This window comes from Bufo bufo, chromosome 10 (genome assembly GCF_905171765.1).
Source record: "Bufo bufo chromosome 10, aBufBuf1.1, whole genome shotgun sequence".
Taxonomy (NCBI): Eukaryota; Metazoa; Chordata; class Amphibia; order Anura; family Bufonidae; genus Bufo; species Bufo bufo.
Genome location: NC_053398.1, coordinates 83,701,865 through 83,846,043, shown reverse-complemented (window position 1 = coordinate 83,846,043; position 144,179 = coordinate 83,701,865). Strand labels below are relative to the sequence as shown.

Below are 144,179 nucleotides of genomic sequence, written 5' to 3'. Positions count from 1 at the left end.
AAGGCCCACAAGCTCATCTTTGATGATACCAGCCCAAACCAGTACTCCACCTCCACCTTGCTGGCGTCTGAGTCAGACTGGAGCTCTCTGCCCTTTACCAATCCAGCCACGGGCCCATCCATCTGGCCCATCAAGACTCACTCTCATTTCATCAGTCCATAAAACCTTAGAAAAATCAGTCTTGAGATATTTCTTGGCCCAGTCTTGACGTTTCAGCTTGTGTGTCTTGTTCAGTGGTGGTCGTCTTTCAGCCTTTCTTACCTTGGCCATGTCTCTGAGTATTGCACACCTTGTGCTTTTGGGCACTCCAGTGATGTTGCAGCTCTGAAATATGGCCAAACTGGTGGCAAGTGGCATCTTGGCAGCTGCACGCTTGACTTTTCTCAGTTCATGGGCAGTTATTTTGCGCCTTGGTTTTTCCACACGCTTCTTGCGACCCTGTTGACTATTTTGAATGAAACGCTTGATTGTTCGATGATCACGCTTCAGAAGCTTTGCAATTTTAAGAGTGCTGCATCCCTCTGCAAGATATCTCACTATTTTTGACTTTTCTGAGCCTGTCAAGTCCTTCTTTTGACCCATTTTGCCAAAGGAAAGGAAGTTGCCTAATAATTATGCACACCTAATATAGGGTGTTGATGTCATTAGACCACACCCCTTCTCATTACAGAGATGCACATCACCTAATATGCTTAATTGGTAGTAGGCTTTCGAGCCTATACAGCTTGGAGTAAGACAACATGCATAAAGAGGATGATGTGGTCAAAATACTCATTTGCCTAATAATTCTGCACGCAGTGTATAGCGTACCCGCCGGTACTCGCATATCTAACCACGAGAATCTTTTTCTTGGAAACCTACCAAAAACAGTAATACTAGCGTTTGTGGCTAACAAATCATTTTCCGGGAGTTACCAAAGAAATCCTTTGTGCTTCAACCACTATAATGTGAATTATGCAGCCTTATATTTGGATGGTCAACAGATCCCGGCAAAACCTTTTCAACCTAACTTCCAAGACGAATCAGCTGTTCGTGAATATATGGCCCTAGTACATATTTCGGGGAAACACAAGGCCGACAATGCTTTATCCGTGGATTGGCACGAGTTTTTGAATGGTTACACTTTGTTCGCTTTTGATTTATCGCCGGATCAAGAGCCCGGCGGTTATTTCTCTCTAGTAAAAACTGGCAATCTGAGAGCTGAAATTAGATCTGCCGAACCGATTGCGAACACAATTAACATGATTGTATATTCAGTTCATGAAAATATTATTGAAATAAATAATCGGCGGGAGGTATTATATAATTTTCAATAAACATGAATAATTATGAAATTGCCTGTGTTATTAAAGCTGATATTAATGCCCGGTGTATATTTAAAGGTGTATTTCCGTGCGATTTATTACCGGGGGATAAAATCATCAACAGGCCCGCGGCATACATTGTAAATACGGATAATTCGTATCAACGGGGGACGCATTGGATTTTAATTATATTATACCCGAATGAAGTATCAATTTTTTTTGATAGTTATGGATTATCACCCGCAAATGAAATATTTCCTGGAGACTTTATGAAGTTTTTATATAAACATTCTAAGACTATAATGTATCAAAACAGACAAATACAAGACGCCGTTAGTACGATCTGCGGCCATTCCTGTATCTATATCTTACAATGTCTCGCTAAAGGAATGTCTTTTGAAAATGTGTTATAAATGTTCACTAACGATTTTAGAAAAAATGACCGTATTGTGCGTTCATTTGTAACAAAACACATGAAATGATTATGTATACGATGCTGTAATTACAATCAAACGTGTCTGTCCCTACGGGACTGTTGTAAATAAGGAAAATTAATAAAGCTTTTTAAAACGAATCAAATTTGTCATCGTTTGATTTTTAATGCTATTATTATATTAAATTAATATTAAATCAATATAAATTTAATATCAAGCAATATAAATTTAATATCAAGCAATATAAAAGGGGCGGGGGGTATCTGTATAAAAGGGGGCGTGGTACTCAGAAGAAGTAGAGCAATGTGTTTTGGGGTGTATTTTTTACATATACCCATACTGTGTGTGAGAAATATCTCTGTAAATGACAACTTTTTCCATTTTTTTATACAAAGTTGTCAATTTACAGAGATATTTCTCTCACCCAGCATGCGTATATGTAAAAATACACCCCAAAACACATTGCCCTACTTCTTCTGAGTACGGCGATATCACATGTGACACTTTTTTGCAGCCAAGATGCACAAAGGGGCCGAAAGTCCAACGAGTACCTTTTAGGAGGGCATTTTTAGGCATTTGGATTCCAGACTTCTTCTCACGCTTTAGGGCCCCTAAAATGCCAGGGCAGTATAAATACCCCACATGTCACCCCATTTTCGAAAGAAGACACCCCAAGGTATTCCATGAGGGGCATGGCAAGTTCATAGAAGATTATTTTTTTTGGCACAAAGTCTCCCTTTCCGCTAACTTGTGACAAAAAGTTCAATCTTTCATGGACTCAATATGCCCCTCAGCGAATACCTTGGGGTGTCTTCTTTCCAAAATGGGGTCATTTGTTGAGTGTTGGTATTGCCCTGGCATTTGACGGTCTCCGCAATCATTACATGTATGGCCAGCATTAGGAGATTCTGCTATTCTCCTTAGGCCTCATGCACACGACCGTTGTTTGGGTCCGCATCCGAGCCGCCGTTTTGGCGGCTCGGATGTGGACCCATTCATTTCAATGGGGCTGCAAAAGATGCGGACAGCACTTCGTGTGCTGTCCGCATCCGTGGCTCCGTTCCGCGGCCCCGCAAAAAAAATATAACATGTCCTATTCGTGGATCCATGGATCCGCAAAACACATACGGATGTCTGAATGGAGCCTTACAGGGGGGTGATCAATGACAGGGGGGTGATCAGGGAGTCTATATGGGGTGATCAGGGGTTAATAAGTGACGGGGGGGGGTGTAGTGTAGTGTGGTGCTTGGTGCTACTTACAGAGCTGCCTGTGTCCTCTGGTGGTCGATCCAAGCAAAAGGGACCACCAGAGGACCAGGTAGCAGGTATATCAGACACTGTTGACAAAACAGCGTCTAATATACCTTTCTGGGGTTAAAAAAAATCGCATCTACAGCCTGCCAGCGAATGATCGCTGCTGGCAGGCTGTAGATCAACTCGTTTACCTCGCGATCCTATGAACGCGGGCTCACGAGATGACTCCGGGTCTCACGAGATGACGCCTATTGGCGTCATCGAGACCTGAGAGAGCTGCCGCACTCGCGCATTTCGGCGTTAGTGTGACAGCAAGCGGTTAAAGAGACCATAAGTGTGCTGTCCATGGAGAACACAGGCAGCACGTTTGTAATTCACTGACATGTGAAAGAGGCCTTAGTGTGATATATGGGGTTGCATATTTTCCACTAGTTTTTGGATGTTCGGCCTTAGCTCAGTTGTGGCTAGTTGCAGAATTGATTGAAGATTCTCATTAGTAAGTCTGCTCCTAAATTTTGGCTTTGCTAATGTTCATATTAGAAAGTGTCTGCTCGCAAGAGTACGTTGACCTAAATAGGCAGGCATAAATAGATGCTCTGCTAAATTTTTGTCTGCAGCCTGGGAAATGCACAAGATCACCATTTTCAAGTTGACATTGGAACAATTTTAGCTTGGATTGGAAAGCAAAGATATAGTTACAAAGATTACTAACAAGCTGATTTTAGTTTTGAATTAAGTGCATTCAGATGTTGTGTGGAGTCTACCAAGAAAACAAGGTCACACAGCCACTTGTCATTTTGTAGTTCAAATATTTTATCCTTCTGAAAACAAACAATTTTATTTCTTCTAACAATTAAGAAAAATAAAGAAAACTTTGCAAGGTTTTCCCCTGGCGCATAAAAAAAAACTGGTCCTGATATTCAGTCTCTTCTAGAAAAGATTTAAATTGCCTATGGTTAAGCCCTCGCCATTTTATGAAGTTGACAACGCTGACAACAACTTTCATTACATTTTCAAATCAAGCTTTTTTCCACACAGGGATTGTTGGTGGATGATGCAATGAAGCTGAATCAGTTGGTGCTTGCGCTACCCAAGGTGTTGCCTTAACAGCGATGCCATACAACTTTTGAGGCCTATGATGGCTGGAACTCCATCCGTAACAATTCAAAGTAGCTGACTTAAATCTAGATAATATCTAGACATAATTCCAATATACCACTTAACAAACCACTTCCCTTTGTTTGCCCTTGAAATGAGATCATTCCAAGTAATTCCTTCAAAAATATGAAAATCTGTGGTCACCCCTTGAATAAAAACCAGTAGTTGAACTGATATCGGTTTACTCATCTGATGCCAGAGTTAAGAAAATACATTATTTTTTTGGCCCTTTTCTTTGGTCTGTCCTGAAATGTCTACAGCCATATTAGCAATCCTACTTTGAACAGTTATATGCCTGAGGCTAATAGATTCCAATTTTTTAACAGACACTGGGCATAGTTTCTGTGAAACAATCAAGCACTTTTGGTTGAGAAGACTTTGTAATGAATTCTGATATTTCCTAACTGACTTTCCATAGCCATTTCACTTTCTTTAGATATCTTGGTGAACATGGTCTACACTGCGCTGTAAAGATCAGATTTTTTTTTCCGCAATTCTCCCTTAAATTGCTCAAATTTGAATGTTTGGTTTCATAGTGCCGCTTAAAATTGAATACCTTCGGCACAGCAACTATACTTTTGCAAATTAAGTAAACTAGCTATTCCCCTTTCTTCAATAAAGAATTTTTCTGTCCAGGTCTCATAAAATTTCCTGTTCTCATCTGAAATTTTTCTCTTCTTCGCACTGCCTGCAGCATTCATTTTATGTATGTGCAGCAAAGACACTTAGGCAACTTTCACACTCGGGTTTTGTGCGGATCCATCATGGATGGATCTGTTCAGATAATACAGCCATCTGCATCCGTTATGAACGGATCCATTTGTATTATCTTTAAAGGGAACCTGACACCAGTTTTATGGTGTCCTAACTAAGGGCAACATAAATAAGTGACTGATTCTCTTAGCAAAATGCTGGCTCACTTTCTTTAATTGACCCAGTCAATCTGCCAACATCTTGTATTGAAAAGCTCCAGCTCATAATGGTGAGTCATGAATATTCATGAGCTCCTGACTCTCCCCGCCTACCTGCTGCTGATTGACAGTTTTTTTTTCCATATGAATCAGCAGCAGGTGGGCAGGGGAGTGGCTATAGCTGTTAATTTAATAAACGATGGACTCAATGACATCACGCTGGACTCAAATCAGCTCATTAGCATGCGGCATGTGGCATCTTTGTGTGTACAGGGTGGGCCATTTATATGGATACACCTTAATAAAATGGGAATGGTTGGTGATATTGACTTCCTGTTTGTGGCACATTAGTATATGTGAGGGGGGAAACTTTTCAAGATGGGTGGTGACCATGACGGCCATTTTGAAGTCGGCCATTTTGAATCCAACTTTTGTTTTTTCAATAGGAAGAGGGTCATGTGACACATCAAACTTATTGGGAATTTCACACGAAAAATTATTATACTTACCTGCGATGTCTGTGACCGGCCCGGCGCTCCTCCTACTGGTAAGTGAAAGGTCTGTGCGGCGCATTGCTTATAGCACAGACCTTTCACTTACCAGTAGGAGGAGCGCCCGGCTGGTCACAGACATCGCAAGTAAGTATAATGCTTCTAAAATTGCTAAGTAACCATGGCAGCCAGGAATGCAGTAGCGTCCTGGTTGCCATGGTTACCGATCGGAGTCCCAGCGATTAAACTGGGACTCCGATCGGAACTCTCCGCTGCCACCAATGATGGGGGGGTCGGTCATTTTAATTAGGGGGGGAGGGGGGGCGGCCACACTGGCCACCAATGAGTTAAAAACAGGGGGGGGGAGGGATGGGGGGCCGGCCGCACTGGCCACCAATGCGTTAAAAACAGGGAGGGAGGGGGGTGCCGTCCGCACTGGCCACCAATGAGTTAAAAACAGGGGGGGAGGGAGGGGTGGGCCGGCCGCACTGGCCACCAATGAGTTAAAAACAGGTGGGGGACAGAGGGGTGGGCCGGCCGCACTGGCCACCAATGAGTTAAAAACAGGGGGGGGGAGGGATGGGGAGCCGGCTGCACTGGCCACCAATGAGTTAAAAACAGGGGGGGAGGGAGGGGGGGGCCGGCCGCACTGGCCACCAATGAGTTAAAAACAGGGGTGGGAGGGAGGGGGGGCCGGCCGCACTGGCCACCAATGAGTTAAAAACAGGGGGGGAGGATGTTCTTTTAGTATATTCTAACTTGAAGCGTCCCCATCACCATGGGAACGCCTCTGTGTTAGAATATACTGTCGGATCTGAGTTTTCACGAAGTGAAAAATCTGATCTGAAAAAAACTGTTATGCAGACGGATCCGTTCTGAACGGATGCAAGCGTTTGCATTATAGGAGCGGATCCGTCTGTACAGACACCAGACGGATCCGCTCCGAACGCAAGTGTGAAAGTAGCCTTAGCTGTCTCCAATCTGTGAAAAGCATATCACATGTAGGTTGTCAGAGAAAGTTAAACTGTGCACTTAAAATGACACAACGACATTGTGTGGGTCAGTACGATTTTGGCAATACTGAATTTATACACTATATTTTCCGGTTTATAAGATGTACTTTCCCCCCCCAACTTCTCATTAAAAATGTTAATGCATCTTATAAAGTGAATACTATGGAAGTGCTCACTAGTATGTAGGAGGCGTGGAGAGCGGTGAGTGAACCTCTGTACTCACCTCCCTCTCTGGTCTTTTCCAGGCCACTCTGCTGTGTCCTGACTGTGTACAGCCCTATGACCTGACACTGCACGCAGTCAGATGAGCGTGACTGCAGGAGAGACCGCTGGAGCTGGAGAGTAGTGGCGGAGCAGGAGAGGTAAGTGAATTTATTTATTTTCTCTGATGGGCATCTGATCTGAGGTCTGACATGGGGGGGTCTGATGTGAACTCTGACAGGGGTCTGATCTGAGGTCTCACATGGGAAGGTCTGATGTGGTATGGGGGTCTGATCTGAGGTCTGATATGGGGGTCTGTGATATAGGGGTCTGATCTGATATGGGAATTTTTTATTTTCTTCCTCTAAAACTTAGGTCTTATAAAGTGAAAAATACTATACTTTTTATTTTGTTTCACTATTCTAAAGAAATAAGATAATTTGACAAAATAAGCTTTCTTTGCACCACCATATTCTAGCAGCCATACATTTTTTAAATTTCCATCTAGAGCTGAGTGAGGGCTGCTGTTTTGCAGGCAAAGGCCACTTTCAGACCAGCGAGTTGTACACTCCGGACTCAGAGTGTGAGTATAAGACATTATATTGATTTATGATGCTATGTAACCCTTACAGTTTTGGAACGTACTGGATAACACTAATATAATGCTGTTAGTGTTATCCAATACATTCCAGACCTCTAAGGGTTAAATAGCATCATAAATCATTATAATGCTATGCGAGCCCGGCAGTGCTGGGAGTTCAGGACTGGAGCTGTCTTATACTCACACTCCAGTCCAGAGTGTACAACTCCCTCGTCAGAAAGCAGCCAAACTGTAGTTTTTATTGGTGCCATCTTGGGGTATGTGATGATATGATGAATTATTTTTTTATAGCATTTTATTTCGTTTTTTTTGAGGTGCAAGATGAATGGCGTTCACTGTGCAGGAAACATATTTAGATATTTTAATAGTTCAGATATTTTTTTATGTGACCGTGCCTGTTATGTTTATTTCGTTATTGTTTATTTTTATATGTAAAGTTTACCCCTTAGGCCAGTGATGTCGAACCTTTTAGAGGCCGAGTGCCCAAACTGCAACCCAAAACCCACTTATTTATGGTAAAGTGCCAACACGGCAATTTAACCTGAATACTATAGTTCAATATAGTATATATTCCATCTACTTTATCATTTAGCTATAATAGCCTGCCTACATTCAGTGCACTGCCTGTGCTGTTCATAGTGCGCCCTGCACTGATGAATGGCAGGAAAAGTTTAAGGCATATTGGTACACCATAGACTTTTTTCACAGTGCGGGTGCCCACAGAGAGGGCTCTGAGCGCCGCCTCTGGCACCCGTGCCATAGGTTCGCCATCACTGCCTTAGGCTACTTTCACACTGGCGTTTTATCTTTCCGTTTGTGAGATCCGTTGTCACGAGGGTGTCAAGAGCCACGTCTGACTCCGTTATACCCGGGGTCAGGAAGTCGCAGCGGGTGGCTGCGCGTTCGATGTACAAAGACAGTGCTGTTTCATAATGGTAGCTTTCTGGGTTTGCCTTGCAATCCTTTTTGGCTCACTCAGGGATCCGTAGCTTCTCCTCCTCAGCTGTTTCTTGTCCAGCAATCCCAACCTCCTTATATTCCCCTCTCACACTTCTCTGGTTGCCAGATATAGAGCTTCCTGCCTGGACTTCTATACTGACCCACTGGAGCTGAGTAGCTGTGTTCCCTGGTTGTTGTTCCAGAGTGTTACCCTCCGGATCCCTGTTGGGCCTTGGTGGTCTGCTGTTGTCGCCCACCTGGGATTATATGTTTGTCTGTATTGTCTGTCCTCTCCTTGGTCTTTTCCTCTTAGTGTCAGTGGTGCGGACTAGTGATCCCACCGTCCTGTTCACTACACAGGGCTCATCTTAGGGAAAGCCAGGGTTTAGGCACGTGATCGGTGTACGGGTGAGGAACCCGTCTAGAGATGTCAGGGCAGTCAGGTGCCAGCCGCAAGGTGAGTCAGGGGTCACCACCTTTCCCTCTCCCTTGGACAGGGCCTTCCCATTTCCCTCCCTTTGCGTGACGCCGGTCATTACATCCGTTCAGGGCTCTCACAAGCGGTCCAAAACGGATCAGTTTTGCCCTAATGCATTCTGAATGGAAAAGGATCCGCTCAGAATGCATCAGTTTGCCTCCTTTCTGTCTCCATTCCGCTTTGGAGGCGGACACCAAAACGCTGCTTGCAGCGTTTTGTTGTCCGTCTGACGAAACTGAGCCAAACGGATCGGTTCTGACACACAATGTAAGTCAATGGGAAGATGCGTTTTCTATGACACAATCTGGCACAATAGAAAACTGATCCGTCCTCCATTGACTTTCAATAGTGTTCAAGACGGATTTGTTTTGGCTATGTTAAAGATAATACAAACGGATCCGTTCTAAATGGATGCAGACGTTTGTATTATCTAAACGGATCCATCTATGCAGATCCATGATGGATCTGCACCAAACACGAGTGTGAAAGTAGCCTTAGTAACTAATGACATACTGTGTACGTCATGATGTGGTGTTAGTTACTGCATCATGACGTGCACAGTATATCATGAGATCAAAGTGTCACCGCAAGTATAGTTTTTTTTACGGTATTCACCTGAGGGGATAGGTCATGTGATATTTTTATAGAGCAGGTTATTATGGACGCGGCGATACCTAATATGTCTACTTTTTACACAATGATTTCATTTATGAAACAAAAAAAAATCATGTTTTAGTGTCTCCATAGTCTGAGAGCCATAGTATTTTCAGTTTTTGGGTTATTATCTTAGGTAAAGTATGATTTTTGCCGGATGAGATGACGGTTTGATTGGCACTATTTTGGGGTGTGTATGACTTTTTGATCGCTTGCTATTATACTTTTTGTGATGTAAGGTGACAAAAAAATAGCTTTTTTTTGCAGCGTTTTTATTTTTTTTAATTACGGTGTTTACCTGAGGTATTAGGTCATGTGATATTTTTACAGAGCAGTTTCTTACGGACGCGGCGATACCTAATATGTATACTTTTTGTATTTAATTAAGTTTTACACAATAACATAAAATAAATATTTTTAATGTCTCCATATTCTGAGCCATAGTTTTTTTTATTTTTTGGGCGATTGTCTTAGGTAGGGGCTCATTTTTGCGGGATGAGGTGACGGTTAAATTGGTACTATTTTGGCGGTCATACGCCTTTTTGATCGCTTGGTGCTGTACTTTTAGTGACAAACAATTTAGTTTATTTAACACAGTTTTTTCTAAAAAAACAATTGACGGTGTTCATCTGAGGGGTTAGGTCATGTGATATGTTTATAGAGCTGGTCGATATGGACACGGTGATACCTAATATGTATTTTTTACAAAAATGTTTTTACTTTATTTGGGGAAAATTACGTTTTTTTTTAACTTGAAACTTTAAATTTTTTGGGGGGGAAACTTAATTTTTTCAATTTTTTTTTCACTTTATTTTTTGTCCCACTTTGGGACTTCAACTTTTGGGGGTATGAGCCCCTTTACAATGCATTCCAATACTTCTGTATTGGAATGCATTGGCTGTATCTGTAGTACAGTGTGTATTACACATACAGCTTCCTGCCTGTGAGATCCAGGGGGCTGGATCTGACAGGCTATGCACCTGAAGGCAGCCCCGATGCCTAAGGAAGGATCGGGCTGCCTTCCATGCCATCGGGTCCCCATCACAGCAGCACGGGGACCCGGTGGCAGCTCCAATCTCTGCCCGACATCGCACGTGCCGCGGTCAGCGCTGACTGCGGCACATGAAGGGTTAATGCGCCGGCATCAGTGATTTTACCGATGCTGGTGCATGCAGAAGGGGTCCGGCTATCGGTGACTGCCGGAACCCTGCCGCTGATCGGGCGGGCACAGCTCCTGCACCCGCCCGATCACCATGAAGTACATCTACGTCATTGGTCTTTAAGTCCCGGACAAAAATGACGTACATGTACGTCATGGGTCTTTTAGGGGTTAAACTAGCTGACAATAGCGATGGTGATGCTAGGGAGGCTCGTCCCCCGTCTGCTCTTGGCTACCCACCACCGTCTCCTGATGTTTTCATCTGCCCATGGGGTGTAGCAGCAGCGGCCTTGCGGGCTTCAGAAGCTACCTAGGTGCCGGGGAGTACATTGTGTGTGAGGGGTCCGGGCATTTCAGGGGTCGGATAACCCCTTTAACTTCACACAAAAGAACTCATTGGTTATGACAGGTGCCATGCAGTAACCAATAAGCACTTTTCCTTACTAGCAAGGAAAGTGCTTATTGGCTAATGTAGGCTCCTGTGACACACAAATACCTTGCACTGTGACAGGAAACTGTAATAACCAGAGCACTGCACTCAGCAAGCTAAGGTAATGGTTGGACTAATATTGGAGACTGCAGCGCAGCGTTCCAATGCATGCCATCTAGCTTGTAGTGGTAGTGCAGTGTAATTACTACTGCTTGTCCCATAGGAACGCCGAAATCGCTCATAGGAACGCTGCAATCTCTTCAAACAGCTGACCCCCACCTATCTGATCTTGATGACCTATCAAGAGGATAGGTCATCAATATCATTATGGTGCACAGGCATTATGCACCTGATTTTGTACAGAGACACAGCTGATCGCATAGGCAGACGATCAGCTGTGAATTTGTGCAGTAGGATGGGGGCCACAAATAGCGGCTGTGCGGGCCGCATGCGGCTTGCGGGTTGTGCACCCCTGGTCTAGGCTTTCTGCTTATGTATTGCTTTCTACATGGGCACCGCACCAAATAAATGGCACCGTGACTACTCTGCTGGTTAAATGTTAACCCCTTCTACCCCGGGCCAGTTTTCACCTTCCTGCCCAGGCCATTTTTTGTAAATCTGACATGTGTCACTTTATGTGGTAATAGCTTTGGAACACTTTTACTTATCCAAGCCATTCTGAAATTGTTTTCTCGTGACACATTGTACTTCATGATAGTCATAAATTTAGAAAAATTCCCACATTTTCAAATTTTCATTTCTCTACTTTTATAATATATAGTGATACTTCATATAATAGTTATTACTTTACATTTCCCATATGTCTACTTCAAGTTTGGATAATTTTAAAAATGAAATGTTATGTTTGGGGGACATTAGAAGGCTTAGAAGTTTGGAAACAAATCTTGAAATTTTTTGGAAAATTTCCAAAACCCACTTTTTAAGGCCCAGTTCAGGTCTGAAGTCTCTTTGTGAGGCTTACATAATAGAAATTGCCCAAAAATGACCCAATTTTAGAAACTACACCCCTCAAGGTATATAAAACTGATTTTACAAACTTTGTTAACCCTTTAGGTGTTCCACAAGAATTAATGGAAAATGGAGATGGAATTTCAGAATTTCACTTTTTTGGCAGATTTTACATTTTAATCCATTTTTTCCAGTAGCAAAGCAAGGGTTAACAGCCAAACAAAACTCTATATTTATTACCCTGATTCTGCAGTTTACAGAAACACCCCACATTTTATCGTAAACTGCTGTACGGGCACACGGCAGGGCGCAGAGGGAAAGAAACGCCATATGGTTTTTGGAAGGCAGATTTAGCTGAACTGGTTTTTAGATGCCATGTCCCATTTGAAGCCGCCCTGATGCACCCCTACAGTAGAAACTCAAAAAAGTGACCACATTTTGGAAACTATGGGATAAGGTGCCAGTTTTATTGGTACTATTTTGGGGTACATAAGATTTTTAATTGCTCTATATTACATTTTTTTGTGAGGCAAGGTAACCAAAAAACTGATGTTTTGGCACTGTTTTTATTTTTAACAACATTCATCTGACAGGTTAGATCATGCGCTATTTTTATAGAGCAGGTTGTTACAGACACAATTATATCAAATATGTGTACTTTCTATGATGTTTGTTTCAATTTTACATAATAAAGCATTTTTGAAAACAAAAATGAGGTTTTTGTATCTCCATTTTCTGAACGCCCTATTTTTTTATTTTTCTGCCGATCGTCTTGTGTAGGGGCTCGTTTTTTGCAGGAAGAGTTGACGTTTTTATTGGTACCATTTTTGGGTACATATGATTTTTTGATGGGCAAGGTGACCATAAAATTGGTTGTTTTGGTGCAGTTTTTATTTATTTATTTTTACAATGTTTACCTGAGGGATTAGGTCATGTGACTTTTTTATACAGAAGATCGTTACGGACGTGGCAATACCTAATATGTGTACTTTTTCTTATTTACTTAAGTTTTACACAATAATAGCATTTTTGAAACTGAAATAATGTGTCACGGGGCGCCGGCCATGCGGTCCGCTTCCGCTGTGCCGCCAGCGCCCTGTTAAAAGTTCGTAGCGAGAACACGCACAGCGTCCTCATCTCCAGGGCAACGGAAAACGGGGAGGACCCGGCCGTGCATTTCCACCTAAGCATGGCCGGCGTCCTCCGCTCCCATGGGAATCATAGTAGCTCTGAGCGCTGAGCTGATCATTTGGCCCTCAGCAGTAGGATAGGTCATGTGACGCTGGCCACGTCACATGACCATTTCCCTCCACTATTTAAACAGGCAACCTGTTGGCCAGAGGTTGCCTGTGATTTAGTTCTTCAGCTAAGGGATCATTCCTTTGGTCTCCTGCTTTAGGTATGGAATCCCGGCTCATGTTTTGTATTCTGGTTTTGCCTTCCTCTTGGATCTTTGCGTTTCTCCTGGTATCGACTCTCGCTTGGCATTTGGACTCCCTTTGTTTGCTCCTTTTGTTTTGGTCTGGTTAGTTCCTCCTGGTTTTGACTCTCGGCTTGTCCCTGTTTCTGGTATTGTATACTCCCTGGTACCGTCTTGACCTCCTGGCATTTGACCTAGCTTGTCTGACCTTGTTGTTTGTTGTCTGTCTCGTTTGTCGCCTCTGCACTTACTTAGGTCAGGGACAGCCGCCCAGTTACACTCCATTATTTAGGACGGGTAAGTGCAAGTAGGCAGGGACAGAGGTGTGGGTGGAGCCAGTTTGCACTTTCCCTTACCCCCCTGTCCGAATCACAGGCCCAACTACATAACTTTTTCTAATTATGGATCCATTACAAAGGCTCACGGATCATGTTCAGAATTTGGCTCAGATTGTTCAGGAATTAGCGGAGAGGTTACAAGCGCAAGAAATTACCCATCATTTCTCTGCTTCCTCTCCATCCACATTACCGGTGGAACCCCATGTGAAGCTTCCAGATCGGTTCTCGGGGGATCGTAAGTGTTTTTTAGCTTTCAAAGAAAGTTGTAAATTGTATTTTTGTTTGCGGCCTCATTCCTCTGGTTCGGGATCACAAAGAGTGGGGATTATTATCTCCTTATTAGTGGGTGACCCTCAAGACTGGGCATTTTCATTATCCCCCGACTCTCTGTGTCTTAGGTCCATTGATGCATTTTTTCAGGCCCTTGGGACGAACCAGACAGAGCTACTGTTGCTGAGAGTCAGGTCAAGTCTCTGGTACAGGGTGACCGACCGGTGGAGGAGTATTGCACCCAGTTTAGAAAATGGTGTGTCCCCTCTGGATGGAATGAACCAGCTCTCAAGAGTCAGTTTAGGTCAGGTCTGTCTGAGACCCTTAAGGAAATGTTAGTGTCCTATCCTTTCCCGGACACCTTAGAGGAAACCATGACTCTTGCTATCAGACTGGACAGACACCTTAGGGAGAGACAGCGGGAGCATCTGTTTTTTTCCACAGGTTTCCTCCAAAACCGAGACATATCCTATGGGGGTCAATTCCGAGCCCTTTCCAGACAAACCCATGCAGTTGGGGATGACCAGAAGAGACCAACGCCGCCGCCGCGGTACATGTTTTTACTGTGGTGACTCTGACCATTGAATCTGGCAGTGTCCCAAGGTTCCTCCTTCCGGAAAATCACCCAAACCAGAGGGACCTAAAGATAAGATACTCCCCGGAGTAGTTAAGAAAAAATTATTAGTACCTGCTACTATTTCGTTAGGTTCTAACAAGGGGTCGGGTTATGCTTTCATTGATTCAGGGTCGGCCTCTAACTTTATGGATCTTAAGGTGGCTCTTCAAGTGGGGATACCTGTTTTAGATCTTCCCAGACCTGTTTATATTGTAGCCATTGATTCTACCCCTTTGCTAGGTGGCACTGTTAGGTGTTGCACACCGGAAATAACTTTGACGGTGGGGGTGTGTCATACTGAAATGTGTGCTCTTTTCTGATCTTGGAAAACTTGACTGTTGAGGTTGTTTTAGGTATGCCTTGGCTCCAATTACATAACCCAATTATTAATTGGACCCGGGGGGGGGGGGGGGGGGGGGGAAATACGCTGAGGGTCTGCTGCCTCATAGACCTTATGATTGTGCCCCTAAGTTTCCTAAGGGCTGTTTCACACGAGCGGATGCCGTGCGTGACATCCGCTCCGTGAATGACAGCCAAGACCCGATGCAGACTGCAGAAGCACGGAGCATTAACATGACTGATAATGCTCCGTGCCTCTCTGTGATCTCTTTCCTACGAAATCACAGTGACAACTTTATCTCACTGTGATTTCGTAGTAAAGAGATCACAGAGAGGCACGGAGCATTATCAATCATGTTAATGCTCCATGCTTCTGCAGTCTGCATCGGGTCTTGGCTGTCATTCACGGAGCGGATGTCACGCACGGCATCCGCTCGTGTGAAACAGCCCTAAGGGTCGTATATATAATTTATCTGGTCCGGAGCGTAATTCCATGAGGGAATATATACAGGAAAGTCTTACTAAGGGACACATTAGACCCTCCGTGTCTCCTATTGGGGCGGGATTTTTTTTGGTCAAAAAGAAGGATCGAGGTCTCAGACCCTGTATTGATTATAGAAAATTGAATGAAATTACCATTAAGAATCAATATTCCCTTACATTGATCCCCGATCTTTTTAATCAGGTTCTGGGGGCATCCTGGTTTTCCAAACTCGATCTGAAGGGAGCATATAATTTAATTCAGATTAAAGAAGGGGATGGATGGAAAACTGCTTTCAACACCCCTGAGGGACATTTTGAATATTTAGTCATGCCTTTTGGACTGAGTAATGTTCCTGCAGTTTTCCAGAATTTCATGAATTCTGAATTTCATAATATTCTTTGGAGAATTTATTGGTAGATTTGTAATTATTTATCTGGATGATATTTAGATTTTTTCTCCAAATTGGGAGTCTCATGTGTCACACATCAGACAGGTTCTAGAGATTCTAAAGGAAAAATCAATTGTCTGCTAAGTTAGAGAAATTTATTTTTGGAGTACAAGAGATTTTATATCTAGGTTATATCCTCACTCCACACTCGTTTAAGATGGATCCGAGCAAGGTACGGGCTATTTAGGACTGGGTAAGACCATCATCCCTTAAACCTTTACAGCGTTTTTTAGGGTTTTCCAATTATTACCACAAGTTTATTTAAAAAAAATTGGTAATTGCCAAACCCTTGACCGACCTTACCAAGAAGGGGGCGGATCTTGTTAACTGGGCTGTGGTGGCCGTTAAAGCCTTTGAAACCCTTAAAAAATCTTTTGCAAACGCCCCAGTCTTGGTTCAGCCGGATCAAGAAAGACCTTTTGTTGTGGAGGTGGACGCATCTGAAGATGGGGTAGGGGCAGTTTTGTCTCAAGGTGTCGGGATTCGAACCCGTGACCAGCCACATCCCAGGCGGTAGCCCTGCATACTAGGCTACCGTTCTCTCTGGACATTTCTCCCTGAAGCCTATTATTTAACCTCAGTCTTGCCAAGCCTTGCTCACCACCCTTGATTCCCCACACCTGGTACTTCCCTATATAAGTCCAGCCCATTGCACTCCAGCTTGCTGAGTATTGAGCTCCTGAGCCTTGATCAAGCTTCTCCTCATCTGCTGCTCTTGCTACTACTGGAAGTCCACTGCTGACCAGGAATTGACTACCGACTACTCTCCTGCTTTGTCCCTACCTACTGAACTGCTACCACCGTTGCCATCCGGATTGTTTGACCACGCTTACTGCCACCTGCCCTGACCCACCGCCTGCCTACCAACTACGCCTCTGCCAGACTTCCTGCACCTACTACCTGCCTGCGGTCTTTGCCACTGGGCTCCACTCCTACCTCCAGCCAGCTGTCCTCTGACTCAGGTGAGTCTGTAGGACTGTTACAGAATAATCAGCCACCCTATGGAGTCCGTAATGGCCACTCTGCGTAAGCAGGTCTCCGAACTTCAAGAATTTGGTACTACATATCAGGAGAAATTTGCCCAGCTCCAAGGCGTAGTCCAAAGCCAACAGAGCGAGATTATTGAACTACAGAAGCAACTCATGGACGTCCGCGGCGCGGCCGCAGACACCCGCATGCCACTCCCATCAAGATTCGGCGGCGATAGACGCCAGTATCGCGGGTTTCTAAACCAATGCCGCATCTATTTTCAGATGTACCCGGCCCCCTTCACCACCGAGAAAAAGAAGATGCTATTCATGGTCAATCTCCTGACGGATGAATCATTAGCATGGGCATCACCATACGTGGAGACTAACAGTCAGCTCCTGGACAACCTAAACAACTTCATCACCGCCATGAGCCAAGTCTTCGACAACCCCAACCGCTGTGCGACAGCCGAGGCGCGACTACATTGTCTGTGGCAAGGGAGATGCTCCGTCGCCGAATACACCGCCGAGTTTCGCCGTTGGGTCACGGACACCACCTGGAACCCAGCGGCACAGAGGAGCCAATTCCGGCGAGGCCTGCCCGAATTAATAAAAGGTCGAACTCGCCAGAGTTGAGGCCCCGGACGATCTGGATGACTTCATTCAGTTATGCATCCGGATAGATGAAAGACTCTCCGAGAGGAAGAAAGAAAGACTCTGGTCCTCGGACCACAGACCCACTTACTCCTTCTCTTCCACCGCCCAGAGCGACCCCCAGTCAGCAACTGAACCAATGCAGGTCGACGCTCTACGTAGGTCTCTATCCACAGCTGAGAAGGAGAGACGGCTGGCCGAAAACCTCTGCCTCTACTGTGGGGAGCCGGGTCATTTTGCCATCAAATGTCCTCATAAGATCCGAAAGACTATTGCCGTCACAGAACTAAAGGAGCAACCAGAATCCAACCCCGCCAGCAGCCCCTGAAAATAACAACACGGCGGCTCATGGATCCCACTTCATCATCCCCATCCTCATCGACAATGAGGGGCAACAACTCCCCTGTTCAGCGATGTTAGACTCCGGAGCGGGAGGCAACTTCATAGACCTAACCTTCGCCCGCGAAAAGAACATTCCACTGACAATCAAGGCAGCCCCGTTGACCTGGAAACCGTCGACGGATCCCCACTCTCCTCGGGGCCGGCCACTCACGAGACCACCGAACTACAACTCCTCATAGAACCCGATCACCGCGAAAAGATCCACTTCTCGCTGATCGCCTCCCCGAAGTTCCCGGTGATCTTGGGCATCCCATGGTTGACCACCCACAACCCCTCGGTGGACTGGGAAACCCGCTGCATACGATTCCCGTCCGAGTTCTGCTCGCTAAATTGCTCCCACAAACCCGTCCTTCCACCCGAAGACACCACCATCTCAAAACTATCCGTCAAGGATCTGCTACCCCCTCAATACCGCGAGTTCCAGGATGTCTGCAACAAGAAAAACGCAGACAAGCTGCCACCCCACCGACCCTACGACTGCCCTATAAAACTGTTGCCCTTTGGCAGTATCTACCCCCTCTCAGAGCCTGAACTCAGGCTCTGAAAGAGTACCTGGACGAGGACCTGAGGAAGGGGTTCATCCGGCCCTCTACCTCCCCCGCGGGAGCTCCCTTTTTCTTCGTAGAGAAAAAAGACTCCTCCCTGCGTCCCTGCATAGACTACAGAAAGCTTAACGACATAACCGTAAAAAAACGGTACCCGCTCCCACTGATTTCAGAACTCCTTGAGAGACTCCGGGCAGCGAAGATCTTCACTAAACTCGACCTTCGAGGGGCCTACAACCTCGTTCGAATCCGCCCTGTGGACGAATGGAAGACTGCCTTCCGGACACGTTATGGTCATTTTGAGTACCTGGTCATGCCTTTCGGACTCTGCAATGCTCCCGCCACCTTCCAGCACTTCATTAACGACGTCCTCAGGGACATGCTGTATCTGTTTGTAGTCGTTTACCTGGACGACATCTTGATCTTCTCTGAAGACCTCGAGCAGCACCGCGAACAAGTCCGCAGGGTTCTGCAGAGACTCCTACAGAACTCTCTCTATATCAAGCTAGAGAAATGCGAGTTTGAGCGAACCACCACTTAGTTCCTCGGATACATCATCTCCCCAGAGGGCCTAAGTATGGACTCGGGGAAGGTCCAAGCTGTGATGAACTGGCCCGTTCCGAGAAACGAGAAGGAGATACAAATATTCATTGGCTTTGCCAACTTCTATCGGAAGTTTATCCGGAACTTCTCCAAGGTCATAGCACCAATCACCCAACTCACCAAGAAGGCAGTCCCCTTCTCCTGGACACCCAAGGCCTAGGAGGCCTTCACCAAGTTGAAACTCCTCTTCACTTCTGCTCCAATCCTAATCCACCCGAACCCCGAGCTGCCATTTACAGTCAAAGTGGATGCATCAGACTCCGCGGTGGGGGCAGTTTTGTCACAACGGACAGGGGAGAAGATGCTATTACACCCGTGCGCATATTTCTCCCGCCAGATTTCCCCCTCCGAGAAGAACTATGACATCGGGAACAAAGAACTACTGGCGATCAAGGATGCCTTCTCCGAGTGGAGACACCTGCTGGAGGGAGCCACCAACCCCATAATCATACTAACTGACCACAAGAACCTCGAGTTTATCCGCAGCGCTAAGAGACTCTCAGCCAGACAGGCCAGATGGAGCCTATTCTTTTCCCGCTTCAACTTTCTCATTACCTATCGCCCCGGATCAAAAAACGGCAAGGCTGACGCCCTCTCCAGAATGTTTTCCGATCCCTCACAGAGTAACAAGGGCCAAAATAACATCCTACCCGAGAGAAGGGTCGTAGGGGCCACCTACTCTAAAGAACTCCTGGGCACAATCAAAGAAGGATACGAAAATGACCCCTTCCTCGCCCACCCCACAGGGAATGTCAGCCTTACGTTTAAGAACGGTCATTGGTTTCATCAGGACCTACAACTATATGTACCAGAAATCGCACGGCTCGAAGTGCTCAAACTCAATCATGACTCCAAGCTGGGCGGCCATTTTGGCACAAGAAAGACCCAGGAGCTTCTCTCCCGCTCCTTCTGGTGGCCAACATACAAAGAGGACATCAAGAGGTACATCTCCTCGTGCACGGTCTGTGCCCGCAATAAGACTCCTCGTTCCTCTCCCGTGGGTCTGTTACAACCCCTCCCGATTCCCTCCCGCCTCTGGGGCTCGATCTCCATGGACTTTTTGGTAGACCTTCCTCTTTCAAAAGGGATGAACACCATCCTGGTCGACCGTCTCACCAAGATGGCCCATTTCATCCCCTACAAAGGCCTACCCACCGCCAAACAGATGGCCGATCTTATTCTCAGGGAGGTCTTCAGGCTGCATGGGATCCCGGACGACGTGGTCTCCGACCGAGGTGTACAATTTGCCTCAAAGTTCTGGAAGAACTTCTGCCTGGCGCTCGGGGTTAAAGTGAACCTGTCCTCCACTTTCCACCCTCAGTCAAACGGGCAGACGGAGAGAACTAATCAGACCCTAGAGCAGTACCTACCTTGTTTCAGCTCACACCTGCAGGATGACTGGCTTGACTATCTCCCCACGGCCGAGTTCGCCTACAACAATGCTGAGCACAGCTCAACCAAGCACAGCCCCTTCTTTGCTAACACAGGCTTGCACCCGGTGTTCATTCCCCCCTACCCGTCGCCTCCACCCTCCCAGCAGTGGCCGAACGCCTAACAACCCTACAGGAGGCACAAAAGAACATTATAGACAACCTCCAGCTTGCCCAGAGGCGCTTTAAACAGGGAGCAGACAGACGTCGCAAACCCACCCCGGGCTTCCATGTGGGAGACAAGGTGTGGCTGTCCACAGGAACCTCAGATTGAAGGTCCCCTCCAAAAAGTTGGCCCAAAGATACATAGGGCCGTTCCGGATCACCGCACAAATCAACGAGGTCACGTTCCGGCTCGAACTTCCGGACTCCATTAGGGTGCACCCTGTCTTCCATTGCTCACTCCTGAAGCCATATGTGGAGAACACCTTCACAGGCCGCCACTCGCCCCCTCCACCACCCGTGAGGGTACAGGGTGAAGAAGAATACGCTGTTGCAAAGATCCTCGACTTCAGGATCCACCGGGGAAGACTACAATACCTAATTGGGTGGGAGGGTTACCCTCCCGAGGATAACTCCTGGGAGCCAGAAGGAAATGTCCACGCCCCCAGACTGGTAAAAGAGTTCCACCAACGGCACCCCGGTAAGCCTGCCCCTGCGGTGCCCGGAGGTCACCTTGGAAGGGGGGGGGAGTACTGTCGGGATTCGAACCCATGACCAGCCACATCCCAGGCGGTAGCCCTGCATACTAGGCTACCGTTCTCTCTGGACATTTCTCCCTGAAGCCTATTATTTAACCTCAGTCTTGCCAAGCCTTGCTCATCACCCTTGATTCCCTACACCTGGTACTTGCCGTGCGGTCCATTTCCGCTGTGCCGCCAGCGGGGAGGACCCGGCCGCGCATTTCCCCTCAGCATGGCCGGCGTCCTCCGCTGCCATGGGAACCATAGTAGGTCTGAGCGCCGAGCTGATCATTTGGCGCTCAGCATAAGGCAGGATAGGTCATGTGACGCTGGCCACGTCACATGACCATTTCCCTCCACTATTTAAACAGGCAACCTGCTGGCCACAGGTTGCCTGCAATTTAGTTCTTCAGCTAGGGGATTATTCCTTTGGTCTCCTGCTCTAGGTGTGGAATCCCGGCTCGTGTTTTGTTTTCTGGTTTTGCCTTCCTCTTGGATCTTCACGATTCTCCCGGTATCGACTCTCGCTTGGCATTTGGACTCCCTTTGTTTGCTCCTTTTGGTCTGGTTAGTTCCTCCTGGTTTTGCAACCAAGTATTAAAAAGTGAAAGTTTGATTTATGATTATTATTCTGTCCCATTACTTTTGGTTCCTTAACAAGTGGGAGGTACATATGCAAACTGTTGTAATTCCTACACCGTTCACCTGATTTGGATGTAAATACCCTCAAATTAAAGCTGACAGTCTGCAGTTAAAGCACATCTTGTTTGTTTCATTTCAAATCCATTGTGGTGGTGTATAGAGCCAAAAATGATAGAATTGTGTTGATGTCCCAATATTTATGGACATACAGCAGGGGTCCGGCTACCAGGGACTGCCGGGCCCCTGCAGTGATCGCACGCGCACCGTTTCGGTGCCTGCGCGATCACCATGACGTACTATTACGTCAAATTGCGGGAACGCAGTGGCTTCCATGACGTAATAGTACGTCATGTGTCGGGAAGGGGTTAATAACCCATTTGAACTGGTTGGTGGTGGACACACTAGTTTTTCAAGGGAATTGTGTGAGCTTACAGTTGGAACAAGAACCACACCTATAATAATAATGTAACACAAAAATGTGTTTTTAGGTAGTGCCTAAAACTGTGTATATTGTGATTTAACCTAATTAATTGGGGTAGGGCATTCCAGATAATTGGTGAAGCTCAGGAGAAGTCTTGAAGCCAGGAGTGAGAGGTTTGGGTTATGGGGGATGTCAGTCGTACATTGTTCGCAGAGCGTAGAGCATGGGTAGGGTGGTAGACAGAAATGAGGGAAGTGATGTAGGGGGTGCAGCACTGTGGAGAGCTTTGTGGGTGAAAGTGAGGAGTTTAAATTGGATTCTATACTGTATGGGCAACCAGTGCAATGACTGGCACAGAGTGGAGGAATCGGAGTAGTGGTTAGACAGATAGGTGACCCTGGCTGCTGCATTAAGGATAGATTAGAGAATGAAGAGTCTGGTGAGGGGGAGGTCAATTAATAGTGAGTTACAGTAATCTAGGTGGGAATGCATCAGGGCAACAATGACAGTTTTTGTTGTTTCCATAGTGAGAAAGGGGCGGATTCTAAAGATATTTTTGAGGTGCAGGCAACATAAGCGGGCGAGAGATTGAATATAGGGGGGAAAGATCAGTGTCAAATGAAACATCAAGACAGAGAGCGTGCTGCCAAGCGTTATGGTAGTGCCACACACTGAGAGGAAGGTATCAGGATTAGGTAGTTTAGTAGATGGAGAGAACACAAGAAGTTCTGTTTCAGACAGAGAGCGGACATGATATTAGAGACAGTGGACAGAGAGTGACTGGTGTTCTGTAATACAGAAGGGGTGATGTCAGGGGATGAAGTGTATAGTTGTGTGTCATCAGCATAGAGATGACACTGGAAACTTAATCTGCTGATGGTCTGTCTAATTGGGGCTTTGGCAAAGAGATAGAGTGTGTGTGTGTGTGTGTAGGCATACATTGCTTAATAGTTGGTGCACTTTTGGATCCCACATTTGGAGTATGGTGTATACTATGGAGGGCCCTGATGGTAAAACCTCACCAAGTATTTTATCTTCTGTCAGTAGAGTCCAATGTTTATGAATGATTTTAGCTGTTTATAACAAGTATTAAATGGGAGTACTAGTTTGGCACTGTCGCTATCATTTTTGTGTGTTATTACAGTTCGGTAACATACCAAAAAATGTGGATTTTATCTAAAAAGCAAGTTTTGTTTAAGGCTTGTATTAAGACATCCTCAGCATAATATTTATCTAAAAACCGTCAGTTTAGCCACCTCCTCCTTAAATTTAGATGTATCTGTGCAGTTCCTCTTAAGTTGATACTGGCTATATGGGTAGGTACGTTCAAGAACCACCTTGAAAAATAAAGCTGTTTGTCTCCACAGGTTTGTGATATATATATATCTAGGCTAGGACTGGCCCACAGGGGAATACTTGAGTCCCTGGTGGGCTTCTAATTCTCCTCCCCCTGCACAAGTACACTAGAATGACTGTGGAAAACCATATCCAGCACTGCAACTGGAATCCTGAATAGACTTCATTATTCAATCGGATAAAACATCCAGCAAGGTGGTACAGAGGTATGCTTACATGTTCCAGACCAAGTGGTCTGCCATGACTAAGGATCGTTTGGTCTGAAACATGTAAGCATACCTCGGTACTACCTGGCACTCGAGGAATACAGGTCTAAGGACTGGTGAGTTGGACTATAGCTATTCTTTATAACAGTAGACTGCACTACATATAGACAGGCAGTATACAACATCTCAACTAGCCTTTCATAAACAAAATATAGCTGACATGACTTCTAGCCACAGAAGTAGGCTAGCTCATATCCTCTTTTCCCAGGGATCTGCCTTCTTGAAGTTGCTGCAGGGGCACCCATAACTAATTATCTTTTGCACCTTGCTTCCACTGTGTGAGCACATTGTATTTGTGCAGTGGGTCCTCAGAATGAATTTTACTGGTGGGCCCTAGGCACACCTGCTAGAATTGTTATTTAGATTGGTGGTAAAACTATCCAGATTATAGCTAGGACCATCCCAAATTTAAATTATGTTGTCTATGTAGTGATGGCAGTGCACCAGGTCTGCATTGTAATATCAGAAACATTTCAGCAGCTACACTAAACTTTGTCACCATCCACAACAGTAATATCTCTTCATTTACTGTCCAAGGCCTTGAAAGGGTTAACGCTCCAGTTTACAGGGGGGACCATAGAAAGAAACTATTGAATAGAGAATCCATCAAACAGCATAATGTCATGAGTAAGGATCTTGATTTGTTGAACCGAAACGCGTAGATGCTGTTCATCCTTATTATATGGGTTTCATATTTTTGCTTAATAAATTATAAGTATTTATGGAAGCTGGATTTTTATTTTTGGACATTTAAATTGGCGGTACCCTGGCTGTTTCCTGCTTCATTGAGTATGACAGATGAGCTGGCCTGCTTTCCTATAAATTATTTCAAGATATATTTATGTGCTTTTAACTATGTTGAAGAGCTGTTACTAGTTGGGGCCTCATAGTGAACTTCTGTTTTTCCACACAGACCAAACAAACGTATAATCTTGAGAGCCATCTGTTTATTCAACCTCTGGAACTTAAAGAGGACCTTTCATGGGTCCAGACTTTATAAACTAAGTATCAGGGTATGTAGGACATACAGCGGGGATCTAATAGCACTTACTATCTTTTCTGGGCGCAGCTCCGTTCGCCCGCTGTGGCCCCCGTTAAATTCTCCCGCCCTGTATGCTAATTTTCACATAGGTACAGGGAGGAGGAGTCTGCCCTGTTTCTCACTGGCACCTTCTTTCCTTCACTTTAATGGGGCCGCAAAAGATATGGACAGCACACCGTGTCCTGTCCGCATCTGTTTGTCCGTTGCACAAAATGCGGAACACATGTGGCTGGTATCCGTGTTTTGCGGACCGTAAAAAACAGTACGGTCATGTGTATGAGGCCTTACTAACAGGGAAAGCACTTATTGGTTAACCCTTTAATGACCAGGCCTGAAAAGTTCTTAATGACAAGTCACTTTTTTGTGATTTAGTAATAACTTTTGGAGCTTTTTATTACATGACACAGGGCTTTCTAATATTTTTTTTGTTTTATTAGGGGGAAACTATAAAAAAAAATGTTTTCAAGTTTTTATTCAAACTATAGCTCATTCTTTAAATATTCAAATTATTATAATTAGATGCCTATTTTGTGTTGGATTGTTTTATTATATAATATGTATAGTTTCACCTGAATGGGGTGATAATGGTGATGGTTTTGGTTGATGTAGGCTTTTTTCTCTTTTATGTATTTTATTTATTTTTTCTTCTAACTTTTTTTTTTATATATATTTCTGCTACAAAAAGACTTTTGGGGGACACTGACTTTTTTATTTTGCACATTTTCCTTTCTTTCATTTTATTTATTTTGTATTTTTTTATTTTTTATAATCACTTTATTACTTATTTTTAAAATAGATTTTTGCCACATAATATGCCCCCCGAGTGGTCATAAAAAGACAGCTGGGGGACAGTGAACAATTTCCTTTTGCACTTTTTCCTTTTACTTGTATTTTATTACTTTTTTTTTTGTTAAAATTTTCGTTTCTTTTTTTTTTAAATATACTTTTGCCAGACAATATGTCCCTCAAGAGGTCTTTAACCCCTTCCCGACCAGCGCCATACTAGTATGGCGCTGGCCGGGTTTTTAAAGATGGCGTCCTCTCTGTTTCTTACAGCAGACACCCGCTGCTAATGTCCATGACCGGTGGTAATGCCGATCGCGGACATTTTGCACTTCAGATGCCGTGATCAATCCTGACCACGGCATCTGAGTGCGCGAAATACTGGAAGTGCGCGCTTCCGGTAATACTCCGGCTCCCCCTGTGCAGCGATCGGAGGAGCCGGAGCTTGTGTGCAGCAGCCCCTGTCTTAGTGAATAACAGGAGGCTGCTGCTGAGTGTTTCCTATAGAGCACTTTCCTGTAATAGGGCTCTATAGAAAACTAGTGAGAATAGCAATCTAGGAAAAAAGTGTCAAAATGGCCGATTTGTCGTTTTTGGTCTCTTCATTTTCTACCAAAAATTAAATAAAAAGTGATCAAAAAGTCATATACACCCTAGAATGGTATCAATGAAAAGTAGAGATTGCCTGCAAAAAAGGAGCCCCCACACAGCTTCGTACATATAATTACAAAAAGTTTTAGGGGTCAAAATTTGGCGACAAAAAAATAAAACAGATTTTTTTTCCAGCTTTTTTTATTATTTTATCACTCATGTGAAAAGAATCAGCGGGACATACTGCAGACATCCCGGAGAACTGATCCAGGCAAGGAGATGATGTGACAAAAGAGTTTAAAAGAGGGCATAGCAATAAGAAAATAAATACGAGAAGGAAAGCACATACATATTTATGCAAAGTCTCCTCAAATAGAAAGCAAGGAAGATCAAGTAGGAACTTGTATAGGAAAGAAAAGTTCAGAGTGGCAATTTAGTTACCACAAGAAAGATAGAAATAGATACAAAGAAATACTATCTTTCCATCTAACAGCTACAGGGAGGGTGTGAATGTAAATACCCTTTTGTAAAGAATTTTGCCGACCATATTTGATCATATAAAAAATAATCACATCCTACTGCCAAAAAAAAAAAACATGCTGAGAAGCAGCCGGAATAAAAGTACGACATGTCGTAGCCTGCCTTGCCGCTAGTGTGAAACTAGCCTTAGGGCTCTTTCACACTTGCGTTATTGTCTTCCGGCATAGAGTTCCGTCGTCGGGGCTCTATGCCGGAAGAATACTGATCAGGATTATCCTAATGCATTCTGAATGGAGAGTAATCCGTTCAGGATGCATCAGGATGTCTTCAGTTCCGGTACGGAACGTTTTTTGGCCGGAGAAAATACCGCAGCATGCTGCGCTTTTTGCTCCGGCCAAAAATCCTGAAGACTTGCCGCAAGGCCGGATCCGGGATCAATGCCCATTGAAAGGCATTGATCCGGATCCGGCCTTAAGCTAAACGTCGTTTCGGCGCATTGCCGGACCCGACGTTTAGCTTTTTCTGAATAGTTACCATGGCTGCCGGGACGCTAAAGTCCTGACAGCCATGGTAAGTGTAGCGGGGAGCAGGGGAGCAGCATACTTACCGTCCGTGCGGCTCCCCGGGCGCTCCAGAGTGACGTCAGGGCGCCCCAAGCGCATGGATCACGTGATCGCATTGGACACGTCATCCATGCGCATGGGGCGCCCTGACGTCATTCTGGAGCGCCCCGGGAGCCGCACGGACTGTAAGTATACCGCTCCCCCGCTCCCCGCTCCTACTATGGCAGCCAGGACTTTAATAGCGTCCTGGGTGCCATAGTAACACTGAAAGCATTTGGAAGACGGTTCCGTCTTCAAATGCTTTCAGTACACTTGCGTTGTTACGGATCCGGCAGGCACCTCCGGCAACGGAAGTGCATGCCGGATCCCAACAACGCAAGTGTGAAAGAGGCCTTAGGAGAAATAATAATAGTTATTTTTGAAAAATAATAAATAAGGCCATAAACAGAAATAATATATTCTTTGGCTATTGTTATATATTAATTCATTCTGGGCCACTACGGTCTCTTGAATTTATAGTGTTATTTTTTCGCCACACATAGTTTTGCATTTAGGCCAAAAAGTTCAACTTTAGTCTTATCTGACCAGAGCACCTTCTTCCACATGTTTGTTGTGTTCCCTACATGGTTTGTGGCAAACTGCAAAAGGGATTTATTTTGGCTTGCTTTCAAAAATGGTTTTCTTCCTGCCACTCTTCCATAAAGGCCAGATTTGCGGAGTACACAACTAAGGCCGCTTTCAGACGAGCGAGTGTCACGCTCCGGACTCGCAGCGCAGCACCCATCCTGAACTTCCAGCACTGCCGGATTGCATAGTATTATATTAATTTATGATGCTATGTTAACCTTACAGTTCTGGAATGTATTGGATAACACTGACAGCATTATGTCAGTGACACTCGCTTGTCTGAAAGCGGCCTAATAGTTGTCCTGTGGACAGATTCTCCCACCTAAGCTGTGGATCTGTGCAGCTCCTCCTGAGTGACCATGGGCCTTTTGGCTGCTTCTCTAATTAGTGCTCTCCTTGCCTGGGCTGTCAGTTTAGGTGAATGGCCCTGTCTTGGTAGGTTTGCAATTGTGCCAAACTCCTTCCATTTTCGGATGATGGCTTGAACTATACTCCATGAGATGTTCAAAGCTTGAGATTTTTTTTTTATAACCTAACCCTGCTTTACCCTTCTCCACAATGCTATTCCTGACCTGTCTGGTGTGTTCCTTGGTTTTAATGATGTTGTTTGAACACTAATGTTCACTAACAAACCTCTGAGGCCTTCACAGAACAGCTGGGTCCGCAACCGTGATAAGGGGAGCACCGGTGTCCGCATATTGAGGACCCCCTATTTGAGGGCAGCAATACGGGCCAACACGAGGCCTAATTAGGTGACTTCTGAAGGCAGTTGGTCACACTGGATAAAATCTAGGGGGGATAACAGGGTAGATTAGAAAAAAAACTCCTATGCAAAAAAAAAAAAACTGGGCACAGATGCTGATCAGTGAAATACAGTTACAGCTCACACACAGAAAAACTGGTGTAGAGCTGTAAAAAAAAAAGACAAATAGGAGTATAGTAGCAGTGATGGTGCAACACAAGTCACAGCACAGAACCTCTCTGCATGCAGTAACCAACTAGAATGGCTGCCTGCAGGGAGATTCTTACTATTCTCTCATACCAGCCAATCGCAGCGCTAAAAGGGGATGCCAAAAGCATTAGGCCCCTTGCAGACGAGCGTTCCTGCCACAGCGAGTCCGCAACGCAGCTCCTGGCCTGACCTCCCAGCTCTGCCGGGGGTCACATAACATTATATTGATTTATGATGCTATGTAACCCTTATAGTTCTGGAATGTATTGGATAACACTGGCATAATGCTACCAGTGTTATCCCATACATTCCAGAACTGTAAGAGTTACATAGCATCATAAATCAATATAATGCTATGTGACTCCCGGCAGCGATGGGAGGTCAGGCCGGGTGCTGCGATGCGGACTCGCTGCGGGAGGAACACTCGTCTACAAGGGGCCTTAGTGTTCCCTGTTTAACCACAGGGGTGATTGGTGCTGTCCATTTCAGCACTACTCACCCCCATTGGAGCTCACCTGCAACTCCCTCACTGGTTTTTACAGTGAGGAAACTGGATTGGCTCAAAATGGTTAATAGTTAATATTTACCACTTGTCTACTTAAAGTGGTTGGCCACTTTCTGCCTATTGTGAAACAATGTGTATGCAAGATGATCATATGACACTTACTAATATGGACAGCTCTCCACACAGATCCATGGGCCGCAGATCCCTTGATAAAGGTCACAACTGACCGAAACGTCGGGACTTCTGTCTATGCCTAATATGTAACACTGGATGTGGAATGACACAAAGTGTTGTAAAGATAAAACACATGAATTAATGAATTAAAACTACTACCTTTAATATCACAACGTGTGGTGTGCCATAGATCCCTATCTACAATTGTCTCGATCCTCTATGAGCACCCACCCCATTATCTTCCAATGCATATTATAATCAGCCATAAATCACTCCATTTTCAAACTGCATGCCTCAAAGTACTCAAGATGACATTTAGAAAGTTTTATTTTTTTACCCTTTAGGTATTTTACAAATTTTGGGGGGCATATTTGCATAACCTTGCATTTTTCATTGCTAAAGCTCATTTGCCACTTCTCTATCCAAGCCTCCAATCTATCCAGATCCATCTGTAGCAGTATACTGTCCACATTTGTGTTAATTTCTTTACACAGTTTAGTGTCGTCCACAAAAATGTATATTTTACTGTGCAAGCCTTCTACAAGATAGATCATTAATATATTGAAGAGAAAAGGCCCAATGTGGTCCAGTGTGGTACCCCAATAGTGACCGAATCTGAGTATTATTAATTATTTTATGCACTTATATAGCGCTGACATATTCCACAGCACTTTACATAAGTACTAAACTGTCTCCAATGGGGCTCAGAAATCTAAGTTCCCTATCAGTAAGTCTTTCCAGTGTGGGAGGACTCCGTGAAGCAGCCCTTCCCAAGATGTGTCTTGGATCACAGGAGGCATATCTTCAGCCACCGATTGCCCATCAGTTTGTGGAGTGCGTGTTCGGGATACTTTACTCCAAGTGGAAGGTGTTCATGTAGACCCTACAAATGGATCCGGACAATGCAAACATGGTGATTTAAGCTTTTGTAGTCCTACACAACTTCAATAGGATTCACAATGCTTCCTTAGATGCTGGCCTGGACCAATATCTGACGTCATCAACTGTTGGTTTGGACCAGACCCTGCATGGACGACCTGGAATGTCCGGACTGTCTGTTCTGGACCTGCTGAAGTAGTCCTCATAAATGAGCAGTTCTGTGGCAGATGGATGATATTCATGGCAGTCACTGATTTGTTCTGGACTCTGCCCACTTTCATTTACTTGGTTAGTTAGCTTTCCTGTTGTATCGTTTCTGTAGGGACTTGCAAGAGAATAAGCATGCGCTGGCGAGGCAAGGTATTTTTCTGTCCCAATTCCACTTTCCAGTTTTAATCCGACTTTTAAGACTGATCGCATGCAAATACAATTCTTTTTCTGCTAACAAGAAATAGAATTTGGCGTAAAATACCTTCCGATTCCTGATTACAATCCACCCTCCAAATCATAGATTTCAATAAAGTCACAGATGCTGTTGTCTCACTAGTAGCAGTGATGCAATGTGATTCCCATCGCTCATCTAATTTATTGGAATCAGAAGAATAGTTGTATTTACACTGCACCCCTGCTACTAAACAATGCCTTTCTAATTGTGAAGCCAAGTTATCACATGCAGAAGCGCTGCTACCGCACAAAATAGCTGATCCCCAGGGCATGCCGGTCTTGGGGCACATGCCAAAGGTAGGGGCTAGGCTTTTTAACAAAGCTTCCTCCTGCCTCTCAGCACTGTTTTGGATGAGATACTCGAAGACACGAGCATCATTCAGGGCCAGAGTATGTCTGGCTGATACAGATGTGGTGCGCTGGCAGAAGACCTCTAGGCTCGAGACCTCTGGCAACAGCATTCACGGCAACCGTGTCACGGCGCACAACAAAAGCCGTGACAGCATGTTGTACAATTGGCAGCGATCACACCCTACCAAACTTGGTATATACACACAAATGCACAGGGTCCTGGAGACATGGGCCGTATCAGTCAGTGTGGGTTAGAGGTGCTGCCTACAGTACGAGAACGGAGCGGGGACATACTGTGCAGCCACCCTCCATTCATTTCAATGGGGCCGCTGAAAATAGCCGAGCGCTGGCTCTGCTGTTTCCGTCTGCCCCATAGAAATGAATGGGAGCAGAGGCCGCGCGTGCGCTCCTATTTACTTGTATGGGAGCAGCGCTTGGTGGTAGATGGACCCAGGGTCCACCAGCCACAGCTCTGCCCGCGACAATCCTAGCGATATGCCCCCATTGTATGTGATTTTTAGCACTTCTGCTGTATATGGGAGTATGGATTCCACTGGGGCCGCACTGAACGCTAGAGGAGCTGTCACCTCCCCTGACAGGTCACTGTAGTAACTACTCGCACCGCCATGTAATAACCGTTCTGGAGTGCCTGTTCTTTTGGCTCCAGCCCCCTATACCAGTGGGAGCTGGCAAAGATTTCAGAAATAATGTTCTCCTGTTTTTTTTCTTCAGATAATAGTAAATGTGTCGGGCTGCGTTTCTGGTAAAGCAAAGAGGGAGACCAAGAAGGAGGAAAAGTTCCGATTTTGCAGCAATACTGCACTAAAAAGGCTTCCCGTTGTTTTCAGTGGGAAATATGCACCACAGTTCTCACAGGCACGGATTTTTATGCTGCGGTTTTCAGGAATGCTTGAAGAACTGGTATGTCACTTCTCTGAATTGTTTCCGACTCGTTTGCGATTTGGTAAGTATTTAGCAGGAGTTTGACCAGAACGTTATCACCCATACAGGTGAACCGCCTAGTATTATTGGGCCACATTCACATCAGCAGTAAGGGAACGTTCACACTAGTGTTTGATTTCAGCAACGGAACCGTGTACAAACAGAAAGGTTTTTTTTCTGGATCCGTTGAAATACCGGATCGGTCATTAAAAAATTTCAAAGGTCAAAAGCCCTGCGCATGCGCAGACCAGAAAACCGGATCCGGCAATGTCTGGAACATTTGGTACCAGATCCGGCATTGATACATCTCTATGGAAATGAATCCCGGATCTGGCAATTGCGGTATTGTTCCTGGATTTTATCGGGTCAAATACCGTACAAGGGAGGGAACGGAAGACATCCTGGTGCATACTGAACGGATTAGGACAAAACTGATGCATTTTTTCCGGTATTGAGACCCTTTACCTGATTTCAATACCGGAAACGAATACCGCTAGTGTGAAAGTACCCTAACGCCATCCGTTACAGGAGCATAAGGAGGACACTAATGGCAGATCCGCACCTGACAGGAGCACCATACAGAGATGGCCTGACCTCAGGGGGCTGCATTTACAAAGGGGAAAAAGAATGCACAAAGGACTTTTTATTATCGTCAGAATTATAGTGTGAACATGAGGCACATTTCATGCGATATTCAGCAGATATGAGAGCCTTTCCCACAGCAGAAGAGGCGCCGCTGGAGTATAGAATAGATCTAAATATCGGTCTCCAGACCCGTCATCTAACCCTCCGCTTCCCACACGTACATTCCCGACGTCACGACGCCGCTTTTAAATTTGGCGCTCAAATTGCGATTCCTCTCTCGAGCTCGTCTCACTCACTCACCCCAGAAACATCGCCCCCAGTCCTCGAGCGGTTATGTAGTTCAATGGTGTGCCCGCATCAAACTACAGCTCCCAGAAGCCCTTCGGTCCCGCCTCAACTACGCATGCGCTGTAACTGATTATGCCGCCATTTTGTGAAGCAGGGGTTTGGAGAGATTAAACGGCGAGCTGGTTATCGTCTGGCGCCTCCGTTCTCGTCTCTCGCAGGTTGTCTATTCTGGATCCTTCGAATCTGTCCAAAAAGCAGAAAAAATCAGAGAAAAAGCTGCTCTAGGGAGGTAAGTAGAGGAAAAAACGCGATTTTGCAGGAGCTTTCTCCGGCCTCTAGGTGTCACGATGGGGCTCCGGTTCGGGCGGCTGATGGGGTGTTTGTCTCCCTCTATCGTTATTTGTATTTGGCGAAATGTCTGCAGCTCGAGCCTGGGAAGCGGTGTCTGCAGCGACGCCATTTGCTGCGCGCTCAGGCCGGCGCCAGGACTGGGGATGCTGCTGCGGGCCTGACCTCCATTTTACTCTGGCTTTTCTCCGTCTGCCCCGTTAGTGCAGTGGAGGGGCTGTGCGCGGATTACTTGGCTGCCATACTCGCTGGAAGTATGCGTCTCCTCAGCGCCTTCTGCCATCTCTTCTCCCGTGGACAACCACGCCCGCGGTCTCCCCGAGCACGGCGCCTGCTCCTACCTGGGTGGACGAAGATGCTGAGGGCGGGAGAAGCTTGGCAGCTGTGGTAAATGTGGCCGCCTGACTGGGAACCGCAGTGTGTGTGTGAACAGGTTCTGACCCTGGCATTGACCCTGCACTGTAGGTCAGGTGACTGCATTATGCCTCCTCCAGCATCAGTGGTCAGGTGGCATCTCTTTCCTCTCCCACATCAGATCCAAACCTGCTCGGAGCCCCCTGGAAAAACCCGGCCTGAGGGGAATGTACAGGATTTATGTGCGGACAATCCACCTCAAGTGATGCGGATTTTCCTCTTCCCATTGAAGTGAATGGAGAAAATCTGGTCAGGAAATCTAAAATAGATGTAGATTTTAAAATCCACACGGAAAACAACCTGCATGGTGTGCATGACCTATGGTGGGGATTTAGCCTGAGGGTGGCTGTACGTGGTGCAGATTACGCAGTGCATTTAGCCTGAGGGTGGCTGTACGTGGTGCAGATTACGCAGTGCATTTAGCCTGAGGGTGGCTGTACGTGGTGCAGATTACGCAGTGCATTTAGCCTGAGGGTGGCTGTACGTGGTGCAGATTACGCAGTGCATTTAGCCTGAGGGTGGCTGTACGTGGTGCAGATTACGCAGTGCATTTAGCCTGAGGGTGGCTGTACGTGGTGCAGATTACGCAGTGCATTTAGCCTGAGGGTGGCTGTACGTGGTGCAGATTACGCAGTGCATTTAGCCTGAGGGTGGCTGTACGTGGTGCAGATTACGCAGTGCATTTAGCCTGAGGGTGGCTGTACGTGGTGCAGATTACGCAGTGCATTTAGCCTGAGGGTGGCTGTACGTGGCGCAGATTACGCAGTGCATTTAGCCTGAGGGTGGCTGTACGTGGTGCAGATTACGCAGTGCATTTAGCCTGAGGGTGGCTGTACGTGGTGCAGATTACGCAGTGCATTTAGCCTGAGGGTGGCTGTACGTGGTGCAGATTACGCAGTGCATTTAGCCTGAGGGTGGCTGTACGTGGTGCAGATTACGCACGTCTTTTCCACACAGATGTTGTCCTGAAAAAGCGCAGTGTATTACAGCCCCAGCGAAGTGTGTGATCAGAGAAATGGCTCGCACGCTCCGCTTTTTTTCTTGGCTGTGAGGATTTTGCCGTCTGCTGCTCGCCAGTTGAGTTTATTTTTTTTGTTCACATTTTGCCCTTTTCAATGGAAAGGTGAGATCTGCTGCAGACCTGCAGTAAATAGTGCAGGTATCGTGTGCAGGCGGCCTTAGGGCGCATTCACGTGACCGTATGTATTTCGCAGTCTGTAAACAGTAAGTCCACAAAATACGGATGCGGTCTGTGTGACATCTGTGTTTTATGCGGACCCATTGACTTCTTCATAGGGTCTGCATTTTGTGGTATGAAAGTGGTACGAACACTTGGATTTGGACAGCGTGGACCCCCCCCATCAGCAGTGTGAGTTCCCGAAAAAGAGGGGACGTTGTCCTGCTACCCCATGTGCATGCACACTACTAGGGCGTCCAGTTTGAAGTGTTGAAATATTCAAAGCGTAGAAAGTCCGATAACGACACCAAGAAGCTGAAAAGAATAGTGTAGAGGTCTCTGCATTAGGAGTGGTTGGCGATGCCCCTCACATCACTGCTAACACCTTTTCTGAGGGTTTAGTGTATTTGGGATGTATTAAAAACCCAAAAGAAAAACATCACAGGTATTAAGGCTGTGTTCACACTTCAGTTATTGTGAGCCAAAACCAGGTGCGGGTCGAAAACACAGAACAGATGCAGATCTGTCCATTATACCTTATCTGAGTAGGGTTCACTACTGCGTTTGGCTCACAAAAACTGCTGGAAATAACTGAGGTGTGAACTCAGCCTTATACTGCTCTAAGTTCACATCATTAAAGGGCTGTCTCCCTTCAGCAAATGACATTTATCATGTAGAGAAAGTTAATACAAGGCACTTACCTAATGTATTGTGGTTGTCCATATTGCTTCCTGGATTCATTTTTCCATCACGTTCATATCCTGCTTGTTCCCATGGATACAACCACCCTGCAATCCATCAGTGGTGGTTGTGTTCGCACTTTATAGGAAAAGGAGCCGGTTCTCTTGTGGCTGAGACCATGGGAGCGCACATAGGACAGTGCTTTTTCCTATAGTCTGCAAGCACGACCACTACTGATGGATTGCAGGGTGGTCGTAACTAGGGTTGTTTTGATACAAAAATTTAGATTCGGTTTTGATACCATAAAGTATTGCGATATTCGATACCATGCGAAAAAATAAACCGCCAAAAAAAGCTGTGTGCATTCCACATTTTATGGATAGCCCGGCTCATAATTGAACAGCCCGATCCTATTTTCTGGGGGGACAAGGTGACAAAAAAAGCGAATCGCGCAGTTTTTATTTGTTTTTGTGTTCTGGCGTTGACCGCATAGTGTGTGTTTTTTTTATTATAAATATAGTCATTTATATTCTAATAGTTTGGACTTTTCGGACGTGGTGATATGTTTATTTATTATATATTTTATATGTAAAATTGGGAAAGGGGGTGATTCATACTTAATTTTTTATTTTTTTTAAAATATATATACTGTATATATTTTTATTTAATAACTAACGTGGGATCTTTTCAACCCTTGTCCTATTTACCGTAATAGATCTCTATCAGGGTGAATAGGACCTCTCACTGTCCCTGCTGCTCTGTGCACACAGCAGCAGGGAGCGGACTATGGCAGCCAGGACTTCAGTAGCGTCCTGGCTGCCATGGTAACCGATCGGAGCCCCAGGATTACACTGCTGGGGCTCCGATCAGAAGCTGCTACTGCACCACCAATGAGAGGAGGTGAGGAGACCCTGCCACCAATGATTTTGCGGCCGCCCCTCCCCCTCAGCAGCGGCACGGGGGGTGGGGGGGTCGGGGGGGAGACAATGCTTCCTTCTCTCCCGTGCTGCTGAGGGAAGTTGGAGTGTGCTGAGAGCGGAGCGCTAATATTCTGTGATACTAGACTGCCCAGCTCAGTATCGAAAAAAATGGAAATCCCAGTATCGTATTGAAACTGGTACAAAAGTATCGATTGTGTATCAAAATTTCGATACCCGAAACAACCCTTGTCGTAACCCTGGAAATGATCAGTGTACAATGTGATAAAAATTTACGCCAGCAAAGGACGCACTAAGGAGAATACATTAGTAAGTGGTTTGTATTAAAGAGGACCTTTCACCAGAGGAAAGCGTCTAAACTAACTATACAGAAGTGTAGAGCGGCGCCCAGGGATCCCGCTGCACTTACTGTTATCCCCGGGCGCCGCTCCGTTCGCCCGGTATAGCCTCCGGTCTGTAAGTAGTTAGGCTCCACCCACTTGATCCTGCCGGCGTTGTCTTCTCCTATGCTGTAGCGCTGGCCAATCGCAGCGCTCTGCTCATAGCCTGGCTATGGCCAGCGCTACAGCATAGGAGAAGAAGACGCCGGCAGGATCAAGTGGGTGGAGCCTAACTACATACCGGAGGCTATACCGGGCGAACGGAGCGGCGCCCGGGGATAACAGTAAGTGCAGCGGGATCCCTGGGCGCCACTCTACACTTCTGTATAGTTAGTTTAGAGGCTTTCCTCTGGTGAAAGGTCCTCTTTAACTTCCTCTACGTAATACATGCTATTTGCTGGTGAGACAACTCCTTTAAGGGGCTGTCAGCTCTGACACAGAGGCAGTGCTCCAGCCTAAAAAAAATACCTAGTAGCCATTGGCTCCTGAACTGAAAAATTTAGGAGCCAAATCAAATTTTTAGTCGCCAAATCGAAACTGAATCAAAATTTTGGTATCGTGACAACGCTATGCCGATCAGATCGGCGTAGGGTTGTTTTGAAACCAAAATTTTGATTCGCTTTCGTCACCATAAAAAAGTATTGCGATACTCAATACCGCGCAAAAAAAAACAATAAAAAAAAAAGCTGCGTGCATTTCGCATTTTATGAAACATTCGGCCCATAATACAACCGTCCTATCCTATTTTTTGGGGTGACAAGTTGACTAAAAAATGGCGAATGCTCACCGCATAGGAGATATTTTTGAATAATTTAATAGTTTGGACAGCGCTATGTAATATGTTTATTTATTTATTGTTTATATATTTTATATGTAAAATTGGGAAAGGGGGGATATAAACTTAATATTTTAGGGTACTTTCACACTAGCGTTATTCTTTTCCGGCATAGAGTTCCGTCCTAGGGGCTCAATACCGGAAAAGAACTGATCAGTGTTATCCCTATGGATTCTGAATGGAGAGTAATCCGCTCAGGATGTCTTCAGTTCAGTCATTTTGACTGATCAGGCAAAAGATAAAACCGCAGCATGCTACGGTTTTATCTCCGGCGAAAAAAAAATGAAGATTTGCCTGAATGCCGGATCCGGCATTTTTCCCCATAGGAATGTATTAGTGCTGGATCTGGCATTCAAAATACCGGAATGCACCCGCACTAAATCCGGACCCATTCACTTCTATGGGGCTGTGCACATGAGCGGTGATTTTCACACATCACTTGTGCGTTGCGTGAAAATCGCAGCATGCTCTGTTGTGCGTTTTTCACGCAACGCAGGCCCCATAGAAGTTAATGGGGCTGTGTGAAAATCACAAGCAAGTGCGGATGCGGTGCGTTTTTCACGCATGATTCCTAGGATGAAAGTCTATTCACTGTATTATTTTCCCTTTATAACATGGTTATAAGGGAAAGTAATAGCATTCTAAATACAGAATGTACAGTAGAAGGTCAATATAATAAACATTGGTGGCGCAGTGCGCCCCCCATCACCCCAGTATAATAAACATTGGTGGCGCAGTGCGCCCCCCATCACCCCAGTATAATAAACATTGGTGGCGCAGTGCGCCCCCCATCACCCCAGTATAATAAACATTGGTGGCGCAGTGCGCCCCCCATCACCCCAGTATAATAAACATTGGTGGCGCAGTGCGCCCCCCATCACCCCAGTATAATAAACATTGGTGGCGCAGTGCGCCCCTCATCACCCCAGTATAATAAACATTGGTGGCGCAGTGCGCCCCCCATCACCCCAGTATAATAAACATTGGTGGCGCAGTGCGCCCCCCCATCACCCCAGTATAATAAACATTGGTGGCGCAGTGCGCCCCCCCATCACCCCAATATAATAAACATTGGTGGCGCAGTGCGCCCCCCCATCACCCCAGTATAATAAACATTGGTGGCGCAGTGCGCCCCCCCATCACCCCAGTATAATAAACATTGGTGGCGCAGTGCGCCCCCCCATCACCCCAATATAATAAACATTGGTGGTGCAGTGCGCCCCCCCTCAAAATAATAAACATTGGTGGCACAGTGTGCCCCCCCCCCCAATATAATAAACATTGGTGGCGCAGTGGGCAGTGCCAATGAGGGTTAAAAATAATAAAAGAAAATTAACTCCCCTCCTCCAGTTGATCGCATAGCTGCCGGTCTCCTGCACTTACTTCTTTCTTCAGGACCTGTGGTGACGTCACTGAGCTCATCACATGATCCATTACCATGGTGATGAGCTCAGTGACGTCACCACAGGTCCTGAAGAAAGAAGTAAGTGCAGGAGACCGGCAGCTATGCGATCAACTGGAGGAGGTGAGTTAATTTTCTTTTATTATTTTTAACCCTCATTGGCACCTCCCACTGAGCCACCAATGTTTATTATACTGGGGGGGGGGGGGGGGGGGGCAGCACTGTGCCGGAATCAAATAGCCGGCACCCGACCTTTGTGACAGGGGGCTGCGATCAGCTACAATTAACCCCTCAGGTACCGCACCTGAAGGGTTAACTCAACTGCAGCTGATCGCAGCTCCCTGTCACAGAGGTCGGGTGCCGGCTATTTGATTCCAGCACCCGCCTCCTGTATTTGTATTAACAGGTCAGTTTTCTTCATTGGTGGCGCAGTGGCCACAGCCCCTCCTCCTCCTCCTGCCTCTTCTTATTGGTGGAGGCGGCGGCAGCAGCACAGGGGGAGGGAGAGACTCCTCCTGCGCTGCTGAGAACGATCATCTCCTGTGCCGCCGCTGTATTGAGCAGAGCTGCGGCGGCGGGTCTAGTCGCAAATGGCGACAAGACTAAAAAGTCTTGTCGCCATTTGTAAATTCTAAGTCGCATTGGCGACCAAATGGTCGCCATCTGGAGCCCTGAGAGGGGTCTGGTGTAAGTGATGCGGAATCTGATGATGTCGTTTTTATCATCCTACTCGCATTCTAACGCTGTGCTCCCACAGCCCAGCAGTAATACACATGGAGAGGTCTCTGGGAGCACAGCATCAAAGCGAGTATGAGGAGAACAATTACAGAGCTCTTTTGGAGCTGACAGGCTGGCGGACATCGGGTGTGTTCTTCCCTGGCAGGTTGGTGCACACCACCATTGACTTGCAGACAACTACTTCCTACAATGCTTACTGAAGAATAAGTTGGAATTGCTTGTGTTTGCTGTAAAACGATCACTTCTCATAAGCATAGACCCAGTTATAAGTTATTGTCCCGAAGAGACCGGTGACCCAGCAGGGATATGCCGCTTGGGGACTTCTCACCACAGAGGATAGTATCTGGAAGAGTCAGCCTGCTGGAGCAGAGCAGGTCGGAGTGTTTAACAGGGAGCGTGCTGCCAAGTATAGGCCTTCTATTACATCAGAGAACTGATCTACAACTGCACAGGACAAGCAATTCAGGACGTGGTCACAGCGTGTGCGGCGGGCAGGTTTAAAAAGAATTTGGATGAATTCTTAAGTGACATTAACCCTTTGAGGACCGACCAAGGGACGTATTTGTCCCATGTTTTTAATTGCCTGTATCATCTGATTAAAGGATAACTGTCACATTTAGACCCTAATTTCAATTTTCATATATGTAGTTACTAATAACATGATATTCCAGAATCAGTTACGATTAGACTGACTTACCCCATATTTAATAAGATTCAGCCCTTAGCAACCAGTCTGCATAAAACTGCAATTTCACTATTCAGTTAAGATGGCCGCCACTGCCCTCACCCTGAGGCTAATCCCACCTGCCCTCACTAGCCAGTAACAATAGCCCCCCAAAAGTGTCAGTAACCAGAGCCCTCCCCCCTAAAGGGTTAATCTCCTGCAGCACGAAGGGGTCCTCTTACCACATGTTGCTTTCATTTATACACTGAGCAGATGGCAGATCTCCCTTTCCTGGTCGGCACTGCTCCAACTCTGCATTCTCCAGCTCTGCTGAGTGAGGGAGCGTCTGCCAAGCGCAGGGACAGGGAGAAGTGCACACAGCCCAGGCACTGTTATCAGCTGCTGGGGAGGACCTGGCTTTAATCATTTACTTACAGTCCCTGGCTGTCAGTAATGTGACCCTGCACGCAGCGTGCTCCGTCCTTCAACAGACAGACGGACCATGCCTAGCAACCCTATTTTAACCACTTAAAGACCACAGGTTTATACCTCCCTAGTGACCAGGCTCTCTTTTACAAATCGGCACTTCACAACTTTAACGGTTTATTGCTCGGTCATGCAACTTGGCACCCAAATGAATTTTACCTCCTATTTTTCTCACAAATACAGCTTTCTTTTAGTGGTATTTGATGGCTGCTGAGATTTTTCGTTTTTCTGATATTAATCAATAGACCGCAATTTTATCACAAAAAGTGTATTTTTAACTTTTTTTGGTAAAATTGTTCGAATATAATAACATTTTTATACAAGTTTGTGTCAGAATTTATTGTGCTAAATGTCTTTGATAAAAAAAAAAATCCGATAAGTGTATATTTATTGGTTTGCACAAAATTTATAGCGTTTACAAACTATGGTACAAAAATGTGTGAATTTCCACATTTTGAAGCAGCTCTGACTTTCTGAGCATGTCATGTTTGTTGAGGTGCTAGAATGCCAGGATAGTATAAATATCCCCCAAATGACCCATTTTAGAAAGACACCCCAAAGTGTTCGGAGGGGCATGGTGAGTTTATGTATGATTTAATTTTTTTTTTCACAAGTTAGCGAAAAATGACACTTTCTGAGAAAAAAATAATAAAGTTTCCATTTCTGCTAACTTTTGGCAAAAAAAAATAAAAATCTCCCACGGACTCACTATGCCCCTCAGTGAATACCTTGGGGTGTCTACTTTCCGAAATGGGGTCATTTGTGGGGTGTGTTTACTGTTCTGGCATTTTGGGCGGGGCTAAATTGTGAGCAACCCTGTAAAGCCTAAAGGTACTCGTTGGACTTTCGGCCCCTTTACGCACCTAGGTTGCAAAATGTCACACGTGGTATCGCTGTACTCAGAAGTAGGACAATGTGTTTTGGGGTGTATATTTACATATACCCATGCTGGGTGAGAGAAAGATCTCTGTAAATTGACAACTTTGTATAAATTTTTTTAAAAAGTTGTCATTTACCGAGATTTCTCTCACAGTATGGGTATATGTAAAAATACACCCCAAAACACATTGCCCTACTTCTCCTGAGTACGGCGATACCACATGTGACACTTTTTTGCAGCCTAGGTGCACAAAGGGGCCCAAATTCCAATGAGTACTTTTAGGATTTCACAGGGCACTTCTCACGCTTTAGGGCCCCTAAAATGCCAGGGCAGTATAAATACCCCACAAGTGACCCCATTTTAGAAAGAAAACACCCCAAGGTAAAAAAAAATGTATATACAGTACAGACCAAAAGTTTGGACACACCTTCTAATTCAAAGAGTTTTCTTTATTTTCATGACTGTGAAGGCATCAAAACTATGAATGAACACATGTGGAATTATATACATAACAAACAAGTGTGAAACAACTGAAAATATGTCCTATTCTAGGTTCTTCAAAGTAGCCACCTTTTGCTTTGATTACTGCTTTGCACACTCTTGGCATTCTCTTGATGAGCTTCAAGAGGTAGTCCCCTGAAATGGTCTTCCAACAGTCTTGAAGGAGTTCCCAGAGATGCTTAGCACTTGTTGGCCCTTTTGCCTTCACTCTGCGGTCCAGCTCACCCCAAACTATCTCGATTGGGTTCAGGTCCGGTGACTGTGGAGGCCAGGTCATCTGGCGCAGCACCCCATCACTCTCCTTCATGGTCAAATAGGCCTTACTTTCAAAGTTTTCCCAATTTTTCAGCTGACTGACTAACCTTCATTTCTTAAAGTAATGATAGCCTCTCGTTTTTCATTACTTAACTGCTTTTTTCTTGCCATAATACAAATTCTAACAGTCTATTCAGTAGGACTATCAGCTGTGTATCCACCTGACTTCTCCTCAACGCCACTGATGGTCCCAACCCCATTTATAAGGCAAGAAATCCCACTTATTAAACCTGTCAGGGCACACCTGTGAAGTGAAAACCATTTCAGGGGACTACCTCTTGAAGCTCATCAAGAGAATGCCAAGAGTGTGCAAAGCAGTAATCAAAGCAAAAGGTGGCTACTTTGAAGAACCTAGAATAGGACATATTTTCAGTTGTTTCACACTTGTTTGTGATGTATATAATTCCACATGTGTTAATTCATAGTTTTGATGCCTTCACAGTCATGAAAATAAAGAAAACTCTTTGAATTAGAAGGTGTGTCCAAACTTTTGGTCTGTACTGTATATACATTTTTTTTTACCTTTGGGGTGTTTTCTTTCTAAAATGGGGTCACTTGTGGGGTATTTATACTGCCCTGGCATTTTAGGGGCCCTAAAGCTCTGAGAAGTGCCCTGTGAAATCCTAAAAGTACTCATTGGAATTTGGGCCCCTTTGCGCACCTAGGCTGCAAAAAAGTGTCACACATGTGCTATCGCCGTACTCAGAAGAAGTAGGGCAATGTGTTTTGGGGTGTATTTTTACATATACCCATACTGTGTGTGAGAAATATCTGTTAGGCCTCATGCACACAACCATTTTATTTTTTTTTGAGGTCTGCAAAAACGGGTTCCGTGATCTGTGTCAGTTTTTTCTTCCGTGGGTCTTCCTTGATTTTTGGAGGATCCACGGTCATGAAGGAAAAAGTAGTTTTGGTGTCCGTTTGACGTTGACACAATATGGTGCAATTGCAAACTGATCCATGCCCCATTGACTTTCAATGTAAAGTCAGGAGTCCCTATTATACCATCGGATCGGAGTTTTCTCCAATCCGATGGTGTATTTTAACTTGAAGCGTCCCCATCACCATGGGAACGCCTCTATGTTAAAATATACGCATCCCTAGAGAGGCGTGTGGACACACGCCATCACCTACTCAGCGCAGGATCTATTGACACAGCCTCCCACAGCGGTACTGGTTTGATAAAGGCCATCTAGGCCGAAACGTCACTTTGAAGCCGCATATCAAAATAAACAGAAAACCATTTGATTCACAAACAACTGGAGTTTTTCTATTATTATTGTACGGGGTGGGAACCCGACTCCAATTGATCACTTCCAGAGTGCCAGGAGGTTATATCTCTACTTGTTAAAATATACCATCAGATTTGAGTTATATCGTGAAAACTCAGATCCGACAGTATATTCTAACACAGGCGTTCCCATAGTGATGGGGATGCTTCAAGTTAGAATATACTAAGAACTGTGTACATGACTGCCCCCTGCTGTCTGGCAGCACCTGATCTCTTGTAGGGGGCTGTGATCCGCACAATTAACCCATCAGGTGCCGCACCTGAGGGGTTAATTGTGCGTATCATAGCCACCTGTAAAGATCAGGTGCTGCCAGGCAGGAGGGGGCAGACCCGCCTCCTTCCCCAGTTTTAAATTCATTGGTGGCCAGTGCGGCGCCCCCTCCCTCTCCTGTATTACATTCATTGGTGGCCAGTGCGGCTCCCTCCCTCCCCTGTATTACATTCATTGGTGGCCAGTGCGGCTCCCTCTCTCCCCTGTATTACATTCATTGGTGGCCAGTGCGGCTCCCTCCCTCCCCTGTATTACATTCATTGGTGGCCAGTGCGGCTCCCTCCCTCCCCTGTATTGCATTCATTGGTGGCCAGTGCGGCCCTCTCGTCTAATTAAAATCCCCCCCCCCCATCATTGTTGGCAGCGGAGAGTTCCGATCGGAGTCCCAGTTTAATCGCTGGGACTCCGGTAACCAGGACGCTACTGCAGTCCTGGCTGCCATGGTTACTTAGCAATTTTAGAAGCATTATACTTACCTTCACTATCTGTGGCCGGCCGGGCGCTCCTCCTACTGGTAAGTGACAGGTCTGTGCAGCGCATTGCTTATAGCACAGACCTTTCACTTACCAGTAGGAGGAGCGCCCGGCCGGTCACAGACAGCGCAGATAAGTATAATGCTTCTAAAATTGCTAAGTAACCATGGCAGCCAGGACTGCAGTAGCGTCCTGGTTACCGGAGTCCCAGCGATTAAACTGGGACTCCAATCGGAACTCTCCGCTGCCACCAATGATGGGGAGGATTTTAATTAGGAGGGGGGGGCCGCATTGGCCACCAATGAATGTAATACAGGGGAGGGAGGGGGGCTGCACTGGCCACCAATGAATGTAATACTGGGGAGGGAGGGGGGGTTTGCCCCTCCTGCCTGGCAGCACCTGATCTCTTACAGGGGGCTATGATATGCACAATTAACCCCTCAGGTGCGGCACCTAAGGTCTTAATTGTGCGGATCACAGCCCACTGTAAGAGATCGGGTGCTGCCAGGCAGCAGGGGGCAGTCATGTACACAGTTCAAAGTATATTCTAACTTGAAGCGTCCCCATCACTATGGGAACGCCTCTGTCGTGAAAACTCAGATCTAAAAAAGCTTTTATGCAGACGGATCTGCGGATCAGTCTGTGTGAAAGTAGCCTACGGACACGGATCAAGGACGCAGATGACAATCTTGTGTGTGTCCGTGTTTTTTCACTGGCCCATTGACTTGAATGGGTCCGTGAACCGTTGTCCGTCAAAAAAATAGGACAGGTCATATTTTTTTGACGGACAGGAAACACGGATCACGGATGCGGATGAAAAACGGTGCATTTTCCGAGTTTTCAATGGACCCATTGAAAGTCAATGGGCCCGCAGAAAATCACGGAAAACGGAACAACGGACACGGATGCACACAACGGTCGTGTGCATGAAGCCTAAATGATTTTTTTATACAAAGTTGTCAATTTACAGAGATTTCTCTCACCCAACATGGGTATATGTAAAAATACACCCCAGAACACATTGCCCTACTTCTCCTGAGTACGGTGATACCACATGTGTGACACTTTTTTGCAGCCTAGGTGTGCAAAGGGGCCCAAATTCCAATGAGTACTTTTAGGATTTCACAGGGCATTTTTACGCATTTGGATTCCAAACTACTTCTCACGCTTTAGGACCCCTAAAATGCCAGGGCAGTATAAATACCCCACAAGTGACCCCATTTTAGAAAGAAGACACCCAAGGTATTTCGTGAGGGGTATGGTGAGTTCATGGAAGTTTTAATTTTTTGTCACAAGTTAGTGGAATATGAGACTTTGTAATTAAAAAATAAATAAAATAAAATCAATTTCCGCGAACTTGTGCCAAAAAAAAATAATAATAAATCGATGAACTCGCCATGCCCCTCACGGAATACCTTGGGGTGTCTTCTTTCCAAAATGGGGTCACATGTGTGGGGTATTTATACTGCCCTGGCATTTCAGGGGCCCTAAAGCGTGAGAAGTAGTTTGGAATCCAAATGCGTAAAAATGCCCTGTGAAATCCTAAAAGTACTCTTCAGCAGAATACCCTTACTAAATTTAGGGGGTATTCCTCTGAGACTACCCAGGAAAAAGTAAAAAGGAGTGCTTGCGAAGGCAAGCTGCGATCGCTAATAAAGATCCAGAAAGCTCAAAAGTGATCTTTATAGCGCCGCAGCGATTTTGCAGTGATCAGAAAAAAAATAATTGTCACTGCGGTGGGCGGACTGAACGCAAGTGTGCGCACAAGATCAGACCTGATCGGGCGAACACTGTTTTTTGTAGAGCCTAAGGTGACCCTAATGTACTGATATAGATCTGATTGCGATCAGTCTTGATCACTTAGACAGGGTGGATAAAAATCAATGATTTTTTTTTATTTTTTTTTTAATCGAAAAAATCTGTTTGTTTTTTTTAAATTTAAATCTGATTTTTTATATAAAATGCTTTTTGAGGAAAATATATTACCATCCAAAGGTTATTTCATTAGGAAATAAAAATTACTTCTTTAATTATGTAGAATAAGGCTGTATATGTTTAATTTTTTGTTAAATTCTATTAATCCATTCACAATGTCATGCTCTTCCAGAGGTTTTTGTAAGATTACTGGGTAGTTTCTCTGCCTACAAGATATTATCACAGATGCTTGGTTTAATTTTGGAGTTCTCAAAACTGAATTTATAACATGAAAAGAGTTGAGAATATTATATATATATAATATTGTCAATATCCAGTATCAGGGTCAAAACTTAAGTCCTGTGGAAGAGGAGTTAGCTATGACATGGGTATCCAGCAATCATTCATCTGTAATGCCAACTATAATGAACTTCAAAGCCAAGGGGGAACCATTAAAGAAATATGTTTGCTGAAGATATTTTAAAGAAAGTCACACCAGTGAACTGGTGGAAGTCACCTGAGCACTTGGCTTTAAAAACTGTTCAAGTAATGATTTTCACTTTTAACAGCAGTAGCTTCTTCTGCGGGCGTTGAAAGAATATTCTCTTCCTTTGGACTCGTTCATTCTAAATTGAGAAATCGTTTGGGTCCCGATAAAGCAGGAAAGCTTGTTTTTCTTTTCCAGATTATGAACAAAGAAGAAGATGACGAGTGAGCTACAGAGGACATTATTAAGCTTTTCTTGTGTAGGCTGGGCTGACAGTCTAAGTTTCTTAAACTATATATATTTTCTTTAGCCAAATTAGTTAACAAACATGGATGTTTAAGCAAATAACATGCTGTAATGTTATTGTTTCAGTTGAATAAATCCTATTTAAATTGTTATTATTAAGGTAATGATTATTTTTCTCCTTCCTAAGTACAACAGAAAAATTGTCCAAATATGAATCTTTATGTAAAAAACTATTATTTAAATCAAGCCTTACTGACTAGTGATTTAAATCGGTTTGATTTAAATCAAATCCACCCTGCTTACAGATACTATATAGTACTAGTGCTGATTAGCGACAGCGGTGCGCTGGGCGCTAACTACCTAACAAGTGGCTAACTAACTGGCGGTGATAAGGGACCCTTACAGGGGGGTGATCAATGACAGGGGTGATCAGGGAGTCTATATGGGGTGATCAGGGGTTAATAAGTTCCGGGGGGGTGTAATATGTGTGTGTGGTGTTTAGTGCTACTTACAGAGCTGCCTGTGTCCTCTGGTGGTCGATCCAAGCAAAAGGGACCACCAGAGGAGCAGGTATATTAGACGCTGTTATCAAAATAGCATCTGATATACCTATTTGGTTATTTTAAAAATCTACTGCCTGCCAGCCAATGATCAGCACTGGCAGGCTGTAGTTCAACTTGTGAGCTGCGCAATCCTGTGAAATCTCAGGTCTCACGAGATGACGCCAATAGGCGTTGCTGAGAGCGCTGCCGTCCGGACGCCTATCGGCGTTGCAGTGACGGCAAGCGGTTAAGCACAGTTAAAAGTATGCAGTACAGGGAACAAAATGTGGAATTAAGGGGTAATTGAATACACAGTGAAAAGTTGAAATAGGGCCACCAAGGTGATATTAATCACCACAGTCCAATACTCCAAAAAAAAAAAGTTATCCTTTAAGAACTTTAAAATACTTCATTTTTTTTGTTTGAGTCAAAATATTAGTTCTTATCAACAAATAGATCTAGCTTTATTGGTCAAATACATTCTTAAAGGGAAGGACAAATAATTTTTATATTGATGATGGTAATCTTATGGTCCTCAAAGGGTTAATGCTTATGAAAATGTGTACAAATCCCTACCCTTCCTTTGGTTGATACTGACGGACTTAGATGATAGATATATAGATAGATAGATAGATAGATAGATAGATAGATAGATAGATAGATAGATAGATAGATAGATAGATAGATAGATAGATAGATAGATAGATAGATAGATAGATAGATAGATAGATAGATAGATAGATAGATAGATAGATAGATAGATAGATAGATAGATAGATAGATAGATAGATAGATAGATAGATAGATAGATAGATAGATAGATAGATAGATAGATAGATAGATATATATATATATATATATATATATATATATATATATATATATATATATATATATATATATATATTACAGACCAAAAGTTTGGACACCTCATTCAAAGAGTTTTCTTTATTTTTATGACTCTGAAAATTGTAGATTCACACTGAAGGCATCAAAACTATGAATAAACACATGTGGAATTTATATACATAACAAACAAGTGTGAAACAACTGAAAATATGTCATATTCTAGGTTCTTCAAAGTAGCCACCTTTTGCTTTGATTACTGCTTTGCACACTCTTGGCATTCTCTTGAGCTTCAAGAGGTAGTTTCCTGAAATGGTTTTTACTTCACAGGTGTGCCCTGTCAGGTTTAATAAGTGGCATTTCATGCCTTATAAATGGGGTTGGGACCATCAGTGGCATTGAGGAGAAGTCAGGTGGATACACAGCTTGATAGTCCTACTGAATAGACTGTTAGAATTTGTATTATGGCAAGAAAAAAGCAGCTAAGTAAAGAAAAACAAGTGGCCATCATTACTTTAAGAAATGAAGGTCAGTCAGTCAGCCGAAAAATTGGGAAAACTTTGAAAGTAAGGGCTATTTGACCATGAAGGAGAGTGATGGGGTGCTGCGCCAGATGACCTGGCCTCCACAGTCACCGGACCTGAACCCAATCGAGATAGTTTGGGGTGAGCTGGACCGCAGAGTGAAGGCAAAAGGGCCAACAAGTGCTAAGCATCTCTGGGAACTCCTTCAAGACTGTTGGAAGACCATTTCAGGGGACTACCTCTTGAAGCTCATCAAGAGAATGCCAAGACTGTGCAAAGCAGTAATCAAAGCAAACGGTGGCTACTTTGCAGAACCTAGAATATGACATATTTTCAGTTGTTTCACACTTGTTTGTTATGTATATAATTCCACATGTGTTAATTTATAGTTTTGATGCCTTCATAGTCATGTAAATAAAGAAAACTCTTTGAATGAGAAGGTGTGTCCAAACTTTTGGTCTGTACTGTGTGTATATGTAGATGTATGTGTGTGTATATGTAGGTGTGTGTGTGTGTGTGTGTATGTATATGTGTATGTATGTATATGTGTATATATATATATATATATATATATATATATATATATATATATATATATATATATATAATATTATTTTGTAACCTCTTTACTGAAGAACTGCGTGAATAGTCAGTATATGGAGACATCTACAGTAGGAAGGTGATGTCTGGCCAGTAGGATTACATACAGTGGACGTCACACTAAGGCCTCATGCACACGACCGTTGTTGTGTTCCGTGTCCGTTGTTCCGTTTTCCGTGATTTTCTGCGGACCCATTGACTTTCAATGGGTCCGTTGAAAACTCTGATAATGCATCGTTTGTCGTCCGTGATCCGTGTTTCCAGTCCTGTCCTATTTTTTTTTTTTACGGACAACGGTTCGCGGACCCATTCAAGTCAATGGGTCCGTGAAAAAACACTATGGCACACAAGATTGTCATCCGCGTCCGTTTTTTTCCTATCATTTGCAAGGCAAACTTGACTTAGATTTTTTTTTTTTTACTTTTCATGTCTGGGGATCCTCCAAAAATCAAGGAAGACACACGAAACAAAAACGGAACAGCCTTTTGCGGACGGCAAAAAAATACTGTCGTGTGCATGAGAATACATATACGCCTCATTGCACTTTTGTTATTTAGCTGAAATATATAAACATAAAAACGGGCCAGAGAGCATGCCTGCGCCAAATTTATGAAACGGCAAATGTAGATAAGTGTGCAGTATCTTCCACCCTTCCCACACCCTGTCTTCAGAAAGTAGCGAGGGCGGCACAAACGCCACTTGTGATTTGTTGCAAGTCTTGTTTAAAAAAAAAAAATCGCAAACATGAGATTTGCAACTTTTCTTTCTGCCAAAAAAAGAGGCGCAGAGAGCTGCTAAATGTCCCCCTTAATCTGCATACGGTGTGACGTTTAAGTGTACTGTATTACATTGCTGGCAGTTTACAATGTGAAATGTAGGTGATTCTTCCTTTTACCTGTAATTAGCCCGTGGATTGTGAAATGAAGATTTTGACTTATTTTAGTGTGAATGTAGGGAAGGCTATCGCCTGCTCACAAGTGGAGGAGCGATCACTGAAGCCATCACACGTCTCCGTCTCTACAGAATCGATGTCCAGTATAAAGATCGCTCTGTTGCCATCAAGCTATGATTTTGGTGTCCGCACAAATAATCCAATTACCTGATGTACAAGTGTTTGTCCATACTAACGCCTGTCAGTAATAATCGACCCAAACTTCAGGCAGTGTAAAGGGCACTTGAAGAGGACCTTTCATGTGTCCAGACTCCAGACATTATGAAATAACGAGCAGGTTATGTAGGGCATAGTGCAGGGATGTAATATCACTTACTAGTTTGTCTGGGCGTTGCTACGTTCCTCTGCTGTGCCCCCCGCTCCCTTTTCCTACCTTGTATGCTAATAGCATCAGTACAGGGAGGAGGAGGCTGCCCTGTTTCTCAATGGGCGTCTCATTCTCCCTGGCTGTGATCTGTCCAATCACAGCAGGATGAACGGAGCGGCGCCCAGCCAAACTAGTAAGCGATATTACATCCTTGCACTATGCCCTACATAACCTGGTAGTTTTTTCTTAATGTCTGGACCCTTGAAAAGTCCTCTTAAAAGTATTACAGTTCTGCCTCATTCATTCTAATGGAAATGAGTTTAACTATTGAGTTACAACGGCAGTGCAGAGTTCTGTGAAGTTAAAAGGGGTTATCTGGTAATTAATATTGACCTATCGATATCACATTGGTGGGGACCAGACACCTGGGTCCCCCGCCGATCAGCTGTTGGAAAAAGTGCCGCACCCTCTTCCTAGTGAATAGGGCTGAGCTGCAATACAAAGCACTGTACGATGGACGGCACTGTTCCTGGAAGGCTGTGGGAGTCTGCTAAACTCGCCAGAGCTCAGGTGAACGCAGCGGCCCTGAAACAGCTGATTGTGGGGGTGTTGGGACTTGGACCCCCGCTTATGTGATAACAATGACCTATCCGGAGGATAGTCATCATTATCTTTACCTATATAATCCCTTTGAAGGGAATATGTAAAGGTTACAGCCACGCGGTCAGGATTCTGCAGGCCATTTTGGAGGCCAAAACCAGGAGTGAATTCATATATTTCTCTCCTTTTATGATCCTCTCCTGATTTTGGCCTTTGAAACTGCCTGCAGAAACATGTCCATGCGGCCATACCCTAAGGGGAACATTGTCAAGTACGGGATCTATTTGGCCTCAAATGGTATCCATTATCCCCCACTCTAGGATGATGGAAGTAATCCAGCAGACATAGTTGTAGTTTTAAAGGGGTGTTTAATTGACTCGCGTCTGGTAACGGGTTTATGCTTACAGCAGTCTGTCAGGCAACAGGCTTAGTAGTTGCAGCCTCTCAAGGAGTGTTGGCTACAGGCAACAGAATAATTTGGTGCTCGGTCTCCTTAGGCCTCTTTCACACGGGCGAGATTTCCGTGCGGGTGTAATGCGTGAGTTGAACGCATGGCACCCACACTGAATACAGACCCATTCACTTCTATAGGGCTGTGCACATGAGCGGTGATTTTCACACATCACTTGTGCGTTGCGTGAAAATCGCAGCATGCTCTATTTTGTGTGTTTTTCACTCAACGCAGGCCCCATAGAAGTGAATGGGGCTGCATGAAAATCGCAAGCAAGTGCGGATGCGGTGCGATTTTTACGCATGGTTGCTAGGAGATGATCGGTATGGGGACCTGATCTTTATTATTTTCCCTTATGACATGGTTATAAGGGAAAATAATAGCATTCTTAATACAGAATGCATAGTACAATAGTACAAATGATTTAACTCCCCTTAATCCACTTGTTTGTGCAGCCCGGCTTCTCTTCTGTCTTCATCTTTGCTGTGCAGTAGGAAAAGGACCTGTGGTGACGTCACTGCGCTCATCACATGGTCTGTCACATGATCCATCACCATGGTTGCGGGTGCGTTGCGCATGTTCCCGCAACACCCGTGTGAAAGCAGCCTTACATGGCAATAGAAAAGTGAGACTCCCATTTAGAGGGAACAACCCGCTGTCCCTGGCCTCCTCAGGATGACTGCAGTCAGGGTGGATTTGATTTAAATCACTAGTCAGTAAGGCTTAATTTAAATCATAGTTTTCTACATAAAGACTAATTCTTGCTGGTATAACTTATAATATGCAAGTAGATGAAGATTTTTAGAATAACTTTTCATAGTAGTTTGATTAGATTGATTCTGCATTCATAGGTTTGTAGAAGTTAGGATTAAGGTATTTTTCTCAACTCTGTTCATGTTATAACATTTTTGCAGTGAAGAAGAGGCATGTGATCTCTGCTGAGTCAAATTTAGTTTTGAGAACTGCAAAAGTAAACCAAGCATCTGTGATATCTTGTATGCAGAGAAACTGCCCAATAATCTTACAAAAACCTCTGGAAGAGCATGACATTGTGAATGGATTAATGGAATTTATTTACCAAAAAACAGCAATTAGACTTACCGGTAATTCCGTTTCCTTGAATCCACCATGACGGCCCACATTGAGATTGACCCTTGACCTCTGTAGGGGCAGGAACACAGTTTAAATTCCACCCACCCCTCCACCTCCTCAGTGCTTTACAAATTATCCGAAAGGTGGAAAAGAGTAAAAGATATTGATTCATACCCTTAAACTCGTATTATATATATATATATATATATATAATATATTAATTTTTTTTTTTATTACACATATATGATGTGTTTTTTTTTTTTTTTTTTTTGGGATGGGAATAGTACGGGGCCGTCATGGTGGATTCAAGGAAACGGAATTACCGGTAAGTCTAATTGCGGTTTTTCCATTTTATCCACCATGACGGCCCACATTGAGATGTATCAAATGACTACATGGGTGGGGATATGGCCTGTATAATCTTCTAACCAAAAAGAGCCTCATTCGAGTCTAGAAGATTAAGGCGATAGTGTCTTACAAAGGTGTTTGTGCTAGCCCAGGTTGCGGCCCTACAAATCTGGTCTAGTGAGACGCCTCTTTTTTCAGCCCAAGAGGAGGCAGTGGCCCTAGTGGAATGGGCTTTAATATTGCCGGGACTGGGCTTGTCCTGTATCCTGTAGCAACACTCGATGGTGGACCTGATCCATCTAGCTATGGAGGATTTAGCTAGCTTCTTCCCTTTATATTTTCCAGAGACATGAACTAGGAGATTATTATCTATCCTAAGAGCCCTAGTAGCCTCTAGGTATTGAATTACTGTATCCTTAACGTCTAAGAGGTACATGTTATCACTAGACCCTGCAACTTCGGACCTAGTGATAAAAGGTAGAAAGATCTCCTGTTCCTGGTGGAAGGAGGAGACTACTTTAGGGAGGAACCCAGGGTCGAGCGTTAGGCGGATGTGATCATTACAGATTTGGAGATATGGTTCCCTGCAGGAGAGGGCCTGAAGTTCTCCAATACGTCTGGCTGAAGTAATTGCTATCAGGAAGGCAGTCTTCAGAGAAAGGTGTTCTAAGGAGATCTCTGATAACTGTACAAATGGAGGCTTTGTTAGGCCTTCTAGGACTATGTTCAAGTCCCAAGTTGGAGCTCTAGATTTAAGGGTGGGTCTTAACCTTGAAGCTGCTCTAATAAACCTCCTGACCCATCTGTGATTGGCTAAGCTGCAGTCGTAGAAGGTATTGAGGGCTGATATTTGTACTTTCAGAGTACTAGGTCTCAGACCTAATTCCAGACCGCTCTGGAGGAAGTCCAGAATCTTGTTTGATGGGAGGAGAAGAGGTGTCCGGGTGATCAATTCCTAACCAAGAACAGTATCTTTTCCATATCTTTAAATAGATGGAAGATGTCACTTTTTTTTCTACTGGCCTTGAGCGTGAGAATCACCTTATCTGACAGGCCTCTGTTCTTTAAGGTTTCGCTCTCAGGATCCAGGCTGCCAGTCTGAAGATTCCTGGGTCTGGATGCAGAAGTGGGCCCTGGACTAGGATGTCTCTCTGAAAAGGAATTTCCCAGGGATCCTCCAGCGATAGCTGTCTTAGAGTAGAGAACCAGCTCCTCTTTGGCCATAGGGGGGCTATTAGGATGAGAGTAGTTGGTTCTCCTAGAAGCTTCTGGATGACTCGCGGTAATAGTGGTATCGGGGGAAATGCATAAGCCAGTCTCCAATTCCACTGAATTGATAGGGCGTCTATTGCCCACGGGCCGTCCTCCTGATTTAGGGAGCAAAAGCATTCTACCTGCGTATTTTTTCTTGAAGCGAATAAGTCTACTTCCGGATGACCCCATCTTTTTGAGATCCTCTGGAAGATCTTTCGGTTCAGGGACCATTCCCCTGGATCTATTTTTTCCCTGCTCAGGTAGTCTGCTACTGTGTTTTCGCAGCCCTTTAAATGGATGGCGGAGAGCGACAGGGTGTTCTCTTCTGCCCAGGAGAAGATTTTCATTGCTACAGCGCCCAACAGGCGTGAGCTTGTCCCTCCTTGGTGTCGTAGGTATGCCACAGTTGTGGTATTGGCGGATAGAATCTTTAGATGATGACCCCTCAGTAGGTCTTCTCCTTTTGTTAATGCTTCGAGGACAGTGTACAGCTCTCTGTAATTGGAGGATCTTTTTCTTATGTCTTCTGGCCAAGTACCCTGTAGAAGATGGTCTCCTATTTTTGCTCCCCAGCCTTCCAGACTTGCGTCTGTTATTACCTGAACGGCCGGGTAGTTCTGCCACTGTAGACCTCCAAGCAGTCTTCTTCTTTCTTTCCACCAGCTTAGATCCGATTTTACGGACTGAGGAATCCATACAATTTTGTCTAGGTTTGTCTGTCTTCCATCCCATACACTTAGGATCCAACTCTGGATTACCCTTGTGTGGCTTTGGCACCAGGCAACCGAGGGGATGCAGGCAGTTAGACTTCCGAGAAGACTCATGGACCGTCTGATGGAGCACCTGTGAGAACTCTGAAACATTCGGATCTTCTCTACTAGCGCCACTGTTTTGTCCTGGGGAAGAAAGGTCTTTAACAGGGCTGAGTCCAGTTCTACGCCTAGGAATCTTATTCTTCTGGATGGGATCAGTGGATTTTTTTATATTTATGATCCAACCCAGATCTTTTAGCAACTCTGAGAATCTCCAAGTTGCAGACAGATTTTCGGCTTCTGTATTGCCAAGAATAAGGAAGTCGTCTAGGTATGGGATAATTGTTATACCTTCCTGACGAAGATAGGCCACCATTTCCACTACCACCTTTGTGAAGACCCTGGGGGCCGAGGAGATGCCGAAAGGGAGGGCGACATATTGAAAATGGTGGATCAAGCCGTCCGGCCCTTTTAGGGAGAATCTTAAGTACTTTTGAGAAAGATGATGAATAGGAATATGGTAGTATGCGTCTTTGAGGTCGATTGACGACATACGCTCCTTTCTGGATTAGGGGAATAGTGGATGTGATGGTTTCCATCCTGAATTTCCTGTATAAGATGGATCTGTTTAGAGGTTTTAGATTTATGATGGTTCGCAGGGATTGGTCTGGTTTCTTTACTAGGAAGAGGTTGGAGTAGAAACCTCTCTTTTGTTCTAGTTGCGGGACCCTCTGAATTACCCCTAGATCTAAGAGGTCTCGGACGCCCTGCCATATTTATGGAAGCTCTGTTTTGTTCTGGGATGAGATGCAGAATCTTCTTGGGGGGGATTGATGTGAATTCTATCTTGTAGCCTTGAGAGACTACGTTTAGAACCCAGGGATTTGAGATGATCTGCTCCCAAGATGGTAAGAACCCCTTCAGTCTCCCCCCTACTCTGGCGTCATTGCTGTTTATTTTGACGGTTTTGGGGATTGAGAATGAAGCCTCTCCCTCTTCCCCCTTTGGGATAGCTCCACCTGCCAGTTTTTCCTTTCCCCCTGTAGGATCTCTGCTGGGGCTGGAACTGACGAAAGGGCTTCTTTCTAGACTCCTTGTCCTCCGGAAATCCCTTCTTCTTATCCGCCGCTCCCTCTAAAATCTTATCTAGAGTGGGACCAAAGACAAACTCCCCAGAAAATGGGATAGAACAGAGTTTGGCTTTGGAAGCCTTGTCCCCTGACCATGCTTTCATCCATAATGCTCGCCTGGCTGCGTTAGAGAGAGCAGCGTCTTTGGCTGAGAAACGGATGGATTCCGCAGAGGCATCCGCTAAGAATGCTGTGGCAGAACGAAGGAGTGGAATAGACTCCCTGATTTCTTCTCTTGGGGTCTTATTTTTTAGGTGTTCGTCCAATTCCCCCAGCCATATATACATAGCCCTGGCTACTGAAGTTGCTGCAATGTTTGCTTTTACCCCAAACATTGCTGACTCCCAGGATCTTTTTAGGAGCCCGTCTGCCTTTCTGTCCATTGGATCACCCAATTGGGAGGAATCCTCAAAGGGAAGAGCGGTTTTCTTTACAACCTTAGCCACCTGTATGTCGACTTTGGGGGTCTGATTATATATTTTGCCTTCTGCTGGATCAAAGCAGAGTCGGTTCCTGAACTCCTTGGGGACACCTAATCTCTTCTCAGGATCTGACCACTCCTCCATAATCATTTCCCGTATATTCTCGTTTATAGGGAAGACGATGGAAGTCTTGGATCTAAGGCCGCCAAACATTTCATCCTGGACGGTCCGGGGTCTAGGGGTATCCTCAATTCCCATTGTGGACCTGACTGCTCTGAGTAAATCCTCCATCTCTCACAGCCTTTTTTTGTAATTTTCAGGTAACCTTCTTGAGCATGCACAGCACTTTGAGAGCTTTGCTTTAGTTTTAGATTCTTTGCTGCCCTGGAGGAAGCAACCAATATACCATGCTTAGAATTGGAACAGAAGTAAAATTCAAAATACAATTTCCCCCCAGAGGGGACTCACTGTACTGATGGCCGAAGGATCAGAGCCTTCCTGGCGAGGAGTAGGTGCTTCAGACATCGCGGTGCAGCAGGCAAAGGCTGACAACCGCGCTTTTTTTAAAATCTTGTCCCGGCGTCTGACGTCATCAAGCAGCGCCCCGACTGACAGCGTAAGCCTGCGCCGCACCAGCTTGTAGAAAAAGGTACGTGCGCCGCCCGGCCCGCCTCTAATGCGCTTCATGCGCCGCACCACTCCTCCTGCCGGTCACCTGAGAGGAAGGACGCCAAGCGCCGCGTGAAGCCGGCACCGCCGACTATTACCCAGAGGAGGGAAGGAAGTCTGAGGTAGGGAAGGACCGCAGGCCTCAGCATAAGCTAAGACGAGGGTCCTTGTTGCTCCAAGCTGGCCAGCCTTAGCCCCTGCCGTGGGAGGCCAGCAGGAGATTCCTGTAAGAGAATAAAGCTACTACCCTCCTGGAAGGAGGGCTCTCTCTACATGTTGGCCCCTGTAGGGGCAGGAAAGCACTGAGGAGGTGGAGGGGTGGGGGGAATTTAAACTCTGTGTTCCTGCCCCTACAGAGGTCAAGGGTCAATCTCAATGTGGGCCGTCATGGTGGATGAAATGGAAAAAATGACACATATAGAAACATAGAATGTGTCGGCAGATAAGAACCATTTGGCCCATCTAGTCTGCCGAATATACTGAGTACTATGGATAGCCCCTGGCCCTATCTTATATGAAGGATGGCCTTATGCCTATCCCATGCATGCTTAAACTCCTTCACTGTATTTGCAGCTACCACTTCTGCAGGAAGGCTATTCCATGCATCCACTACTCTCTCAGTAAAGTAATACTTCCTGATATTACTTTTAAACCTTTGCCCCTCTAATTAAAAACTGTGTCCTCTTGTAGCAGTTTTTCTTCTTTTAAATATTCTCTCCTCTTTTACCTTGTTGATTCCCTTTATGTATTTAAAAGTTTCTATCATTTCCCCTCTCTTGTCTTTCTTCCAAGCTATACATGCACAAGGGATTCTGTCATCAGAATTTAGGTCTATAACCTAAACATATGGCGAGGTCCCTACTAATACACAGAATCCTAAAGTGACCTTATCAAATGCGCCTGTGGCTCTATAATCATAAAGAACAGGTTTATATAACCTGTCACTCACGTCAAAATGTGTCCAAGAGGACGTCTCATGATGCAGGGTGCCCGGCTGCAGCCATCTCCTTTCGGTGCCCAGCGCCGCCTTCTGAATTGAAATCTCCGCTCTCCCTTCCATTAGAGCCAGGAGTGAATGATGAACTGAGGTAGGCGGCTCTAATGGAAGGGAGGGCGGAGATTTCAATTCAGAAGGTGGCGCTGGGCACCGAAAAGAGATTGCTGCAGCCGGGCACCCTGCATCGTGAGACGTCCCCTTGGACACATTTTGACGTGAGTGACAGGTTATATAAACCTGTTTTATATGATTATAGAGCCACAGGCGCATTTGATAAGGTCACTTTAGGCTTCTGTGTATTTGTAGGGACCTCGCCATATGTTTAGGTTATAGGCCTAAATTCTGATGACAGAATCCCTTTAAGGTCCTTTAATCTTTCCTGGTAAGTTTTATCCTGCAATCCATGTACCAGTTTAGTAGTTCTTCTCTGAACTCTCTCCAAAGTATCAATATCCTTCTGGAGATATGGTCTCCAGTACTGCGCACAATACTCCAGATAAGGTCTCACTAGTGCTCTGTAGAGTGGCATGAGCACCTCCCTCTTTCTACTGGTAATTCCTCTCCCTATACACCCAAGCATTCTGCTAGCATTTCCTGCTGCTCTATGACATTGTCTGCCTACCTTTAAGTCTTCTGGAATAATGACCCCTAAATCCCTTTCCTCAGATACTGAGGTTAGGACTGTATCACTGATTTTATATTCTGCTCTTGGATTTTTACGTCCCAGGTGCATTATCTTGCACTTATCAACATTACATTTTTAGTTGCCAGATCTTTGACCATTCCTCTATTTTTCCTAAGTCCTTTTCCATTAGGTGTATCTCTCCAGGAACATCAACCTTGTTACAAATCTTTGTGTCATCAGCAAAAAGACACACCTTACCATCGAGGTCTTCTGCAATTTCGCTGATAAAGATATTTAACAATATGGGTCCCAGAACAGATCCCTGAAGTACCCCATTGGTAACAAGACCATGGTCTGAATATACTTCATTGACTACAACCCTCTGTCTGTCCCTCAGCCACTGCCTAATCCATTCAATATAGGAGTCCACGTACAGCCTTATTCTACATAAATTAAAAGTTCTCTGTATTTCATGATGGAATAACCTTTGGATGGTAATATATTTTCCTCAAAAAGCATTTTATATAAAAAAAAAATCTGATTTTAAATAAAAAAAAATCTTTTTTAAATCATTGATTTTTATCCACCCTGGCTGCAGTGTAGATGGCCTTATCCTCACTTGTCACTACAGATTTCTCCACATGGCAGTGTATCGCACAAGCTCCCAGCTTGCAGTGTGCACACTTGCAGTTGTGGCATCTGTGTATCACACAATATTGTTTGCAGGCTGGTTTCTGTCTCTGACCTGCCTTCTACAGTCCCACGCTGCTTTCAGGGTACATGGACTAGACCAGGGATCTCAAACTGCGGCCCTCCAGCTGTTGCAAAACTACAACTCCCACAATGCCCTGCTGTAGGCTGTCCGGGCATTGTCGGAGCTGGACAGCCTACAGCAGGGCATTGTGGGAGTTGTAGTTTTGCAACAGCTGGAGGGCCGCAGTTTGAGATGCCTGGACTAGACGCTTCTCTTTACCCCTCAGGTCCGGCTCTAAGCTCTGCAGTTTTCAGCTTCTATTGCCTTAGCAATTCTCGGAGGTGTTGTCCCATTTTATGTTTATTTTTTTTTCCCAGTGGCAACCACCTGTTTTAGGTCCCACCAGAATGTACACTGCTTGTGTGTCCAGCCACCAGATTACTCCTGCATTCCCGGTCACGCTGCATATGACCACTTGTGCTTCACCACGAATGAAGGACCTTCCAGAGGACGGGCGGGCTCTCAGCATGAGAAGGCATCATCCCATGTATTATCTAATTGTGATAATAAAATTGCTCAATAGATGGCAATTTCACCTAAAGTAACATTCTTTTAGTATTCACATTCAATGGGGTCAAATGGTAACCTGTAGCTACAGTTATGCAAAGGATACGGTTTTGATTGTAAGAGGTACCCAGCAGTTTCGCAACCCCCATACAAATTTGTCACCAGTTTTATGCTGTCCTGACTTCGAAGTCTTAAAAGACTGATTTGTCCCTAAAAAAAACTGGCTGACCTGTTACATGTGCGCTTGGCAGCTGAATGTTTGCATTGGTCTCATGTTCATATGTGCTCGCATTGCTGAGAAATGTTTTAATATATGCAAATTGGCCTATAGGAGCAACGGGGCCACTGCCATTACATAGAGGCACTGCCGCGCCCTTTGACAGGGTATATATATATATATATATATATATATATTTTTTCCCATTGCATGACCCTGTCAATGTGGAGAAGGCGTGGCAGTTGCAGAGAGAGCTGAGCCTCAAGGTGTAAAGGCTATGCTCCAAGAGGCTCATTAACCCTTTCAATACCTTGCCCATTTTTCACCTTCCTGGCCTTGGCCATTTTTACAAATCTGACATGTCACTTTGTGTTAAGTTTTAGATGCTTTCACTTTTTTTTTTCTTCATAGTACTTCATGTCTGTTGCAAATTTTAAGTCGATATATTATACCTTTTTTATTTAAAAAATGAAAATATGGAAATTCTCAATTTTTTGATATTTGTCTGCTTTTAAGATGGATAGTGATCTCAAAAAATAGCTATTACTTAACATTCACCAGATCTCTACTTTTATGTTGGCATTTGTTTTGTAAGTGGTAATTAGCCTTTTAGGATGTTAGTTTTTTAGAAGCAATTTAAATAATTTCAAGGAATTTCCAAAACTGACTTTTTAAATACATCTTTCAAATTATTCAAAACTGATCTTACAAACTTTGGTGTTCCCCATGAAAATGGAAATATGTTGCTTTCGTTGCAGATTTTCCTTTTTTCCAGTATTGCTTAACCACCTCCCGTTGACTATAAACGTCCGGGAGGTGGATTTCTATCTCTGAATGGACGTTTCTGAACGTCCATTCAGAGATGGCTGCTGCACGCTAATCGTGCAGCTGCAGAGCGGGTTGCCAGCTGTCGGTGACAGCAGGGCAACCCAGAGGGAAGGCAGGGACAGTGCCTTCTAGATCGCTTCCTGTCCTGGCGGTCATATGACCGGCGGGGCCGGGAGAGTGCAGGAGCTTTTGGGTCTTCTACAGACCTTGATCAGCCCTGCACTGAGGCTTTGCAGCGCTGTATAGTGCTGTACAGCCTCTCTGGGAGGTGTATTTCCCCCTGTAACTGGGGCTACTATGTTAGCCCCAGTTACAGGAGAAATCAATAGTGGGGGAAAAAAATTGAAGTTAAATGTCCCTATGTATGACCTTATGGGGGACGCAAAGTGTAAAATAAAAAAAAGTTTCATATGTTAAAAAAAAAAAAAAAAAAAAAATCCCTAAGAAGTAAGGAATAAAATAAAGTAGACATATTTTGGTATTTCCGCGTCTGTGACGGTCAGCTCTATAAATATATCACATAAGTCCGATAAACACCATAAAAAAAAAACTGTCAGCCATTTTTGTCACCCTACATCACAAAAAGTGCAACACCAAGTGATCAAAAAGGCCTATGTCCCACAAAATGGTACTAATAAAACCCTCACCTCATCCCGCAAAAGTATATTCCCTGAACCCCTGACGAAGCCGCATTGCGGCGAAACATGTCGGGTGGGGACTAGTGTTAGGTGCATTTATTTTTAGGCAGGTTACTAGTGGTCTGGTCTTGAGTACACAGAAATATATTCAGTACGCAACTCACAATGAATACAATTGCATGAGGGAGTGTGTCAATGCTACAGCCTAATTGGCAATAAAGATGCAGTGAATAAGCAATGCACATATGAGTGAAGATCCTGGAGACAAGAATACGGTATATATAATTCCAGGATAATTTATTGATTTAGGATCAAACCAATCCATACTTCCCAGTAAGGACCTATCCCACTCAGAACATTGCAAACTGCATATAGGAGGTGTACCCACCCCCCCCTGCAACATTGTTGAGGGGATTAGAAGAAAAAGCAACTTAGAAACCAGCACAGTACCTGAGAGTTTTAATGTATTGTGGGGTTATGGTTTACTAGAGACCATATTTTAATTGATTTAATAAAGTTTATACCTTTTTAGTTTACAATAAGTAGTACCCCTACAGGGATTTTCAGTCTTGTGACCGGTTGTATATTGAGGGTTTACCTCCCGAGGGTCTCTACTAGGGCCCATATAGAAGGGTTCATATTAGGTATCGCCACGTCCGTAACGATCTGCTCTTTACAAATTTCACATGACTTAACCCCTCAGGTAAACTCTGTAAAAATAAATAAATAAAAACTGTGCTAAAACCAATTTTTTGGTCACCTTGCCCCATAAAGTGTTATAATGAATGAACAAAACATCATATGTACTCAAAAATAAAAATATGGTGTTCGGAAAATGGAGACACAAAGACATAAAGCATTTTTAAAAAAATTTTATTATGTAAAATACAAACAAAGTAAGTAGACATATTTGATATTGTTGCGTCTAATAACCTGCTCTATAAAAATAGCACATGATCTACCCTGTCAGATGAATGTTGTTAACAGTGCCAAAACAGCCATTAGAGCAATTAAAAATCATGTGCCCCAAAATAGTACCAATAAAACTGGCACCTTATCCCCAAGTTTCCAAAATGGGGTCACTTTATGGGAGTTTCTACTGTAAGGGTGCATCAGGGGGGCTTCAAACGGGACATGGCATCTAAAAACCAGTTAAGCAAAATCTGCCTTCCAAAAACCATATGGCGCTCCTTTTCTTCTGCGCCCTGACATGTACCCTTACAGCAGTTTACCACTACATGTGGGGTGTTTCTGTAAACCTGAATCTGGGTAATAAATATGATATGGAGTTTTGTTTGGCTGTTAACCCTTGATGTGTTAAAGAAAAAAAATTGATTAAAATTGAAAATCTGCCAAAAAAGTGAAATTTATAAATTTGATCTCCATTTTCCTTTAATTCTTGTGGAACACCTAAAGGGTTAACAAAGTTTGTAAAATTAGTTTTGAGTAACTTGAGGGGTGTAGTTTCTACAATGGGGTCATTTATAGGGGGTATCCACTATGTAAGCCCCACAAAGTGACTTCAGACCTGAACTGGTCCTTTTAAAAAGTGGGTTTTGACAATTTTCTTAAACATTTTAAGAATTGCTTCTAAAATTCTAAGCCTTCTAATGTCCTAAAAAATAAATAAAAAAATAAACAAAATGATGCCAACATAAAGTAGACATATGGGGAATGTTAAGTTTATAAATATTTTATGTGGTATCACTTTCTGTTTTAAAAGCAGATATTGAAATTTAGAAAATTGGAAATTTTTCAAATTTCTGGGTTAATTTGGGATTTTTTCATAGATAAAGATGAAATATATTGACACATCTATGACTATCATGAAGTACAATGTGTCACGAGAAAACAATCTCTGAATGGCTTGGCTAATTAAAAGCGTTCCAAAGCTATTACCACATTAAGTGACATATGTCAGATTTGCAAAATTAGGGCGGTTCAGGAAGGGGGCAAATGGCCCGGACGTGAAGTGGTTAAATGTTTACCAGCCAAACCGAACTTAATATTCATTACCCTAACTGTGGAGTTAACAGAAACACCACATATGTGGTCATAAACTGCTGTATGGGCACACAGCAGGGCTCTGAAAGGAAGGAGCGTCATATGCTTTTTGGAAGGCAGATTTTGCTGAAATGTTTTTTTTTTTTTTTTTTTTTTTTGGTGCATTGTCACATTTGAAGAGACCCTGAGCTACCCCTACAGTGGAAATCTACAAAATTGGTTTTGGAAGCTGCACCACTGAAGGAATTTATCGAGGGTTATACTTAGTGCTTTGACCCCCACAGGCATTTCATAGCACTTGGCAAAAAATTACATTTATTCCAATACAATGTTCCTTTATCCTTAGATTTTTTCATTTTCACAAGGGGAGAAATGGGATCCCACAATTTCCTACCTATTTTCTTCTGAACAAGGCAACACCTCATATGTGGTTGTAAACTGCTGTTTGAGCACACAGCAGACTTCAGAAGGGAAGGACGCCATGTGTATTTGAGGCCTGGTTTGGTGATTTATACAGCACTGGCCGACAACTGCAGAGGTTAAAGACCTGTCACCGCTCCTGACATGTCTGTTTTAATAGCTTTATGCGTTCCCCATGTAACAACAATTCTGGAGCATCTATTCTTATGTCTGTATGTTGTGCTATTCCTTTAATTGCACTAGAAGTTATAAATGAATTGCTATTAGCCTTCAGAAGGGGTACAGAGGGGAGGTAACCAGTTGGGGGGGTGTCCTTGCACAGACTCACTCTATCCAATCAGTGCTGCCATTTTCAGACTGTGCAGGAACCCCCCCTTTCCAATTGGTTACCTCCTCTGTACCCTTACTGAAGGCTAATAGCAATTTATTTATAACTTCTAGTGCAATTAAAGGAATAGCACAACATACAGACATGAGAATAGATGCTCCAGAATTGTTACTATGTGGGGAATGCATGTAGCTATCAAAATAGACATGTCAGGAGTGGTGACAGGTTCTCTTTAAATAAAAATAGAAACCCCCAAGAAATGACCCCATTTTAGAAACCATACCCCTCAGAACCAAGGGGTGTAGTGAGCATTTTAACCTTATTGGTGCTTTGCCACAATTAATTTACAGCAGATGGTGCAATGTGAAAATTTCAATTTTTACATCGATGTGATTTCAGTGCCCAATATGTTATGCCCAGCTTGTGCCAGTGTGAAAAGCCATCCCTTGTATTTTAATGCTGTGCTTGATGGTTTTAAAGAGGCCCTACATGTGGCCCTATTATTTTGCCTGAACATACCCCATGGTTCAGGAGTAAAAGAGCACCAATGTGGTGATTTACTGGGTGCAGAAATGCCATACATTTGGATGTAAACTGCAAGGTTCAGAAGGGTGGGACCAACTTTAGGATTTTGAACAGAAGTCATCCCTGGTGCATCTGTGTTGTAAGCATAGAGGCTAATTGGAAACAGTGTCACTGTCAGCAGTGACAGCCGCTGCCGGCGATAACTGCACACTAATGCTGCATGTACATGCTGCTGCTATCGCTTGTCCCCGGACAGCAGAGCTCGGGAAAAAGGATTGAGGAGTCTTCACCTCCGATTTCTAAGTGGTTCACTCGTTCATTGGGCGATGGATTATCGGAACAAGCATTCGTAGGAACGTTTGATCCTGATTATTGGTGCGAACATCAGACCTTGTAAATCAAGTTTAGGGCACCAGCACACGTGGAAAAGTGCACTGTATGCTTTCTAGTAGATAAGATTTTCTAAATCTCATCCACATGATTTTCTGTCTATAAATTGATCTGAGTAGATGTTTAAATCCTCAGTATGTAAATTTTATATGAAGGCGCCTTCACACGCTGCAGACTGTTCGCAGAAAATACTGCTACTGAAAGTCTGCTCCGTTCACCTGATTGGGGTTGCAGAAATCCATGTGCTTGCTGCCCCATTGAAATGAATGGAATAAATTTTCAGTTGTGGAAAAGTCTGGCACAAAATCGGCAGTGTGTGAAGGCAGCCTTACTGTCCTTTCTATAGGAGCACCACCAGCGGTGGCTATTGCAGGGACACTTGTGTATTACCTTAGTTTGTTTGAGGTGAGTTATTTACAGGCAATCCTTTGGACTCCTTAGGACCTGGGTGGTTTTTGGTTAGATGGCTTCTGCTCAGCTCCTCTTGTCTGTGCTACTGTTGAACGCAGTATCTCCAGTGTGTATGAGGTGTAAAGTGGGGACGTGTGGAAATATTTATACAATGTATGTGTCTGCATATACAATTTGTAATATACTTTTCAATTCATTGTTCTATTTTTTTTTGTTTCTTCTAGTTCGTCAAAATGGAAGGAGAGATGGCAGAAGCCATTGTTGAAGATTCTGAGTCCTTCATGAAAAGAAAAGAAACAAAGACTTATCAGAGGCGAAGAGAGGGTGGGGCAGATGAAGATGGTTTTGTCATGGTGCAGAGTCAGACAGATGTGAATGATGTGTCCAGTGATGTTAATAGCAATGTTCAGATGGTTATGATGGAGCAGCTTGATTCTACTATACTTCAGATGAAAACTGAAGTCATGGAAGGCGTAGTTCCTCAAGAAGGTGATTCTTCAGTGGATGACACACAGATTATAACATTGCAAGTCGTTAATATGGAGGAACAGCCAATAAATTTAGGAGAACTCCAGCTTGTTCAGGTCCCAGTAGCTGTTCCTGTTGCAGCTACTTCTGTGGGCGAGCTTCATGCAGCATATGACAATGAGGTGGCAAAAGAAGGTCTGACTGAAGGAGAACCCATGATTTGCCACACCCTGCCTCTTCCAGAGGGTTTCCAAGTTGTTAAGGTTGGTGCAAATGGTGAAGTAGAAACATTAGAACAAGCAGAACTTCAATCACAAGAAGAGTCAACATGGCAGAAGGATCCAGATTATGCACCACCCATCAAAAAAACTAAGAAAATAAAGAAAAGTAAACTGCGCTACACAGAAGAAGGGAAGGATGTTGATGTTTCAGTTTATGACTTTGAAGAGGAACAGCAGGAAGGATTGCTCTCTGAAGTTAATGCTGAAAAGGTTGTTGGGAATATAAAGCCCCCTAAACCAACAAAAATTAAAAAGAAAGGTGCTGTAACTTAATATTTTAACGTTTTAATTTGTTTGTTTTGCTAATGTCCAAAATGGCGTATGTTTTAAAGGCAATCATAAGTGGGATATCCCATATTTTTTTTTTTTTTTTTTTATATATGACCACAGATTTTGATTACATTTGAAGCATTACTCAAACCTGCAAGTAAAATAGCAGCTCCACCATAAGTAAGGCTACTTTCACACTGGCGTTTTGGCTTTCCGTTTGTGAGATCCGTTCAGGGCTCTCGCAAGCTGTCCAAAATGGATCAGTTTTGCCCTAATGCATTCTGAATCCGCTCAGAATGCATCAGTTTGCCTCCGATCAGTCTCCATTCCGCTTTTTTCCTGCAAGCAGCGTTTTGGTGTCCGCCTGATGAAACTGAGCCAAACGGATCCGTGTTGGCTATGTTACAGATAATACAAACGGATCTGTTCTGAACGGATGCAGACCGTTGTATTATCTAAACGGTTCCGTCCATGACGGATCCGCACAAAACGTGAATGTGAAAGTAGCCTAACAAAAATATCAGCAGGAACTCAAAATTAGGGATGAAATTAACACCCCTCCCTCTTTAACCACCTCCCGTCCGCCCATAAAAACGTCCGGGAGGTGGTTCTCTATCTCTGAACGGACGTTCCTGAACGTCCATTTAGAGACTGCAGCTGCACGCTAATCATCAGTGACAGCAGGGCAACCCTTAGAGAACGCAGGGACAGTGTGCAGGTGTCCCTGCCTTCTATATCGCTGTATACACAGCGCTCACCGAGTGCTGTGTATACAGTGCAGGAAGCACTATGCACTTCCTGTTCTGGCCCAGTTAAATGTCCCCTAGAGGTCTTGTATGACCTTATTGGGGGACGAAAAGTGTCAAATAAGTGTTAAACACATGTAAAAAAAAAAATACTCAAGGAATTAAAAAAATGTTAAAAATAAAAAAAATACAATAAGACATATTTAGTATTGCCACGTCCGTGACTGTCGGCTCTATATAAATATATCACTTGATCCACCCAGCCTGATAAACACCATAAAAAAAAAAAACTGTCAAAAAAAGCCATTTTTGTCATCTTGCATCACAAAAAGTGCAACACCAAGTGATCAAAAAGGCGTATGTTCCACAAAATGCTACCAATAAAACAGTCACCTCATTCTGCAAAAAAGGAGCCCCATCATAAGAAAATTGATAAATAAAAAAACTATAGCTCTCACAACATGAACACATTAAAACATCATTTTTTTTGTTTCAAAAATGCTATGGTGTAAAACTTAAAGAAGAAAAAGTATACATATTAGGTATCGCCACGTCCGTAACTAGCTGCTCTATAAAAATGTCACATGACCTAACCCCTCAGGTGAATGCTGTAAAAATAAACTGTGCTAAAACAACCAATTTTTTTTTGGTCACCTTGCCCTATAAAGTGTTATGATTTTTTGTTTAATATATGTACCCAAAAATAGTACCAATAAAACTGGCACCCTATCCCCTAGTTTCCAAAATTGGGTCCTTTTTGGGGAGTTTCTACTCTTGGGGTGCATCAGGGGGGCTTCAAATGGGACATGGCATCTAAAATCCAGTTCAGCAAAATCTGCCTTCCAAAAACCATATGGCGCTCTTTTTCTTCTGTGCCCTGCCGTGTGCCCATACAGCAGTTTACTACCACATGTGGGGTGTTTCTGTAAATCTCAGAATCTGGGTATTAAATGTGGAGTTTTGTTTGGCTGTTAAAGAGGGCCTTTCACCAGGATACATGTATTGAAATAGTTATGTTACCTTACAGCGTGGCCTGCTTTGGAATTTTTTATTTTTTTTTAACTAGGCAGGGGACTTGAATTTGTCCTGGGCGCGGTTATCTTCTCCCTGGCTGCGAGCGAATCTAATCAGAGCACCCCGCTCTTAGCCAGGGAGAAGGAGCTCAATTTCTCGTGAGAACTTGAGCTTTTACACATCCCGAGCCGGGCGCCATCTTGGAGTCCCTTAGGGGGTGGTGGGAGGTAAATTTGTAAAACGAACATCATGCTCGTTTGCCTAGGGGGGAGTATTAGTAAAGGTTGAACAAGTTGCTCGTTTTCTAGGGTGGTTTTTCATACTTACCCAAAGGATGCTGCTGCTGCCTATGACTCCACTGCTGCGATGCTCTCTGCCAGGGACTCCAAGATGGCGCATGGCTCGGGATGTGTAAAAGCTCAGATTCTCACAAACTGGGGCCACAGCGGACGGAAAAAAAAAGCGGAAAGAAATCACTGGGGGCCGCACTGTGTAATGTAGTATAACTATTTCAATACATATGTCCTGGTGAAATGTCCTCTATAACACTCGATGTGTTAAAGAAAGAAATGGATTAAAATGGAAAATCTGCAAAAAAAGTGAAATTTAATCCATTTTCCTTTTAATTCTTGTGGAACCCCTAAACTGTTAACAGTTTGTAAAATCAGTTTTGAGTAACTTGAGGGGTGTAGTTTCTACAATGGGGTCATTTATGGAGGCATCCCCTATGTAAGCCTCACATAGTGACTTCAGACCTGAACTGGTCCTTAAAAAGTGGGCTTTGGAAAAGAATTTCTTAAATTCTAAGCCTTCTAATATCCTAAAAAAATAAAATGACTTTTACAAAATGAGCCAACATAAAGTAGACATGAGGAATGTTAAGTAATAAATATTTTGAGGTATCACTTTCTGTTTTTAAAAGCAGAGAAATTGAAATTTAGAAAAATGCAAATGTTTCTGAATTTTTGGTAATTTGGAGATTTTTTTTCATAAAGGTGAAAAATGACTCAAATTTACCACTGTCATGAAGTACAATGTGTCACGAGAAAACAATCTCAGATCAACTTGGATAAGTAAAAATGTTCCAAAGTTATTACCACATAAAGTGATACATGGCCTGGGCAGGAAGGTGAAAACTGGCCGGGATAGAAGGGGTTAATGCCTAGGCCAGCCTTTTTCTTGAATTTCCTCCATTACAACAGAAGCCAAGCTGTTGGTCACAACCTGATATTTATGATGGTTGTGTGGGCATTGCCCTGTAGTGACCATGACATGCCTGAATAATGTTATGTGAAGGGTTTCCTGTTGATGAATATCAAATGTCAGAAAGGGGTTAATACCAGTGGAAGTTATTAAATAACATCATATTTTGACGCTTTAACCCCTTCCTGACAGTATTTTTATTTTTTCAATTTTCTTTTGCCTGGAGTTCTAACCACCCCATTTCCGTTTACATAGGGCATGTTTTCTGCAGGAATTATACTTTTTCTAATGCACCATCTAATATTGCAAACAATATACTGGGAAGCTGGAAAATATATTAATAATGGGTTGGTGTCGGGGTGAAAAATGCAATATTTTCAGTTTTGCAGTGTTCCTTATGCAGTAAAACTGACATGTTAACTTCATTCTGTGGGTCAGTCTGATTACAGCTCTGATATGGTGGCCTCGGTGCCTTCAGAAGGCCCTAGGCTTCTATTGCAAGTGCATGACTCCTGCCATCTTGTCCAGTGTAAACTTCTGTCATGAGCAGTTGACCTTGGCATGTGTTGGGTTAAAAGCATGTGATCAGAGTTCTCTCCAATAGACTGCACCACATATCTCCGCTGCAAAACTGCAGGCACCCAAAAGCTATGGTGCCTGCCTGGCTCCTGAAAGGGCACAACTTTTAAAGACGTTTGCTGTATACGTACTGCGTATGTCAGGAAGAGGTTAACCCCCTTATCCACAGGCTTATTTTTTTTCACCCTTCCCCACTTTTCCACATGGCCATATATCAGGGCTTTCTACCCCCCCCCCCCCCCCCCCCCCCCCCTCCCTTTTTTTTTTTTTTTTTTTTTTTTGGCAAGGTGAGTCAGTACTATTTTTGGGGTAAGGACTTTCATTAAATTTTTTTGGGAGGACATGGTGACCAAAAATGGTAAATCGTGGATTAAATTATTTTTTTCCCGTTACAGCGTTCACCAAGCAGGAAAAATATTTGTATTTTAATAGTTCAGGCTTTTTTAGACTTTTGCACCAAATTTTCTAGTCCCCTTAGAGGATCTTCTGATCGCTTGTCCCATAGACTGCAGTACAATACTATTGCAGTCTCTGGTATTCTAAGTCACTATCTACTGAGCCGTGCCTCAGACGTAGTTAACTATGACATGCCTGGGAAACTTGAGAAGAACCCAGGCTGTCATGGTGAGCTATTGGAACACTGTGATTTCGCAGTAGGTGATCAGGTTGAAAGTCGTAGGAAGCCCCTCCGTCTGCCTAACCACACAGATTCCATGTTTTCTATGGACAGCAGCATCTGAGGGGTTATATGACCCGGTTGGACGTACTTATCCTGGTGATTGCGGCTAGTTGCTAGGGATTGACCGATATTGATTTTTTAGGGCCGATACCGATAATTTGTGAACTTTCAGGCCGATAGCGGATAATTTATACCGATATTCTGGGAATTTTCATTTTTGAGAAAAAAAAAATTCCTACACATCTGCTGAAAATTAATGTTTATTGGTAATGTATTTTTTTGTTTATTGTTAATGTGTATTTATTTTAATTTTTTTTAATCTTTCATTTATACTTAATATTTTTTTTTTTTTTTTTAAATACCAACTTTTAGCCCCCTTAGGGACTAGAACCCTTGTCCTATTCCCCCTGATAGATCTCTATCAGGGTGAATAGGAGCTCACACTGTCCCTGCTGCCCTGTGCTTTGTGCACACAGCAGCATGGAGCTTACCATGGCAGCCAGGGCTTCAATAGCGTCCTGGCTGCCATGGTAACCGATCTGAGCCCGAGGATTACATAGCTGGGGCTCCGATCGGAGGAGCAGTGGAGAGGGGATCCTGTGGCCACTGCCACCAATGAGTAATACTGGGTGAGGGTGGCGCACTGCGCCACCAATGTTTTTACCATTGGGATGGGGGTGGGGGGCGCACTGCGCCACCAATGATTAATACTGGTGGGCTTGGGGTGGGGGGGGGGGGGGGGCGCACTGCGCCACCAATGAAGAAGATAAGTCTCTCAATCATTCATATACAGGAGGCGGGAGCTGGCTGCAGAATCACATAGCCAGCTCCCGACCTCTATGAGCGGTAGCTGCGATCCGCGGCACCTGAAGAGTTAAGTACCGCGGACCGCAGCTGCCGCTCATAGGTCGGGAGTCGGCTATGTCATTCTGCAGCCAGCTCCCGCCTCCTGTATATGAATGATTGAGAGACTTATCTTCATTGGTGGAGCGCTGGCCACAGCCCCTCCCCTCCTCTTATCTTCTCTCCTCTCATTGGCGGCAGCAGCATCACAGGGGGAGGAGACACTGCTTCCTTCTCCCCTGTGCTGCGGAGGGAACACAGAGATCGCTGAGAGCAGCGCGTTCTGTGTTCCCAATACGTTATCGGTATATCGGCAAAAAAGATGCCGATACCGATAACGTTCAAAATCCTCAATATCGGCCGATAATATCGGCCAAACCGATAATCGGTCGATCCCTACTAGTTGCCTTCTGTATTGCACAGCTGGCACTCTCCCCAGTGGTAGCAGCAGGCACCTAGAAGGCTTGCATGCAATTGTGGTCTATGCCTTTACTTTGCATTCTTTATCAGATAAACTAAGAGCTTACCACTGAAGAGGTATTTCAGAAGTTGCAGAATTTTCAAGTCTGTGTAAAAAAAAAAAAGTGGGCATCTGCCAATGTTTTTTAACCATGTCGTTTTATGTGGTGGAGGTATACTTGACGAAATAACTTTTTATTTAATTTAATTTTTTTCAGGTGTCAAGAAGACTTTCCAGTGTGAACTTTGTAGTTACACATGTCCTAGACGTTCAAATCTTGATCGTCATATGAAAAGTCATACTGATGAACGACCTCACAAATGCCACCTATGTGGTCGAGCATTTAGAACAGTTACCTTGCTTAGGAACCATCTCAATACCCATACAGGTTAGCTTTAACTACATAACTTTTTTCTTTTCACATTTTGACAGTATATATACCAGTTCTGTCAACATTTTATTGATACAATGCAATGTGCTAAATGGTTTGTGCCAAGTTGATAATTTTTCCCCTATCCATAGGGGATAAGTAACTGATTGCTGATTTTCTCCGTTCTGACGGAGCACAGGTTGAGCATGCACCCTGCCTCTTGATCCAGAGATAGCAGAGTGCTGTGGGCTATTTTCGGTGCTCCCAAGGAGAATGAATGGAGTGGCAGTGTGCGTGCATGACCTCCATCAGAACAGGGCCTTGTTCTTGGAATCGGAGGGGTTCCCAGTGGTCGGACCCCCAGTGATCAACTGGTTATTCCCTTTCTTGTGGATAGAAGATAACTGATACACTTGGCTCAACCTCTTTTAATGTCCCTAAGAAACAAACCTGCTTTCTAATCACTTTTTCTCGCTCGTTATCATTGGGGGACACAGGACCGTGGGTATAGCTTGCTGCTGCCACTAGGAGGCGACACTAGTCTAGAACTGTTAACTCCTCCCCTACAGGCTATACCCCCTCCAGCCAGGAGAGAGCATATCAGTTTTAGCTTGGTGTCCGTAGGAGGCAGACCTACAAACGAAGAAGCCACTTTTTTTTTTTTTTTTTTTTTCTTCTTTCTTCCTTCCCCTTTTTTCCCTTTTAGGTTTGGGAAACTGAGTCGCCCAGCCTCACTGTTATCCTGGGGAGCAAGGTCGGTGTCTGTTTCCCTCACCGCTCTACCTCCCCACAGAAGCAAAAGGAGGATCGAGAGCACCCGAGCTCCCCTGCTTCCCGCCAGCCAAAGGGTCACCTAAGGCCGACAGCATACAAGACCCTACCGTCATTCCAGAATCCTGCCACTCCGGTGCCAGCTTCTGAGAAGGTGACCCTGCTGGAAGACGTGACCCCCGTGGGTCGATTTAGGGAGGGTGAAGACGAGAGGCTGAAGATTGGGTGAGTAAACCGGAGGAGTTAAGTATTCCACCGCTTACCCCCTTTCTGCTCCCATTTGGCGCATACAGGGTCTAATCCCATAATAATGGAGGCAAAGTTGTGGGACTTACGGTGTTAACTGGGCCGGCTGGGTGGCATTGCCAGCAGGATTTCTGGGCAGCACTTCAGCAGGTAACGGGGACCATACTTGGCGGGCTGCATTGCACCGCAATCAAAAGATCCAGGCGAGCCCCCCAGGGCTGTGGAGTCGGAGGCAATTTTGGGTACCTGGAGTCGGCAAAAAATTAACTGACTCCTACTAGATTTAAATTGGAATAAAAAAATAAAAGCAAGTTTATATGTCCCAATTAACAAAAAGTTATAATTTAATTACTGTATTTTTCGCCCTATAAGACGCACCTAGGTTAATGAGGAGGAGAATAAGAAAAAAAATATATTTTGAACCAAAAGGTGTACTTTTGGTGGGTTTTGAACTAATGGTGGTCTGTGGATGGCGCTGTTATGGGGGGCATCTTATCTTGTGTCATCCACAGATTCCCCCTCCCCCCCCCCATAACAGTGTCCCTGTGTAGTGAATGGGGGCCGGCATCAGTTTCTGTAATGGCAGCGGGGCCCGGTGCCTGCTTCATTCATAAAGTGGGTGGAGCAGGCGCGTGACTTAGTGAGCTACGCTACGAGCGCCCACCCGGCCTCCTGACTGCCAAGAAGTTAGTAGTAAGTAGTACAGCGCTAGATTTAAGATTGGAATACTTTAACAATACCCACAAGTTAGATATGATTACCGCATACTACAGTGAGCAGGGCCCGGTGTAGTAGAATACAGTGACTGCATCGGGCCCCGCTGCCATTACAGAAACAGATGCCGGCCCCCAGCCCCTCCTCCCTCTTAGCCTATTCACCGGACGGTCGCAGTATTCGCCCCATAAGACGCACTGCTATTTTTTCCCCCACTTGCGACAAATACGGTACTTCTCTACTGTAAGAATAAAGGCCAATGCATGCAGTGCGTCACGTTACCGCAAAACGAACACGTTAAATGACCATGAAGAAGCATGCTTTTCATATGCTTCACTATATGGCACGCAACGCACAGTTAAGGAGCGGCAATACTTATACTTTCCATTGTGTTGTCTTCCGCTGTTACAGGGAACGCAACGCCCATGGTTAAGCTAGCCTCTCACTGATAACTGATTAAGTAAATGTTTTTTGCAGGACTAGACACTTGTATAAGTGAAGGGAATGGATAGTCAATAGTTCAAGACTGAAGCTGTAAACCATTTGAAAAACTGCTGTCATTCAGCTAAGGCTATAAAAACTTGTAAATTCAGATTGTTAGCTTAAACTTTAAACATGACTATGGGATTCTACTAGGGAAATCATGTTTTACAATAAATGCCCCTTCCTGGATCCTCCCTCTGCCCTATCTTCAGCAGAAGATCAGCACACAAAGGAGAAGGCAGCAGCTTCCTAGCCAGTAGTTCTGTGGTAATGACATGTATGTTGCCTTTCTTTCCTTCAAGGAATGTATAAAATACATTTGCATATTAAATACAGAGGAGTCGGAAGTACCAAAAACTGAGAAGGAGTCGTCGGAGTTGGAGTCCGGAGCATTTATCTACAGACTCCACAGCCCTGGAGCCCCCAACTGAATAGATTAATTTACTTTTGCCAGCCCGCGCTTGCAGCGGAGCTGGCGCGCCGTGTCTCCGGGCCACCCTTTCACTCCCCTTGGGCGCACGCTAACCCGAGATGGGTAGCACCACTGTCGCATTCCGCTGGCCGTCCTTAGGGAGGAGCTTAAGTCCTTAGCTCGCCAAATCTCGCTGGCAGGGAAGTATCTTTTGTGAGGCTTCCATTGATGCGGGCACTCTAGTAGCCCGATCATCGGCCCTTGCGGTGTCCTTGAAACGTGAGTTGTGGCTTAAGTTCTGGACTGCGGACCCTTCATCAAAGCGCTCCCTCACATGCCTTCCTTTTGCAGGGTCCCGGTCTTCGTTCCAGGGGCATCACATTGTTTCTTTACTTGGCCCCCCCTCCCTCCAGCCACACACTAAAATCGAGGCCGAAGCCTCTACAGGAAGTAGCTGCATATAACCCTGCCTGAAGGGGGTGGGGGCGGCTTACAATGCCTGCCAGAACGGGGGCAGAGCCTCTTTTCCCCCCTGCTTGGTCGGACATCTCCTCAGCAACTGCACCTGCTGCATGGCGCACTGGTGGGACAGTTAACCCCTTGCCCCCTGGCGATCTGGTAAGACAGTTAACCCTTTCCAGCCTGGAGTCTAAGCAGCGGGTTGAGGACCGGCCATGTCCAAACCAAACCGCACCCCGCAAGCTGTTTACTACTCACTCCTAGCCGGACCCTGTCTATACGGCATGGCTGCGCCCAGTCAGATTCTGTCCTCCCAGCCCGCTGACCGCCCTATAACCATGACTACGGACTGGGCCTTTGCCTTTGCCTTTTCCCGGGCAGTGGAGGACCTGACAAAAGTATTCCAATCCACCCTTTCTCTTATGGGTCGTTTGGTTGGTAACGCTTCATCTACTCAGTCCGCACCTACCGTGGCCGAGCATTCTAGGGGCAGACATGCTCAAAAACTGCCTAGAGCAGGACATCTCTTTTCCTCTGAAGCCTCGGCATCCCCTCCCCCAGCTGGGTCACGCTCAGACACATCCTCCCTCCTTGCTGAGGTTCTGTCTGATGGGAAATTTGGGACTCAGACTCTGATCTGGATGCGGAACAATCTTCCAGGATTGCTTTCATGGTAGACAGTTTGGTCACAGCGGTCCGGGACACTTTCCAGGTACAAGATGCCTCTCCAAGTCTTTTTGCGGCAAGTGGTTGCTTCACTGGACCGAGGTGAATTTCTTTCCTCAATAGACATCCAGGACGCATACTTACACGTGCCCATTGTCCTGGCGCATCAGCGTTTTCTCTTCTTTGCCATAGACTCCCTTCATTACCAGTTCGTCGACCTTCTCTTTGGTTTGGCGACGCGAGTCTTCACAAAAGTACTCGCTCCCCTCCTTCCATGCTTCGTTCCAGGGGCATCACATTGGTTCCTTACCTGGACGACATTCTAGTCAAAGCGCCGACATTTGATCAGAACAAAGAGAGTCTGCGTATCACTTTGGATTCCCTGACTCGCTTTGGGTGGCTGGTAAACTTCCACAAGTCTACGCTTCCTCCCTCCAGACGGATCACCTTCCTTGGAATGATTCTCGACACTGAAGCGGCACATGTCTGCCTCCCTCTGAACAAGCGTCTAGCCCTCCTGTGGTCGATCCGCCTTCTTCTCCGGCACGAACATCCCTTGATTCGCAGTTGCATGCAAGTCCTGGGGTTAATGGTCGCCTCCTTCGAGGTGGTCCCGTTTGTGCAATTTCACTCCCGCTCCTTCCAGTGATCAATTTTATCATCTTGGGATAATTCTCCAGACTCCCTGGACCGCCACATAGTCTTGTCCCCGAAGGTGTGTTCGGCCTTCAGCTGGTGGCTAGTGACCCTAACGATACTGTCTGGGAAGTCCTTCCTCCCGGTCTCATGGATGGTCATCACCACTGATGCCAGTCTCCAGGGGTGGGGCAGAGTTTTCCCACCTCTAACAGTTCAGGGCGTACTGTCTCTATCGGAATCCAAACTGCCCATCAACATCCTGGAACTCTGGGCCATTCACCTGTCCCTCCTTCATTGGACCCCCTCCTGAGAGGCCGGCAAATCAGAATCCAGTCTGACAATGCCTCGGCAGGGGCATATCTAAATCACTAGGACGGAACCCGCAGTGATGGAGTCGGCCAAGATCCTGCGATGGGCAGAGAAACATGTGCCAGCTCTTTCAGCGGTCTTCATCCCGGGAGTAGAGAATTGGGACAGCGGATTACCTCAGTCGGACTGTGGATCCGGGGGAGTGGTCTCTGCATACGGAGGTGTTCAAGGCGATCTGTCTCCGTTGGGGTTGACCGGACGTGGACTTGATGGCGTCCAGGCTCAACCACAAACTTCCAGTCTTCTCACACACAAGGCTTACGCCATAGACGCATTGGTAGCGCCATGGGACTGGTTCGCCCTGCTGTATGCATTCACTCCCATTCCCCTCCTACCCCGGCTCTTGTGCAGAATCCGGACAGAGGGCATCCAGACGATCCTAATCGCACCTGATTGGCCCAGTCGAGCGTGGTACTCCAACATAATCCTTCTTCTGGGAGACGTACTGTGGCCCCTCCCGCTCAGGACTGATCTTCTCTCTCAGGGGCCTGTCTTCCACCAGAATTTACAGTCTCTTCATTTGACAGCATGGCTGTTGAAACAGCCATTCTGAAGAAGCGAGGATTCCCCGTCGAGGTGATCTGCACCATGATCAGGACCAGGAAGCCGGCATTGTCCAAGATTTATTATAGGATTTGGCTTTCTTTCCTGCGGTTTTGCGAGGAACGTAACCTTCCCCTATGCGGTTCTCGCTGCCCGCCATTCTTTCTTTCCTTCCTTCCTGCAAGCAGGTTTGGACTTAGGTCTTGACCTTTCAGGAAACGTGTGTTTTTTTTTTTTTTTTTTTTTTTTTTTTTAAGCACCCCTTGGCCTTGAAGGGCCCGGTTAAGACCTTCCTTCAGGGGGTGGCTCACACACTGCCCCCCCCCCCCCCCCCCCCATATTGTCACCCTGTCCCCACGTGGGACTTAAACCTCGTACTGGGGGGCATTCCAATCTGCCCCCTTTGAGCCTCTCCACTCGGTGTCGACCCGTTTGCTCTCCTGGAAGGTGACATTCCTGGTGGCTATCACATCCATTAGGCGGGTTTCAGAATTGGCAGCGCTTTCTTGTAAGGAGCCCTTTCTAATTCTGCACCAGGACAAGGCGGTGCTTCGCCCGATACCTTTTCAGCCGAAGGTAGTCTTGGCCTTTCATCTTAACGAAAATATCGTTCTCCCTTCGTTTTGCCCTTCTCAATCACATCCTCGAGAGAGTGCTCTCCATTGACTTGAGGTGGTGCGGGCACTGAAGATTTATTTATCAGTCACCAGCTACTTCTGGCGTACGGATGCCTTTTTGTCATTCGTGAAGGCCCTCGCAAGGGCTTGGCGGCCTCCAAGGTGACGATCGCTAGGTGGATTTGTTTGACAATCACCAAGGCGTACCACTCCCGGGACAAGGTTTCCCTTCTCAGCGTCACGACTCATTCAACCAGGGCGGTTGGCGCTGTGTCCCCCAATCATAACTACGAGATTTTTGTGAACTCTCCTGTAAAATCTTTCTCGCTGAGTTTTCATTGGGGGACACAGCACCCACCCAGTATGGATATTTCCTTTTTTCCTTTTGTCTCGAATGCTTAGCGATGGGTTTGCCAGGTGCGTCCTCAGTTTTGTTCGGACCATTGGCGTTTGTTGCTCTGTCCTTGCTGGAGGTGGTATAGCCTGAAGGGGAGGAGTTAACAGTTCTAGCTTAGTGTCTCCTCCTGGTGGCAGCAGCAAGCTATACCCACAGTCTGGTGTCCCCCCAAAACTCAGTGAGAGAGAGATTTTACAGGTGAGTCCACAAAAATCTTGTGTGTTGCTTTTTGCTAGCGTTGCATTCATGTTTTGTGATAAAAATTAAGTGATTACTTTCATTTTTATTAGGTACTAGGCCTCATAAGTGCCCAGATTGTGACATGGCCTTTGTGACAAGTGGTGAATTGGTCAGACATCGCCGTTACAAACATACTCATGAGAAACCTTTTAAATGTTCCATGTGTGATTACGCCAGTGTTGAGGTAAGTGGTATTAGATTTTTTATTTTTTTTTAAAATCCTATTCTGGTAATTCACAGCAGACAGGTTGTTAGCCACTAGGTTGTTAACACCTCAAATTACTAAGGCATGGTTTGACCTCTTTTCTGTTTCTGTGCTTTTGGATCCAAAAGAGAAGGCTTTTTTTTTTTTTTTTTTTTTTTTTTTTTTTTTTATGCTTGTGCAAATTGCAAATCTTTTGAAAACTAGAGATTCTTTTGTTCTCTTGACTAGGTAAGCAAGTTGAAGAGACATATCCGTTCTCACACTGGAGAGAGGCCTTTTCAGTGCAGTTTGTGCAGTTATGCTAGTAGAGACACCTACAAACTGAAACGACATATGAGAACTCATTCAGGTAACTTTTCTTTATTCTTAATTGGCCCAGGTGTACATCTGTGGTACGGTATTGCAGCAAAGGAGGAGACTATTGAAACCGCCGTATCTGCATCACTGGCCACTGCCGGATCCCTATTCACTATAATCAGAATGTTCGGGTTTCCAGAGAGAATGCTGGCTATCTGACAGAAAACTGCTGCATGCATCCCATTATAGTAAGGCATCTGGCGGTGTCCAGCTATGCCCGTACTCTACCAGGACACATTCTACCAGACTGCTAAAATGTAGATGTGGACATAACCTTACAGAAAAGGTAAAGCCACAAGTGGAGTAAACCTTGCAGAATTGTGTGCTGAAAATCTACAGCAGTTTACAGTAGCAGTGACGTGGCTGAGTTTTAAACCGATCTCTTCCACATACAATGTAAGAAATCCACAGCAGTAATTGACCTACAGTGTAGATTTTAAATCCCTGCCATGTAAATGTATGATGTGTATTTTTACCCTTATAATGGATGCAAGGTCTTGTTTTCTAGGTGAAAAGCCATATGAATGCTATATTTGCCATGCACGCTTTACTCAAAGTGGTACAATGAAAATGCATATATTACAGAAGCACACTGAGAATGTTGCTAAATTTCACTGTCCCCACTGTGATACAGTTATTGCAAGGAAAAGTGATTTGGGTAAGTTTCAATGCATGTCTTGTTTTGTGGTATAGAAGATTGTAGATGGGAGTGGACAGCTCCCTTTTAATAAAGAGCATTCAAATTTTGTTTTTAATTTCAAACATTTTCTTACTAAATTCCCAAATCTTTTCGGCCAAAATACAAAGTTGATTCGCTCCAAACGTCGTTTTAATGTGGTATGGAGACCTGTCTGCATCGAAAATCTTCAAACCCTTTCCCTTTTTCACACTTTGTTGCGGCCCTCAATCTATAATCTGTCCCTCTTAATAAAAATGAAAACAGAATTTTAGAAATGTTTACAGTTGTCATTGAGGGTCTTATCCTATGCAGCCACCCTTATGGGGACCTAGTTTAAGCGTTACCATCCTCCTGTTTAGAGATTCCTGCTCGGATCTTGAATAAAACTCATGCAAACAGCCGTAGTTTCTGTAATAAAAAAAAAAAAATATAATAATAAAAATGCGTTGGATGTGGACCCATTCATTTCAATGGGGCCGCAGAAAATGTAGACAGCACACCGCTTGTCCCTCAGTGTATGCCCATGAGGCTAGAGCATGTCAGTTGTAGTGCTGTACGTAAGGAAAAGGCACTCCGACATAATCTGTGTATCACATAATGGGGGGCCTCATTCACATTGTGGTACAATTGTTCAGGTAGTGGGACTCCTACACTCATAAAGCCTATGCACTAAGTGAAAGGGCTTCCAAAAATTCCAAGGAACTGGCACATAAAGGAGGGCATTATACACACTTGAAAAATTATAATTGATAGCCTGCTGGTGACCTTCTAAAACATTACAGGCGAGGGCCTGCTGGTGAGCTGACCATCTAAAACATTAGGGGCGAGTGCCTGCTGCTGAGCAGACTATTGAATAAATTATGGGTGAGGCCCTGCTGGTGCGCTGACCCTATAAAACATGGTTGAGGGCCTGCAGATGAGCTGACCCTCTACAACATTAGGAGCGAGGGCAGACTAATAAGCATGTTGATATGATGGAAGAGGAGGACAAGAAAAGGAAGATTGAACCATATACCCTTTTTTGTGGGGGAAGGGGTATATGGGAATAGTGTATTCAATACATTGTGACAACAGGCCACACATCAGGGTGAGGGTGCTGGCCGGGTGTCATGAAACTATCCCAGGCTTTGGAGAATGTTGCCCTGCCTCTGTTGGAACTGCTGTGTGTTCCCCTCGTCTCCCCTTCTCTGTTGCCCAAGGAACTACGTACTCTGCCGCCAGCGTTGTCAGCAATTTTTCCACAAGGACCTTCTGGTATTGCACCATTTTGCTCGTCATCTCCACCACAGGAATGAGAGATGAGAAGTTCTCTTTGTAGCGGGGGTCGAGAAGGGTGAACAACCAGTAATCTGTGGTGTTCAAAATGCATAAAACGCGTGGGACACCAGAAAGGCAGCCTAACAAAGTCTGCCATGTGTGCCAGAGTCCCAACAGGCAAGACTTTGCTGTTGTCGTCATCAGGAGAATGTCCCTCAATCTCCTCATCCTCTTCCCTCTCTTCTGCCCATCCACGCTGAACAGATGGAATTAAACTTCCATGGGCACTTTCCTCTGCAGCTGAGGCAACAGTCTCCTTCCACCTACAAACTGACGGTGATCTGGCTATCGCCCTGTGTAATGTCTTCCCCCATTTCCACCTCTTTCACATGCAAAGCATTGGCATTAATTGTGAGCAGCGAGCGTTTGAGTAGACACAGAAGTGAGATAGTGACGCTGATAATAGCGTTATCGCCGCTCACCATCTGTGTTGATTCCTCAAAGTTTCTTAAAACCTCAGAGGTCAGATATCCATGCCCTCTCCTTGCTTGGGAAGAGCGGAATCTGACTGGAAAGACGACGACCATGTTGCAACTGGTATTCCACTACTGCTCTCTGCTGCTCACAAAGCCTGGCCAACATGTGGAACGTGCTCACGTCTCAACAGTTGGTGAGCTGGCAATTGTAAGCGCTGCTGCAGCATTGACAGACCGGCGGAAGCTGTCGATGACTTGCGGAAATGGGCGCACACGCGGCGCACCTTTACCAGTAGCTCAGGCAAATTGGGGTAGGGTTTGAGAAACCGCTGAACCACAAAGTTGAAGACGTGGGTTAGGCATGGGATGTGTGTGAGCTTTCCCGAGCTCCAAAGCCGCCACCAAGTTACGGTTATTATCAGACACAACCATGCCTGGTTCTAGGTTGAGTGGCGAGAGCCACAGCTCAGTCTGGTGTCACATCCCCTGCCACAGCTCTGTGGCGGTGTGCTGTTTGTCACCTAAGCAGATCAGCTTAAGCACGGCCTGTTGATGCTTCCCCACTGCAGTGCTGCACTGCTTCCAGCTACCGACTGATGGCGGACTGGTGCTGCAAGAGGATAATTCTGAGGTGGAGGAGGAGAAGTGGGGTTTGGAGCCACTAACGTAGGTGGTGGCGGAAACCCTGAAGGAATTGGGGCCTGCAATCCTTGGCGTCAGTAGCACCTGTGCCATCCCAGGGTACGACTCGCTCCCAGCCTCCACATTGTTCACCCAGTGTGCCGTCAGGGAAATTGTGTCCCTGCCCGAAAGCACTTGTCCATGTGTCAGTGGTTTAAGTGGACCTTCCCAGTAACTGCTTGGTTAGGGCACGGGTGATGTTACGGGACACATGCTGGTGTAAGGCGAGCACGGCACACCGCGAAAAAATAGTGGCGGCTGGGGACTGCGTAACAAGGGATGGACGCCGACATCAGGCTGCGGAAGGCCTCAGTGTCCAGAAGCCTAAATGGCAACATTTCCTGTGCCAGTAATTGGAAAGTTGTGAATTTAGTGCTATGCCCTGTGGGTGAGTGGCTGGGTATTTGTGCTTGCGTTCAATGGCCTGGGGTAAGGACATGCGTTCAATGGCCTGGGGTAAGGACATTTGTACGGTGCGCTGGGACACGGAAGTGGATGTGGTCGATGATGGTGCTTGCAAAGGTCCAGGTGCAGGGCGGGAGGCATCTGGGCCAGCACCTTTTGACACTGTATTGGCCAGCACGTAACAAAGGGGAAGAGGAGGCAGTGGTGTGACCCGCAGACACAGATTGTGGACCCAGGTGTTTGGCCCACCTATTACGGTGCTTTGCCATGTGGTGGATCATGCTGGTGGTGAGGTTGCTAGTGTCTACGCCTCTGCTCATTTTTGCATGGCACAGGTTGCAAATTACAATTCTTTTGTTGTCCACACTTTCCTCAAAAAAGCGCCTGACTGCGGAACACCTACCTCTTGGCAAGGGAGATTTCCGCAAGGATGTGCTCCGGGGAACAGTTGCAGGCCTGTTTTGGTGTGGCCCGCCTTCTCCCGTTTTGCCACCCCACTGCCTCTTACAGCCTGTTGCAGTGCTGTGGATCCCTCCCCCGCTGTATAGCTGTCCTCACTCGGCTTGCCACCTTCCCAGGTTGGGTCAGTGACTTCGTCGTCAAACACCTCCTCACTCTGCTCATCCTCCTGACTTGACCAAGCAACCACCTCAGTTATTGACAACTGTCTAATCAGCAACCTCTTGAGACACTAATTGCCGTTCCCCAGTCATCTTCTTGTGACTGTGGATGCTCAAGAGTTTGGGAATCAGGGCACAAGATTTCATGTCCCTCCTTCAAGCGAACTTGTCGAGAGGCCCAAATGAAGGAATGGCACTGAAAAGAGCTCCTCGGAATAGGAGTGTGGGATCACTTGTTTGGCAAGACTCTCCATGGTGGGAGGAAGGAGGATCAGGGTGAGGATTGTGTTGACCAAACTCTTGGCTACTCAGATTGGACTTGGTGGAAGACAGGGTGGTGCTTAACCGACTGGAAGCATTATTTGCTGCAATCCAACCGACTACCTGGTCGCACGGGTCTGACCTCGAGAGCGTTGTCCTGCGCCGCCCTGCAACCTGGGACATGAAGCTAGTTATTGTGGATGATTTGTTTCAACGCGCCCAAGGCCACGGCCTCGGTGTGCACAATCAGCATCACGGACACTTTCCTGTCTCTTACTGCTCTTCTTCATATTAAATGTTTATATATGCTTGAAAGTAAGTGTATGCGCAAAAATAAAAAAAACGGATTTGGGATGTGGAAACATCACACAGGCGAAATACCGCAGATAATGTCGCTAATAACCGCGGCGGCTAATATAAAATTACAGGGAATGTCACAGGTATTTGGGATGTGGAAACGTTACACAGGAGATGTAGCGCAGGTAATGTCCCTGTCCGCAGCAGACACCGTCTACGGAAATAGTACACTGGATGTCACTGATTAGTTTTTTGAATGTGCACACGTTACACAGGAGATGTAGCGTAGCTAATGTCGCTGTCTGCAGCGGCTAAACTATTGCATGCTATTTAGCGCAGGATGCGCTAAAAATATATATATATATATATATATGGCCTTCCTTAAAAGGATTTTTGGGTCTCTGATTATTTTTTTTTTTAAGTTGAAAAACTTAATTCACTCCCTACACTATTTTTCCCTTTTTCAGCACAACTCTCCCTGACTAATACTAAGCCGAACACGTGTCATCGGGTGCTATATAGCACCCAATGACTCATTCCGACCAGCCAATCACTAATGCCAGTAACCAATGTCGCTACGGCATTACAGTGAAGGGCAGTACTTACCTGCACATTTATTGGCTGCGTAGCCAAATACCGCCATGTGCCGAGCATCGAGATGCTCAAGCCGAACTGGTGTTCGGCCAAGCATGTTCGATCAACGCTAGTGTTGAGTCCAGTTATGTGATTTTTATCTTCATACTCGCTTGCTTACTGATGCTGTGCTCCCACAAATCAGCTGTAAGATACATTGAGAGGACTCCTGTCTATTATATGCATGAGCTCAGGAGTCCCCTCAATGCATTATACTGCTGGGTTGTGGGAGCAAGAAAATAATTGAGTATCAAGATAAAGATCCATAACCATAATCTTCCTCGCTTACACTACACACCGCATATCCTAATTTGTGGTTGTGTTTTGGAGCTGACAGATTCCCTTTAAGGGCAAGTAAAGGTAATGGCTTGGCCAACACACAGCCCTGACTGCAATCCCATAGAAGATTTGTGGGTAAAGCTGAAAGTGTGCATGCAAGGAGACCTACAGACCTGACTTGGATGCACTTGTTCTGTCTGTTAGGCCCCTTTCACACGAGCGAGTTTTCTGCGTGGGTGCAATGCGTGATGTGAACGCATAGTACCCGCACTAAATCCTGACCTATTCATTTTAATGGGTCTGTGTACATGAGCATATTTTTTATTTTATTTTTTTAACGCTGCCCTGGCCCCATAGAAGTGAATGGGGCTTCAGTGAAGTTTTTCACTGATGGTTGCTAAGATATGATGACTGTAAACCTTCAGTGTTATTTATTAATTTTTTCCACGCGCGTGAAAAAAAGCATTGCATCAGCACGGAAAAAAACGGACTATTTGCCATTTTTTGTCACTTCAACTACCCAATATTTTTTTTTATATAAGTGATCAAAAAGTCGCACACACTTCAAATTGGTATCTCTGAAAAGAACAGATCGTCCCGCAAAAAGAGTCCCCACACACCCCCTACACAACTACAAAAATGGTCAGAATATGGTTTAAAAAAAAAGTTTTCTCAAAGGTTTTTTTTTTTTTCAGTATTAAAACGCAAGAAAAATTATACAAGTGTGGTATCGTTGTAACCGTACTGACTTGGAGAATGAAGATAACAGGTCAATTTTACAAAGTAGTGTAAAAATAAAATAAATTAAAACCTTTATCTGAATTGCGTTTTTTTTTTTCTCTCACAATTTCTATCCCATTTGTTATATATTTTTTTCATTTCCTACTACATGGTATGCAACTGTAAATGGTGCCATTAGAAAGTACTTGTCCCGAAAAAATAAGCATAAGGCTATGTAAATGGGGAAAAATAAAGTTAGGACTATGGGAAGGCGTGGAGTGAAAATCGAAAACGCAAAATAAGGAAAATCTCAAAGTCCTAAAGGGGTTAATGACCAATAATAATTTCCCACTTTGTGTTCCAGCAGACATATATCATTTTAATTTTTTCTTCTAAATTCTTTTTTCGCTGGATTTTGAGGGTCTTTTTAGGAACCCTTTTGGGGTGTGTGTATATATAATGTATTTTATTTTTTGGGAGAAGTGTAAAAAAACTAACATTTTGTGTAATTTATTTACTGCGTTCACTGTGGTAAAAATAACATAATTTTATTATGTGGGTCAGAATACTGATGATGCAGTATTTCTATATAATTTCCTTTCCTCCTGCAGCTGCTCCTACAGACTGCAGGGTTGGGGGCCTACTGCTTTAACTACTCATATCTCTGGTTTGGTAGAAGCTAGAGATATGGGTGTCTGTATTGTTTGAAACATGGCATTCCAAGCTAGTAATTTCAATGACAACAATATGTTCAGTACACGGGAAGATGTCACTGTTAGAAATGCTTTCACTTCAAGCTATATTCACTTCATCCCAGTTTCTAACAGTGATATGTCCTGTTTATCTTGGACTAATGCTGCTAGCTTTCAAACAAGACCAGTCCCATGTTGCTACCATTTGGGAGATAGCAGCTAAATCTAAGAACAGTTAAGTACTTTTCCCACAGCCCGAGCTGAGCTTGGACAAAAGTTAGGTGATTTAACACCTTAACCCCTTAAGGACACAGCCTTTTTACATCTTAGGACCAGGCCATTTTTTGAAAATCTGACCAGAGTCCCTTTAAGTGCTGATAACTTTAAAACGCTTTGACTTATCCAGGCCGTTCTGAGATTGTTTTTTCGTCACATATTGTACTTCATGACACTGATAAAATGGAGTCAAAAAAATAATTTTTTTTGCACCAAAAAATACCTAATTTAACAAAAATTTGGAAAAATTTGCAAGTTTCAAAGTTTTAGTTTCTCTACTTCTGTAGTACATAGTAATACCCCCAAAAATTGTGATGACTTTACATTCCCCATATGTCTACTTCATGTTTGAATTGTTTTGGGAATGATATTTTATTTTTTGGGGATGTTATAAGGCTTAGAAGTTTAGAAGCAAATCTTGAAATTTTTCAGAAATTTACAAAAACTCAATTTTTAGGGACCAGTTCAGGTCTCAAGTCACTTTGCGAGCCTTACATTATAGAAACCACCCAAAAATGACCCCATCTAAGAAACTACACCCCTCAAGGTATTCAAAACTGATTTTGCATACGTTGTTAACCCTTTAGGTGTTGCACAAGAGTTATTGGCAAATGGGGAGGAAATTTGAGAATTTCATTTTTTGGTCTAATTTTTCATTTTAACCCATTTTTTCCACTAACAAACCAAGGGTTAACAGCCAAACAAGACTGTATCTTTATTGCCCTGACTCTGCCGTTTACAGAAACACCCAATATGTGGCCGTAAACTACTGTACGGCCACACAGCGGGGCGTAGAGTGAAAGGTGCGCCGTATGGTTTTTGGAAGGCTGATTTTTATGGACTGGTTTATTTACACCATGTCCCATTTGAAGCCCCCTGATGCACCCCTAGAGGAGAAACTCCCTAAAAGTGACCCCATCTAAGAAACTACACCCCTCAAGGTATTCAAAACTGATTTTACATACGTCGTTAACCCTTTAGGTGTTGCACAAGAGTTATTGGCAAATGGCGATGAAATTTGAGAATTTCATTTTTTTTGCCTAATTTTCCATTTTAACCCATTTGTTCCACTAACAAAGCAAGGGTTAACAGCCAAACAAGACTATCTTTATTGCCCTGACTCTGCTGTTTACAGAAACACCCCATATGGGGCCGTAAACTACTGTACGGCCGCACAGCAGGGCGTAGAGTGAAAGGTGCGCCGTTTGGTTTTTGGAGGGCTGATTTTGCTGGACTGTTTTTTTGGCACCAAGTCCCATTTGAAGCCCCCCTGATGCACCCCTAGATTATAAACTCCATAAAAGTGACCCCATCTAAGAAACTACACCCCTCAAGGTATTCAAAACTGATTTTACAAACACTGTTAACCCTTTAGGTGTTGCACAAGATTTAATGGAAAATAGAGAGATACAATTTCAAAATGTCACTTTTTTGGCAGATTTTCCATTTTAATATTTTTTTTCCAGTTATAAAGCAAGGGTTAACAGCCAAACAAAACTCATTATTTATGGCCCTAATTCTGTAGTTTACAGAAACACCCCATATGTGGTCGTAAACCGCTGTACGGGCACACGGCAGGGCGCAGAAGGAAAGGAACACCATATGGTTTTTGGAAGGCAGGTTTTGCTGGACTGTTTTTTTTTTACACCATGTCCCATTTGAAGCCCCCCTGATACACTCCTAGAGTAGAAACTCCAAAAAAGTGACCCCATTTTAGAAACTACGGGATAGGGTGGCAGTTTTGTTGGTACTAGTTTAGGGTACATATGATTTTTGGTTGCTCTATATTACACTTTTTGTGCGGCAAGGTAACAAGAAATAGCTTTTTTGGCACCGTTTTTTTTTTTTTGTTATTTACAACATTCATCTGACAGGTTAGATCATGTGGTAATTTTATAGAGCAGGTTGTCACGGACGCGGCGATACCTAATATGTATACAATTTTTTTTATTTATGTAAGTTTTACACAATGATTTCATTTTTAAAACCCAAAAAATGTTTTAGTGTCTCGATAGTCTAAGAGCCATAGTTTTTTCAGTTTTTGGGCGATTATCTTAAGTAGGGTCTCATTTTTTTGCGGGATGAGATGACGGTTTGATTGGCATCTATTTTGGGGTGCATATGACTTTTTGATTGCTTGCTATTACACTTTTTGTGACGTAAGATGACAAAAAATGGCTTTTTTTACACCGTTTTTATTTATTTTTTTACGGTGGTCATCTGAGGGGTTAGATCATGTGATATTTTTATAGAGCCGGGCGATACGGACGCGGCGATACCGACGCGGCGATACCTAATATGTATACTTTTTTTTTTATTTATGTAAGTTTTACACAATGATTTCATTTTTGAAACAAAAAAAATCATGTTTTAGTGTCTCCATAGTCTAAGAGCCATAGTTTCTTCAGTTTTTGGGCGATTATCTTGGGTAGGGTATAATTTTTGCGTGATGAGATGACGGTTTGATTGTTACAATTTTGGCGTACATGCGACTTTTTTGATCACTTTTATTACCTTTTTTGGGAAGTAAGGTGGGCAAAATTTCAATTTCATCATAGTTTTTTATTTTTTATTTTTATGGTGTTCACCGTTCGGGTAAAGTAACATGACCGTTTTATAGATCAGGTCGTTACGGACGCGGCGATACCAAACATGTGTAGGGAATTTTATTTTTTTCATTTTTTATCAGTGATAAATGTGTTTTTTGATTTTTACTTTTTTTTCACTTTTATTCACTTTTTTTTGACCCAGACCCACTTGGTTCTTGAAGATCCAGTGGGTCTGATGTCTGTATAATACAGTACAGAACAATATATATTGTACTGCACTGTATTTTACTTACACTGAACAGATCTATGCCTTTCAGCACAGATCTGTTCAGCACCATGGACAGCAGGATGCCTGAGAGGCGTCCTGTTGCCATGGGAACCTTCCCCGTCTGCTCAGAACTTCACAGACGGGGAAGGGTAAGGAGGGGATCTCTCGGGGGGCTGTCTGGGGGCTCTCTCCCTCTCTTTTGGGGGGCTGCAAAGGCACAGCAGCCCCCCGATAGGAGAGGGAGGGAGCTCCCTGCGCTGTTAACCTTTTCCATACAGCGGTCCGTACGGACCGCTGTATGGAAAGGGTTAAACGGCTGACATCGCATCGCAGATGTCAGCCGTTTATACCAGGGTGCCAGCAATGTGCTGGCACCCTGGTATACCCACCACACACCAATGCATTTTCAAGGGGAGGCGGGCGGGGGATCGCGATCCCGCCTGCCGCACCGCCCGCCTCCCGCACCGCCCACACCGCCCGCAACCCTCCCCCTGCACCTCCCGCCGCCATAAAAATCATTCGGGGGTGCAGGGGGGGGGGGGGGGGGGGGTGAATAAAACTTTTTTTTAGGCATATAAAGTTTCTGATCCCCGCGGTCAGGGACCGCGGGGACCAGAAACTGCAGAAATCGCAGCAAACCGCAGGTCTGAATTGACCTGCGGTTTGCCGCGATCGCCGACATGCCGCGATCGCCCGCGCATTTAGCCTAGGTGCCTGCTCAATGATTTGAGCAGGCACCGGGTTCCGATCACTGCCAGACGCACGGCAGTGATCGAAAATACACAGGGCGTACATGTACGCCCTGTGTCCTTAAGTACCAGGGCACAAGGGCGTACCTGTACGCCCTATGTCCTTAAGAGGTTAAGGACCAGCGCCGTACATGTACGGTGGGCTGATTGGGTGGATGCAGGAGCTGCGCCCGCCCGATCAACGGCCGGGGTTTGGCAGTCACTGATACCCGAACCTCTACTGTATGCCCCGGCATCGGTGAAAACCCTTGCACTGCCGTAGACAGCGCTGCCTGTGCGGGGTGGCCATTGGGTCCCTGCGCTGCTGTTACAGGGACGTGATGGCAGGGAAGGCAGCCCGATGCCTTCCTTAGGCATTGTGGCTGTATTCCGTGACAGTCTGCGAGATCCTGCCCCCTCCATCTTACAGGCCCAAAAGCTGTAAGTGTATAACAGTAAAGTAATCCACTTACAGCCAAAGCATTGCAATACAGAAGTATTGTAATGGATTGTAAAGGGGATCAGACCCCCAAAAGTTGAAGTCCCAGAGTGAGACAAAAAATGAAGTAATTTTTTGTAAAACTTTTTTTTACATTTCAAGTAAAAAAAAAAAAAAAGCGCCCTTTTCCCAAAATATATTTTTTTTGTAAAAAACGGGGAAAAGTAGAAACATTAGGTATCGCGGCATCTGTCTCGGCTAGCTCTATAACTCTACTTTCACACTAGCGGCAGGGCGGATTCGACAGGCTGTTCACCCTGTTGGATCCGTCCTGCCGCTATTTCGCCAGACTGCCGCTCCGTCCCCATTGACTATAAAGGGGACGGGGGCGCAGCACGGCAAGAGGCCGCCGGACTAAAGTCTAACATGCAATACTTTTAGTCCGGCGGCCTTTCGCTGTGCACTGCCGGGCTGCGGCTGAGCTCCGCCCCCGTCCCCATTATAGTCAGTGGGGACGGAGCGGCGGCACAGCGAAATAGCGGCAGGACGGATCCGACAGGGTGAACAGCCTGTCGGATCCGTCCTGCCGCTAGTGTGAAAGTAGCCTAAAAATCACATGACCTAACCCTTCAGGTGAACACGTCAAAAAAAATAAAAGCTGCTAAAAAAAAAAAAATTTTTTTGTCACATTACATCACTAAAAGTGCAACACAAAGTGATCAAAAAGGCGTATGCCCCCCAAAATAGTACCAATCTAACGGTCACCTCATCCCGCAAAAAAAAAATGCCCCTACCTAAGGCAATCGCCCCAAAAATATATAGTATACATAATGGGTATTGCCACGTCCGTAATGACCTGCTCTATAAAAATATCACATGACCTAACCCCTCGGGTGAACACCGTTAAAAATAAAAACTGTAAAGTCAAAATATATATATATATATATATATATATATGTGTCACCTTACATCACAAAGTGTAATACCAAGCGATCAGAGTCATATGCACCCTCAAATAGTACCAATTAAAACCGTCATCTCATACCGAAAAAGAGCCCCTACATAAGACAGTTGCCCAAAAATGTAAAAACAAAAAAAAAATAAAAAATTGGCTTTCAGAATATGGATACATATTGCCAGAAATGCCTGCCGGATCCTGAAATCCGTATGCAAATGGTTAGCATTTGTAGACTGATGCGGATCCGTCTCCCAAATGCATTGCAATACCGGATCAGTCTCTCTGGTGTCATCTGGAAAAACGGATCCAGTATTTTTTTTTCCACATTTTTAAAGGTCTGCGCAGACTGGAAAACCGGATCTGTTTTTACGGACCACTTGGTGCCGGATCCGGCATAATGCATTTTAATAGAAAATAATGCAGGATCCGTTCCGGAATTTCATGCTGCGGTATTTTCTCTGGCCAAATACCGTAAGAGTGGCTGAACTGAAGACTTCCTGATGCATACTGAACGGATTGCTTTCAATCAGCCCCTATGACAGAACTCAATACTGTAAAACTTTAACGGTAGCGTGAAAGTACCCTAAAATGGAAAATCTGCCAAAAAAGTGAATTTCCATCTACATTTTCCTTTAATTTTTGTGAACCACCTAAAGGGTTAACAATTTGTAAAATCTGTTTTGAATGAGGGGTGTAGTTTCTAAAATGAGGTAATTTTTGGGTGGTTTCTATTGTGTAAGCCTTACAAAGTGACTTCAGACCTGAACTGGTCCTTTAAAGGGACACTGACAGGCCAAAACAGCATATATAGTTAGATATATCACATTACAGGTCTTATACAGTCTTTTAAAAGCATATAAGTATCCCCCCTGTCCACCTTATAAAGAGCGAAATATAAAGTTTTATAACCTGCTTCTCCTGTCGGCAATCTGCCCAAGGCGCGGCGTTTCATGTGAAAATGCTCCCAGCCAGCCTTCCCAACTGCCGTTCTTAAGCCCCGCCCAGCTCATCATTATTCACTTCGCTGGGTGGCGGCTAGAACTCTCCCCAGTACCGATCCAGCTGCAGCTACCTCGAAGACGCAGGCTGGTGTGTGTACGCAGGCGCGATCGCACGGCGGGGCGCAGGCGCAGAAGATTGGGCATGAACGATGCCCGGAGGATTGAATTGCGCAGGATCGGGACTGGGGAGAGTTCTAGCCGCCGCCCAGCGAAGTGAATATTGATGAGCTGGGCGGGGCTTCAAACGGCAGTTGGGAAGGCTGGCTGGGCGCATTTTCACATGAAACGCCGCCCCTTGGGCAGATTGCTGACAGGAGAAGCAGGTTATAAAACTTTATATTTCGCTCTTTATAAGGTGGTCAGGGGGGATACTTATATGCTTTTAAAAGACTGTATAAGACCTGTAATGTGATATATCTAACTATATATGCTGTTTTGGCCTGTCAGTGTCCCTTTAAAGTGGGTTTTGGAAATTTTTCAGAAAAATTTCAAGATTTGCTTCTAAATTGCCTTCTAACATCCCAAAAAAAGAAAATGTCATTTACAAAAGATCCAAACATAAAGTAGACATATGGGACATGTAAAGTAATTATTTTAGAAGGTATCACTAGCTATTTTAAAAGCAGAAGTTGACGTTTTGAAAATTGCTAATTTTTCCAATTTTTAGGTAAATTTGTTGTTTTTTTATTTTTATAAATGAAATATTTTGACTCATTTACCACTGTCATGATGTAACGAGTAAACAATCTCGGAATGGCTTGGATAAGTAAAAGCGTTTTTAAAGTGATCACTGCATAAAGTGACGCTGGTCAGATTTGCAAAAAAATGTCCTTGTCCTTAAGCTGGTTAACCCCTTAAGGACCCAGGACGTACCGGTACGCCCTATTTCCCGAGTCCTTAAGGACCCAGGACGTACCGGTACGTTCTGACTTGAAATCTGTATTCCGGCGCCCCAGGGGTTAATTGGAACGGGATTTCGGCTGAAATCATTCAGCTGGCATCCCGTAACAATGCAGGGGGGGGGGGGGGTCATTTGACCCCCCCCCCCCGTATCGGCGATCGCAGCAAACCGCAGGTCAATTCAGACCTGCGGTTTGCTGCGCTTTTTGCAGTTTCTGATCCCCGCGGACCCTGACCGCTGGGATCAGAAGCTTTAGAGTGGCTAAAATCATTATTTTTCACCCCCCCCCCCCCTGCACCCCTGCACGATTTTATGTCGGCGGGTGGTGCGGGGGGGGGGGGGGGGGGCGTTGCGGGAGGCGGGCGGTGCGGCAGGCGGGATCGCGATCCCCCGCCCGCCTCCCCATGAACGATCGTTGGCTTCTAGTGGTTATACCAGGGTGCCAGCACATTGCTGGCACCCTGGTATAAACGGCTGACATCTGTGAAGATGTCAGCCGTTTAACCCTTTCCATACCGCGGTCCGTACGGACCGCTGTATGGAAAAAGTTAACTGTCATCGATCAGGGAGCTCCCTCCCTCTCCATCGGGGGGCTGCTGTGCCTTTGCAGCCCCCCGATGGAGAGGGAGAGAGCCCCCAGAGAGCCCCCCTCAGCCCCGTGCTTACCCTTCCCCGTCTGCGAAGTTCTGAGCAGACGGGGAGGGTTCCATGGTGCTGAACAGATCTGTGCTAAAAGCATAGATCTGTTCAGTGTAAGTAAAATACAGTACAGAACAATATATATTGTACTGTACTGTATTATACAGACATCAGACCCACTGGATCTTCAAGAACCAAGTGGGTCTGGGTCACAAAAATGTAAAAAAAAGTTAAGATAAAAAAAAAAAAAACATTTATCACTGAATAAAAATTAAAAAAATAAAATACACTACACATATTAGGTATCGCCGCGTCCGTAACGACCTGATCTATAAAACAGTCATGTTACTTTCCCCGCACGGTGAACGCCATAAAAATAAAAAAATAAAAACTATGAGAAAATTGAAATTTTGCCCACCTTACTTCCCAAAAAAGGTAATAAAAGTGATCAAAAAAGTTGAATGTACGCCAAAATAGTACCAATCAAACCGTCATCTCATCCCGCAAAAAATGAGACCCTACCCAAGATAATCGCCCAAAAACTGAAAAAACTATGGCTCTTAGACTATGGAAACACTAAAACATGATTTTTTTTTTGTTTCAAAAATGAAATCATTGTGTAAAACTTACATAAATAAAAAAAAAGTATACATATTAGGTATCGCCGCGTCCGTATCGACCGGCTCTATAAAAATATCACATGACCTAACCCCTCAGGTGACCACCGTAAAAAAAATAAAAACAAAAACGGTGTAAAAAAAGCAATTTTTTGCCATCTTACGTCACAAAAAGTGTAATAGCGAGCGGTCAAAGTCATATGCACCCCAAAATAGTGCCAATCAAACCGTCATCTCATCCCGCAAAAAATGAAACCCTACTCAAGATAGTCGCCCAAAAACTGAAAAAACTATGGCTCTTAGACTATGGAGACACAAACATTTTTTTGGTTTTAAAAATGAAGTTATTGTATAAAACTTACATAAATAAAAAAAATTGTATACATATTAGGTATCGCCGCGTCCGTGACAAGCTGCTCTATAAAATTACCACATGATAAAACCTGTCAGAGAAATTTTGTAAATAACAAAAAAAAAAACGTGCCAAAAAAGCTATTTCTTGTTACCTTGCTGCACAAAAAGTGTAATATAGAGCAACCAAAAATCATATGTACCCTAAACTAGTACCAACAAAACTGCCACCCTATCCCGTAGTTTCTAAAATAGTCACTTTTTTGGAGTTTCTACTCTAGGGGTGCATCAGGGGGGCTTCAAATGGGACATGGTGTCAAAAAACCAGTCCAGCAAAATCTGCCTTCCAAAAACCGTATGGCATTCCTTTCCTTCTGCGTCCTGCCGTGTGCCCGTACAGCGGTTTACGGCCACATATGGGGTGTTTCTGTAAACTACAGAATAAGGGCCATAAATAATGAGTTTTGTTTGGCTGTTAACCCTTGCTTTGTAACTGGAAAAAAAATATTAAAATGGAAAATCTGCCAAAAATGTGAAATTTTGAAATTGTGTCTCTATTTTCCATTAAATCTTGTGCAACACCTAAAGGGTTAACAAAGTTTGTAAAATCAGTTTTGAATACCTTGAGGGATGTAGTTTCTTAGATGGGGTCACTTTTATGGAGTTTCTTCTCTAGGGTGCATCAGGGGGGCTTCAAATGGGACATGGTGTCAAAAAAAACAGTCCAGCAAAATCTGTCTTCCAAAAACCAAACCGCGCACCTTTCACTCTACGCCCTACTGTGTGGTCGTACAGTAGTTTACGGCCACATATTGGGTGTTTCTGTAAACAGCAGAGACAGGGCAATAAAGATACAGTCTTGTTTGGCTGTTAACCCTTGCTTTGTTAATGGAAAAAATGGGTTAAAATTGAAAATTAGGCAAAAAAATGAAATTCTCAAATTTCATCCCCATTTGCCAATAACTCTTGTGCAACACCTAAAGGGTTAACGACGTATGTAAAATCAGTTTTGAATACCTTGAGGGGTGTACTTTCTTAGATGGGGTCACTTTTAGGGAGTTTCTCCTCTAGGGGTGCATCAGGGGGCTTCAAATGGGACATGTCAAAAAACCAGTCCATAAAAATCAGCCTTCCAAAAACCAAACGGCGCACCTTTCCCTCTACGCCCCGCTGTGTGGCCGTACAGTAGTTTACGGCCACATATTGGGTGTTTCTGTAAACGGCAGAGTCAGGGCAATAAAGATACGGTCTTGTTTGGCTGTTAACCCTTGCTTTGGTAGTGGAAAAAATGGGTTAAAATGAAAAATTAGACAAAAAATGAAATTCTCAAATTTCCTCCCTATTTTCCAATAACTCTTGTGCAACACCTAAAGGGTTAACAATGTATGCAAAATCAGTTTTGAATACCTTGAGGGGTGTAGTTTCTTAGATGGGGTCATTTTTGGGTGGTTTCTATTATGTAAGCCTCGCAAAGTGACTTGAGACCTGAACTGGTCCCTAAAAATTGAGTTTTTGTAAATTTCTGAAAAATGTCAAGATTTGCTTCTAAACTTCTAAGCCTTATAACATCCCCAAAAAATAAAATATCATTCCCAAAACAATTCAAACATGAAGTAGACATATGGGGAATGTAAAGTCATCACAATTTTTGGGGGTATTACTATGTATTACAGAAGTAGAGAAACTGAAACTTTGAAATTTGCAAATTTTTCAAAATTTTTGGTAAATTAGGTATTTTTTTGTGCAAAAAAAATAATTTTTTTGACTTCATTTTACCAGTGTCATGAAGTACAATATGTGACGAAAAAACAATCTCAGAATGGCCTGGATAAGTCAAAGCGTTTTAAAGTTATGAGCACTTAAAGTGACACTGGTCAGATTTGCAAAAAATGGCCTGGTCCTTAAGGTGAAAATGAGCTCGGTCCTTAAGGGGTTAAAGGGCTTCTGTCAGCCCACTAAATCGTTTTTTTTTTTTTTTTGCTTAATAATAACCCCTACACTGCGATTTATCCATACATAAGTAAAATAATAATTTTGGTTCAGTAGAATTTGCTAAAACCCTATTTTTATAATATGTAAATTACCTTGCTACCAGCAAGTAGCCGCCCTACTTGCTGGTAGCAGCCGCATCCTCCGATGGTAATGACGCCCCCTCTGCTTGTTGATTGACAGGGCCAGCGGACGGGATCTTTCTCCGCTGGCCCTGCCTGTTTTCATTCAATATCTGGCGCCTGCGCCGCGGCCGTACCTATCTTCAATCGGCGCAGGCGCACTGAGAGGCGGCCACTCACTCGGCCGCTTCATCCTCAATGCGCCTGCGCCGATGACGTCACATCTACACCCGGCGCAGGCGCATTGAGGATGAAGCGGCCGAGTGAGTGGCCGCCTCTCAGTGCGCCTGCGCCGATTGAAGATGGGTACGGCCGCGGCGCAGGCGCCAGATATTGAATGAAAACAGGCAGGGCCAGCGGAGAAAGATCCCGTCCGCTGGCCCTGTCAATCAACAAGCGGAGGGGGCGTCATTACCATCGGAGGATGCGGCTGCTACCAGCAAGTAGCCGCCCTACTTGCTGGTAGCAAGGTAATTTACATATTATAAAAATAGGGTTTTAGCAAATTCTACTGAACCAAAATTATTATTTTACTTGTGTATGGATAAATCGCAGTGTAGGGGTTATTATTAAGCAAAAAAAAAAAAAAAAAACGGTTTAGTGGGCTGACAGAAGCCCTTTAAAGACCATACCAAGTCCTAGGCACTTTTATGTAAACTTCTAATCCACTGTGAATGCATTAAAAGAAATAAACACTGAAATCCTCTAGTATCATTCTGACACTTCACATTCTTGAAATCTAGTAGCGATTTCCGAGGTACCAGTTGAAACCGAAGCTGATTTCGGTTCCAAGTTTTGAACTGGTTTTCCAATTTAAAAATCTAGTACCAAAGTTATTCAACGAAGTCACGAGCGACATCGAATAAGTAACTTCGCCTTATTGGAGGCAGTATATTTTAATGCTGTACGGAGACAGATCTCTCTCTATACAGCATTAAAACAAAGTTTTTAGCGAAGAGACTTCGGATATTGCATCTGAAGCTCGCTTCTCTCATCCCTAATCCTAAATGACCCCAACCGTTACCAAGGCTGAGATATGAAGTATTAAAACAGGATCCCCCCCCTCTTTTCCTGCTACTGAACATTTAGTGCTTCTACTCAGTCAAGTCGATCTCTAATGAAGTCGATTAATTAAAACTTAAAATTTTAATTAATGTGGCGAAGGTATATTCACACTTATGACTTATCTGACCTACTTAAAACGATACCAAGACCTACAGTTTAATGTTCATCATTTTCATTTTATTCTTAATCAAGGTGTGCATTTACGTAAGCAGCATTCCTTCATTGAACAAGGCAAGAAGTGCCGGTACTGTGATACGGTCTTCCATGAGCGTTATGCCCTCATACAGCACCAGAAGTCTCACAAAAATGAAAAAAGATTCAAATGTGACCAGTGTGAATATGCTTGCAGACAGGTAAGTTACCTTTTGGCACAGTATGGTCACATTTTCTTTTAAATGTTAAAGGGGTTGTCTGGGTTCAGAGCTGAACCCAGACATATCCCTATCTTCACCCCTCCGATGCTTTCCCTTGCGCTGTATCATGCAGGGCAAGTGCTTCCGCCCAGCAGTGTCCCTGGTGATGTCACAACTCTGATGGGCTGGCTTTAGCGCTGCCCTAGCCATTTTACAGCCTGCCCATTAGTGCCAATGATGTCACCCGGTTTACTGCTGGGCGGAAGCCTCCACCTAGCAGTCACTATGGAGAGCCTGGTAAGTCACCGGATCTCCTAAAAATTCCTTTGCCCTGCGCGATGCTCACATTACAATGCTCATCAGGAGGTGTGGTCTTGTTCACTTTTAAGTGTTTTTTGTTTAAACTGGTGTATATATATGTGTGTGTGTGTGTGTGTGTGTGTGTGTGTGTGTATGTATGTATATATATAATATATGTATATATATATTTATATTTATGTAGCTGTGTATAATATAATTTTTATTTGTGGAAGTTTGACTACATTATTTGTTTTATTCAGGAACGTCACATGATAATGCACAAACGTACCCATACTGGAGAGAAACCATATGCATGCAGCCATTGCGACAAAACGTTTCGTCAGAAGCAGCTTCTGGACATGCATTTCAAGAGATATCATGATCCTAGCTTTGTTCCTGCTGCATTTGTGTGTTCAAAGTGTGGAAAAACCTTTACGCGAAGGGTAAGATGTTGGAATAAACTGTTTTTCATAGAAAAAAGCAAAAGCTGTATGCAAAACTATAGGCTGTACAGATTATCATAAATTCAGACTAACATTCCTTCCTTCATGGCATCCTCCACTCTGTTGGCTTTTAACTCCTTTCTATTTTGTACTGTTACGTTGCTTCAAATAGGTCGTTAATGCAAAAAGACCTAATAGTACAGCACTGCGGTGGTGAGGACTTCAGAACTGTCTGCACCATCACTTTCAGGTGGCATCCTACTTTCAGTGCTAGGTTCTGAGATAAAGGGATTGTCTCATGAAAAATATTCTAGAGTTCAAAACGGCATCGAAATACTTTTTGAATTCCATGCAATTTAAAATGTAGCCAGTTATTCAATAAAATGTGTCTGTATGAACACCACCTATTTCTTATTTCTTTGTCCTGCTCACCGATATGGCCGCACATGCTCAGCATCATCCTTTATCTGCCTCCTGAGCTGTGATAGGGAGAGCCTGGACACGCCCCCTGAGCTGAGGCAGAAAAGACACTCCTCTTGAGCTGTCAGCTTGATATAAATCTAGGAGAGCAATGAATGTGGGACACAGGACTGGTTCTAGCTTTGTTAGAAAGATATTGTATACTAGATGTCAGATTTTTATTTTTTGTTGGTCATGGGATAACCCCTTTTTAATTTTGCTGTCGCCAGTTTAACCCCCTGGGTAGCTCTATAAATTCATATGTACTGAACCCCCCCCTAGTGGTGACTCCAAACAGTTCATGGTGGGTATGGAGCTTAAAAGGGGGATATTAAGGTCTTGTATTCCTGGCACTTTTGCAGCATAAATACGTTGAAAAATACTTAGTCGGGTCACTTTATTATTGGCACTTCCTACTTTTGACCTCAGCGCGCTGAGCCACCACTAGGGGGGGGGGGGGGGGGGGGGTTCAGTGCATATGAATTTATAGAGCTACCGGCTCATGAAAGAAGTCGCGTCATGAGCCGGCATGATGGGTATGTAAGGTGTGCAAATAGGCACACTCATCCCTTGTTGAGGTCATGATTAACGGGTGGTTTATCAGATGCCAAAATTCTAATTACTGTTTTTTCTGGACGAGCGTGCTATTTCTGAAACTGCTGTTTGTGAACTGTTCACCTGCTCCTGTGGTGAAAATGCATCATGAGAGGACAAGTGGCACCATTTCATGCTAATCGGTAGGAGTGCTCAGTGTCAAAACCCCCTGATATAATGATGACCTATTCTGCATATAGGTCATCAATATTTAGAGACCAGAGACCCCCCCTCGTGCGCAAATGCTGTGGCATACATTCAGACGGTTACTGCTACAGCAAGTCAGTGTCCTCAGTGGCGATACTACATTGTACAGCATTAGACCATGATGCCAAATATTTGCTGTAGCCGTCACATCGATGAATGAATAAATTTCTAGTTCTAGAAGACTGTGCACATAGGTGGGATTGCATTTTCATGGCAGGTTCCTTTTATTGCTTAGTCTGTACCTCCAATGCTTTTTAATACTTGTATGAACTCAATTTTGCTCCTATGTTATCTCTGTGATCACATTTGTGCTCTTGCTTCTCGCTTCAGAATACAATGTCAAGGCATGCAGATAATTGCACTGGCCCTGATGGTACAGATGGCGAAAATGGTGGGGATGCTGAGGCAATACATAAGAAAGCAAAACGTGGACGCAAGAGAAAGATGCGCTCCAAAAAGGAAGGCTCGACTGATAGTGGTAAGAATATACAGTTTAGGAAAAAATTTTTTTAGATTTTGTAGATGGCTTGAATCATCAAAGATCTCTGTAGTTTTGCAAATCTTTTATCTTTTTGTCCCTCTCTGCAGTGGTGTGGTTAGCTCTCCATATTGCTCTCCTTGGCATTTCTAGGAGACCTTAAAAGCCAGTTGGGTGGGTACATTCAGCTGTTGGCTACCCACCTTTTGTTCTGGTGATCTTTAGTGTTCAGCAAACTTGCGATTTCCAAGTTCCGGTTATCTAAGAATTCTGTAATGGGTTCTGTTACCACAGACCATAACTGAATTCTATTACAGCATGCACCAAGGAAGTCTGTTATGGCCAGCATAGACTTCTACTATGACGGAATGCCTCTTATAGGCTTCCGTGGTGCATACTGTCAGAATTCCATTATGGTCTGTGGTGATGGAATTCTTAGATAACCTGAAATTGCAAGTTCGCTCAACACTACTGATCTCAACTTTAATATATTAAGTGAGAGATAAGAAATATCAAGCTGGCACTGCCACACGTGTCTGTATGATCACATAAATCACTTAATCGCACTGACTCACTAGCTTCACGGTGGTGCTCTGCTGGTGATGTAGTCCATATTATGGTATCCAAAAATAGAAAAAAGTACCGCGGCACTCACCATCAATCTTAAATTGCAGTTTATTTCATAGTTACAAAAATGTGGTGGACATGGAGCAGTACGCAGGTGTATGGATCGGCAACAGCTGTTTCGCGCTAACTCGCTCTTTGTCAAGCCTTGAGCTGAGAACCGTGTACACTCCTTTTTGGAACGCTTTAATTTTCACTTATAAGCTTCTTGGTGCTGAAGGTTTGATTTTGTATTATTATTTTTAGAGGATAATGCAGATCCAGACTTTGATGATGAAGATGACGAAGAGGAGGAAGATGAACTTCCAGTTGAGATAATAGATCATGAAGCAGAACAGTCACTAACTTCACTATCCCCTCCTGCTAAGAAACGCAGAGGAAGGCCACCCGGAAAGACTAATCAGCTGAAACAAAGTATGTTTCTGTAGTTTTATTTTAATCAAAGGTGTGAAATTGCCTTGAACTTGTTATAAAAAGCATTCCATTTGCATAAAGTTCGAATTTTTGTAGGCAGAAAACTGGTAAAGTTGAGTAATGTGCCCTATTGACTTATATGGGAAAGCTTTGTATATGTGCTGTGACCTGTATGGGGTGGATGATCTGCGTCCTCTGTCTAGAACAGGTCAGCCTATTATAAGGCTCAGCGGTTGGAGAGAGATTTCAGGGATTTTTATTTTTATTTTTTTATTTATACAATGGTGAAATATGGAATATAGGTAACACAGAAAATTAGGAAGGATAATTGACTGCAAGCAATCCAGTACTTGTATGCTGTATCTGAGCACCGTTAAAAACCGAAGATTCTTTTCAGACTATCAAATAATGCTAATACTTTTTTCCCCCCAGCTGCTACAGTTATTCAAGTGGAGGATCAAAGTACAGGAGAAATTGAAAACATCATAGTACAAGTGAAGAAAGAAACTGACATGGAAGCAGAAGTAGTAATAGATGCTCCACCAACTGTTCCTACAGTTGAAGCTCCAAATGGAGATCTCAGTACTCCAGAGATGATATTTAGCCTGATGGACCGGTGATGAATAAAAGATTTTTTTGGCTTCTGATTGAACTGGCAGGGGCTGTGTTTAAATGGCTCATTTCTATTTTATGGGAAATGTTTTATTTTTGTTTCTCTTTTTGTTAATTTAGCTTTCAGTAAATTTTAAGGACTTTTACTGAACCGGTTAGGCGGAAAGATGGTAATACACATTGGCTGTCTAAGGATGTGGTCTTCAGTATATAAAAAAAAAAGTGAAGTCATGGACGCCTAGAAGTTGTACGTAGTGTTGGTGGCATTTTAGAGAATTCAGTAAAAGAAAAGTGACTACTTTCTTAGTTGCTTATTTTTACGTTTTGGCATTGAGATCTCAAGCGAGGGTCTTACCCAATTTAAAAACGGAATAACTTGTTCTTTTAGCAAATTCTTTCATTTTTTTAAATGGTATTAGGCATATGTAAAAAGATAAATGTCAAATGCAGATGGACTGGCTATAAAATCGGCTATTACTTTTGTGTACATTGTTTTATTTGCATTAGCGAAAATTGAATCCTGATGAGGCCTACATTTTTATTGTAAAAATTATGGCATAAAACAGATTATTCCCAGAAGTACAACTGATTGCTACACATGGATGTCCATCATTAGTATATATAGCATGCTTAAATGTTTTTGATTTTCTTTTTCAGAATATGGCTTTGTTGTGCAACACTTGATTCTGTAAATAACTTTTTTACATTTAATCTTTTTCTATTAAGAAATTTCAATAACTGTGGCAAGATGTAGTCAGTCATTTTAATTGCTGACTTGGGAAGAATGAATATACATAAATGTCCTTGGATGATAAAATTTGCAAATTTTGAACCAAAAGCTAAATGTTGGCTGTTTTTCCCTCCCATCTCCATACTGTCCATGACCATAAATTTAATTATGCATGATACATATTGACGCCAGTTTTTTTACACTATTTTCTTATATATTTTATATATATATATATATATATATATATATATAATTATTTTTTTTTTCTCTCATATTAAGTGAAACTCCATTCCGTTTGCCTGTAATTTAATTTACTCTAAATGTTCTCCTTTTCAATAGCTTTCACTTTAGATTTTGAAAAGTCCGTTCTTGTGGATTTTCTTCATTTTATAACCTTCTGTCCTGTGATATTTTCATTTTAAGAGGCCAACATTGTTTCATTGTTAAAATATTGTGATGGGCAAAAAAAATAGGGGTTTTCCAATGCGAATGTACTACTGTACAGCTAATAAATAATGTAGGATTATTTTGTCTGATGATTTCTTTGTAAATATACCTGTTCCTTTCTCTTTGTCACTTATGAGCAGGGCCAGACTGGGAATTTATTGTGGCCCTAAAAAAAAAAAAAAAAAAAACTGTTGCCCCATGTTGTAGGTGGGCACAAATGACAGAAGGTGGGAGTAACACAAATAGGCTTGGTCAGCTCAAGTACTTGGAGCAGGCACACGAACGCCGGTCCAGCAATACCATAGAAGTGCAGCACAATTTGCTGTCCCAGCAGAGCCAAATACCACAGTACAGCACAATATATAGCTCTTCGGTATTCATCTGCATCACCATTCATAGGACGATATCGCCGTCCTGAGTCTGTTGGCCCACCGAACATTGACTAATTGGGAAGTCTTAAGGTAGGGTCAATGGCCCATCTGCCCCTGCTTGTGGGCAGTATAGTTGCAACACATTTTGCAGTGTAAATTTTTATTTATTTTTTAATTCCTAATGGCTATTCACACCCTTTTGCATTTAATTCTTTCAGAACCTTGAAAGGCTGTTTGCAAGCTGCTACAATTTTCAGACTTTTCATGTGGTAATGTCCCTTTCAGTACATGTTTTATGTAATGTGTGTGTTCTGGAGGCTGCAGTTTCCATTAGCTCTTATGTATCATATATCCCTCTCCCCCTTTATCTCTCTTATCTTGGTGCACGTAAGGCACAAAGTGTAGAGGAGGTGGTTGGGTGTATTCTGGATATCTTGTGTTGGAAGGTGTCTCCTAGTTCGTAATGGTAGAAACTAGATTTGGTTACCATCATGTGGGGCTGTAATAGATTACAGAATACTAAATCTACCAAGATAAATCCCCCTTCGCACTCATATATACATATTGCAGATTCCACATCAGGTTTTTTCAGTGTTGAAAATTCTCCATATGAACCTACCCTAAAGCCTCATTCACACATCAGTATTTTGGTCAGTAATTTCTATCAGTGATTGTGAGCCAAAACCAGAATTGGAGCCTCCACAAAGGTGAGAAAAATCACCAAAATAAAGTGGCCTAAATGGGAGGAAATGATCAAAAAACCCCACACTGTCGCGTGTTTATGACCGCGTGAGCAATTCCTCCGCATGTGATCCGTTGCTGGCGGCAATCCCCAGCAAAAAATGCATACAATGGAGGATGTCGGCAGTGGACCACATGCACCACAAAAGCATCCTACACAAGATTGAGTAGTGTGTGGATGAAAATATACAAATACATAAATCACTGCAAAAGGTGCACCACAATGATATGCAACTGACAACACTGGCCAATCCCTCAGGCTGATGTTAAGAACTGAGACTTTAGCCAATGTATTACTGTCAGGAACACAACGGAGCGTTTTTTGCACAACCGTCAAGGTATCTAAGTGGGGCATGGGTCCTACCACTAGACTACCTACGGTGTGTGAATTGTGCTAAGATCTAACTCACAGCCAAGCTCCCACATACCTCCATAGTGAGATCATTCATGCAGTGGGAGAAGGGATAGGGCTGCAAGCCCCACCTATAATAGCCCATGTTACACAGGCTACCAGGTGCACTAGAATGTTACCAGCATTGTGCAATGGCACACTCCATACATATAAAGAAAAATCACAAATAGTTTTTTGAGCATTTCCTAAAGCATTCTAGTTCCCTATAAGTATTTTAGTAAATATAAATCTTAAAAAGCATACAATTCTAAGGTGAAATGAATCCTAGGTGACAATACGGCCTCCAGGTAAATTGTATACCAGAACCAGTAACTACGCTCCCACTATAACAATCACTATGATTATCAGTCCAATCCCAGCTTGTGATAGATTACATATTAACATAGTTTATAAGGCTGAAAAAAAAAAATCTGTGCATCCAGTTCAGCCTGCTGTCCTGCAAGTTAATCCAGGGGAAGACAAAGAGGAGGTGGAAACAAATTTTCCTCATTTTAGAAGGAAAAAAATTCCTTCCGGACTCCAATCAGGCAATCAGAATAACTCCCTGGATCAGCAACCAATCTCTAGTAACTATACCCTGTAATATTACTCTCCAGAAATACCTCCAGGCCCCTCTTGAATTCCTTTATTGTACTCACCATCACCACCTCCTCAGGCAGAGAGTTCCATAGTCTCACTGCTCTTACCGTAAAGAATCCTTTTCTATGTTTGTGTAGAAACCTTCTTTCCTCCAGACGCAGAGGATGTCCCCTCGTCAGTCACAGTCCTGGGAATAAATAGATGATGAGAGAGATCTCTGTACTGACCCCTGATATATTTATACATAGTTTTTAGATCTCCCCTGAGTTGTGTTTTTTTTTTTTTTTTCTTCTAAAGTGAATAACCCTAATTTTGATCTTTCAGGATACTGTAGTCCCCCATTCCAGTTATTACTTTAGTTGCCCTTCTCTGAACCCTCTCCAGCTCTGCTATGTCTGCCTATGTCAGTACTCAATGTGTGGTCTGACTAGTGATTTGTATAGTGGTAGGACTATGTTCTCATAACGAGCATCTATGCCCCTTGTGATGCAACCCATTTTCTTACCGGCCTTGGCAGCAGCTGCCTGACACTGGTTTCTACAGCTTAGTTTGCTGTTCACTAAAATTCCTAGGTCCTTTTCCATGTCAGTGTTACCCAGTGTTTTACCATTTAGTATGTACTGGTGACATGTTATTCAAATGGGAAGGAAAAAATACCTTAACTTTGTCAGTGTTAAAGGGAACCTGTCATCAACGTTATGCTGCCCATACCAACAGTAGAATAAAGTAGAGACAGGTGAGTTGATTTCAGCAGTCTGTCATTTAAAAGTAAGTGGTTGCTTTGAACCAACCTCACAATCATTGCAGACTGGGCCTGAAAAAGAGTCCCAGCCACCTGAAGAGCCATGGTTATTCATGAAATCCTGCCCACCTGCTGCTGATTGACAGTCTTCTACCTAGTTTTCTCCCTTTCTCTCTAGGAGAGAACTGCCCTTCATCAGTGGATGGACGGGGAGAGCAGGAGATTATGAATAACCAGGACTCTTCTTGTAAAAATCTTTTTATTGAGTTTTTTCCTTTTTAAAAGCATCACAATTATAACATGAAAAAATTCCAACAGTAAGTATATAATGTGCAAAAAAGTTATTCCTACATTTTCAGCATTATTGATGAGAGATAGATATATATATCTATCTATATATCATGGGTTCTAGCTAAAAATGTAAGTTTTATTAACATTGTGTAATCATAATAACTATGCTGAAAGTAGCAACATCATTGTTTAGATATATGGTATCAAATATTATAACCGTAATTTAAATGTGGTTTGGCTTTATTAAGTGTGATTTATTTATTAACAGTGTATTCGATAACAGCGTTTCACAGTATATTAGTAATCAGTTGTGTTGATAATCTTACTCTTAGTTATGTATGAAACATATTTTTAATACTGCCATTATAGTTAGTGCTGAAAAGTTGGTAAATTGTGATTGTAATAAAGTAACAGAAAAAATAGTAGTAACAGTAAAATAACATAACAGTGCAGGTTCGTTCCTTGAACACTCAAAGCTGAGAACGATAAAAGGTGCTGTCCATCCATTTATCCCATCTATAGTGGAAGGAAGGGTTTTTTTTCTGGACTCGGGCAATTGCCCTTTCAAATGAGCAGGTGTTAACAATTTGCTAGACTTCTTGTATGTGGGGAGTATCTTTGGATTTCCAGTGTCTGGTTATTACCAATTTGGTAGCCATAACCATGTGTGCTATTATTGATCTTTGATCATCTGGGAAATCGTTTAATCTATTAGGAGTAGTGCAAGTTGTGGGGGTAAATTTATTTGGTATCCTAGGATGGATCTTAGCAATGTTTTTGTAGCATCCCAGAGAGGTTTAATTGCTACGCAATCCCAAAGGGTGTGTAGTATGTGCCCTTTTTCCCACATTGTCTCCAGCAACTGTCTGTAGTGTTTGGGAAGATTAAATGCAGTTTACTAGGTGTGTAGTACCATCTAAGGTATGTTTTGATCAGGGCTTCTCTGTGTGTAGTACTACTGAAGTATTTGTAAGTATTCGAAAATGCAGTGTGCCAATCTTGTAAATCTATTTTCAGCTGTAGGTCTTCCCTCCATTTCTCCATATATTTATTTGTAGACAGGTTTTGTGGTTCTGCTAGTTCGTTATAAAATATTGTAATTCCTCTAGATTTTTTAAACAGGTTGGAGGTTGGGGTCATGCATGGTAATTTTTTTCCTTTCAGAAATCTTGTTTGGTTATAAATTCTCTTATGTTTAAAAACTTATAGAAATCCTCTTTTTCCAGATTGAACTTAGTTTTGAAATCTGTAAAAGAGGTGAGTATGCCCCCTTCAAAAAAAATCTTGGAGGGAGTTGATACCCAAGTCTTTCCATTCTGTCAAGGAAACATTAGCGATCTGATCCTGTAGGAATTCCAATGTGGAATCAGACGGGGGAGTGGATCTTCCCCTTTCTCTGTTTGAGGAACCATTTCCATGCGTCATCAGATATTTTTATTACAATAATTGGGGGAGAAGGAGGAGAAAAACCCCAGATATGTGCCAGTAGTCTAGTTCTCATTGAAGTTGGACCACATAAATTATTTTCTATTTGGACCCATAATTTATTGGGGTTATCAGACCACCAGTGTGAGAGTTGGTCTAATATTGCAGAGAAGTGATAGTTGTATATGTGGGGCTTCCAGGCCTCCTTTTTTGTGATGTCCCGTGATAATTTTAAAGGCAATTCTGGGTTTTTTGTCACTCCAGATAAATGACTTCAGTCTTGTATTCACAGATGTGAAATAGGATTTTGGTATTTCAATTGGTAGTGATGTGAAGAGGTACAGCAATTTCGGCAAAAGCAGCATTTTGTATGCTGCTTTTCTGCCTAGCCAAGAAATCATATTTTAGGAGAACTCGGCTATGTCTTTTGAAATTCCAGTGGCTATTTTGGGGAAGTTTGACTCAAAAAGTTTAGAGGAAGGATGCGACACCTGGATGCCCAAATATGAGATTTCTGTTTGTTGCCAGTCCAAATTGTGTTCTGATTGAAGCTTTTTTAGGAGGGTTGGGTTCAGGTTTAGGGGTAAGTCTTGTGATTTATCTTAAATAATTTTGTAATAAGATAACTTGCTAAAAGCTGAGGTGGTCTCAAAGAAGGCCTTCAGTGAATATTGTGGATTCGTGAGGGTTAAGATAATATAATCTGCAAAAAGGGCTAGTTTTATACTCATGATGGCCTAATTCTATCCCGTTTGATATCTGGGTTTTGTCTAATAGCTGTTGCTAGCGGTTCCATAGATAATATGAAGAGCAAGGGTGAGAAAGGGCATCCTTGGCGGGTGCCATTTGAAATGTCAAAGTTTCCAGATCGGGAGCTATTGACATACACATTTGCAGAGGGATTGCTATACAATGCTTCAATACCTGAATGAATGTTGCCCACTATACCAAATTCATCCAATACTTTAAAAGCATATCTCCAATTGATACGATCAAATGCTTTTTCTGCATCAATTGTTAGGAAGATGGATGGGGTTTTTGTTCTATCACAGTTTTGAAGCAATGAGATGATTCTTCTGGTATTATCTGGGCCTTGTCTGCCTTTTAACCACCTCAGCCCCCAGTGCTTAAACACCCTGAAAGACCAGGCCACTTTTTACACTTCTGACCTACACTACTTTCACCGTTTATTGCTCGGTCATGCAACTTACCACCCAAATGAATTTTACCTCCTTTTCTTCTCACTAATAGAGCTTTCATTTGGTGGTATTTCATTGCTGCTGACATTTTTACTTTTTTTGTTATTAATCGAAATTTAACGATTTTTTTGCAAAAAAATGACTTTCACTTTCAGTTGTAAAATTTTGCAAAAAAAACGAGATCCATATAGAAATTTTGCTCTAAATTTATTGTTCTACATGTCTTTGATAAAAAAAAAATGTTTGGGTAAAAAAAAAATGGTTTGGGTAAAAGTTACAGCGTTTACAAACTATGGTACAAAAATTTGAATTTCCGCTTTTTGAAGCAGCTCTGACTTTCTGAGCACCTGTCATGTTTCCTGAGGTTCTACAATGCCCAGACAGTACAAATACCCCACAAATGACCCCATTTCGGAAAGTACACACCCTAAGGTATTCGCTGATGGGCATAGTGAGTTCATAGAACTTTTTATTTTTTGTCACAAGTTAGCGGAAAATTATGATTTTTTTTATTTTTATTTTTTTTCTCTTACAAAGTCTCATATTCCACTAACTTGTGACAAAAAATAAAAAGTTCTATGAACTCACTATGCCCATCAGCGAATACCTTGGGGTCTCTTCTTTCCAAAATGGGGTCACTTGTGGGGTAGTTATACTGCCCTGGCATTCTAGGGGCCCAAATGTGTGGTAAGGAGTTTGAAATCAAATTCTGTAAAAAATGACGAGTGAAATCCAAAAGGTGCTCTTTGGAATATGGGCCCCTTTGCCCACCTAGGCTGCAAAAAAGTGTCACACATCTGGTATCTCTGTATTCAGGAGAAGTTGAGGAATGTGTTTTGGGGTGTCTTTTTACATATACCCATGCTGGGTGAGATAAATATCTTGGTCAAATGCCAACTTTGTATAAAAAAAATGGGAAAAGTTGTCTTTTGCCAAGATATTTCTCTCACCCAGCATGGGTATATATAAAATGACACCCCAAAACACATTCCCCACCTTCTCCTGAGTACGGAGATACCAGATGTGTGACACTTTTTTGCAGCCTAGGTGGGCAAAGGGGCCCATATTCCAAAGAGCACCTTTCGGATTTCACTCGTCATTTTTTACAGAATTTGATTTCAAACTCCTTACCACACATTTGGGCCCCTAGAATGCCAGGGCAGTATAACTACCCCACAAGTGACCCCATTTTGGAAAGAAGAGACCCCAAGGTATTCGCTGATGGGCATAGTGAGTTCATGGAAGTTTTTATTTTTTGTCACAAGTTAGTGGAATATGAGACTTTGTATGAAAAAATAAAATAAAAAATCTGCATTTTCCACTAACTTGTGACAAAAAATAAAAAATTCTAGGAACTCGCCATGCCCCTCACGGAATACCTTGGGGTGTCTTCTTTCCAAAATGGGGTCACTTGTGGGGTAGTTATAGTGCCCTGGCATTTTCCAGGGGCCCTAATGTGTGGTAAGTAGGTAAATGACCTGTGAAATCCTAAAGGTGCTCTTTGGAATGTGGGCCCCTTTTCCCACCTAGTCTGAATAGAGCTTTACAGGGGGTTGATCAATGACAGGGGGGTAATCAAAGGTGCTCTTTGGAATATGGGCCACTTTGCCCACCTAGGCTGCAAAAAAGTGTCACACATGTGGTATCGCCGTATTCAGGAGAAGTTGGGGAATGTGTTTTGGGGTGTCATTTTACATATACCCTTGCTGGGTGAGAGAAATATCTTGGCAAAAGACAACTTTTCCCATTTTTTTTTTATACAAAGTTGGCATTTGACCAAGATATTTATCTCACCCAGCATGGGTATATGTAAAATGACACCCCAAAACACATTACCCAACTTCTCCTGAGTACGGCGATACCAGATGTGTGACACTTTTTTGCAGCCTAGATGCGCAAAGGTGCCCAAATTCCTTTTAGGAGGGCATTTTTAGACATTTGGATACCAGACTTCTTCTCACGCTTTGGGGCCCCTAGAATGCCAGGGCAGTATAAATACCCCACATGTGACCCCATTTTGGAAAGAAGACACCCCAAGGTATTAAATGAGGGGCATGGCGAGTTCATCGAAATTTTTTTTTTTTGGCACAAGTTAGCGGAAATTGATATTTTTAATTTTTTTCTCACAAAGTCTCCCGTTCCGCTAACTTGGGACAAAAATTTCAATCTTTCATGGACTCAATATGCCCCTCACGGAATACCTGGGGGTGTCTTCTTTCCGAAATGGGGTCACATGTGGGGTATTTATACTGCCCTGGCATTCTAGGGGCCCTAAAGCGTGAGAAGAAGTCTGGAATATAAATGTCTAAAAAATTTTACGCATTTGGATTCCGTGAGGGGTATGGTGAGTTCATGTGAGATTTTATTTTTTGACACAAGTTAGTGGAATATGAGACTTTGTAAGTAAAAAAAAAAATAATTCCGCTAACTTGGGCCAAAAAAATGTCTGAATGGAGCCTTACAGAGGGGTGATCAATGACAGGGGTGGTGATCAATGACAGGGGGGTGATCAATGACAGGGGGGTGATCAGGGAGTCTATATGGGGTGATAACCACAGTCATTGATCATGCCCCTGTAAGGCTTCATTCAGACGTCCGGATGCGTTTTGCGGATCCGATCCATCTATCAGTGCATCCGTAAAAATCATGCGGACGTCTGAATGGAGCTTTACAGGGGGGTAATCAATGACAGGGGGGTGATCAGGGAGTCTATATGGGGTGATCACCACAGTCATTGATCACGCCCCTGTAAGGCTTCATTCAGACGTCCGTATGCGTTTTGCGGATCCGATCCATCTATCAGTGGATCTGTAAAAATCATGCGGACGTCTGAATGGAGCTTTACAGGGGTGTGATCAATGACAGGGGGCTAATCAATGACAGGGGGGTGATCAGGGAGTCTATATGGGGTGATCAGGGGCTAATAAGGGGTTAATAAGTGACGGGGGGGGGGGGGGGGTGTAGTGTAGTGGTGTTTGGTGCTACTTTACTGAGCTACCTGTGTCCTCTGGTGGTCGATCCAAACAAAGGGGACCACCAGAGGACCAGGTAGCAGGTATATTAGACGCTGTTATCAAAACAGCGTCTAATATACCTGTTAGGGGTTAAAAAAAAACACATCTCCAGCCTGCCAGCGAACGATCGCCGCTGGCAGGCTGGAGATCAACTCTCTTACCTTCCGTTCCTGTGAGCGCGCGCGCCTGTGTGCGTGCGTTCACAGGAAATCTCGCGTCTCGCGCGAGGACGCGCCGGCGCGTCCACCCAGAAGAGCAGGGCCGCCGCAAAGACGCAATCCTGCGTACGCCGGTCCTGAGGAGGTTAAGAAGCCTACTTGGTCCTTACCTATCAGGTCTGGTAGTATGTTGTGGAATCTACTGGCTATTATTTTGGCATATATCTTAACGTCTACATTTAATAAAGATATTGGCCTGTCGTTTTTTACTTCTGAATCATCTTTACCAGGCTTAGGAATGGTTACGATCATTGCTCTTAACATATCTTTGGGGAAGCTACCTGTGGTAAATGCTTGGTTATATATTTTGTGGAGGTATGGGAGTAGTATTTGGGAGAATTTTTTATAATATTCAGTAGTGAACCCATCAGGGCCAGGGGATTTTTGGTTAGGGGATGAACATATAGCTTTGGTTATCTCAATTGGGGAAATTGGAAGATTTAATTCTTTGAGGTGTTCTTTTTTTAATTTTTGGTAAATGGAGGTTTTTTAGGAACTCTGAGATTTGATTCATTCGGGAGTGTTGTCAAATCAGAGGCCAGGTTATAGAGCTTTTCATAATAATCTTTGAATGTATTTGCAATATCTCTCGGGGCGAGTTTGACTTGTTTTGTGATGGGGTGAGTGATTTTTCAGATTTTTGTATTTTGGCTTTTAATCTTCTAGCAAGTAATGTTCCTGACTTATTGTCTTGAGACTAGTAGTTAATTTTAGTTTTCCTCAAGGATTTTTCATATTTATGTAGAAGTAGGTTGTACATCTGAAACCTTGCTTTTTGTAATTCTACTGTTATGTGATGGGCTTGTTTTATTTTGGGATTCTCAATTGTTTTGAGTGTCGTTTGTTTTTTCCCCTGTTTTTTGATATAAGAGCCTAATGACATGAACGAGCCTCTTATTTTAGCCTTATGGGCACCCCAGACAGTGAAAGGATCCATATCCGGGGTGTCGTTTATTTTAAAATATTCCTTCAGATCTTTCTCAATTGACTGTTAGTTAAAATATATGGGTTTACTTTCCATATGTAGTCATTAACCTAATGTTGGGATATTGACAGTGTAAGGTTCATTGAAGCATGGTCTGACCATATAATGTTTCCAATTTTTGTTTCTGATATTGAATCTATTAGTGGCCTCTCTATTAGGAAAAAATCTATACGCGAGTATGAGTTGTGTCTATTTGAGAGAGGTGTGTAATCTTTCTGTAGCATGTTGTAGTCTCCATATATCATAGAGACCGTTTTTTGTTCCACTAGCTTTTGGAAGGCAGAGTCTCTGTATCTACCACTGTGTGGTGTCTAAGGTGGAGTTTACGACTGCTTTAAAGAGGACCTTTCACCGATTATTACACTGAACTAACTATACAGACATGGAGATAGGGTTGGACGATATCAAAAATATTCCCACGATAACGATATTAAGAAATTTATCGCGATAACGATATATATCGCGATAAATGCCCATTTAGAAGAAAAAAACACTTGGGGCCACAAGGAGACATTATACTGTATGGGGGCAGCCACAAGGAGACGTTATACTGTATGGGGTAGCCACAAGGAGACGTTACACTGTATGGGGGGCAACAAGAAGACGTTACACTGTATGGGGGGGGGGGCACAAGGAGACGTTACACTGTATGGGGCAGCCACAAGGAGACGTTATACTGTATGGGGCAGCCACAAGGAGACGTTATACTGTATGGGGGCAGCCGGGCAGCCACAAGGAGACGTTACACTGTATGGGGGCAGCCACAAGGAGACGTTACACTGTATGGGGGCAGCCACAAGGAGACGTTACACTGTATGGGGGCAGCCACAAGGAGACGTTACACTGTATGGGGGCAGCCACAAGGAGACGTTATACTGTATGGGGGCAGCCACAAGGAGACGTTACACTGTATGGGGGCAGCCACAAGGAGACGTTACACTGTATGGGGGCAGCCACAAGGAGACGTTACACTGTATGGGGGCAGCCACAAGGAGACGTTACACTGTATGGGGGCAGCCACAAGGAGACGTTATACTGTATGGGGCAGCCACAAGGAAACGTTACACTGTATAGGGGCAGCCACAAGGAGACGTTATACTGTATGGGGGGCAGCCACAAGGAGACGTTATACTGTATGGGGGCAGATGGGCAGTTCCCCAGCCTCTGATCAGCCCCCCCCAGCCTCTCCCTCTTATCAGCCCCCTCTGGTAACCCCCCCCCCTAGTATTAATCATTGGTGGCAGTGGCCACAGGGTCCCCCTCCCCATCATTGGTGGCAGTGCCCCTTCCCCCCAGTATTAATCATTGCTGGCAGTCGCCACCGGGTCTCCCCCCCCCCCCATCATTGGTGGCAGTGGGCAGTGCACCCCCCCCCCCAGTATTAATCATTGGTGGCAGTGGCCACAGGGTGCCCCTCCCATCATTGGTGGCAGTGGGCCCCCCCCCCCTCCCCAGTATTAATCATTGGAGGCCACAGGGTCATCCCCCCCATCATTGGTGGCAGTGGGCCCCCCTCATTCCCCAGTATTAATCATTGGAAGCCACAGGGTCTTCCCCCCGATCATTGGTGGCAGTCGGCCCCCCCTCCTCCCTCCCCAGAATTAATCATTGGAGGCCACAGGGTCGTCCCCCCATCATTGGTGGATGTGGGCAGTGCCCCCCTCCTCCCTCCCTCCCCAGTATTAATCATTGGAGGCCACAGGGTCGTCCCCCCATCATTGGTGGCAGTGGGCCCCCCCTCCTCCCTCCCTCCCTCCACAGTATTAATCATTGGAGGCCACAGGGTCGTCGTCCTCCTCCTCCCCCCATCATTGGTGCCAGTTTGCAGTTCCGATCGGAGTCCCAGCTGTGTAATGCTGGGGCTCCGATCGGTTACCATGGTAGCCAGGACGCTACTGAAGCCCTGGCTGCCATGGTATGTTAGTGAGCAGCATTATACTCACGTGCGTCGTGGCCGCCGGTCGCTCCTTCTTCTGTCTGTGCGGCGCATTGCTAAGGCTTATAGCATTAGCAATGCGCCGCACAGACCTATGAGAAGAAGGAGCGCCCGGCGGCCACGACGCACGTGAGTATAATGCTGCTCACTAACATACCATGGCAGCCAGGGCTTCAGTAGCGTCCTGGCTACCATGGTAACCGATCGGAGCCCCAGCATTACACTGCTGGGACTCCGATCGGAACTGCAAACTGCCACCAATGATGGGGGGAGGAGGAGGACGACGACCCTGTGGCGGCCTCCAATGATTAATACTGGGGAGGGAGAGAGGAGGGGGGGCCCACTGCCACCAATGATGGGGGGACGACCCTGTGGCCTCAATGATTAATACTGGGGAGGGAGGGAGGAGGGGGGCACTGCCCACATTCCCGGCACCCGACCTCTGAGAGGACGCTGTGATCACCTGAGGGGTTAATTGCGCGGATCACAGCGTCCTCTGAGGTCGGGTGCAGGAAATGCGAGTGACAGAATTCCTTCCCTCCCCCACGCCGGCCGAACTGCTAAGAGCGCCGCCGCAAGCGGCCAGCAGGTATCGGGGACACTTGCACGAGTAGAAGTACTCTGCAAATGTCCCGTATCGGTTCATGCTGGGGCGGGCGGCCGCAGATTTAGAAGCGGTCAGCGTACATGACCGCTCCTATGACGTCACGAAATACCGCGGTATTTACAAAACGGCGATATCGCCATATCGCCGTTTTTTTAATACCGCGGTATATCGTGATACCGGTATATCGCTCAACCCTACATGGAGAGCGGCGCCCGGGGATCTCACTGCACTTACTATTATCCCTGGGCGCCGCTCTGTTCTACTGCTATGCCCTCCAGTATCTCCGGTCACAAAGTTCTTCTGTAGCGCTGGCCAATTGCATTGCAGAGCTCACAGCCTGGGAGAAAATGACCTCCCAGGCTGTGAGCTCTGCGCTGCGATTTGGCCAGCGCTAGAGCAGAACAAGGGCAGACTCCGCCTACCATAACTTAGTGACTGAAATCTCTGCCTATTATAACTTAGTGAGTGGAGATACCGGAGGGCATAGCAGGAGAACGGAGCGGCGCCCAGGGATAATAAGTGCAGTGAGATCCCCGGGCGCCGCTCTACATGTATGTATACTTAGTTCACAGTGTAATAATTGGTGAAAGGTCCTCTTTAAAGTCTCCTCCTAACATGAGATGACCTTTTTTCATTGTTAATTTTCTTGATTGTTTTTCTCAGAAATTTGGTTTGGCCTGAGTTAGGAGCATATACATTGGCTAAAGTGAGAAGTTTGTTCTCCACTAAGGCCACAATGATTCTAAACCGTCCTCCAGGATCAATATACTGGTCCTGGATTTCAACTGAAATGGAGTCTCTAAATGCTATCAGCACTACTCTCTCTTTCTTTATATAGGTGGAATATATTATTTTTTGGAATTTTTTATGTTGCAGCCTAGGAGTATTGTCTTTTGAGATGTGTGTTTCTTGGGCAAACAGGATGTCGCATTTTTGGGTCAAAGCTTCCTTCCATAATTGGTTTCTCTTGAATGAGGAATTTAAGCCCCTGACATTGATTGACATTACACTAATAGCCATTGTGTGGTGTTAGACAAAGCTGTGTACCTTTTTATCTCCCGATCACCAGTCAATTCCTTCTGAGGGTGGGATACATCATTCTTCTTGCATAGTTGGATGGGTTTGGGTAGATGGATGTGGTCAAGCATCTTTTGGGTATTGAGGAACGCCTGCAAAAAAGATAATTAGTGAACAGTCAAATAATAAAACATTAACAGTAAGTAGCCAAGTATGAAACATGGCAGGACTAAGTTGATGAAACGGTGTCCTCAATAAGGTAGTGGGGTGGGTTTTTCTGGCAAACGTGAAGTTTGCATCCTCCACATTAATATAAGCTCCCTGTAGATTGCTCAGGTATTGCCTATAGTTTTGGGTGTCTTCATTTGTTCTTTGGACTGGTACGGTCTCTCTGGGTGTCATCTCTCTTGTGGTCCTTTAGGGAATCTGTTTTGGTAGGTTTGAGGTTGTTCGATTTGAAGGTTCCAGTCCTTGAGTGTTTCCAATGCAGATTCTGGTGTTTTGAGTACATGTAGAGTCCCATCTTTAGTAGCCAGGATTTTAACTGGGAAGCCCCATCTGTAGTTAATATTGAGTCTCAATGTTCTTGTGACCACAGAGAAGTCCTTTCTGGCTTTAATGGTAGCAGCTGAGAGGTCTGTGAAAAATTTTAATCCAGTATATTGTTCTGGTATTGTGTGTTATTTTCTCATCTCCTTGAGCATTTGTTCCTTGATGTGGAAAAATGTGAACCTGACTAGAACATCTCTGGGAATGTCTTTAGGTAGATTTGAAAGTTTTGCCACTCTGTGCCCTATCAATACTCAATTCAAAATCTCTGGCTTGTGGAACCAGGAACTTGATCAGATCGGTGATATATGATGTGAGGGCATTGTTTGTGACAGTCTCAGGGATGCCTCTGAATTTGATATTATTCCTTCTGCTTCTATCTTCGAGGTCGATAATTTTAGCTTGCATAGTTTCGATTTGATCTTCCATATTGTGTCGATCTATAACTTCGTTTTTGAGAAGCTGCAAAATCGCTCATTTTGTTTTCTATATGGGATACTCTATCTCCTATATCTTCGATGGCTTGTTGAAATGGCATGATGGATTGTTTAAAATCCGCATTAAATGAGCTACGCAGTGCTAGCAACATATCTTTAATTAGGTTGGCAGACAGTTCTTTCTCTTGCTTGAAAATCTGCAAAATTATCTAATGCATTAATATTCGAATGCTCTGTACTCACTGTGTCCTGTGCTGGATCGTGTGAGAATTTGTTCTTTTGCTTCTGAGGACTCGCTGTTGGCGTATCATCCTCTTGGTGCTCAGGGTTCTGAGTATTCTCCCCTTGTCTGTACACAGTATCTTTGAGTTTTATCGAAGATTGGGGATGCGATTTGTTCAGCGCTTTTGCGCATTCTCCCGCCCTTTTGTTAGCTTTCTCAGGCGGGTTGATTAATGTCTCAAAATCTGCCTGCAGGTCTCCCCTTCACCGGGGTGTTGGGAGGCTGATGGTGTATTTCTTTTCGTCCAAATTAATCGGGGTATTCGGTGCCGCGTCTGTCTGACATGCAGGAAGGCTGGTAGCTGGAGCATGAGGAAGCGCCAGAGAGCGCTCTGGCGCCATCTTGATTTTCATGCATATGTGTAGAAAGAGATCTAAATCTTCAATTTGAGCTTTCTGTTTCTTTCAATCTTCTGGATCTCGATTGTCTGTCTTTGTGGTCCAAAAAAGTTGTTCATCTTGAGATTTAGTCGGGTGGAAGTTGCTTTTGGAGCTATAGTGCAGAGGAGCTTCTGCTTCACGCGGCCATCACAGTTAGCAGCCAAGCCACGCCCCATGACTCTTCTCCTAGGTAGATTTGACTCTCTCTTCCAGGCCCGGGCTGCAATGATTATTATGCTGGTTCTTGGCAACCACTTACTTTTAGCTCATGAGTGACACACCGCTGAAATCAGCATTTCTGTCACTATTTCATGCTGCCCTCAGTAAGGTCAGCATACAGTTGATGACAGGTTCCCTTTAAACCTCATTTTCCACTTATCTGCTCAAGCCTCCAATCTATCCAGATCCATCTGTAGCAGTATACTGTCCTTTTCAGTGTTAATTACTTTACACAGTTTAGTGTCATCTACAGAAATTTTTATTTTACTATGCAAGCCTTCTACAAGATTAAAGGGGTTTTCTGAGATTTTGATACTGATCTATCTTCAGTATAGGTAATCAGTGGGGCCCAGACACCCCAACTAATCGGCTGTTTGAGAAGACATCGGCGCTCCTGTGATTTCCGCTGTCTTTTTGCAGCTTACCAAGCACAGCGCTGTACATTGCATAGTGACTGTGCTCAGCCTGATTAACTTCAATGGAGCAAAATGTGATACTGAGCACAGCCGCTATACAATGTATGGCACTGTGAGAAGGCTGTGGCACTGCCACTTTCTCAAATAGCTAATCAGCAGGGGGTCCTGAGGATAGGTCATCAGTATCAAAATCTTGAAAAACCCTTTTAATAAAAATATTGGAGAAAAGTGCTTAATACTGACCCCTGTGGTACCCCACTAGTGACACAATCTGTGTGTGCCGTTAATAACCCCCCCCCCCCCCCTACCAGTCAGCCAGTTACTTACCCACATACACACGTTTCCCTCAGTCCAATCATTATCATTTTTGTATTTGCTTTTTATGTGGCACAGTATCAAATGCTTTAGACAAGTGTGGATAAATGACATCCCATGATTCACCCCAGTCATGTCTTTGACTTCTCTATGAAGTGTTAAGTTCAACACAACTGATCCTTCATGAAGCCATGCTTTGATATGGTTTCATATGCATATTTTTGAGATATTACAAAATAGCATTGCTGACAAAAACCCTCAGTTTACCCACAACAGATGTTAACCGCCTCACGTCCGCCCATAGGATATAAACGTCCTATGGGTGGACGTCTATTTCTGACAGCACGTTTTAGAACGTCCTGTCAGAAATAGCAGCTGCACGCTAATCGTGCAGCTGCTGATCGGGTTGCCCGCTGTCAGTGACAGCAGGGCAACCCTAAGACAAGGCAGGGACAGTGCCCAGGTGTCCCTGCCTTCACGATCGCTGCAGACACAGCGCTCACCGAGCGCTGTGTCTGCAGAGCAGGAAGCGCTGTGCGCTTCCTGTTCCGGCCCGGCGGTCATGTGACCGCCAGGACCGGAGAGTGCAGGGGCTGTGTGAGGTCTCTCAGAGACCTCGATCAGCCCTGCACTGAGGCTGTACAGCGCAGGATTGCTGCTGTACAGCCTCTATAGGGGTGCATTTCCACTGTAACTGGGGCTACTATGTCAGCCCCAGTTACAGGAGAAATCAACAGTGAAAAAAAAAAAAAAAAGTGAAGTAAATGTCCCCCAGAGGTCTTGTATGACCTTATGGGGGACGAAAAGTGTAAAATAAAATAAAATAAAGTGTTGAAAAAATAAAATAAAAAGGTTCACATGTAAAAAAAATAAAAATCCCAAGTAAGGAATAAAAAAAAAAAAAAAAATAGAAAAAATAAAATAAAATAGACATATTTAGTATTGCCGCGTCCGTAAAAACCAGCTCTATAAAAATATCACATGACCTAACCCCTCGGGTGAACACCGTAAAAAATAAATAAAAAAAACTGTCAAAACAAGCAATTTTTGTCACCTTGCATCACAAAAGGTGCAACACCAAGTGATCAAAAATGCGTATGTCCCACAAAATGGTACCAATAAAACCGTCACCTCATCCCGCAAAAAATGAGCCCCTACATAAGAAAATCTCTCAAAAAATAAAAAAACTATAGCTCTTAGAACATGGAGACACTAAAACATCATTTTTTTGGTTTCAAAAATGCTATTATTGTGTTAAAGTAAAACAAATAAAAAAAAGTATACATATTAGGTATTGCCGCGTCCGTAAAAACCAGCTCTATAAAAATATCACATGACCTAACCCCTCGGGTGAACACCGTAAAAAATAAATAAAAAAAACTGTGTCAAAACAAGCAATTTTTGTCACCTTGCATCACAAAAGGTGCAACACCAAGTGATCAAAAACGCGTATGTCCCACAAAATAGTACCAATAAAACCGTCACATCATCCCGCAAAAAATGAGCCCCTACATAAGAAAATCTCTCAAAAAATAAAAAAACTATAGCTCTCAGAACATGGACACATTAAAACAATTTTTTTGTTTCAAAAATGCTATTATTGTGTAAAACTTTAATAAATGAGAAAAAGTATACATATTAGGTATCGCCACGTCCGTAACAATCTGCTCTATAAAAATGTCACTTGACTGAACCCCTCAGGTGAACGCTGTAAAAATAAATAAATAGAAACTGTGCTAAAACAACCAATTTTTTGGTCACCTTGCCCAATAAAGTGTTATAATGAATGATCAAAAAATCATATGTACCCAAAAATAGTACTAATAAAACTGGCACCTTATCCCCTAGTTTCCAAAATGGGGTCACTTCTTGGGAGTTTCTACTGTTAGGGTGCATCAGGGGGCTTCAAATGGGACATGGCATCTAAAAACCATGTGGAGTTCCTTTCCTTCTGCGCCCTGCCGTGTGCCCATACAGCAGTTTACGACCACATGTGGGGTGTTTCTGTAAACCGCAGAATCTGGGTAATAAATATTGAGTTTTGTTTGGCTGTTAACCATCGATGTGTTAAAGAAAAAAATTGATTAAAATGGAAAATCTGCCAAAAAAGTGAAATTTAAAAATTTGATCTCCATTTTCCTTTAATTCTTGTGGAACGCCTAAAGGGTTAACAAAGTTTGTAAAATCGGTTTTGAATACCTTGAGGGGTGTAGTTTCTACAATGGGGTCATTTATGGGGGTATCCACTATGTAGGCCCCACAAAGTGACTTCAGACCTGAACTGGTCCTTATAAAGTGGGTTTTGGCAATTTTCTTACAAATTTGAAGAATTGCTTCTAAACTTCTAAGCCTTCTAACGTCCTAAAAAAATAAAATGACATTTCCAAAATGATGCCAACATAAAGTAGACATATGGGAAATGTTAAATAATAACTATTTTATGAGGTATCACTTTCTGTTTTGAAAGCAGAGAAATTGAAATTTAGAAAATTGCGAATTTTTCAAATTTTTGGGTAAATTTGGGATTTTTTCATAAATAAAGGTGAAATATTTTGACTCAAATTTATGACTATCATGAAGTACAATGTGTCACGAGAAAACAATCTCTGAATGACTTGGATAAATAAAGGTGTTCCAAAGTTATTACCACATAAAGTGAGATATGTCAGTTTTGCAAAATTTGGCCTGGTCAGGAAGGGGGCAAAGGGCCCAGATGGGAAGTGGTTAAAGTTACTAGCCCATAGTTTCCAGTCTGTTTTTCAATGGGTGCGGGGACCGCGCTATAAATCAGTAATTTATGTCAGTTATTCAAGTCAGATCCTATAAAGACAGAGAACTGAAATCTCATCCAGCTTTCAGAAGCAACAGTCACAAGTACGTATTACTCATACAGGGAAGCTGTCATACACCTGCTGGTCCTCAGATTCAGTCATGAGCCACCGACCGCTAATTCCAAACACCGGATCGGAATACCTTCACAAAGGAACAGAAAAGATGGTGCAATACCCTCTATCTTAAAGGTAACAGGGTTTTATTATACTCACAAACTAAAACTTGTTTGCATGCACATAGAGTTGTCTTTATAGGATCTGACTTGAATAACTGACATAAATTACTGATTTATAGCGCGGTCCCCGCACCCATTGTTTTACTTTGTTATTTAGGAGACTGAACCTACTCCATTAAGGGTACCGGTGCTGTTGTCCTTATTTTTCATACCAGATAGCGTTTATATTTTCCTCTCCAGTCCTGTTTTTGATGGCCTTTTGTATATTTGCTCCACATTTCCTAAGCACCAATCCTGTGGAACACTCCTTGTTATCAGAGTCCTTTTAAAGGGGTTTTCCGGGATTTTTTATATTGATGACCTGGCACCCTGGCCGATCTGCTGGTTGAAGAGAAGGCAGTGCTCCTTTGGAGTGCAGCATTCCCTTCATTGTTTACCTGCTCAACATCAGTGGTGAACAGGTGTAAATACAAGCTTTCCAAGTGCGTTGGACCCCTGCCAATCCTGTAGATAGGTCATCAATATTAAAATCCCAGAAAACCCCTGTAAATATCCAAAATAAAGGTCTGTCCGTTACATGACTTAAAGGGATTCTGTCATCAAGATTTTCGATATGGAGCGGTTCATATCCTTTCAGTCTCCATTATCTAATTAAAAATATACTAGTTTTACCCCCACCTGTCCTTTCATTTTGGATAAAAATCGGTTTGATTAATATGCTAATTACCTTACTCGCGTGCCCAAGGGGCTGTCCCTCCGGCCGTTTGTGCCCACTGCGCCCCTTATATCGTAGCTCAGCGCCGACCCACTGTTAATTATGTACTCCTCTCATCGCCGATGGTGCGCCGTAATCTTGCGCATGCGCCCTAAATCCACTGGTCAAACTACCGTATAGTCAAAATACATTTAGATGTAACAACCAAAGGACAGAATTTCATTCAGCCCATATGGGCTCACCGTTTTTAATCGGTAGGTCCATTCGGACTCTTTTTGTAAAATTCTCTTATTGAGGTCGCCTCCTCTTGGGGATGGGCGAATCACCTCAACAAAATTCTGTGTTGTTGAGGTGATTCGCCCATCCCCAAGAGGAGGCGACCTCAATAAGAGAATTTTACAAAAAGAGTCCAAATGGACCTACCGATTAAAAACGGTGAGCCCATATGGGCTGAATGAAATTCTGTCCTTTGGTTGTTACATCTAAATGTATTTTGACTATACGGTAGTTTGTCTTCATCTGGTTCTCAGTTATTTAATAATTAATGACCTACTACCAAATCGAACTAAACCATTACCTTCCCCCTTGGATGATTATCAACATACGTTGTCATCATTTTTTGCTATTTTTACTGTACCTTGTTGGACATATATATGTATCTTTTTGTAAACCTGTTGTATCTAATTCAAATGATCATGATTATACAATATTTAATTCGGACCAAACAAATGATAATGAAATAAAGACCTATTTCGGTCTGGTATTATCTATATGCAAATGGTACTAGTATCAGGTGGTAGGACATAATCATTAGTTATAATATAAATAATAGCAGGTCCTCCCTTATGTTTCCATTTGTCGTCCCATATTACTATTCCAACCATTAATACCCTCCTTATATATGCCACTATGATAGACCAATTATTGATTTTTTACCTCTGTGCTATAACTTTAAATTATGTCTATGAATTAAATTAGCGATGCCTCAGTATATAATAGCAGAATTTACTCCTCATTATGCGCTGTATTATCTAAAATTGTATAATGTTTGGTGCTTTTCTATGATCGGACCGCTGTGGAACGCATACAACATGCGTTCCAATGTTCTGTTACATCACTTTCCGGCACATTTTGCCTACTTCCGGTCCTCTATGCGTTCCATCTTCGGCTTGCGTTCCACCAGCAGCCAATGACAGCGGTCGGCGCCCAAACTAATGACGCACTTCCGGTTTCGGTACGGGCGATGGTGGAACGCACGCCGCACATTACAGACCATGAGGTATCTGTTTTAATCTATTATGTTGATTGGGATTGGTATATATAAGGTGGCAGTCGCAGATATCACTCTGGACTGCATTATTCAGTTGGATACCATCTACAGAGAGCTATTGGGCTGACGGCTACCGTGCCACTGATCTATCTATTATTTTTACTTTGATATCCCCTGATGAATCCGGTGATACACATCTATTATTATCGGAGGAAACGCGTTGGGATTACTCCATCCTATTACTCTTTTTGGCTGTACTGACACTGGGAGAAATTACTTTCAGGGACAGGACAACAGGGATAGCCGTCGATAAGTGGGGTCGCTCCCTTGGGGGTGATTCTCCCGCACATAGGCGGGAGACCTCTCCGCTTTTAGGCAGGGCCTCACTAGTCGGCTAGGGATACTATCTTCCCAGTTACCCATCCGTCCTGTATAAGAAGAGCCGTTGACTACATCATCTTTTTCATGATATTTGCAGTGAACACCCATCTATTTTGTTCCTGTGGACCTTCCCACCACAAACACGTATATCCTGCTGTGGTACGATCTATCTCCATAACACAAAAATCATCAAACCGTGAGTGGGGACTATCTAGTCCAAAATCGTGCTCTCTATTTTGTTTATATACCCGGTGCCTTATTGTGCATAAGCCCTTGTATCTTACATATGCAGTTATCTAAACACCTTTGTGGGACCTATTTTAAATGTTAATAACTAAAAGTTAAGTTTTAGTAGGATAATTATTCAGTGATATACAGTTTATATATATCTCTTCATACTGTGAATTATTGGTATTGCAGTTACTGGTTTTGGTATATAGCTGTAGCGCCGAAAGCCGTATTGTCATCTAGGATTTCTTTCACATTATTGTATGTTTTTTAATATTTATATTTAATAAATGAGACCTTTATTGGGAACTAGAATGCTTAGTCTTTTATTTATAATTGGAGTAAGCTTCTCTCCGTCATGCAGGGTGTTATTGTGAAGGAGGGGCTTTGTTTTGTAGGTATTATATGGTTTTTATGTCTCATTACTTAAAAAAATTAAATGAAAGCTTTTTTTTTTTTAAAACATTGCTTTGTTACCATATTTTGACATCTATACCTTTTTGACTTTTCTGCTGACTGAGCTGTGTGAAGGCTTGTTTGTGTGGGGAGCTATAGTTTTTATTTTCATTTTTGGGTATATGGGACCTATTGACAGATTTTTTTTTTTTTTTTCTTCATAGTTCACTGTCCATATTAAATTAAAAAAAATAATTCAATAGATCAGGTCATTCACTGCAGACATGGTGCTACCATATCTTTTTCTGTATGGCAAGGGGTGAATGTTTTAATATTTTTAAAAACATTTGATCGTTTCTATTATGCACTGTGCTATTGTATTACAGTGCATAGTCATTCTAACAGCAGGATCTAATAGAGGCTGTGACATCACAAGGCACCTGGTTGCCATGCCAACTACTATCCCGCAATTTGCGGGTTACTGGTGGGACAACAAAAGAAGCTCTTTCCCTCTGTCTAACTAACTGGTCATTTGCTGCTGTTTCTATTCACTGTGGCATCTGAGGGGCTAAACTGCTGAGTCTTGAGTTATATTCAGTCGTGACAGTGAGAGTCAGGGGCCAGTAGTATAATACAGCTGGCATTTGCAATCGGTGCCATGGGGGCCTAACTCCTAAGTCTGGGACATCGTCATGACTTTCTATGTCGCTACCTTTGCTCTGTGCCTTAATACATCAGAGTGAGAAGGGGTTAAAATATTAAATTGTTGGCAGGACTACTCCAGTTAGCTTGAGAGAGCTAGTTGAGGTGAGCCAGTTAAAGGTGGTGATCCTTATACTTGCAGCTCTCACTAACGACCCTGTTACTACAAGTCTCTTCTCATTTTGTAGAGTGACTAGAACCACAATACAGTTACCTTTTTACCCCTTAAAGGCTATGGACACCTTTTTTGGGAGAAGTGTCCCCCCCCAGTCATCTCAATTGACTGCACACCTGAGACTGCATTCCTTGTGATAGGACAGGAAAACAGAGGTTTAACCCCACCCCTCCCCTTCGTCATCAGTGTTTTTCCTGTCCTACCAGAGGAAGGAATCCAGAAGAGGGGCTGGGAGCTCGACCTCTTCAGTCAGGCAGGCAGAGGTCGGATCTGGGGGCCAGCTCTCCCTCCTCTTAATGAAGCCTGCGCTCGGGCATTGCAGGCGCAGTTTCCCCTGCAAAGTTCCCTCCTGCAGCGGTCTAACGTGGAGTGGTAGTATGGGCCGGAGTGACGCTGTGACGCGCTCCCTCTGGCATCCTATGGATGCAGCATGACGTCGATGCAAGTGGGTGGAGAGCTGTGACATCACTTCCGGTGTCGCAGGTCATGGAAGCGTGTGCTGGTCTTAAAAGGATCCTATCCATGGCATCCAAGCTGGAAGCAAACATCGGGTTGTGGACAGGCCAGCAGAGGAATTGAGCGCCCATACCACCCCAAGCTCTGGTGCAGAACCTGCTGCTACACAGGGCACAGTGAGTAGCCTGACTTCAGGTGCTATTATGACTTTATGGGTATTTCTGCTTTATCCTTCTCTCCCTTACACTTTCAGGGAGGCATGGATCCAACTGCCTCAGTAAAGCCCAAAACTAGAGTGTGGCATATGCTCTAAACATATGCTTTCTACTTGTGGCTCTGAACCACTTTGCAAGAAGTGTACGCAAATGTTGTTAAAGGGGAATCCTCTACCTTTTTAGAAGATAGATTCATGGTTAGAGAGGAAGTAAAATCTTCCTGTGATTTACCTGTCTCCTCTTAGCCTCCACCTGTTCCTATAAAATTTCATCAGGTCCTGGTTAGTGACTCTGACAATATTGTCCTCTCTGATAACGACCCAGGTGATAGATCTTATGTCTCCTCGGATGAGGATAATGAATATAAAAGATTCCTATTTAAACCAGAGTATATTGACAAATGAATTAGAGCTATAAGGGGCACTATCCTCGTTCGATATAGGAAGACAATTTTGGGGGAAGGATGAAAAAGCAGATTTCCCGTACCAGAAAATAAACAAAATATGATTAAGATGGAATGGACAAAACCAGAAAAGTGCGCTTTCATTCCTAGAGGATTAAAGAGACGATATTCTTTTAGTGAGAAAGATTGTGTTAACTGGGATACTATACCCAAAGTTGATGTTCCTGTGGCTAAGCGTACGGCGCTGCCGCTTGAGGAGGCAGAACAATTGAAAGACCCGATGGATATAAAAGTCGACTGTCTATTACAGAAGACTTGGGAGGCAACGTCGGCTTTACTGAAACCTGGTGTAGCTTCAACTTGTGCAGAACGTACACTTGATGTATGACTTAAACAACTTGAAGTGCACCTGATTAATAAAACACCTAGGAAGGTAAATTCATGAAGCCTTCCCTTATTAAAAATGGCGACAAGTTTCCTTGCAGATGCCTCTGCTGAGTGTGTGAGGCTTTCAGCCCATTGTGCAGCCCTTTCTAACTCAGCCCACAGGGGGCTATGGCTGAGGAGATATAGTTAAAAAAAAAAAAGCTAATCTCCCTTCCCTTTCATGGCAGTATATGTTTGGTGCTGACCTGGATAAAATTTTGGAAAATGCCACAGACCATAAGAAAGCATTCTCAGACGATAAGTTTAAAAAACTAAAGCAGTTTTTGAGGGAAACCTTAAGCCAATCAGGATAAGGATAAAGGTAAAACAGGGAGATGGAGGTACCCTAAAGGAGGGAAGGGAAGACATTTTATTTTCAATCCCAATAGAAGAGAGCCCTCCTCCTCCTCTAAGCAATGACGCCGTTCCAGTGGCTCAGTTTCTTTTACAACACCTGGGAACAACTAGTGTCAGATGCCTGGTTAACAAACATAATAAAAGAAAGTTATCGTTTACAACTCTATCTGTTCTCCCACAAAAAAAAATCTTATCAACAAGATGCAGTTGTGTTCAAAATGATAGCAGTCAGACATCACTAATTGGATCAATCACTGTTTTTGGTAGAAATGATATTTCTACATGGCAAATAATTTACTAGCAGATGTAGTAGAGTAATAGAAATCCAATAGACCCAACTGTCATGACATGCATGCTGATTCTCTAATTCAATCACTTATTGAAAGGGGCATGTTCAAAATAATAGTGTGGAGTTCAATTAGTGAGGTCATAAATTCTTTGAAAAACAGGTGACAATTATTGCTCTTATTTAAGGAAAAGAGGCAGCAAATGTTGTACATGCTGCTTACAGTGCATTTCTCCCTGAAATTCGGAGGAAAATGGGTCGTTCCAGACATTGTTCAGAAGAACAGTGTACCTTGATTAAAAAGTTGATTGGAGAGGGGAAAACATATAAAGAAGTGCAAAAATGATAGGCTGCTCAGCTAAAATGATTGCAAATGCTTTAAAATGGCAACCAAAACCTGAAGGACGTGGAAGAAAGCGAAAAACTACTATTAAAATGGATAGAAGAATAGCCAAAATGGCAAGGACTCAGCCAACAATCAGCTCCAGGAAGATCAAAGAAGGTCTAAAGTTACATGTGAGTACTGTTAAAATTAGAAGACACCTATGTGAAGCCAAGCTATCTGCAAGAAGCCCCCGCGAAGTCCCACTGCTTAAAGAAAGATGTGGTAAAGAGGTTACAATTTGCCAAAGAGCACATTGACTGGCCTAAAGAGAAATGGCGCAACATTTTGTGGACTGATGAAAGTAAGATTGTTCTTTTTGGGTCTAGTGGCCGGAGACAGTTTGTCAGATCACCCCCAAACACTAAATTCAAGCCACAGTACACTGTGAAGACAGTGAAGCATGGTGGCGCAAGCATCATGATATGGGGATGTTTCTCATACTATGGTGTTGGGCCTATTTATCTCATACCAGGGATCTTGGATCAGTTTAAATACATCAGAATACTTGAAGAGGTCATGCGGCCTTATGCTGAAAAGGAAATGCCCTTGAAATGGGTGTTCCAACAAGACAACGACCACAAACACACCAGTCAACGTTCAACATCTTGGTTCCAGACCAACAAGATTGATGTTATGGAGTGGCCAGCCCAATCCCCGGATCTTAATCCAATAGAAAACTTGTGGGGTGACATAAAAAATGCAGTTTCTGAGGCAAAACCAAGAAACAGAGAAGACCTGTGGAATGTAGTCCAATCATCCTGGGCTGAAATACCTGAAGAAGAATACAAACACTGCTATTTTTTGGAAAAGTCTAATATTCACTTTTCTTCATTTTTTTTTTTTTGAGGAAAAACACAAATTTGATATATTTTTGTTTTGATTTGGAATTGAATGTGTAGTGTTCCCAATGCATTTGTGGGTATGGAATTAGAAGCGAAGGATTTTGAGCTTTATTCCCTTTTTTATTCACACTGCTATTATTTTGAACACAACTGTATACTGCTTCAAGAAATAAAACGGTTAATAGATCTAGGTGCCGTGGAGCCAGCCCCAGTAAGAGGGGGGAAATGGTCATTATTCTCGTCTATTTTCCATTAAAAAATGTGTGGCAAGTATGGGATCATAATAAACCTAAAACTGTTAAACAGCTTTATTGCATACCACAAATTCAGAATGGAGACAATCAAAACAGTGAAACTAATAAAAAGGGCGAGGTAATGGCTTCAATAGACCTAAAAGATGTCTACTGCCATCCACAGTCTAGGAAATTCCTACGATTTGCTTTACAGTGAGGCAAGGAAATTCTGCATCTCCAGTTCAGATGCCTTCCTTTTGGGGTATCCTCGGCACCAAAGAACTTTACCAAGATCATGACATCATTCAGGAAAGAGTCTATGGTAATTATTAGAGATGAGTGTATTTCAGATTTTGAAATTTGTTTACTGGTAAAAGGTGAATTGCGTTATGGATTCAGTTACCGGACCATAACGGAATGCCTTTAGAGGCATTCCGTTATTCATTCCCTTATTCATTCCGTCATAATTGAAGTCTATGAGCGGCAAAAACTCATCCGTTCCGTTTCCGTTATGCAGGAGAGAACTCCCCTGCATAACGGAAACAGAATGGATCTATAGTAATTATACCCTACCTAAACGACATACTGGTAGTGGCAGAGTCAGCACATCATCTTTATTCCCAACTCCAGATCATAATCCAACAGCTCCAAATTTTAGGCTGGATCATCTACTGGGAAAAATCCAGTTTATCCCCAGACACCAGAAAATGTTTCCTAGGTACCCTTTTGGATTCAACAAACAGATGTCTTTCCTTCCACCTCAGAAAATAAAAAATATTCAATCCCAGGTACAGCAATTTCAAAACAAAACCTTTTGCTCAATCAGATCAGCCATGGCATTGTTGGGGATTCTATCGTCCTGTATTCTGGGGGTGTCATGGTCATATGTCCACATGAGAAATCTCCGGAAATTTGTCCTTTCCAGATTGGAACAGATCTCCATCAACCCTGGATCAAAGTGTATACATAACCAGGGAAGAAAAACAATCACTAGTTTTTTGGAGAGCAGGCAAGAATCTGAAGGGAGTTCATTGGCAGCAAAAACTGACTGTCTCATTAACAACAGACGTGAGTTTCTGGGGTTGGGGGGCCCAGTCGGACCAAGGTCTATTTCAGGGTCAGTGGTTGATAGAGGTGAGAGAACAGTCATCAAACATCAGAGAACTGTTAGCCATCTGGAATGGTCTAAAAGCAACGAGAGAGATGTCCAGAAATCATGTATTAGTTCACTCGGACAACATTACTGCGGTAGCCTACATACAACATCAGGAGGGCACAAGGCACAACCGCCTTCAGTCATTATCACAGAAAATATTTTCTTGGGCAGAAAGATGAGTAGCCTCTCTTTCAGCTGTCCATCTGAAGGGGCTCTCTCAAATATACAGCAGACTATCGAAGTTGACACAGAGTAGATTCGGGAGAATGGTCCCTTTGCCCTTAGGTATTTGCAATGCTAACAAAGCAATGGGGAAATCTCAGCATAGATCTGTTCGCCTCCAGAAAGAATCAGAAGGTGTAGCAGTTCTCCCTCAACCCCAGGGATCATTCACACGCTGTGAATGCTTCAGTCAGGATTGGCAATACGATCTAGCATTCGATCTACGTTCCGTCCTTTAATCTCTAGGGTTCTTCAAAAATTAAGGTCTGAGAATTTCAACCTAATTCTCATAGTCTCATACTAGTCCAAAAGCAGTTGGTTTAACCTCCGAATCCGGACTTACTATCGCAAGGACCAGTTTGTTATCAGCATGGATTCTGAGAAGGAGACTCTTTAATAAAAAAATGACTTTCTGAAAGCGTGGTGCAAACAATATTGCCGAGTAGGAAGACTAATACCTGAAAGATATATTTAAAAATCTGTAGATTTGCTTCTTGGTGTGGAGACAGATTTAGTGAAGCCAACCTAACATCTCCCAAATATTAGTGTTCCTCCAGGATGGATTTGACCTACGCCTTGTTCCTAACACCTTTTAGCGTACAGGCGCTGTAGAATACCAGTCTGTTGGAAGTATTGTGAGTTTCTAGATTCCTTAAGGCAGCAGACAGACTTGGATCCAGAATAACCAACCTAGTACCACCTTGAAACTTTAAACCCTTAATACCCAGTGCCGTACATGTACGGCGCTGGCGGTGTCTTTTAAAGATGGCGCCCGCCCTTGAGTGATATGGGCGCCATAGCCGAGGGTGGCAGACTGCTTCTCATAGCAGACACCTGTGGCTCATGTCCGCAACTCGCTGTAATGCTGATCGCAGACATTTAACCCCTCAGATGCCGTGGTCAATCCTGACCACGGCATCGGAGCGTGTGAAACACTGGAAGTGCGTGCTTCCGGTGGTGCTCCAGCTCCCCCGTGTGGCGATCGGAGGAGCCGGAGCGTGTATGCAGCAGCCCCTGTCTTTGACAGGAGGCTGCTGCATAGTATTTCCTATGGAGCCTTGCCTGTAATAGGGCTCCATAGGAAACTCGTAAAATCATCATAGATTCCAATGCTAGTGCATTGGAGTCTATGATAATAGCAATCTAATGATTGCATGTTATAGTTCCCTATGGGAACTATAAAAAGTGTAAAAATAAATAAATAGGTTTTAAAAATAAAAAAAAACCATACAAATTCAAATCACTCCCCCCTTTTCCAAAATAAAAAAACTAAACATTTTTTAAGTAAATACATATCATGGGTGTCGCAATGTGTGAAAATGCCCATAGTATAAAAATATATTCCCCATACAGAAAAACTGAAAAAAGCGTCTGATAGGAATCTCAACGTCCCACTTGGTACCCCTGGCACCAAACTTCTAGTATCGGCTTGGTTTGAGTCCCTTTCTGACGTCAGGAGAGCGCTTCACTCAGTAGGTAATAAAAGACACAACAGTGATGTACTGAATGAACACTCTGAGGTTTATTTTTAATGCATACAGGTTATATAGAGGGGGCTTTACCCCCTTTATTAGCATATCATCGTAAGTTATGTATTCAACCTATCATATTAACATGTTTCATTCTACAGACAGAAAAAGAGAAACAAAAACGGAACTTCCATATTAGGAATATTGTCCGGGAGTAGTGCCAAAGAGATAAAATCCAGGGTTACAGAGAATAGAAACTTTACAGCAATTAGTTTCACAGCAATCAGAGTTAGTTCCTAACAGAGAAACAAAACTTCAGCAAAAAGCAGAATTGGTTTTGACATAAAAAAGAACATGGATTCCTTTCAAATCCCCTCTTAAGAACCTTTAGTGTATCACACTACATGGTTCTTTCCTTTCTTGTCCCTTTTCTCTCTATTTTGGCTGCTGAGGAGGACGGTGTTAAAACGCGGCCATACTTGATGTCCCGCCCCCGGAAGTCCGTTTGGAACATTCTTAAAAAGAAGGAACGCACCAGTGAGCTCAGCAACACCAAAAGACCCGGAAGACCACGGAAAACAACTGTGGTGGATGACCAAAAAATTATTTCCCTTGTGAAGAAAACACCCTTCACAACAGTTGGCCAGATCAAGAACACTCTCCAGGAGGTAGGTGTATGTGTGTCAAAGTCAACTATCAGGAGAAGACTTCACCAGAGTGAATACCGAGGGTTCACCACAAGATGTAAACCATTGGTGAGCCTCAAAAACAGGAAGGCCAGATTAGAGTTTGCCAAACGACATCTAAAGAAGCCTTCACAGTTCTGGAACAACATCCTATGGACAGATGAGACCAAGATCAACTTGTACCAGAGTGATGGGAAGAGAAGAGTATGGAGAATGAAAGGAACTGCTCATGATCCTAAGCATAGCACCTCATCAGTGAAGCATGGTGGTGGTAGTGTCATGGCGTGGGCATGTATGGCTACCAATGGAACTGCTTCTCTTGTTCATAGCTTGCTGCTTTTCCAAGGCTGCTAGTTCAAGTGCTGCTGTAGAAGTGCATTGGAGATATTCAGGAGACTAACAGTCTAACTCAGAGTTTTTCCACTGTAGCAGATCTTCAGTGGTGTTTCTGGTGAATACTCAGACACTGTGTTTCAAGAGGTAAGGAATTTGCTAGACACAGTATCTCTATTGTCTGATTGCAAATGAGCATAGGCAAGTAAGGTGTTAATTTGCTGTTGGGGGAGGAGCCTTTGTGGGAGTGTGTGTATATATAGCCACACAGTATTAGCTTGCTAATCATAGCTTGCTGCTTTTCCAAGGCTGCTAGTTCAAGTGCTGCTGTAGAAGTGCATTGGAGATATTCAGGAGATACTCAGGAGGTAATCTGGAGGTGGATACAATCTAAACAAGTAAGATTTGTTTGTTTAAAATCTTTCCCCTCTTTACAATGGCAGATCTGGTTCTGTGCAGGAATTGTTGTGCTTTTATTTCAGGTTCCACTCTTCAAAGGTTTGGATACTGTCTGATCTGTAGACAGCTCTCCATAATGCAGCAGGAAATTACCTTTTTGAAATATGAGATTTTTAAATTAACCACTAAACAAACTCAGGCTGAGAACATTGCAATGCCACTGCCACAGAGGCCCCCTAGAAATGGAAGATGGTTTACTGTAGGTTCAGGTAGACTGAGAGTTGTGGATAGAAGGCATGTCTCAGTCTGTGGCTCTCCATAATTCATTTGCAGCACTTTCAGAGTGCAAGAGCAACATGGAGGATGGCTCAAGCACAGTGGGTGAGAAACAATCATCTCCCATGCCTAAAGTATGCAAGACTGCAGCCAAAGACAAAAAGGAGAAGGTGAGGATTGATAGTAAGCAGCTGTTGGTGGGCGATTCCATCATAAGAGGTGTGAAGTTTGAGGAGAATGGTGTTGTGAGATGTCTCCCTGGTGCTACCGCTAGCAGGGATAGACGACGGATCCTAAATATAGTTAGGCAAGCAAAGCAGGAAAGGGAAGTGGATGTTATTCTCCATCTTGGGACAAGCGATCTGGCTTGCAATGAGGTTTCAAAGGTGAAAGAAGCTTTTCATACACTTGGAAAGGATATACGGGAGGTTGCATCAACTGTTTCATTCTCTGCAGTTTTGCCTGTGCATAACCTTCAGCATGACAGGAGGATGCGCATTAAGGAATTCAATGTATGGCTTGGTGAATGGTGTCTGAACCAAGGGTTTGGCTTTGTGTCTCATGATAGCTCTTGTTGGAATGGAAAAGAACTGTACAAGAAAGATGGTTTGCATCTTTCTCTCAAGGGAACAAATGTCCTCGGTGAACAGTTCCAAGTATTTGCTAAGAAGCATTTAAACTAGGAAAGGTGGGCAAAAGAGTGATAATCCAGCAGTCCGACTGCCCCCCGGAACAATGCCAGAAGAGGCCAGTAGCACAAAGGTTAAGAAATGACAAGCTCAGAGTCTTGTCTACAAATGCTCGCAGTCTAGGGAATAAGATCAATGAGCTTGAGGCTATAATGGCATCTGAGAATATAGATGTAGTGGCTGTTACTGAGACGTAGTTCAAGGGGAGTAATGACTGGGATATATCAATACCAGGGTTCTCTCTATACAGGAAAGACAGAGAAGGCAAGAAGGGGGGAGGGGTGGCCCTGTATGTGAAAGATAGCATAAAATCGAATTTGATACAAGTTAGCGAGAACAATTTAGAGTCAGTTTGGGTTACCTTGCAGCTTGATAATCATAAGGTAACTCGTGTAGGTGTTATATATAGACCACCTACCCAAGTCAAAGAATTAGATGATCTACTAGTTGAGGAAATAGCTAAAATGACATTGAAGGGGGAAGTTATCATTATGGGAGACTTCAATCTTCCAGATGTAAACTGGAAAACCAAAATAGCTAGTTCTGCCAAGAGTACAGATATTCTAAATTCCCTACTGGGATTAGCTCTACAGCAAGTAGTGGAGGAGCCAACCCGGAAGGAGGCCATTTTAGATTTAGTATTCACAAATGGGAATTTGGTATCTGATATTACTGTAGGGGAAAGCTTGGGATCTAGTGATCACCAGTCAGTGTGGTTTACTATAAGTACAGTGACCGAGTCACACCACACAAAAACAAAAGTTTTAGATTTTAGAAAAACTGACTTTTCTAAAATTAGATTAGTGGTATACGAGTCCCTATCAGACTGGAACAGTTTCATTGGAGTCCAGGAGAAATGGGACTACTTAAAAGTGGCACTATTGAAGGCAACAGAAGATTGCATTAGGCTTGTCAGTAAAAGCAAAAAAAGTAAGAGACCACTGTGGTACTCAGCAGAAGTGGCCAAAATCATTAAAAACAAAAAGATAGCATTTAGGAATTATATAAAAAAAAAAAAAAAACGAGGATGACAGGCAAATTTATAAGATTAGGCAGAGAGAGGCCAAACAAGTTATAAGAGCTTCTAAAGCACAAGAGAAATTAGCTCAGTCAGGGAAAAAAGGCGATAAGGCATTCTTCAGATACATAAATGAAAAAAGGAAACTAAAACAAGGAATTACCAAATTAAAAACTAAAGAAGGAAGGTATATGGAAGAAGATAAAGAACTAGCTGACTGCCTCAATGAATACTTCTGTTCAGTTTTTACAAAGGAAAATGAAGGAGAAAGACCTCAGTTGGGAAAGAAGACTAATGAATCTTTTGACGCATGTGTCTTTACAGAGGAAGAGGTTCTAAGTCAACTGTCTAAAATTAATACAAATAAGTCACAGGGGCCTGATGGGATACACTCAAAGCTATTAAAAGAGCTCAGCGGTGAACTAGCAAAACCATTAACAGATTTATTTAACCAATCACTGGCAACAGGAGTCGTCCCAGAAGATTGGAAATTAGCAAATGTTGTGCCCATTCACAAGAAAGGTAGTAGGGAGGAATCGGGCAACTATAGGCCAGTAAGCCTGACATCAATAGTGGGGAAATTAATGGAAACCATACTTAAGGAGAGGATTGTGGAACATCTAAAATCCCATGGATTGAAAGATGAAAAACAGCATGGGTTTACTTCAGGGAGATCATGTCAAACTAATCTTATTGATTTTTTTGATTGGGTGACTAAAATAATAGATGGAGGAGGTGCAGTAGACATCACTTATCTAGACTTTAGTAAGGCTTTTGATACTGTCCCACATAGAAGGCTTATCAATAAAGTGTAGTCATTGTGCTTGGACTCCCATATTGTTGAATGGATTAGGCAGTGGCTGAGGGACAGGCAACAAGGGGTTGTAGTCAATGGAGTATATTCAGACCAAGGTCTTGTTACCAGTGGGGTACCTCAGGGATCTGTTCTGGGACCCATATTGTTTAATATCTTTGTCAGCGAAATTGCAGAAGGCCTCAATGGTAAGGTGTGTCTTTTTGCTGATGACACAAAGATTTGTAACAGGGTTGATGTTCCTGGAGGAATACACCAAATGGAAAAGGACTTAGGAAAACTAGAGGAATGGTCAAAAATCTGGCAACTAAAATTTAATGTTGATAAGTGCAAGATAATGCACCTGGGACGTAAAAACCCAAGAGCAGAATATAAAATCAGTGATACAGTCCTAACCTCAGTATCTGAGGAAAGGGATTTAGGGATCATTATTTCAGAAGACTTAAAGGTAGGCAGACAATGTCACAGAGCATCAGCAAATGCCAGCAGAATGCTTGGGTGTATAGCAAGAGGAATTACCAGTAGAAAGAGGGGGGTGCTCATGCCGCTCTACAGAGCACTAGTGAGACCTCATTTGGAGTATTGTGCTCAGTACTGGAGACCATATCTCCAGAAGGATATTGATACTTTGGAGAGAGTTCAGAGAAGAGCTACTAAACTGGTACATGGATTGCAGGATAAAACTTACCAGGAAAGATTAAAGGACCTTAACATGTATAGCTTGGAAGAAAGACGAGACAGAGGGGATATGATAGAAACTTTTAAATACATAAAGGGAATCAACAAGGTAAAAGAGGAAAGAATATTTAAAAGAAGAAAAACTGCTACAAGAGGACATAGTTTTAAATTAGAGGGGCAAAGGTTTAAAAGTAATATCAGGAAGTATTACTTTACTGAGAGAGTAGTGGATGCATGGAATAGCCTTCCTGCAGAAGTGGCAGCTGCAAATACAGTGGAGGAGTTTAAGCATGCATGGGATAGGCATAAGGCCATCCTTCATATAAGATAAAGCCAGGGGCTATCCATAGTATTTAGTATATTGGGCAGACTAGATGGGCCAAATGGTTCTTATCTGCCGACACATTCTATGTTTCTATTTATTGATGATGTGACTGCTGACAAAAGCAGCATGATGAATTCTGAAGTGTTTCAGGCAATATTATCTGCTCATATTCAGCCAAATGCTTCAGAACTCATTGGACGGCGCTTCACAGTGCAGATGGACAATGACCTAAAGCATACTGCAAAAGCAACCAAAGAGTTTTTTAAGGGAAAGAAGTGGAATGTTCTGCAATGGCAAAGTTAATCACCTGACCTGAATCCGATTGAGCATGCATTTCACTTGCTTAAGACAAAACTGAAGGGAAAATGCCACAAGAACAAGCAGAAACTGAAGACAGTTTCAGTAGAGGCCTGGCTGAGCATCACCAGGGATGGAACCCAGCGTCTGGTGATGTCTGTGTTCCAGACTTCAGGCTGTAATTGACTGCAAAGCATTTGCAACCAAGTATTAAAAAGTGAAAGTTTGATTTATGATTATTATTATGTTCCATTACTTTTGGTCCCTTAACAAGTGGGAGGCACATATGCAAACTGTTGTGATTCGTACACCGTTCACCTGATTTGGATGTAAATACACTCAAATTAAAGCTGACAGTCTGTAACATAGTAACATAGTACATAAGGCCGAAAAAAGACATTTGTCTATCCAGTTCGGCCTGTCATCCTGCAAGTTGATCCAGAGGAAGGCAAAAAAAAAACTGTGAGGTAGAATCCAATTTTCCTCACTTTAGGGGAATAAAAAATTCCTTCCCGACTCCAATCAGGCAATCAGAATATCTCCCTGGATCAACGACCCCTTTCTAGTAGCTATATCCTGTAACATTATTACACTCCAGAAATACATCCAGGCCCCTCTTGAATTCCTTTATTGTACTCACCATCACCACCTCCTCAGGCAGAGAGTTCCATAGTCTCACTGCTCTTACCGTAAAAGTTAAAGCACATGTTGTTCGTTTCATTTCAAATCCATCGTGTTGGTGTATAGAGCCAAAAATGTTGGAATTGTGTCAATGTCCCAATATTTATGGACTTGACTGTATATGTCTTATGTGCTTTGGTGGCAACCACATATCCCTTATTAAGTCCCCATTATACGCATTTGCCACCCCATTGATGATCAGTCTGTGATTCAGAAAGTTTGGATAAGTTAATCCACCTTCTCAGCTGGATCGCTCTATAAATTGTTTGGACATCCGGCAAGCCAATGCCTCCCTTCCTGATCGGTCTGGTCAAGAGCGTGTGGGCCATGCAGGGCGTTTCTGCTTTCAGAGGTAGCGGGAGAAAAGGGAGCGTATTGTGGAAAAGAAGGTTTGCGGTAAAGCTATTGGTAACATCTGTAGTTTATATAGAATCTTTGGTAGGACATATGTTTGTATGATATTTTTCCTGCCAATCCATGAGATCAGGGGGGTATCATAGTCTGTGAGAGATTTTTGAACCTCAGCTAGAAGGGGGCGGAAGTTTGTGTCATAAACCTTGGGTATTGAGGCAGGGATTTGAACTCCTAAGTATTTGAGTGCGGAAGGGGCCCACGCAAAAGGAGAGGCTTGCTTGAGCTTCTGGATACTCTGGCGAGGGAGGGAGATATTTAAGATTTCTGACTTCGTGATGTTGACTTTAAAGTTCGAAACCTCTCTAAATTGTTCAAACAGCTTGATCAGGCAGGGAAGCCTGACTAATGGATCAGGCAGCAAAAAAAGGAGGTCGTCTGCGAAGAGAGCAGACAGCCCTGCCTGGTCCCGTTTGTGATTGTAAAGGGGTAGGAGGGGTAAGAGGTGGGGTAGGAGTTTCTTTATGCGTAGGGATAAGAGCTTAGCCCATATTTTAACATCTAAGTTGAGGAGCGAGATGGGTCTATAGCTTCCACGATCCTCTGGATTTTCCCCCTCTTTTGTAATGAGAGTAATATGTGCCTCTTCCGTCTGTTTAGGGAGAGAATCACCTTTAAACAAAGAGAAGCACAATTCGGTGAGATGGAGCAGTAGGACCTCTTGGAACTTTTTATAGTAAAGCAAAGGGAGTCCATCTGGGCCCGGGCTCTTTCTCGGGGGGAAGGATGAAAGGACCAAGCGTACCTCTTCCAGTGTGACAGGGGAAAGAAGGGAGTTTATCATTGCCTGGTCTAAATGGGGTAGTGATATGTCCTTCAGGAAATCATCAATCAGGGCTTGTTTAGAGCGTGTTCCCTGTGAGGTGGGGGTTTCCTTAATGTTATATAAGGCTGAGTAAAACTTATGAAAGGCATCTGCCATTTCTGGCAGTGCAGAAGTAACCGAGCCTGTATGCTCCCTAATTGCGTGTATGTGTTGCTTTTCTCTTTCTTTTTTAATTAGGGAGGACATAAGCTTCCCTCCCTTATTCCCATGGGCGTATAGCCAATGTCAGAAGTGAAGATGAGCTTTAGCCAACTTATTCTGCAGGTGGGTAAGGAGTTTCTCACACAGGAATCTCAGTTCTAGTTGCGTTTCTAACAGTCTGGTACTTTTATGTTCTCTTTCTAAGAGTGCTATCTGTGAAAGGAGTGTATCAGTCTCCCTTTGTCTATCTTTTTTGAGTTTACACCCCCAAGAGATAAATATGCCTCTCACAAAGGCTTTATGTGATTCCCAAATCATTGGGTTTGAAGGACCAGAGTCCTTATTCAATTCAAAGAAGGAGGATAGGTGCATTTGGATGTCAGAGTAGGCTTTAGTGTTTTCAAGTATTTGTTCATTGAGACGCCACCTCTATGCTTTAAGAGGAACGTCTGTTATGGTAAGAGAAAGGTGGACCAGAGCGTGGTCTGAGATAGAGATGATAGAAATACATGTGGTCGAGAGGTGAGGCAGTAAAGAGTTATGGATCAGCAAATAATCTAGTCTTTGGTGTGAGTTATGCACTGTAGAAAAATAGGAATAGTCCCGACTGGAGGGATTCTGGAAGCGCCAGGCATCTGCAAGAGAGAGGTCAGATAGTTTAGATTGTAATTTGGCTAAGGTACGTTGAGAGGTAGTGGTTTTTGCGGTTGAAGAGTCCAGCAGGGGGTCAAGAGTGACATTTAAGTCTCCTCCCAATATGATTGGACCATCGGCAAAAAGCTTTAGCTTATCCAAGGCATCCAGTAACATGGAACCTGTGCATGATTGGGAGCATATATGTTTGCTAGGGTAAGTTTAGTCAAGTAGATTTGAGCCCTTGAGAAAAGTATTCTACCCTCCGATTCCGCATATTGTTGTAAAACTTTAAGTGGCAAAGAACGGTGGACTGCAATGGAGACCCCTTTGGATGCTGAGGTAGTGTGGCATGAGTGATACCAGCCGCTAAAGTGTCTAGTAGGTAGTTTGGGGATTTTGTTTTGTTTAAAGTGAGTCTCCTGCAGAAAGATAATGGATGCTTTAAGCTTCCGGAGTATGTCTAAGAAATGGTATCTCTTGTTGGGAGTATTCAGCCCACGTACATTAAATGTAGCGTAACCGATCTCACCGATGTCCGCGGGATCTCTTACTACCAAGCGTATGTAATGAGGTGGGGGAGCGAATGAAGAGATAAGAGGTGGAAGAAGAAACTATAGTGCTAAAAGGGGAAGAAGTTGAGAATAGAGAGAGACAAGGAAGAGAGGGGAGGACTGAGTAGACAGACTTCTTTGCCCTGCGGAAAGGGATTGAGGGAGGAAGGACAAAGGAAGAGAGTGCTTCAGTGGCGGAGGGGGCGGAGAGTGTAAAGATCGTTAAGGGGATTGATTGAGTGAGCAGGGGGAGAGGATAATCCTCAAGCTCAGAGTTGTACCTTGATCTGTGGTGTACAATTATATAGCATCAGATATAACAAGGAAAATTGCCATAATAGGGCAACATATGCAACAAGAATAATGGCAAAACAAAGAGGGAACTAGCGACTATATGAATGGGCCAGACTCTGGAAAGGGTCTCTTGTGTCAAATTACCTAAAAATCTCTCTGTGTATCCAGGTTTGACGTTAACGTCAAACCTGGATACACAGAGATATTTTCAGGTATCTCAAACGTTCCATCTTGAACGGACGATCAAGTGATCAACTGATGGATTCTGGATTTAGCTGTCTCAGCAGCAGCAAGGAGTGTAAGAGACAGAACCTTGGAGTCAGTAGTGTAGTGGGTTAGCAATAGGGGAAGAATTTTTGGTTCTTTGAGTTTTCGGGCGGTTAGCAGTGCGCCATTCCTCTGACCGCG

General features: G+C 43.6%; 1 protein-coding gene across 3 annotated transcripts; it reads left to right on the top strand.

The window, feature by feature from the left end:
- The first annotated feature begins 33,200 nt into the window (after positions 1-33,200).
- CTCF (CCCTC-binding factor) lies at positions 33,201-104,306 on the top strand. Of its 3 annotated transcripts, none has more exons than XM_040409648.1 (11): positions 33,201-33,376; positions 66,886-67,669; positions 73,422-73,592; positions 80,181-80,314; positions 80,564-80,684; positions 81,201-81,350; positions 99,788-99,948; positions 100,509-100,691; positions 102,282-102,429; positions 103,300-103,467; positions 103,900-104,306. In XM_040409648.1, exons 2-11 carry the CDS (start codon positions 66,895-66,897, stop codon positions 104,085-104,087), a joined length of 2,199 nt encoding a protein of 732 aa, XP_040265582.1. In that variant the 5' UTR covers positions 33,201-33,376; positions 66,886-66,894; the 3' UTR covers positions 104,088-104,306. The 3 variants fall into 3 exon arrangements, with proteins under 3 accessions (XP_040265582.1, XP_040265584.1, XP_040265583.1); XM_040409650.1 differs by lacking the exon at positions 33,201-33,376 and adding an exon at positions 33,713-33,822; XM_040409649.1 differs by lacking the exon at positions 33,201-33,376 and adding an exon at positions 34,844-34,972.
- The last annotated feature ends 39,873 nt before the right edge of the window (positions 104,307-144,179 follow it).

Excerpts from the sequence above, each read along its gene's own strand:
- CTCF (XM_040409648.1), top strand. The coding sequence starts at position 66,895 with ATGGAAGGAGAGATGGCAGAAGCCATTGTTGAAGATTCTGAGTCCTTC. Across the intron at positions 73,593-80,180 it reads CCATCTCAATACCCATACAG|GTACTAGGCCTCATAAGTGC; the intron begins GTTAGCTTTAAC and ends CATTTTTATTAG. Across the intron at positions 100,692-102,281 it reads GAAAAACCTTTACGCGAAGG|AATACAATGTCAAGGCATGC; the intron begins GTAAGATGTTGG and ends TTCTCGCTTCAG.